This window comes from Diadema setosum, chromosome 7, assembly GCF_964275005.1.
Source record: "Diadema setosum chromosome 7, eeDiaSeto1, whole genome shotgun sequence".
Taxonomy (NCBI): domain Eukaryota; kingdom Metazoa; phylum Echinodermata; class Echinoidea; order Diadematoida; family Diadematidae; genus Diadema; species Diadema setosum.
Window position 1 is genome coordinate 2,154,028 of NC_092691.1, and position 144,179 is coordinate 2,298,206.

At 37.8% G+C, this 144,179-nt stretch overlaps 2 protein-coding genes across 2 annotated transcripts; both read right to left on the minus strand.

Annotated features, from left to right (window-relative positions):
• Positions 1–3,217: 3,217 nt before the first annotated feature.
• On the minus strand, positions 3,218–67,814 carry LOC140230563 (uncharacterized). The gene is made up of 13 exons (XM_072310706.1): positions 67,798–67,814; positions 62,706–62,804; positions 61,980–62,113; positions 60,568–60,638; positions 47,401–47,457; positions 12,461–12,605; positions 7,883–7,998; positions 7,142–7,298; positions 6,115–6,294; positions 4,860–4,996; positions 4,739–4,817; positions 3,945–4,045; positions 3,218–3,276 (listed from the first exon to the last, which is right to left on the minus strand). The coding sequence occupies exons 1-13, from the start codon at positions 67,812–67,814 to the stop codon at positions 3,250–3,252; spliced, it is 1,320 nt and encodes a 439-aa protein (XP_072166807.1). The 3' UTR covers positions 3,218–3,249.
• Positions 67,815–73,398: 5,584 nt separating this feature from the next.
• On the minus strand, positions 73,399–111,885 carry LOC140230437 (structural maintenance of chromosomes protein 6-like). The gene is made up of 25 exons (XM_072310591.1): positions 111,865–111,885; positions 109,860–110,013; positions 109,117–109,231; positions 107,706–107,811; positions 107,016–107,214; positions 106,221–106,301; positions 104,343–104,444; positions 103,204–103,341; positions 102,049–102,129; positions 98,627–98,773; positions 96,718–96,806; positions 95,871–96,035; positions 94,320–94,498; positions 93,228–93,406; positions 91,857–91,967; positions 89,705–89,901; positions 88,432–88,591; positions 87,279–87,509; positions 85,992–86,129; positions 83,507–83,628; positions 82,436–82,535; positions 80,571–80,729; positions 78,979–79,152; positions 77,578–77,675; positions 73,399–76,065 (listed from the first exon to the last, which is right to left on the minus strand). The coding sequence occupies exons 2-25, from the start codon at positions 109,995–109,997 to the stop codon at positions 75,945–75,947; spliced, it is 3,330 nt and encodes a 1,109-aa protein (XP_072166692.1). The 5' UTR covers positions 109,998–110,013; positions 111,865–111,885; the 3' UTR covers positions 73,399–75,944.
• Between the last annotated feature and the right edge of the window lie 32,294 nt (positions 111,886–144,179).

Consider the following 144,179-nt stretch of genomic DNA (forward strand, 5'->3'; position numbering starts at 1 on the left):
CACAGGATAAGAAGAAAAGCAATAACATTCCCTGGATAAATGATTGGGCAAAGTCAGGGGTGCTATTAAAACAGTAAGCATAAAATTTTAAATTTGTGTGTCCCTCTGCTCTGAAAATCATATTCCTCTTATATATATTACAGAGGTAGGCATTTCAGTCCTTTCCTCTCAACGATGAAACTGGAAACTTCTTTAAGATGGGGCGGGGGGGGGGGGGGGGGGGAATAATACTACAAATTTCAAGTGCATTTACTAGGTATTCAGACCCTCCAAAAAAATTCCAACTGCTATTCTCAATACAAAAGGGGAGCATATTCTCAAGTGACATGGCCTTAGTTTTTTACTTCCTTTTCTTTTTTTTTTAAACTCTGAGGTGTATTGCCATAAGATTTTGTACATGATGTTGTTATTTTTCAACCATGCATTTTTTTTTTCTTTAAAAGAGGTATACGACCTTTAATCCTGTGATATGGATCTACTCTTGACTTTGGATTGCAGAGAGTTTATCTACAAGGAAGAGGAGAAGATGATACAATGAATGGTATGCAAAAATTTGACTACAAGATGGACAATATTGTGCCGCAGGAAAACAGTACAGCCGTTCAAATCAACAAAATACCATACATAATAATAACATGAAATAGTGATTGCACGAAAAGTCAAGGATGATAGCATTCAGAACACCACGAACAAGGAAAAAAAGGCAAAATGAAAGTAACTATTCATCGGAGAAACCACACAGCCTTCAGTTATGCCCTAGAAGGTAACTTGACTATACAGATCTAAGCTTAGAAGGTAAACAAAGGTTCTTGAACTAAAGAAGTATCAAAAATGAGAGGACAGTGTACTGCCTAAACACATTTTATATATCTTTTAACTCCATGAATCAAACAAAAAGAAACCAAATTTTCCTTCACATGCAGGAAGCAATTATTATATTAGCATACGGTTGCTATCATACTTATTTGTTTGTTATGTATTCCCTTTCTCTAGGCTTTTCTCGTGCTGAGAAAGAAGGAGGCATAAATGTGCTTCTAGGAAATGAGTGGGGAAACAAGAGTATGTTGCACATTATAATTTTTTTTTTTTTTACCAAATATCTTAATTAAATTTACCAGCTTAAACTGCAAACATGGACAAATGCACCAGGAATAGCATAAATCATTGATCACAACAAAGCTGTGATCTTCTTCCAATCTCTCATCTTTCCTCTTTTATACAACATTTATCCCACATCTCCATCCTACCCCCCCTCTCCCCATGGTCATACATAAGCGATTTGAAACAAATAATGTTACATGATCTCCCTTTTATCATGTCTGAACAGTGAGTGAGGGGATTTCAAGAAGAAATGATCAAGTAGGACATTTTGCTGTAATCTATCACACTGTGACAGATTACAGAACTTGTTCCTATAGAGATGCCTTTTGGGTAAATTCTGGAAATTCTTCTGCATGAGAGATCATGACTTACATTATTTTTTTCTGCCTGTCCAACGGCCACACATTTATCTTTGTAAAGCGCTACGGAACCAATTTGTTCAAGAGAACAATATACGATATCATCAGTCTTATCGTTGTTGTTGTTGCTGTCATCGTTGTCATGACCACTATCATTTTTATCATCATTATGTATCGAGGAAGCTATATTGATGAGTTTGTCTTCACAACATAAATGCAGCATGACATTCTAATGAGAAAAGGCAATGTAATAAAAAAAAAAGAATAATGATTTATAAATAATATCAAACAAAATCACCATGATCTCAAGCAGTACTGAGCGGTAGGAATACACACATGAAATTCATTAGAATGTAGAGAATGATATAAATCGACAGCTCTGTCACAAATCCTTGTGCCAGAGGTCAATTCTGCAAACAGTCTGCAAAAATGTTGCCGAAATCAAGAAAATTAGGTGAATACACACTTTCTCATCCTATGAGCAGGTTGAATTGTATGCACAGTAGAATATCTCAAGTTTTTCAGTATACCTACTGTTCACATTAATATAAATGTACTTATCATTCTTTCATTCTAATTTGGACACATTTTCTCGCTTGCTTTTTAAAGGACCTTTTTAAATGAACATGTCTGATCTGAGTATGCAGATTTGCTTTCACTATACATCTACGTTCCAAGTTCGTATCTGGCACTTGCTGCTACTTTTGAATACACACATCTACTTGCACTTTAAGGGAGACAAAATGACTGAACCAATTGCAATTGCACTAGATATAATCACCGAATAAAAAAAAAAAAAAATCAGTACTTTACATTTTTTAACTTCATACTGCCTATAGCATTGCTTTTGACAACACATCTTCTATTTCATTTCATCATATCTCTCAAATTTCACAGTACTAGCATGCCATGATAGACACTACCAGTAAAAAAGAAAGAGAGAGAGAATAATAGCACACTGCGTGTCGCATGTGCACAACCACTGAATACAGCACACGAAATGCGCAAAGAATTAGCCATTGGTACCACTGCCTCCGCACACAATTGGCGAACTTGATGTTTGGGTTGATGAGGGACAAACTGCACCAACAAGATGGTCAAATCACTGGCACTTTGATCAAGATACAGCAGGCAAATAGAGAATCTCAGATCGCTTCTAAAGCCTGCACAGTCAACACGAGTTTCTCGCTTCAAGAAACGAAGGAGACACAGTACTCTTAAAACAATGTTTCTCTGACAAATCTAGCATTATATCAGAGGGCCCTTCGCCATGGGACGTAAATCCACATGCAGCGGTGGAAATTATCGCTTGAGGATCTTAATCACATGATGCAGGGCATGCCATCTAGGAATGCTGGCGCTTCGCGACATGGGTGCTGCGATAAACTGGGCCCAGCATCTTGGACGAATGACACCACTCGCTGTCCAAAGGTTGACCCCTGGACACACTACTCCAGTATCGCTCACCTGGACACACAAGAGAACATTTCTACTCTCTGAATGTGGCTAGTCGTTCCCACTAATATTGGTGAGTGGTGAGAAGAGTTGGTGGCATGCGTAAGGCATTATCAACTGTAGTTTTGGGGTAGCTACCGTTCTACCCTTCAGAAAAAAGTCAGCAACTCTCCAAACCATACGGCCAGATCAAGCATGCGCCAGAGAAAACTTGTGAAGTCCCTTGCTGTGGCACAGGATCGTCAGAATATCTCCTGCTACATCCATTTAAGCAGTGTTCTTTTTGGTGAATCCTGTTGCTTGTCCAGTATTCCTACACAAGCCTGATCCAAGATCACAACGATGTCGTCGGTACACCATTCTGAAAGAAAGTTTTTGAAAATGTCACAACTCTTGAATCTATTCTATTCTTCTTCTTCTTCTTCTTCTTCTTTTTTTTTTTTTGGAGGGGGGGAGGGGGGTGAAAGTGCAATGAAGATGGTTTGGTAACTGTTGTCAGGAGAATACATGAAAAATAATAGTCAGTGATTCAATGAATGGTTACACATCAATTAGTGAAAATGCTTAACATTTTCATGTTCAATTTTTAGGTTAAGTGCACTAAAATTGCAGTTGCATTTATTCTTTTATATAAAATTCATCTTTCAAAACATCTATTTCAGTCTTGTACAAATGTATCTAATCACTCCAACATAATAACAAACAGACTTTTTTTACAGTTTTACAACTCAAAATAAGTTCTGTAATGTTCTGTAATTGTGGTATGATGTGATGAAACAGAGGCAACAGTTGGTTAGACTGTGAGCTGGTTTCTCGTTTGCTTCTGCCTTTGCCCAAAATAATTCTATACTGAATCATTAGGCCTTGCTCAGTGTTTCTCGTCATAATCAGCAAAACAAAACGAGATATGATTGCTCATTATCTTAAACTGACTCAGTACAAGGTGGTTCATAAAAAATGCAAGCAATAATGAATGGTATGAAGGCCAGCCCACTGTCTAGAGAGAGAGATTGGTGAAAGCCCGCTTACAATTTCATGCGTCGACGTCAACTCCAGCTGTTCCAGGGCCTCTTGCGACAGTCTCTGGATCTCTTCCAACTCTAATTTCAGCTGGGCCTCATCGTCTGCATCTGTGATCATCAAGACATAAAAAGAATTACCGCAATGCACTGCTACATGCAAAGGCCATTCCCCATCTTGCCTTAATAAGATACTTCAAAGGCTGTTAATTACAAGTACAGGTATTTCCGTGAATGAGGAGGTCATAAGACAGTTTTGCAGGATGTTGATTTTGCGATTTTTACACCGAGCATATCGCAAATGCATTAAATGCTTGTCTGTTCACAATATTTTCACCCGTTCTCATATTTGTGGCTCAACTGTGATTCACAAAATTCACGAAAAATTAGATAGGGCTGCTTAATTTTTTTTTTTATACATTCTTGAAATGAGAAGAAAATGAACATAAATTTGACAATTTGAAACAGGCACAATGAATGTGTTGCCAGTCCAGGGAATAGAAATACACTGAAATATTTGGAGGTTTCTGCAAATTTTGCAACCAAAACAAGACACTGATATAATGGCCAAAATACAGCTCAAATGAAGGTGAATTTTTCACCTATCCGGTGAAATACTAGCAGAAATGATAAAAACTATTATAAAGTAGTAATAGTCACGGAATCAAATTCCACTGGAGTATGTATGCCCATGATTTTTTTTTTTCATCATGGCTATTATTCAAAATACTGCTTACTTACATCAATGAAGAGTAATTTGTCAACCAGCACATTGTAATTTTTCAAAAACTAAAGACAACTCACTGTTGTTTGTTGATGGAGAAACACCCTCCGGAACATCAGAAGGTCCTTCCATCGTATGATCACCATCCTCCTCCTCCTCTTCCTCTTCCTCCTCCTCCTCCTCCTCCTCTTCCTCCACCACCTCGTCCTCCTCAGGATCAAAAGCTGGGTTGGTGATGCCTTTCATTCCATCACCTCTCGCCCCCGTCTCCCTCGCCTCTTCTCCTATTTCAATGTCGAAGGACCCTCTGGGTGGGTGACCCGACACCTGAGTTGTACCTGTGTCACACGGATCAAGTCAGCTGTAATCACATGCCATACTAAATCTGATGATACAAATGCAGTCATTACCTATTCACTGACAACATGGTCAAGCTCACTTGCAGTGGTAGAAGGAAATATTACACAATTCACCGTCATTCAACATCAGCATCTGATTGGTTCACTAATGAATAACAAAATCTACTCTTGGCTCTGTGGAAGATACAGAGTAAATTAGCTAATATAAATCTTTTCAAGATGTTGTTTGTGCACCTACGATGTAATCTAAACTCTGAATCTGCACAATCCATTCCAACTCTTTGTTCTGCACAGCTTGATTGTACTCTTTCCATCTTTTTCTTTCTTTTTAATTCCTGCTTTGGGTACAAAATTGAGAGCTTCGTCAGTCATATTACCTGCTCTGAGAAATGTCACTCCTTGCGTATATTCTCATCAGAAATATCTTCTCCAAGTCCCAAGCTGAAGACACACCAAGGATAATGTGTAGTTGCACATTTTCAAGGAAATCTTGTTTAGTATTTTGGTCCACGGAAGAGGAAGTTATAAAACATGCAATGTCATGACTGTTACACTTGATGTTTTGATGCCACAATTGAACCCAACATTTGTTGTTGTTTGTTTTCATTTTCCAATATTCAGCTGCTTTAGCTGGTTGTCCATGGGGAAGTCGAGACAACGGACAAGTTGAGAGGATGAGACATATTCAGAAACAGAGAGAGAGAGAGACAGAGAAATAGGTGGAAAGAGATGGAGACATAGATAAGGAAAGAGAGACAGAGAAAAATACAGACAGATAGAGATATATGGGGAGAGAGAGGGAGATGGAGAGAAAGAGATGAGATATGGGGAAAGAGAGATATGAAAAGAGATATAGAAACAGAAAGAGATTAGAGACAGAGAAAGATAGAAATAGAAAGAGATATTGAGACAGAGAAAGATAGAAACAGAAAGAGATTAGAGACAGAGAAAGATAGAAATAGAAAGAGATATAGAGACTGAGAAAGATAGAAATAGAAAGAGATGGTGTTAAAAAGCAGAGACAGAGGGAGAGATATGAAGAGAGAGATGGAAAGAGACAGACATACAGACAGACAGAAAGATGGAGAGATTCTCACCTAAAATGTTTTGATGGGCGGGGCTCCTCCCTGCTGAGGTGGAGGCTAGTGAGGACGGAGAGTGGCCCTGGTGTGCCCCTTGTCCCCCAGTACCACCCCCTCCTATCGTGGGTACCCTCTCCCTCTGGTCCGTCTCTGATATCAGCTCAAGATTAGCTATTGCACTGGCTAAGGATGATTCTACACGGAGACCGGCAAGGAGATGCAAAGAAAAGGGGGGAAAATGAAGAACTGGTGCTTGAAAAGTTGCTTGATTGTATCCACAGCTGGGGCAAATGTAGTGATAAAAACATCATTAAATCCCAAAATGGCAGATGGAGTTGTCTTGATTGTCAACCACTTGGAAAGACTTTCAGCCCACACACACAGGACATGTTAGATGGATGATATAGAATTCATCATCACTTGATGGTACAAAGATGATACCCAAATGGCTTTGCTTCATTTCTTAGCCACATACATGAAGAAATACATCGGTTTTCTTTTTAACAAAAACAACCGCATAAGCAGTGTCTGCCCAGTTTCCACATTCAATATCTTTTCTACTTTAGCTACATATTCAGGATTAGATCTCCACTTACAAACAAACAAACAAAAAAAATATGAAGGGCATCACTACGGAAAGAAAACCCTTTTAAGTAAAGAGACAGAAAGAACAAAGTAGATCTTAATCTCAATCACATTTCTTTACGAAATTTGGTACTTTCTAAACTGTATATATAAATGCATGCAAATTACATAAAAACAGAACTTTTAGGAAAATAACAACAAATACGAAACCTGTGCGTTAAAGATCTTGAATGGGCCCAATTTGTACATATTGTTTTCTGTTGATCATTTGTTCATTTTGACATAACCTAAGCTGAGCAATTGTTCATTCTTGACACTACCTCCATTGACAAAATGTCAATATGGACATTACCTGGATTGACCAATTAGAATTGTTTACTCTGGACAGTATTTGAGATGACCAATTGATTACTCTAGACATTACCCAAGTTGACCAACTGTTCACTCTGGACATTACCTGAGTTGACCCTGTCGTTGACCCTGACGGTATCAGCCTTGTCAAAGTCTACAGCTATCGTGTAGCGATGCCGGTAGTCTGGGGGGAACATCATCTTAGGCGAGTCCGGCTCTAGGTTGTGCTGCCTCAGAAAGTCTCGTAGGTGTGCTATCTCTTTCTGCAAGGGTTGGGGGTGGGGTGGGGGGGGGGGTGGGCAGAGGAAGGGTTGGGGTGGGGGAAGGGGGTGGGCAGAGGGAGAGGAGGGGTAGGAAGGAGGGAAAAAGGTGGACATGAATCTCAGTCAAGCACAGGTTGGAAAAATCCTACGCATCTAACCTCATAATTGGGATGCATCTTTAAGGGGGACGTAAGTGCAGATTCCAGAAATATGAATTACACTGACGGAACACAAAAGTAGTTTATTTTGTCAGTTTCAATTATCACAGGAAAACGAGTGATTTTGCACCTTGGTCATGCTATGAAATAAATTTGTGTAATGGCAGGGAATGGCATAGTTTCAAAAATATCAGTGTAATCACAACATTTGTGAAAATGTATTTCGAAAAGACACTGTGAAATAAAATTTGTATCTGGCATTTCCACAAGATCTGCTATTCCTACAATTTAAAGTGCTCTGCATAAAAAAAAAAAACAACAACAGTGCTTTACTATACTGACAAAAGAAGATAAAGTGATTTTCATAGAAAAAAAAAAAAACCTTTCCAAACAGGGAAAATAATACAACTGGACACGGTCACTCACTAGCTGTTGGTCACACTGAGATTGCAAGGCATCTGCTTGGATTTCGGCCTGGTTGCGGGCATATTTGACCGTCTGCAGCTCCGCTATTGCTCCTTCCCTGGCCTTGTTCACACCAGCTGTTGGCAGGTTGACAAAATACCAAAGTACAGCTGGATGAAATTAAAACTGGTGCAGTAGCAGCATCTGATATCAATGTTTGCATTGTCTCCCTTTGTTTATCATTCCTGCATTGCTGAATTTCATAGCAAGTACATGATGGTATGTACCATGTATAATCAAAGACTGGGCCCCAGTAACCCACCCATCCATATTTCCTTAAAACATTTAAAGGAAATGTTTTCAGCTGAGAAAAAGAAGGGCGCTATTGCGTTCTAAGATTTGAGCGTAAATAAAATGTAATGATCAATTTTCATGAAATACAAAGTTTATTTATTAAAAGTGGGTAAATTTATAAGCATTATTCCAGACATGGGATAAAATAGCCCCTTTGTAGATCTGATTTTTACATTTTACTGAAAATGAAAATAACTAAAGATTGATACCACAATGTAGAGATCAAGTTCTACACTGAGATAGCAAATAATTCAATACAAAAAATTGCGATAATGCCCTTCTGGTTCTCAGCCGACAATTAAAAGCAAATGCATGTTAACTTGTGTTGGTACATGATACCCTCAAAAGTGACAATCAGGGTTACATGATTGAAATACAAGTCAAAATGCATTTGCATTGCATATCAGTAGTCCCTTTAAGACAGTTGTCTAACATATGCAATAGGTGATTTGTGTTTTATATGTGCATAGCCCAATATTTGGCCTTTACTTGTGTAAAAATGAAATCCGACCACTTACATGAGTGAATTATGAACCAAATACATATTAAATCAGAAAGTTACTGACATCAGTGGCAGAGAAAACTACAAAACAATGTTATCTGGATAAGAAATAGGAAATGTGATATCTACTCACAAGTCCAAATAATCATATCTACATTACTTCCTGTCAACATTTCAAAGTCTAGAAATGTTTGACAGTCGAATCTCGCCTGCTTTCATAAGGCATGTTTACTAAGGAAGTGTCTTGAATTAACCCTTTGCGCGTAATCACAAACCAAAACTCCTGCAAACTTAACTCCATTAAATCCTTCAAAGCCAACTTTCCTAAATCTCTGCTAGTCCAGTTGCTGGCTTTATCTCACTGTGTAAAAAAGAGGTTTTTTTTTTTATTATTTGAATGAATGAAATCAGAAAAATGATACATCCTAATAGAAGCTTAGAGTATGGAAGAGTTAAAGATCAAATAATTAAAAGGAAACTGATGTTTGTCAGTCTTTATGGTGACGGGTCACATAATGTATAATCCCAAATGGACAATGAGATTGCATCAGCATTCTGCGGGTACAAACATGTAACACCACCCAGATACAGTTCAGTGGTGGAGCCTGAACAAATCCGGTCTGGTCTGTTTGATTAAATGTGATTCAACATTATTATTGGTCGGTCTCTTCTAGTAAATGGCTGACGAGATCAAGATATACTGTAACATCCTGATTCTGATTTGATGTGTTATTATCTAAAGGGATCACAGATTTCTCAAATAAAAAAAGAAATAACTAAATGATGTATTAAAATGTGCATAATATATGTCTATTACAGGGGATCTTGTATGTTGACAGTTATCACGTTTTATGTGTTCTAAGAAATATGCCTGTAAAATGTGTCTTTGCTTTTAAAGGGATGGTATAGTTTTTGTTGAGAAGGGGGAAGTTCAGATTTTAACATTTTGCGAGATAATTAGAAACCACTTTACATGTATGATGATATATTAAGGCATACAATTCTAGGAGGAATTTAAAGTTTATTGGATGAAAAGCGGTTTTGAAATGGCTGAGATAAGAAATTATCTCAGCAAAAAAAAAAAAGAGATCTTATATAATTCCTCTCAGCAAAAAAAAAAAAAAGATCTTATCTCAGCCATTTCAAAACCGATTTTCATCCAATAAACTTTGAATTCCTCTTAGAGAATTGTATGTCTTACATCATCATACATGTAAGTGGTTTCTAATTATCTCGCAAAAAGTTGAAATCTGAATTCCCCCTTCTCAACCAATACTATACCATCCCTTTAAACATCTTCAATGCTATGGACCTAGCACTAGTCTCTCATTAACATACTGTACCATGACAGCGTCATCGCTGAATTATGAGGACACATAGGCTTGGTATTCAAAAGTCAAGTGGCATTGGAAATGATCTGGGGTTATATGGTCTGCACTTTAACTGTGACCATAAATGTGAAATGTTCTTCCCAAAAAGCAAATAGAGCACACAGTATTGAAGTGAGGCTATTATTCACTCATAATAACCATTAAAATTTGATATATGATCAGATGTGTTGACATAGGGAAAGACTCAGTGTTACAATGCAAAGGAATGAACAAATTCCAAGAAGGATTATCCAGTATCTACATGAGGATTAAAAAACAAACAAACAATAAACAGCCTTCCATTCCAGGTAGGTCTGTTTCTTCCTTCTTCTTCTGCTTAATAACAAATTTGCCTGATGATTTCATGCAATTACCATTTGTTGTGTCACTTTGGCACAATGCCCTAGATACATTGTAACTGATGTGAAAAATACTAATGCATGAAGAATGAATGCATTCAAAGGGATGGTACAGTATAGGTGGACATGAGATTGGGCTTTTAACTTTATGCGAGATACCAAGAAAACATTTACGAAATAGTACAGAGCATACCATTTTAAGAGGAATTCAAAGTTTATATGATGAAAAACGGGTTTGGAATGACTGAAACATCCAAAAACAAAGTAAAACAAAGTGATCGTAATAAAGTGTGGGTCCCACACTTATTAGAATCGCTCTGTTTTGGATATCTCAGCCATTTCAAGACCAATTTTCATCAAATAAATGTTGAATTCCTCACGGAATTACATGCTCTTCCATATTTCATAACAGGTTTCTCATTATCTCACAAAAAAATGTTAGAAACCTGAAATCAGGTCTCAACCAAAACTATACGATCCTTTTAAAATGAAAATACTTGTTTATGTATGGATAATAATAAGTAGACAAATGAGTGAATGATTGAGATAATAGAAATGTATGAGTGGAAAAAGGAACAAGTAATGTATGAATGAATGTCTTTCAGTCAAAAGATAGTGAAATACACAACAAATAGATATATTTTATAGCTTGCAAAACTAATTGAATGAACAGATAATATTTTAGAGTAATTTATTTACACACTGTTTAGAGGAAAAGAAAAAAAAATAGAAAAAAAAGCTCAGTCCTTCACAAAAAGAAAAAAAAACTGAAAGAAAATGTTTGGCACAGAAGACACAGACCATACAAGACACATACAAAGCAAACAAGTATCACAGATACAACATTACACCTGTCATTTCATGTCAGTGAGTATTGATCAATACAGGATTGTTTTAAGCCTTGCCAATTAACGATGACTAGCTATACAAGCATCAACAACAGTGACTTAGCCAGAAACAGAGAGACAGAAAAAAAAATATATAAGAGGAGAAATGAATAACACTTCTGAGAAAAATCCTACAAAAACTCTTCCCACCTCTCCCTAGAGCAAATGCTGGTGAACTCTAAACACCCAAGTAGGTCACTTTGTCGAACAAGATCACGTTGCAAACACAACCATCAGAGTCCAACTTTTGGGAACTCTTTATTACAACAGGTGCAATTTACTCAGTTAGTACTTCTGTGAAATTTCATTCATTTTAACATGTTCACAAAGAACTGTATTAGAGAAGAAATGTTTGCAGCATGAAATTTTCGCAAATTGGGGCCGATGGCCTTTTTCGCCTACAGAAATGTTTGCAAATTTCCACTGGCATTCAATGCATATAGCGCAGACTAAAATTTTCAAGTGCATTTGAAATTTGCAAATCTTGGCTCTCGCAAAATTTGCAAAATTAAAAGGCACGGGAACATTTCTGGTTTTACAGTAACTCGCTCACAGTCCAAGTTGGACTGCAACTGTTATTTGCAGTAAGTTATGGGGAGTATCTATGACTCTTGACACAACCACAAGCACTACTCCTGAACACCCCCCCCCCCCCTAACGCTCTATGGCCCTTGTGTTTTCTATATACTTCAAAACAAAAATGAATGTTATCTACAGAAGATCTGCCAATTCAAGCTATACATGTCACCCGAGATTCCTCCTGGGCTTCGATGCATAAAAGATGCAATCAAACGTAAGTCAGGTATCAGCCAATCAGAATTGAGTAGTCAGAGACTTACGTTTGATTTTCTGCCCTATATTTGATATCAACCTTTATGCAAAGGGCCCTTGTCATATCCTCTCTTGGCACTCATCATAAATCAATTATTTGTTTTTTACAGTCAGAAACAACTTTCACTACTAAGACATGCATAGAATTTAAAACTGATATTAACCCGTTGAGGACGGTTTGATTTTGCTACAACACGCATTTCCCATAGACGCTTGCCCGAGTATACTCGGGACTCGTCCTCAACAGGTTAAAAAATTCTACCTATGACTGGTCCGTGTCATCATCTTTGACTTACTTGCATATATGCCGTAAACTCTCCATAACCTCAGGGATATGATGTAGGTGGTAGCTTTGCACCAAGACTTATTGTCCTCCACGCCGCTCGCCAGGAGCGCGAGGTCGATGACGAAGGTGACGGTGACCACGACAACATCAAAGAGCTGGTGGGTGAGAGGGGAAGAGAAGAAAAGGAGAGGAAGACAGTTATATTTAGTGAGCGATCAGATTAGAAATTGATGACATACATGTATACGGTAGCAAACTGGTGCAAGCACTTTGGATGCCTCTAAAACATTTCACCCACATGATGCTAACTGTCATCTGGGTAAAGTGGGTATTTCGTAGGCTAGGCGACTACATAATGACCTGGTAGCAACGCGAGTCTAGCTGATCACTGAATTGTCGGGCATACCGGCACTAGCCTGGTCTTTGGGAGTCGTAAGAGGATATAACTTATTTTAATTTTTCAAAGACTTTTTCCAGTCTCCAGCTGATCTTCCAGACATCTCCTTAGTCGCAACCAAGTCACAAAGACGAATTTGTCTGCGATGTCTCCAAGACATCTCTCAGACCTTGTAGAGAAGTGTCCCTCAGTGAGATATGTCCATTTGAGTCAAATTTTAGCTGAAATTTGACCCAGTACAAGAATGTGAATCAAGAAAAAGAAATGTACAATGTATTTCCTCTCATTCCTTGCTTTTTCTTTCTCTTGCACAAAGGATGCCTTTCACTCACATATAGATGACAAAACATTTCACATTTCCACAATTTAGGAGACAAAGTAATATTCACTACTAGATTAAAAAACAAGAATTATTTGCTTTTACAGCATATCTTTTTTTTTTCTCTCTCTCAAAATCTTTCACTTCAGGCTTTCGAGTCTATTCTCTGATAAAGACAAAGAAGCTGTACACACACATTGCCAATGAAAATTACAGGCACATAGACCCACTGGTTTAGTTGAATGCGTACGTGGGCAGTTGGCGCAAGTTTCCTACAGAGACCTATGCTATCGACTCCTCTTACGCGTTTATGCTTTGACCCATTTCCATGAGTCCAAAAAAGTCAGATCCACTGTAGCCGGTAGTCCGAACACAGTTCGGCTCGTGATTCAGCTGAGTGATGATAACAGCTTTAGCAAATTACTTCTGTGATGTTATAAAAGAAGCACGCACCCTGGCATCACTACAGACCGTGTAACGCGCAGAAGACAACGAAGGCAACGTTACCTAGCAACACCTATGCGCTTTACTCTTAATGACAGCTCAACTTCGGCAATCTTCGTATCAATGCTAGACGTGATCGCCACTATCATCCAACAGCGCCCCGCAACTGCCAGGTCTTCGCGTCTTTAATAGCCGTAGAAAAGGAAACCATGCATACCCTTTAAATTCCATAAGATGTTATTTGTAAAACAGTATGTGGCATTAAATCAATACACAATCAATAAATTCCACATCAATCTTATCCAAACAGGCCCAATGTTCTACAGGATTCCAGTTACAGCAAAGTCAGATTATACAACATGCACTCAAGCAACAACAAACTGGCAAGATCAAGATGGTATTACAAGGTTTTACCTTCACACTTTTTTTTATCAGTCTGTTTTCTTTGTATCATTAGCACGATATTTCCACTTACTCAGGTCTACTACTGACATTAATCATATTTTACAGATAAAAATTAGGTACTGTATGCTTATGTAGTCTCCAAAAAAAATATAAATCATTACTTTTAACAGTACTGGGCATTCAAACTGCAATGCAGGATTTGAAGTGTCCTTTAAATGCAAGACTGAAAGCATAGACTGCCCCATGGATTCACATTGAGGATGGTGTGAGGTCTTTTTGAGCATGTGGTTTCAATGGGTGTCGTAAGTATATCTCTGCACCTTCACAATTCTCAAAGTCATGGTCGAACTTGGCAAACAAAACATTGCACACGTACAATGGTACACACACACACCACACACACACACACACACACACACACACAAACCCACTCTAATGCTAAAGCACTGAGTGAAATATTGTGATGCATGTGTACGCTGCATATTGGCAAGGTGGTGTCGACCGCATCGCTCATGAGAACAAATATCACAAGTACCGTATTTGCATACCGGGAGGGCAGCCAATGCGGCAACATTCCAATAAAGAAGAGGGGGATTCAAATCTTTTGTCATTTGTACCTCCGGGTCATATTTGAAGAAACTCTTCAACCAATGCAAGTCATAATTATTCATGAAGTTGCCATGGCAGCAGCCAGACATTGGCCAATCAGCCCCTCAGTGGTTGTTTCAGTTGCTGCAGGCATTTCAGTGTAAAACACGGCCAGATGTCTTCATGAAACTGGGCCCAGCACTAATGAGTGACACATTAACCAAGGAGTGCCCTACTCAAAGAAATTTTGCTTGAATAAGAAAACCAATAATCATGATAATAACAGGGATGATGACTGGCATATATTCCATGTACCAGGTTTTAGGATTGAAGGAGGTTCCAGTACAGTTTGGGTAATGACAGCGCCTCAAATGATTGATGATTGATTCAAGTGTATTAAATTTATTAAAGTTTAAAGGAGAATGAAACCAAAATATAATTTCATCATGTGAATTGAGGGAATACAGTGTAATATTTAGTAGAACATATCAGCAAAGTTTGAGTAAAGTCAGACGATTCATTCAAAAGTTATGAATTTCCAAAGTTTTGGTAACACTGCCATTACTTGATGAAAGGACTAAAACACTTTTTGGTGTCATGTATGGAAAATAATACAAAGAAAATATAAAGAATATTTTCGCTTTTCTAGCATAATGAAAGAGCACTTGACTACGGTAAACCTCTTTCAGAAAGCAGGGGGAATATACATTGACATTGTACATTTGTGTATTACCCTTTAATCATACATCAGTAACAAGTCGCGGGAATGTGTACTTTTCGTAAAAAAATCTTTATATTTTCCTTATATCGTTCAAAATATGTGACATCACAAACTGCAGAAGTCCCAACATGATTGTAACATGTTTGTGACATGCAAGTTTACGTACAATTGTACGTATCTGTACTGGTATGCAGAACACAGTTCATGAACAAGGTGTGTGATAATTGCTGTACTCCACAATCGCACAAATTGAACCGCTCAAGAATTTGTCGGGAGTCCCGACCGTGAGAAATTAGACTCGCTATTATATAGTGTATATATGGCGTACACAGCATAGTACTCTGGGATGTGAAACCCCTCTATACATTAATGGCAGCATGGGTAGGTCCATGATGGCAGTAACCCACTCCTCGTGGTCTCAACACCACTTCAATTTGAGTGCATTGCTAGCGGAAGACATAGGTTAGAGTCCAGATGACTGTTAGGAATTCATAATTAGGGCAAGCCATGCCGAAACGTTTCGACAATCTAATGGATCAATTATGTTGCCCCACAACCCGATCCCAACGTTTACACATGTAACAATCAAAACATTTCCCCTGCATTAGCAGTGACCTTGGCCAATCTCACAGGTCTAGTACAGGGGTAGATGATGGCTCACCCCCCCCCCCCCCCACCAGAGGGGACTGTTGGTGAATTCAGTGGAAAGATAATAATATTAAGTCATTACCCAAACTTAAAGGGTAAGTTTCAACAAACCACTACGAGCAAAGCCATCCTGATGCTGCTGCCATCCAAGGTAAGCAAAAAATGGCCAAAATAAAAAAAAAAAAGATTAATATTTCTCAGCAATTTCTACATTTTTGTTCCCCATTTCTCCATGACACACTGTACAACTTCTTTGGTATTTGCTGGTTGTTGGGCTTTCTTTTTTCCAATATCGTACCTCAGATGCCCTTATACATGTACTTAGGTAAAGGAAAACAATGTTTGATACTGACTCTTTCCATATTATACACTGTATTAAACACAAACATATACTGTGTTTGCACATTTTCTTCTCTTTCGTTTTCAGCATTTTTTTTTTGTTCTTTTTTGTTGTCGTTCTTTTGGTCTTTATTAATGCAGACAGTCCTTGAGGGCACTTGCGTGCAAATTCCCCCTACCCAACACACACAAAAAAGAGAAAAATCTCTCTTAATTTACTCAGTACTCGCTTCACAATGCATGGTTTCCATCTATCCACTCATTTTCCTATCTACAAATCATTTCCTCCCTTTTTTAATCACATTCATATTGGCAACTGGCCAGTTGGTGCCAAGTACAGCTTCCCTGTACACAGAAGTCATTTGGTCCCAAACCAAACATCGTGCAATTAATGCAATACTAGATAGAGATGACACTATTTTTTGTTTGCACATGATGATACCAGCTATTTATCATTAATGTAATGATAAAACAAATATCACACACAAAAATGTACACAAAGGTACATTTATTATGCACTTTGACCAACATATAATAAACCCTTGCATACAGCCTGCAGCCACTACAAGCACCATAACATTAGTACATTCCGAACACAAATACTGATGTACACATATTGTACCACATATCCAGTCAAACAAGACTCTAAACCCTGCAAGTTCCTAGAATTAGCAGTCCTGCTTTCTATCAGATAAAGACATGGGATTTCCAGCAGTTCCATTTGATTGATCATTTATGGCTAAATTTGAGCACCTTTTGGCAAATTCTATGGTACATGATTATCATGCAGCTGCATTAAATTTCTGCCTACTTCTGCTTTCAGATTCATTATAAGCTAGGAAAAAGAAAACTTTAGAAATATGCGTATAGAGAAAGATCAACATTTGCACAGTCATGCAAGCACAATCTGTCAGTCGTGGAGGACAGAACTTGTCATTCAATTCCGAGCCCCCGAGGTGAGAATGCACAAACATCTGCCAAGTTGTGTAGAGCCAACGGTCAAGTTGTGTAAAGCTAACGGTCAATAAATCAATAAATCAATCAATCAATCAAACATTCCGGTCTTGACCGAATGACAATATTGTGATCTCATTTTGTGGTATAAAAACACAAACATCTCAAGCTCTGTGTTTGTTCCTGCTTCATCAACATGACAGACCACTCCCCCAAAGTGCTTCATCATTGACAGTGCTACAATCATCAATCTTTAGACCACTTATAGAGTTATGGTTTATAAAACCGTACAAAATGTAATAAAACTATCACTAAGTAAAGATCACTTTGTTTCCCCTGTCATCATGGAACTGTCTGATTTGCACTATAACATTACCTTGCAGTCGGAAATATTACGAATATTGTGCTTGGTGAGCTGCATCTTTTGTTTTTTGGTGGAGATTTGGGGGTCAAAGTTACAAAAACACATTTTCATAAAGGGGCTGCAGGTAGAACATTTATTTTAACACAGTGTGGGGGTCAAGGGTCAATTGTATCCCCCCCCCCCCCCCCCGAATTTCTGGGCAGAACCCCGGTGTGTGTATGTGTTTTGTTTTCTATTATTTTACCCGTTTCATTTTCTTTTTTATTATTATTTACAAGAGCCCCCAGTGTGTTGGGGGATCAGCTCTCCAAACCTGCCCCCCTCCCCCAATCATATGATATCCACAGTTAGCACAGTTTCAAAGTTGGAAATTTATCAACCCAACTTTCCACTATGAACAGTCATATCCATCCTCGAACCATCCATTTAGTCACCTGTTATCTACAATAGTTTCATATGTATGACTGTATCTGTCTGTCTGTCTGTCTGTTTGTGTGTCTACGTCTAGCACGATTAATATAAAAGTTTGTGACAACGGACACACAAACACATGCTCTACATTACAACTGAGGAACAAATACTGGAGTACACACTATACACACAGGTATAGACCACTTGGGATCAATGCGGCTGAACTCATGCAAGTGGAATGCTCCTAACAGACCCACCTCCCAGCCTCAATACACTAGATCAGGATCACATTTGTGACTGATATGCCTCCAGTTGGCAACAGTCCCGACTACCCTACACCTGTGAACACACATCAACCTACTTCTAACAAAGTAATTGGACCAATATTTTCAAGGTCAGTACAAAAAAAATGAAAAAAAAAATAAGTAAATTGATTAATACGATATCTATAAAAGTCGCTTTGGGACGATTTCAAGTTTATGGCAATGCAGATGAAATAAATTTGAATCTGAATTTGAATTCGAGGATTAAGTTTAAATTTATACATGTATGTAAGTTTGGAATGACGCAGTTGTCTAAATAACAATAATAGATACTACAGCTGTACTTTGACCATATCAACAAACAAGGAAACAGCTAGAGTTTAAGACTACACAATTAGTTAGGTTTCTATTCTTAGCTTGTGTAATTCAGTTTCGTAATTCCCCTTTCTGTATGTATATGAATAGCATATCAATTATGCAAGTGTACACTACATTTGGGGAAATACACCCTACAAGCAATGCTTTTAAATAGCATTCCTCCCCATCTCATCATTTTTCCATGTCAATACTCAAAATGTCTTCTTCTTTTTTTAATCTTCATTATCAAAACTGTGTACTTATGAATTTTATCTATTGCACAATGTAATGTCAATATATGCACTCTATTCTGTACAAATGGATATCTTACATTGGTTTCTGTTTGAAAGGGAAAAGAAAAATAAACGAATGAATACATTACTAATGAATAGAGACAATTACTACTTATGAATTTCAATCCAAAACACAATACTGCAGTTCATCTTCCACTGGATAGCCAGTGATGGTTTTGATCCCTTACAGACCCAGAAATGTCAGCATATTCTAAAATTCAAATCAAAGAATTGTTCATCACAACTAACTGACAAATGCCTAGCAATCATGATGTCATGGGTTTGAATCACACCCAAGTATGTATGCCAATGTTTTTTTACCATGGCTATAACTCAACAACACTGAATAATGTGTTTGTTTGTTGTTTGTTGTTGTTTTTTGTTTTTTTAACATTGATGAAGGGTAATTTGTCAATCAGCTGCAATAAAACTACATCAATACGAAAGAGTCATAAATTTGAATATATATTTTAGAATAAGAACATAAGAAGCTGCACATGCTGCACGTCCACACACACTACAATAGGCAAAATATTGAGGGTTTGAAAAAAATTGAGATGAACCAATTTCTTTAATCATGATGCAGATCATGATAGGTCATGATAGTCAATGATCTTCTGTGTCCACAAATGAGAACTAATTCTTACAATGCATTACAAAAATTTGTTTTTGAAGACCGCAAATGTGTACATCTATGTAGGTCTGTGGTATCACAAAACATCCTACCATACAAAATTTTCACAAAAGCCTAAAATATACGGAGATATCAGCATTTTGAATAATAAACCAAACTGTAGACGGTTTAGTCTGGAAACAATTTTATTATAACTATTGTTGACATTTTGTGTATCTAACAATACTTAACATCGATAATACGGATTCAAATTTTTCCAGTGGTGTGTGCATCCCTAACTCACATTCCAGAATGTTCTATTTTAGAGCACGAATGCTGGGTTTTTGTTTCATCTGCAAATGGTACAAATTTGTAGTAAAGTATGCCTTTAATATCTGGTGTGTGTGAACGAGAGTATTGCCTCCAGAAAACATGGCCTATCAGGCCAACGTCTTCCAACTCCACTGTTCCCATCTGACCTTCCAAGAGTCAATTAATCAATTATTCCCAATTTCTGCATTCATTGGAGATGGCAGCCCCATATGTGCTGGGCTAATAAGACCTGAATTAGTAATCACTGAACTGAAGTTCCACGAAAGTGATAGCAGTGTTTCGGCCTACCTGGCGGGCAATTTTATGAGACACTGCGTAATAATTGACTTTACCACCTTAAAAGCTTGTATCAAATTAAACGACTTACACTGCAAGGAAGCTCATACGGTTATAAACACACTGCATAAAATCATAATTAAGCAAGCACACACACACACACACAAAAACACACACATATCATATGCAGTATGACTGCCTGTTTTAGCTTGCTGTCTGTGTGCTAGTCTTACAATTGTTGTTGTCGATGTTGTCAATGTTAAGTAACCCTTATTCATATGTCAATTATTTCTAATTAAGTTTAAATAAAAAAAAACAAAAAACAAAAACAAAAACAAAAAACTACAACTACGTTCCATCATCTTACCTGGCTGGCATATACTCATATAATATATCAAACTCTTGTGAATACAAGCAAATTGGATCTCTTACTTCCCATTTCTTTACAGTGAGGTACTGCTATACACATCACTACCTTTCTAGGAAAGATTGTCCTGTTGAGGACGAGTCCCGAGTATACTCAGGCAGGTGTCTACGGGAAATGCGTGTTGTAGCAAAATCAAACCATCCTCGACCAGCCAGAGTATTGTGTAATAAAAAGTGAAGATATTGAAAACAGTCATTTGCAGTTTATGTTTTGTTTTTGTTTTTTCTATCTTGGATTATCACCATGCTTTGCATTCAGAAAGACTGCCCAATGCACAAACACAACCCAAGAATATCTGCAGACGTTTCTCAAAAGTCTTGAAGCAAGGCTATTTGGAAGTCTGAACAGGTGAATTTGGTGATAAGTGCATTCTGGCATTATCAATCATGCACACACACACATAGCATCATATTCAAACTGCACTCCGAGAGCTATTTTTACGGGCAAGACGTACTAAACTGGTACTCTGCGACAGTCGCTGAAAGTTCAAATCGCTCCACAGCTGCCCTTCTACATAACCTCAATACCTAATTATAGAAGGATTTACCTAAAAAAAGAAGCTCTCTGCAATAAAAGATAAATATCCATAAAAAACATGTGTGAAATTGAACAAATTAATGGTTAAAATGTCCATAAAAATAAGTTAACGAGGCACCATAAGGGTGCCAAAACATTCTATTCCAGTGTTAATAGAGAGATGGCCAGACATTTCTTGTCTGATAGTGATACTATTCAATTCAAATGTGCCCAAAAAAGGCCACATAGTTGGTTTTCTACTCCAGAAGAAAAAAGAAATTAATAGTCAGCAAAGTGGATGACAGTGTAACATAAGAACAGAGTGTCTCTGAGATTTCTGTAGTGGAGGCCTCTTGAAGGATGTTTTTTGGGAGAAAATATGAAATCAGAGAAATTTTGGTTGCAGCAGACAATTATCAAACATCACTGTCAGGAACCACTATGTGCATTTGATATGTCTGCCCATGATATATTTGATACTGGGCTTAAAGGCATAATTTACCATTTGCAGATGAAACAAAAATCCAGCTTTAGTGTTTCAAAATAGTTCTAAAATGCGAGTTAAGGATAGAAACAACTAATACAAAAATTTGAATCAGTATTATCAATGCTAAATATAAAATGTGAACAATAGTTATAACAAAAAAAAAATATTTCTAGACAAAACCATACAGTCATGGTTTATTGGGAAAAAGAGTAATATCTCTGTATATTTTAGGCTTTATTGGAAATTTTTTAATGTGATATGATGGTTTGTGACACAACTGTCCTACAGTACACCCATGCATGAGATGTGATATCTCAACATTTTTTAAATCGCTGCTTTTAATGGTAAACAGTACCTTTAAGGATCCACTAACACAAGTTTATAAAAATGGCATAATTCACAGTACTGGAATGGTCTTGACCCCACAGCAGAACTAGAGCAACAACAACAACAACAACAACAAAACAAACATGCAACCATTTTTGGCAATATCAAATAATATTCAAACTTGTACTCTCACTGCCAAAAATTATAAACAAGCAAAATTCACCAATATTTGCCTCTCCCTAACATGCTACTTTCAACATATAGTACTGTACTGTAAAACCAGCAATTTTCGCACTCAATTTACTGTAACACAAGGAATGTTTGCCTGCGTTTTAATTTTGCAATATTCGTGAGTGCCAAAATTCGCGAAATTAAAATGCACGCGAAAGTTCTTGCCTACACAATATGCATTGGATGCCACTGGCAATTTGCGAAAATTTCATGCTGCGAGAAAGGCCGTCGGCTCTGATTCACAAAATTTTCATGCCACGAACATATCGTGTCTTACAGTAACCCATTCCATACGGGAACCTGATGGCCTGCATATTAAGTCTATGGGTATTTCAGAATTCCGTATGGAACGAGTTAATTTTGCAAATTTTGCGACAACCAAGATTTACGAAATTACAATGCACACAAAATTTCTTGTTTGTACTACATGCATTGTATGCCAGTGGCAATTCACAAAAATGTCAGACCACAAATATTTCTTGCTATACAGTATCTTATGGTCATAATGTCCACTGTGTGTCCAGTGATTATATAATGAGTCATATTCCTACATGTTTCTTTTTGTGTTTATATTTTCTTCACTTTTTCTGGAGCAAACAATGGATGAATTGAGAATATAGCTCATTATTTCTCATTTTGGATGATCAAGCAAGAACTGTATTTCATATTGAAAGTAAATCATTTAGCATATTGGAAATGAGCACTACCTAGCCCATTCAAACATGTGGGAGTTATAAAGTGCCGACACAATTTTTCTTTCAACCCACTATAAAACAAAAGAGCCTTTTTATTTTGACAAGCCAATATTGCAACTCAAACCCCCTGAAAGTGAGTTCCATCGTAGATTTTAAAAGACTTTAAAGGGTGTGTACAGTTCTGGTCGAGGTGAGGATTTAGCTTTTAACGTTTTGCGAGATATTCAGAAACCACTCTATGAGATGTCAAAGAGCATGCAGTTCTAAGGGGTATCAAAAGTTTATTCGATGAAAATTGGTTTTGAAATGGCTGAGATATCCAAAAACAAGGTGAAACAAAGAGATCCTAATAAAGTTGTGTCATGTCGCCTTTTATTATTAACACTTTTTTGGATATCTCAACCATTTGAAAACCAATTTTCATCAAATAAACATTGACTCCTTCTTAAAATTACATGCTCTTTCATATTTCATAAGAGGCTTTTCATTATCTCACTTGGGAATGTTCAAAACATGAATCCCCACCTGAACCAGTACTGTACAGTCCCTTTAAGACAAGTACAGTAACAAACAACATTCCAATCATTATTTCAGGGTTTTTCCCAAACAATATGCACTTCAACTAGCAAATGCATATAAAGACAAAAGCTCTTTAACATGCTGCCATGCTTTTGCCCACAATGTACAACTCTGTTGTTTACTAGAAAGATGTTGAATGAATGCTTGGGCACAAACAACTGAAACTTTGCTTAAAGCTATTGATCTCATTCTCCTTTCAAACTTAAAACAGAGCCAACTATGCGCTTCCAAGATTAAAATCTCTTTGAAAATTATCAATAAACTGAATCTCTTTTGATGTAGCCACTCAAATGATAAGCCACTCAACTGAGACAAGATGTTGTGCATGGACCTTTCTGTGCAAGGGTTCAAATATCGTGCATAATTCATATTTGACGAAATTTTAAATGACAAAAACCCAGCAGAGTTTCCAATGATACAGTGTATCTGCCTTTCACAGATATAGAAATCAAGTTTACTGCTTTGATTTAAATTCTGTGCATTTGATAGGAATGCAGGTTTCCAACTTTTTTATGCGTGTTTGTGAGATAAAGAGAAACTTCTTATAAAAGAACATGCAATTCATAGAGGAATTCAGTTTATTTGATGAAAATTAGTCTTGATATGACTGAGATATCCAAAAAAGCAATCCTAATAAAATGCAACAGGCCACAATTTTTATAAGGATCTCTTTGTTTTACCTTATTTTTGGATATCTCAGTCATTTCAAAACCGATTTTCATCAAATTAAATTTAAATTCTTAGAATTGTATGCTCTTTAATACTTCAACGAGTGGTTTCTAAAATATCTTACATAATGTTCAAAGCTAAATCCTCACCTCAACCAATTTAAACACGGTCAAGTTAGTTTTCATAGACAGCATGTGACTTCAGCACACAGGTTTTTATGGGATGCCATATCTTTAGTAGCTGACGTGCAAAATGTAGTGGACCTAAAATAATTTGCAAGTTACTCAAATACTTGATTACGACCAGATTAGTAGTAATTGACATGATGAATCATGGCTTAATGGTCATGAATATTTAATACCCCCTCCCCCCCCCCATAACACTAAAGGAAATGAGTTAAGACACAATAAAAGTGTTCTCCTCTTAATTGCAAATGGGCGGTGGCAGCAGATTCTATCCAATTAATTAGATTACATGACTTAGGGTGAAAACATTTATTACATTCATTGGAAGTTTTAATTGAAATTCCACCCATAAATCAGGACTGCCCCATTAACAAATACATCACTATGTGGAGATTGCTGCAGGATGCTATTGCTTTCCAATACCAGAAAAAAAAGTACGAAAGCAATCTGTCAAGTTGGATTTTATACATTACCACTGTTTAGAATCTGTATATCATGAAATAACAAGCACTTTTGGGCTTACATTGTATTATATTTAATGATAACATTGTATACAAATATTGCTTATTTAAAAGCAAGATGATATTAACTGAGTAGAACTTGTCATTCATTTTAAGACAATGTCACCAATTCCACATTTTCTCAGAGAAAACAAATGTCTTTCATGTTCTTATCTTGGATATGATACCCCTGTACACACAGAGAGAAAGAAAAATATTTTAGGCATGATGTCAGCATAATCATGATATCTTTCTTTTTAACTTAATTAACATAATTTTCTAGGCATGAATCAAAATGTTTCAATGTTTTAATAAGCTTGATGAATCAAAAATTTATATAGGTAGACCGTTTTTCTTCCAGATATAATGATTTGTCCAGGGGTAACAACAGTCTGTACATACAGGTATGTACCACTACGAGAACTTCTATCAGGCTGAGACTGCCTCAACAATAACATGGAAATGCCAAAAACCACAGCATTTGAGATCACAATGTTAGATATCGCATTCATGTGTCAAAGACATTTGGGCAGGAGTCCATAATGGCTTCACACGACTGTGGAAGCCAGTGGCGTTTCTGTCGGCAGAACATGTTACCATCAATCTGCGTTATTATAATTTGTTTTCAAGAAAAGAGGGGAAACCATCATTCATTCAGCACAGTGTTTGCACAATCAACTAGCGAGTCAGCGCAGGCAAATAAAAAAAAAAAAAACCACACCGCCACGGCAGCAACCTGCTAATATGTTGGGGCACGTGTCCGACTTCACCCATCCAAGCCGCAAGCATCATCGTTGCAGTGGTCTTTTAAGTACTGGGTTTGGTTTACTGGGAGATCTACAAATATTGGTGTGGGCCACAGAACAGTCTCTATGATATGAACAGTTTCTGGTCCCCCCCCCCCCCCTTTTTGTTTATCCATGGGTTGGTTGCGCAAATATCATTGGGTGTACTTTGTGTTCCTCGCCCAAGGAATTCACAGTCAATTTACATTCATAGATTATGTGCAAAGTTGTAGGTTTCTATAAACATAGTACACCATTTGTCGGGTAGTACTGTTAATTATTCAAATGACCGGAGATGGGGGCAGGTGGAAAAGAATGTCGGACACTGCCTATCTTCATAGTAAATGCCACTGATGCGGCTGATTTGCATTGATTTTACTTTATCATTTAAGCATGGTAGTGTGAATCCTGTAAAGTCAATACATGATTCATGGTCACACATTAGAGGTTAATCACAAATGCATAACTACCATTGTTATACAACATCAAAAAGAAAAAAAAAATGGTTTTTAAAAAATGATACCTTATACTTGTAGGAGGATTCCCAGTAAAGCATTTACAAGCTTGCTTTAAAACAGGACTTTGTGGATTGCAAAACTACCATGAACAAATTCACCTTGTATCCAGCAGGCATGTATGCTTCCTTTTTCACAAGATTTTGTGGATTGCAAAAATACCATTGAAGAAATTCATCTTGTAAGTTGTATACAATGTGAAATAAGAAAAAAAAAAGTGCCTCTGGCACCCTTCGCACAGAGACATAAAAATAGTGGAAGATCAGAAACAAGTTATATACTTTAGTACTATTAGTACTCATGCATAGAGATTTCAATTTGAATTTGATTCTGAGCAACATACATGTAGGTGCTAATAAATGAAGAGAGGGACTGAAAAGGATAATGAAAACAAACAGGAAGGGGAAAAAAAAGACAAATATGATCATGACTCAGCAAAAGGTAACCGTATTATTCTTAAAGCTTTTGGCTTCTGTTTTGAATGGTGACCTGTGTAGGAGGATGTGTCATTCATGGTAAATAACAAATAGAGTTATTAAATGAATTTTATTGATATTTCTGAACAGCTTTTACACCTTTTGGATGCATATTTTTGTGAGAGAAAATTCACGTTGTTGATCAAAGAACAATGATTTTTTAGAGATGACCAGTGGCGACCAATGACCTTGATTTAATGACCACTGCAGATGGTAACTGAATTAAAGCATTTTATAGCTTCTGACCATTCAAGCATTGAGAATTAAGGGTTTCTGGGACGAACAATGAACTAGGGCTTTCTATAGCTCATTCGGTAGAGCACTGGGCTAGCAAGTCAGAGGTCTTGGGTTCGAATTCTGATGGAATCCCATTTTTCTTTGCTCATTTTTCCACTTTAAAGTATTTTTCCAATTTAAAGCATTTTTGGTACAAATATTGTTTTTAAGCATCTGACACAAACAGAACACTAACTTTCTGATATCACAATGCCACACATGCATCATGGATCCCTAAAATGCATCAAAACACAATGCAGCTGCTCTTTCCAAGAACAGTCTCATTACCAGTTGCATCAGAATGGATACAACTTGCACAGCTACCTACACACAACATTCTCTCATTATCTATCTCGGCATAACATCACTCTGGCCAAAGCATGCAAAGTGCATTACCAAGCTAATATCTCAAATCAGTATTCCTAAATGCCAATGAACACACAGTGGAGGGCCAGTGATGAAAAACCAGCCACTTGATTTTTGTTTGGACGAGAAGCTGGAATGGACATGCATTCTTTAATTGGCTTTTAAAATCAATTACTGGTAGACCCAGGAATAATGGCAGAAGGGTACAGGCTGTAGGGCTGATACAGAGAGTGTTTTCTTTCAAAATACATGCACACGCTGTGTTTGCTGATAAACTGTCATTGACGTTAACAGTCGCGGACAATAGCTGAAAAGAATGCTCGAACACAACACACAGTACAGTACGAATGTAGTTTGCATTTCTATAATGCGCTATAACACTTTGAAACATGTGAAAGGGGTGACTTTCTACCATGCCTAACATCAATCTCCCCAGCAGCTCAGCATCCAAAGGTAGAATTCATTATGGGGCAAACACATTTGATATCAACAGACATTGCCAGATCAAATATTAAGCAATGTGTGCTTGTGCTTCTTCTGTCTACAAGCGGCAGAGCAGTAGAATCTTTCAGGGAGTTTGGTTAAAAAACAATCTAGTGAAATCTGAGAGAGAAAAATACAGTTCTGACCACTTCAATGCAGTGTACTGTAAAATAAGATATATTCGCTGCATGAAATTTTCGCAAATTGGAGCCGACGGCCTTTCTCGCAGCATGAAATTTTCGCGACTTGCCACTGGCATCCAATGCATATTGTGTAGGCAAAATCTTTTGAGTGCATTTTAATTTCGCAAATGTTGCCACTCACGAAATTCGCGAAATTAAAATGCATGCGAAAATTCGTTTTATAGTACACATGTATACATGCACCAAATAAGTTCCTCTTGGAACTATCTGTACGTGTAGGCCTATACTTAAGTCTTCCAGTACTAATGTCCAGTAGCCCCTGTACAACAATAGTGGCATCTTGATTGGTCTTAGGAGGGTTTACTGTAGCATGACCTTATATTACTCTATAACCATAATGTCCACCCACACAACCACACTAAAACATACACACACACCTGTTGAACACCAACAATACTGCACCTTGGCAAGCAAACACTCCATTTGATTGCTCCAAACTTCTCGGCATGAGGTGCTGTTTACCTTTTGGAACAGTGATTTTAAAAAAAAAAAAAAAATCAAGATATGACATTTAACGCGTATATGTGTAGGTCTGTTGTACCACAAAACATACATTGTACTACTTTTGCAATAAAGCCTAAAATATAAGGAGATGATCTGTATTTTTGTCAATAAACCATAAGTGTAGACAGTTTAGTCTGGAGACATTTTTATGATAACTACACTGTAATGTTCACATTTTGCACATATATTTAACAATAAGTTAACATTGATTCACGGATTCAAATTTTTACAGTGGTTGTTTCTATCCACAACTCACATTTAAGAACTATTTTAAAGCACTAATGCTGGGTTTTTGTTTCATCTGCATATAAATGGTAAATTATGCTTTTTAATGGCACAGCATTTCAATATATGGGTGGGTGGTGGTTTTACATGTAGCTGTATTCCGGCATCCAAAGTGAGACACTTCAAAAGCAAAATTTCCCTCAGCACATGCTGGAATCATTACTTCAGCGAATACAGGAAAATTAGTGAACACACTCCATGGGAATTTGAAGAAAATCACACAATACATTCAACAGTTACATGTATGAATTTCTAAAGTCTTGATTAATTTCATGTGCTGCCCTCTTTAAAGGTAGGGGATACCTTTTACAGACCTCCCAAAATGCAACAAAACATTAAATATGAACCTCAGTGGACTTGTTTAGGCCACTGCTTAGAAATTTGGAAGTCAACAGTTATCTACAATTTGAATAATGCACAAAACTCAACTACTCAGTAGTTCTGTGTGTCAGCCACACTTAAGCCTTTTTGTTGCAGTCTTCTGTATTTTTTTTTTTTATCTATAAACACAAATCTTAAAGTATAAGAGCTGATGTAGTAACATATAGAGTGTGTGGCAAGAGTGTATATAGAAATGTTTGTAAGTTTTGATGAACTTTCTTCACAAAATATACATGATGGACACACATGCAGTGCATGGGTCTGCAAAGGTAGCCTAGTAATGTACTGGAATTTACGGTGAGCCCCGAAAAAAAATTCAATTCAAAATCTAACGGTCAATAAACATGAACTAAATGTTACCTTCCACTTTCAATACTTTATGGGAGTTTATAAAATGATACTCTCTTCAACATACCACTGTATTTATACAGTCAGTCCGCAGCACCCGATAATTCGCTCGTATTTATTCAACTCGTTTGCAAGCCCGCTCTAGGCTTGCATATGTAATGAGCTGCGTAAGGGGATTTTGTCCTTGGGCTTTCAGCAACAAAAATACACCTTATGTTCACAAATTTGGTATCAAATTCAAGGAAAATATGTAAACTATCGTCACATGTTACTCAAATTATTGTAAATGAAAAATATCATAGTGTAATTTGAGCTTGAAAAATGATGAAAAAAGTAATTCGTGTAGTACACGTTCAAGACGTTCAAAGAATACCAAATTCACCTTGCGTCTCAATGAAGATAGTTTATTTGGTAGTCCATCTCCAAATCTTTGTATCCATGTAAATATCTTGACAATTTGTTGCTTAATCCGGTCAGGAACCAGTAAAATATACATCGATGTCAGTGCTGATCAGCTTGAAACCGTGCAATCTCAAGAGTAAGCTCTCTCATTAGACAGCGCTTGCATTCAGCGCTTGCATTACGTTATTACGCTGCTACATAACGGTTTCATGCCACTTGCGGTTTCTCGGCACAGGTGTAGTTCAAGCCAAGTTCAAGTGCTGGATGCAAGCACTGTCCAATGAGAGAGCTCTCTCGCGCCACTGTACACTTTGTGTGGAGCATACTTCCGGCTTAGGAGTGAATTTTACAGACATTTCAAAACGGAAAAACTAGTATAAATCATGCTTGCGTCTCCTTGACTCCAATATATGATGAGCATCTAAGTTTCCTCTCTATGAAAAAGCCAAAATCAGAAACAACAGTTTCTTAATCCGGTCAGGAACCAAAAAAGAACTTTAGACGACAAAATCTTCCGTGAAAAGCAGGTAAAATTTACGCAAATTCAACTGATTATATAGTCATGATAAGATCCGATGTTATACGAAAATTTAGTATCAAAATAAAGATCAAAGTCTGGAGAACAATTTACCGTGACTTGTAGCCATGACGAATGTATATACAAGTCGCTACATTGTGAAAACCAAAGCCCTATCAAAGTCTCGCAAAATCTCGCACGACGAGACACCTTTCGAACGCTAAGATCGTCAACGAGAGTGCTGAATAAATCTTGCCGGATCGGCTCATTAGCATACGTGCTGCGGACTGACTGTTATACAACTCTATGTAAGGCATGCAAATGGGATTCCCTACCTTTAATGTGTGAACTCAACAATAATTTGTAATGTTAAAGTTGGAGAATGATATACCTGGTATTCAAAATGTAGAAGGAATTTCACTTATCTTGAAGTTCATTTCATAAGAAAAGTATGCATTCTCTCGCCTTGTTCCAAAGGCCTTCTAGGGCTAATATTATTCTCTATGATCTATGGAGAAGAAAGGTCTAGGGCTCTGTCTTTATGTCCCAGAAAAAATGATTCCACACCCATGATAAAGATCCAATCCACAAATACATCTGGTATGAATTTCAACCACACAGAGAAACACTCTCAAGAGTTTTACACATAATGCCAAGGGCACCTGCAGGGTTACATGAAATACATGTACTGCCCCTATCAGCCAATGTACTCAGAAAATATATTGCATTAATAACACAAAGCGTAGCATGTCCCTACGTGCTCAAGAAAAGTAAAGACTGTGATAGAATACAACTGTAATAGTAACAAGTTGCATACTTTCTTCAAAACTGTAAAAGATGCATTTTCAAGGCAGATTTGAATTTCCTGATGTTGGTAATTTGTCTCAAATGCTGAGGTAAATAATTCCATAAAGTAGAGGCATTACATGCAAATGTTCTTTCTCCATGAAATTTGGTGCTTCTGTTCGGAACAAGAAATACTACTTGCTTTTAGAATGGAATGGAGGTTACTTTCTGGTGTGCAGATTTGAAGCATAGTTCTCACACCCATGTCTAGCACCATTCCAAAGTTTGTGACATCTTTGTGCAAAGTTGTGTTAAGACTACATTTCTATCAGTCACCAACTTTGAAAGTGCAAAACTTTCTCTTTGTTTATTAACATACGTATTTTAGCAGCACTTGTTGAACATTTTGTTATAAATGTCTTTTGTGGGTATAATGTTATCATCAATGTATGATACTGATGATGATGATACTCTAATAATAGTAATCATTACCAGATTAATCATGACCACTTTACTATTAATATTTTCATCATTATGATTACACACTATAATTAGCATTTATAGCATGGTTGGTTTTGACAAAGATATTTGTGGTAACAATAGAAGTTACGACCAAAAACCATGCTCTTTCCTTAAATCTTGTATCAGCTATCAAGCACGTAGCAAGGTCAATCTCAGAGGTCATAGCCACCCAGCTTTATTGTCTTGTGGTGTCTTGATGTACGTCATCGTCATGTTCACAGGAAGATTCATCACGCCGAAATGTAATTAGCCCAGTAATATCCAAACCAAGCCCTCAAGGAAAACCCACAAAGGTGACTGGGGTTTTGACAGAGTAGAAGCAATTAAAACGTAGCACACCTAGTCCTTTTTCACAAGTACTGCCCCATTCTCATAAAATCTCATCTTCAGATGGTAAATTGGCATCAACATATAGCACATATCAAATGCTGATTTCAAACTCTTATTTTTTGACTACCTCCCAAGTTCCACAAATGAACATTTTTACTAACAGACAGATTTTTTTCTTTTTTGTTGTTAATATCGAAAATTATGCCCCACAGAGCATCTTCAAGATACCAAGATGAACTAGAAATGTCGCTTTGGCGACTGGTATGCCTCCGCCATAATGCATGATTTTCCCAATAGGTCTAGATAGTACAGGAGGACACTGTGTGATTACATTTTCACAAAATTGGCAAAATATTGGAATGACAAGTTTGTCACAAATGTGTTGAATGTTCACCGTCCTTGACGTAGGTTTAATTGGATGAATAGGAGAGCATGTATCTAGGGATTTAAGGACTTTAACTTGACTTTGATCCATTCATACATTTAGGCATTGAGTAATTTTCAAGGTACAAGTGTGGAGAAAAAGTGCAATTTCTGAATTGAATAGTAAATTATTACCATTTTCATCTGGCCCTTGACCCTAAAATTCATAAGATAATTACTTTCAGGTAGAACATGCATAATATGTACTAAGTTTCAAGGTAACTTGAGCCACTTCCGAGATATGGAGGAAAAAGTTAGTTCAGCACTTTCACTTGATCTTTGACCTTTTGACCTTTGAGGCAAAAAGAGAAAAAAAAACTTTCCAGAGAATTTCTATTAGGTTACACACGCATACACCAAGTGTAAAAAAATAACCTTGCTGGCATTGCATAAATATGAGGGTAATAGTAAAATTTTGAAGTCTTGCACTTGACCTTTGACCCCTGACCTTTGACCCCATGAACCCTACATTCTCTAGATAATCACTTCCAGTCAGTACATGTATATACTATGTTCCCTGACGATACCTTGAACAATTTTCCAAGGTACGGAGAAAAAAAAGAAGTTTTAATATTTTTACTTGACCTTTTGACCTTTGACCTTTGACCTCATGACCCAAACGTTCACCAGAGAATCTTAATTGGGTAATACATGTATACACTAAGTTTCAAGAAAATATCTTCAGGCATTCAATAGATATGGTGGAAATAGTGAAATTTTATGTATTTGACCCTGAACTTTTGACCTTTGACCTTGAGCATGTGCACCCAAAAGTTGATAGGCACAACTTCACCCCCTAATACACATACATGCCAAGTTTCATTAGGATACCTCACAAGGTTTCGATAGTTACCTTGTCCACAAAATTCATTACGGACGGACGGAAGGACGGACGGACGGACAACCCGAAAACATAATGCCTCCGGCACCACTTCGTGGCGGAGGCATAAAAAGCTTCTGATTTTCTCATCAAAACAGTTTTTCTTTAACTGTATATGTTTAATTGATTTCAACTATTGGCACAAAAACTGAAATCACTTCTAATTATTGTATACAAATGGTAAACACAAGCAAGAAAAATACATTTTGAGAGAAAAGAAAAACATTTTTTTTTTTCACGTGAGGATTGGTCTTGTATCATACATGTGCATTGTATCTTACATCATGTACTTTCCTCTTGAACTGTTTCTGCTGCTCATATCCTGAGCAAAGGTTTCTGATCCGGTGCTACTAACTCTAAAGACAAGGACATCACTGTATCATCCCCCCATCTAATCTTCAAAGTCTCTACTTCCTACACGAGCCATGATTAAAGAAGATGATCTGAGCGATCTTGGAGAAAATAATGTAATTTCACTGGCATAATGCTCTGGCAATCTACAGCACAATAAGCCTAATTACAGGGAAACTTTGATCAATCCAAAGCTGCATTTCCTCTCCAACTCTCACCGGCTGCAACCAAAGACAGCCTTATCCAATAAATACACTATTTCCTCCTATCACAGAAGCAGACATAAAATAATGCTGCATTTTATAAGCTGTGACTTACAGTGTAACATGAATGTGTACAGGAAAAATAATCCTATCACCAGTAAAAAACTTTCACAGGGCTGACAGCATTAATGCATCAAAATCTGGGAAATTCATGAAAGTTGTCAAAACTAATTTTACCAAAATAAGAAAGGTTTTGACATTCCACTGTTAAAGGATAGCCTGTTTTCACATGTACTAAGAGTGTGTGATTTGAATCATGATTCTAATGACACATCACCATGAGTGTGATTCAAATTATTCATTTTTTGCCGTGTCTTACAAACTGGAATTGTGAAGAGTAATTTGTATCATAATTCCAATCGTGATTCAAATGGCGGTCTGGAGGTGATTTCCAATCACGATTCTCCAGACTAATCACGGAATGTCGTGTGTATGGATTGACCTCCAAATCATGTTTTGCGGGTGTGGAGCTCAATACCCTGACCTTTTGACCAACTTCCACATAAAATCATTCTCACGGTCCTCACAGATATCCAACCCTAAATTCAACTAGAGATTGTAATTTGTCATCACTGACAAATTAAGGTGATCCGATTTTTTTTTTTTAATCAATGATTCAAGTCCTGATCGCAATAGGCATGGCCATGCAGGTTTCATCTGTGTTCAGAGACATTGGCCGTGTGATGTTTGGATTCTCATTTAGAAAAGGGAGTCATATCTGCCATCTTTGGTACCAAATCTGTATACACTATAACGAAGATACAGCAACAAGTACATATGACCTTTGACCCCACTTTGCACAACCTAGATGGCATCTGAGCAAAAAGTGGTTATTTTGTGAAATGTGTCTTGTAACATGATCTTGCGTGTGCAAAATATGGGAAAGATGAGACATGTATTCACCAAGATACAGGATGAAACATTTGTGACCTTTGACCCTAATTTACATACCCAAGATGTTGTCCGATCAAGTAGTTGTTATTTTACGAAATAATGTACGTGACATGAACTAAACATGTGCAAAATATGGGGGTGATAGGGGCTGTTGTTCCTTTGTTATTGCAAAGAAAGTTGCAGAAACATAGAAATAGTTCAATACATCGAAGATAAGCTTTAATTTCAACCAAGTATTGTAACATGATCCCGACATCATATGAAAAAACAAAGGGCACATAACGATAGCGCAAAGTCTCAGTTACAACATATTAAAATCTGAGAAAAATTCACCGAAGGGTAAGTGAGCTAGTGCTCGATAAAGACAATCATGTCAATTTTCACATCTAGAAAAATTCCCTCCCATAGAGATAACACGTCATAACGAAGAAACAGAAAGAAGTACATATGACCTTTTGACCCCACTTTGCACAGACAAGATGGCATCTGAGCAAAAAGTGGTTATTTTGTGAAATGATTGTTGTAACATGATCTTTGCGTGTGCAAAATATGGGAAAGATAAGACATGTATTCACCAAGATACAGGATGAAACATTTGTGACCTTTGACCCTAATTTACATACCCAAGATGTTGTCCGATCAAGTAGTTGTTATTTTATGAAATAATGTACGTGACATGAACTAAACATGTGCAAAATATGGTGGTGATAGGGTATGTTTTTCTTGAGTTATTGCACATAAAGTTGTAAAAAGAAAGAAATATTACAATACATCGAAGATAAGCTTTAATTTCAACCAAGTTTTTTCACGTGATCCCGACAACGTATGAAAAAACGAATGGCACACTTACGATAGCCCTACGTCTCAGCTAAAACATATTAAAATCTTAGAGAAATTCACCGAAGCATAAGTGAGCTAGTGCTCGATAAAGATAGTCATGTCAATTTTCATTTCCATAAAAATTGCACTCCCATAGAGATTACACGTAAACTGGTCAAATTTGACAAGGTTACCTTCAACCCATTTTTTCGAGGTGATGTCGTCATCTAATCAAAATTGTGTAATTACATTTATGAAAGAGCATTTCATAAGCTACAACATATTGAAATCTAGGTGAAAATTGGCAAAGGATAAGTGAGATACGCTCGAGCAAACTTGAAATTTGATGACGTCATTTTGAAAATTTACTTTTTTTACTTTATTAAGAAATTTGATATCATTTAATCATTTTGTCAGCATAGCCAGCCCATGAAATGACATGTACAACTCATCAGCTTTCAAAATATGTCAAGAAAATGGGGGGTCACCGTCCATCCTGACTAGTAAAATCCGATTTAAAATTGGCGGTTTTTTGGCATAGTTGCACTGTGTATCCCCATTGACGCACGCGCGGAATTTTGAATTTGACGGGCCCGTATGACGTCATATTGAATCGGATCGACTTGAAACTTGGTATAAATATTCCTTGACATTTCGAACATCCGATCCGTGTGAAAAAATTGAAAATTTCTATTTCATATGAGCTGTGCGTGCGAATATGTGCGCGCGCGTACGCGCCCGTCCAATTTTTTCAATTTTTCAAAAAATGCTCCAAATGGTCTGAAACGTGTGCAAAAAAATTTTGAGCTCGATTTGAGCATGCAAATATTTCAACGCGCGCGTACGCGCGCGTTTTGTGATAAAATTGAATTTTGAGAATATGAGTAGAATTCGCATGACTTGAAATATATGTGACGTAAATTTCATTGAAATATTCTATTCCATTAATGAGATATGCATGAAAATGTGTTTTCATATAATGACGTCATAGTGACGTCACGGTCGACTGATCACTATGATTTTACTTGCGCTGTCGTCTTTGCGACATGATACATATATGGTATAAGTTTGACATTGAGAGGCAATGCACTTTCTGAGCTAACCTCTGCACAACTTTTGAGGAGAAATAAAGAAACAAAGAAAGAAGAAAGATTCAGTACAGATACAGAAGGTGATCCGAGAGGATACTCGGATCACCTAATTAACCCCCATCAATGTTATGTTATGAACTCAAAATGCTGATTACAATATACAACTGTATGTCACTGTCAGTGGTGCTGGTAGGATACGTATCATGCATGGTACAGTGTAGTTTGCATGAGTTCTGTATGCATGTACACACATGCAACAACATGATTGCCATGTATATGGAAAAACCCTTCCCTACTGAAACAAAAATAGCAAAAATCAAAGAAAGCACATAAAAACAGGCCTGCTTGATTCCTTGGAGCACATTCTAACTTGAGAATTCCTGTCACTTTCAGACACGAGGTGCACATTTCTTGCATGTTATCATTACACGGGCAGTCACGACAGCCACACCGCGTATCGAAGGTATGCACGCGCATGTGTTACGACCAGGCGGTGTGTCGCGGATACGGCTCATACAGTACGCGCAATAGAAAACGCCCGACGAAAGTGCGTCCAAATTTCGTCCCAACGCTTTTAGCGTTATTGATTTCGCCTGGGACGTTTTCAACGCTTTTTGCGTCCAGACTTCATGGACGGATTTTGGACGAATTCAACGAATTCAACGAAATCCCCGAACGCTTTTCCGAAGCTGTGGACGCTTTCAACGCTTTCAATGCTTTCAACGCTTTCAACGCTTTCAACCCTTTGTACGCGCGATCACACACACAGCTAGCTCCAGTGTATACAAAGTTAGCTCTAATCGCGAATCGCTAGCTCTTCTTTCGTCGAAGTTCTCTAGGTTTCCCGTCCATTTCTCTCATTTTCTCTCTTTTGCTTCCGTATCATTGTATCCCTTTCTCTTCAGAGTACAATCATACTTCTGAGAGTGTTTTTTTCTCATTTTTATTAAGTGATTACCCTGTTTGCCACAATTTGGGGTGAGTTTTTGTTCGAGTGTTTGTTGAGTTTTTCGATTGAACGATGTGTCGATTATCTTCGTGTGTGCGAGAATATCGTACCCGTACCCACTCGTTTGTTTCCGTGTAAGTATTTTTACCGTAAAAGTGTCTTCATCGTTCGTCTTCACGCATCGGGTTTTCACCCTAGTTTTCCTCATCGTAGTTTTCCACATCCATTTTTTTTTCCGGTGCAAGATACTCTGTGTATTTTCTGCTACGGTAAAATGCCATCGTCGATATTTTTTGTGTATTCATCGTAGTTTTCCACCTCCATTTCATTTTTGTGTGCAAGATGTGTAGCTAGGTCTGCGATGTCTGAATCAGATGTGTTTTGTGAGAGTATTAACCACGATGATTTTGAGGATTTTGAGGGTTTCGCTTTGGATGAGATTGACTGGAATGATAGTGATAATGATAATGATTCTACTATCTAGTGGTGTTGATATAAGAGCTCTTATGATGATGCAATTTATTTCGTGTGACCGACCATCATGACGTTGGCGATGACGAGTACGAAACGATGTATGTACAATGTAGGCCTGTATGATCTAAGACGAGAGTGACACTGACGACATGGCCTGGCCCTGGGGGCTGTTTTAGTGTTGTTCGCTCGATCGTGCACTGGAGTGGTCTTAGAGACCTGCATTTTATTTTTTCACTTAATTGTATCCTTTTGCTTGTTCACTCTGGTTTACTGCTACCAAAATTTATGTCTCTGAAGAAACTCAACCAGAAGCTAGACAATATGTTTGCATCAGGTCCAAGTCTGTAAATTGCGATGTTCCTACTCCTATTGAACTCGAAATCCCATTTTCTTTGCTCTTTTTTCCACTGATAAATTATTTAGAACTGTACTGCATTTCTGATGAATTGCTTTTGCGTTATATCATGAGCCTGCTGAGTAGGTGTTTCATTCTATCCTTTCAATTATCTTTCTATCACTTTCTTCTTTTGACCCTGGATGGAAAAAAAAAAAAAAAACCTTATCTTGCCATGTAAAGACAGAACACATGCCATCATGAAATATCATGACATTACGAAAGTAATAAAAGAAATAGGTAAGCGATGAAAATTCTTGTTTGTAAAATCATAAATCAAAGGTGATTTCATATGAACCAGCTCTTTGAAATGTATTTATTTTGCCTATTGATACTTGCTTTGCAAGTATACATTTTCTCTCCCATGGACTTTGTGTCCCCCTTTTTTTATGTGCTTTAATGATTATTATTCTAATTTGTTTTGTCAATATCATCATTATTACTGTATTAATATTACCATACTTTGATATGGTTAATTGCATTTGTTGATTGACTCTCACTTTCATTTTGTTGCATCCTCTTGGTACTTGTACAGATCCTTTCTAGGGCTTGCTGTTTGCTCACCCCCCCCCCCCCCTTTGCTGTTGCTATTTCACGCTTTACCTTTCTTTATCTCTCTGTTGTTCCTTATCTTGTTTGATGTTGCCTCCATATTCATCCTTTTCCTTCAATGGTTGCCCCCGGGCCCTCACGGCGACCATTACTAACCTTCCCCTGCCTTTTGTCTGTCCATCCTCCTGCTCTAATCCCCCTCCCTTTACCTGTTGGGCTCCTTGCCCATGACTTCCTACCCTCTCCTTTTGTTTTCTTTGTTCCGTGTCCCTTTGCCCTGACTGTTCTTGTTGTGTGAAGTCGCTTTACATGTGTGTGGTTGCTTTTTCTGCCTATTTGCCATTTTGCTTCTGACGAAGGTTCTGCTATAATCGAAAGCTTAGGTCCCTTTTGACTCTATCCTAAAAACATTCATGTACACTCCCAAAACTTGCTGGGCTAGTAATGAAAATTTCCATTATCTAGCAGGGGAGGGGGAATGCTTTCATTTTCTCAAGAGAGCTTTTGTGTGAGAGAATGAAAAACTTGATTGAGTGTTGCCAAGTTGTTTTCAAACGTCTTCATTTTATTTGATCTTAAGCATAATCACTTTCGTAAGTACATGTACAGTATTACGATTTCTTCTCCCTTGACTGTAATCGGAAAGTTTGCCATAACGACGATCGCCAATGTGTTTGGATGTGCCGATATGCGAAACACGTGGTTCAAAGGAATGCACCATGTGCTACTAACTTACTGCCTTAGAGGTTACTGCTAGTTGAATGAATCGAATGCGCCATAGGCTTAGTTACGGTAAACAGTTTACGTTCGATGCGAATAATTATTACGTCTTTCAGGATCGAGGAATAATACACACAAAACATGCAAACAAACAAATCCACGAACGAGTGTTGATAACCAAAATTCATATGAAAAGTAATAGGCAGTTTTGGTGAGCGTGAAATTTTACTGTCATGATTTTGCTGTTTAATCGGGTGGTGGCTGCATCTCACATAGGACATCTCAGTGAATTTGTCTAGGCATATGAGACCTTTCATAATCTGTGATTGCATTTTTGAGTGATTAATCAATTCCTTTTTACAGCTCGGGAACATATAAATACATTGTACTTAGATCAAGTACGCAATAATCGACTGTTCGATATATGCGCCTAAAGAAAGGCGAAAGAATCAGAACATCTTTGCAATGATTGCTTTAACTCAACTCACCAGCGAGTTCTTCGATCGATATACTACACCAGTGCGCGCATTCTTTCGTCTGGCACCTGGGGTCTGGCACGCACCTGGTTTTGTGGAAATTTCCACAAAGGGATCCGAGGGTGGGGTTTTTCCAATCCCAAGAGACCGCATTATACACAAGAAGACAATCTCGTCGCTTCTATCATTTTCCGTCACTCGTGTTTTCCCCTTATTCTTTGCTAATAATGAACGTTTCGATTGAACTTAACGATGGTTGTTCACACGTGGTTCCTTTTGTTGTGAGGTGTAGGTACAGTATTTTCTTTTTTTATCATTCTTGGGAGGGGAAAGAAGAGTAAAAGAGGGAAAACTTATTTAAATAAACGAAGGGCACGTATAAACGCTCAGCATCCACAGCAAGCCGTCTTTTACATCAGCATCGTTGATTATCATCACCTGCACTATCATCAGGCATCACTCAGATAATGTCCTTTTTTTATAAACATTTAGAAACGCGATCACCATCACTCGAGATAAACACTACACGTAGCAGTGGCAGATCCAGAGGGGGCGCATGAGGCGCACGCCCCCTTTATTTATCGTAAAAAAAAATAGAAGTGAAACCCGGAAGTGGCACCAGAAATATTAGTTGCGCCCCTCCCCCCTCCTGTACAGAATTCCTGGATCCGCCCCTGCCTGTACGAAAATAAATGTCAACAGACAAAGTATCAACAACCTCCCCGACAACTACATAAACATTACCACAGAGCACACCGAAGCGGCTGGCATCAAACACCCTTCGAAATACTGCAGCAAAGCGGGAAATCGCCGTTACGAAAATGCATGTACACAGTGCGAGGCAATTGAAAGAATTACCTTCAGATTAAGAATATGAAGGGAACAAATGAAGTGATATGAAACGAAAGAAATCGTACACCAAACGAGAGGTATAACGACCTCCAATAGGCCCTTAGCCGCAGCATATCAATAAACATGACGTATAAATAAGCACACGGAATATGCGTGTTTCGGATTCCTCCCTTCTATTTCTTTCCTGAACTATTCCCAATGCCCGAATAAAATAATGACTAGTTTGTTACTCTGATTTCTTCGTCTGAGGAAAGGAAGTTCGTTCATCCGAAAACAAAAGGATTGACACTCCGAAGGTTTGCTAATCGGGCAATGCCCCCCCCCCCAAAAAAAAAAAAAAAAAAAAAAAAAAACAGCCAACAAAATGCTCGTTAATCAAAATATTGGTTAATAATGTTAAAGACGATAATAATAATAATAATAATAATAATAATAATAATAATAATAATAATAATAAGAAGAAGAATTATAATAATAATAATATAACAATAGACAGAAATAAAACAATATATGGCCCTATAGCAATTACCCGCAGCATGATTACATTTTCGAATCAACAAACCTGGATAGGCACAAGGAATATGCGTGTTTCGGATTCGAAATAACGCCGTAACCATCGGAATAGCGCACCCGTTTTCTTTTTCGGAATAATGAACACCACGGAAATCAATAAAATGATTTCAAAATAAGAATCCATCGTAATTCTTGCCTTAAAGATTTTCCTGAACTACGTGTATTCTCAATGCCCGAATAAAATAATGACTAGTTTGTTACTCTGAAAGTGGTGTTGTGAGTTAAGGAAGTTCGTTTATCCGAAAACGAAAGGATTGACATTCCGAAGGTTTGCTAATCGAACAATGGGGAAAAAAATAATAATAGTAATACATTTTATTTTCACACTAGGTACGAACATCTATGGTGTAGGGAATTTGCGTGTTACGGAACATTTTATCACTTTCGCATCAGCGAACTTTACGTGCAGTGGGTACTTCAAAAATGCCTCCCCCTAAAAAAAAAAAAAAAAAAAAAATGTATATATAATTACACCAGCACTTGAGCATAACAACAAACAAGCAAGCAAACAAACAAATAAACAACTTAAGATTTAATCTCATAGCTGCTTTGAATATTTCATGTTCCGTCTGTATACTTCTTTTCAGAATTATCTCTCGCTTCCCGCTTCACAACTAGGAAATAAACGATGTCAAACTATAATAAGAATTAAACTTATTGTCTTGCTCTGAATATAAAATTCATTATTCCAAAAGTTCGTTTATCCGTGAATACAACAGGCTCGATACTACAGTACTCCGAAGGTTTGCTAATCCGACAATAAACGCACCTATCCAATCACAAACATTCGTGCATTTTCGGATTATGAATCATAATTTGACTATCACATTTACGAACATCTATTTTTCGTGTAGGGAAGTCGCGTGTATATCTGAATGTTTCATTTTCGTACTAACGAACCTTATGGGTGCATGGGTACAACGATCATGACCCTCAACCCCCCACCCCCCCCCCCCAAAAAAAAGAAAGAAAGAAAGAAAGAGCCAAGTCAAACTAAGAATCAGTCTGAATTAGTCGCTTTGAAAATTCCACGTACCGTCTGAATTATCTCTCTGTCCAATACAGAAATAAACGATATCAAACTAAGAATTAAACGTATTGTCTTGTTTTGAATATTTTTTTTTTTTTTTTTGCTTTTCTGGGGCCCGTTGCATAAAACTTACCATTGAATTTCAATGGTAACTACCGTCAAAATTAGGCATCACAGCCAATCAGCATCAAGGATTATAAAATTTACCGCTGATTTGAAGACTTACCGCTAGAAAGGAGCGGTAAGTCCAGCGGTATAAGGGTTTTATGCAACAGGGCCCTGATTCAATAAAAAAAAACGGGCAATATAACGCGCAATTGCTGAAGAAAGACAAAATATTTAATGACCAAATAACGGCGAACAAATCCTTCTAATTTCTTTTTTCCTCTTTTTGGGGGTTAATTTTCTTTCTATACTCAAATGGATTTTACGTACACGCAATTTCAGTGAAACCATTTTCTTTTTGGTCGGCATTCTACGATAAGGTTCCTGTGGGTTCCTGTGGGTTCACCCTCGCCAAAATTGCGTGATTTCTCTTAAATACTATGAACCCGAATGATCTCTGATTGGTAATTTAGTCTATTTCATGATCAACAGTTGTTTATTTTCTGCTTGTAAAAAACAAAACAAAACACGTGAACTACTACATCGTAACATCTCTGTTTCGTTCAGCCGAGCGAGCCATGCCATAGCAATGGCGACGCACATACGGCGCACTCGCCTTTCCCATACGTGCACATTCCCTGGTTACATGCAGCCCGCATACCACCATGTGATGTATCAGGTGACTTTCACTAAATGCAGTGAATAATCTGCTAACGGTGCCGTACTTACAGCTAGGGTAAGGGAAACTAAAACTTTTACAAATTGCTTCAATGAAAACGGCATCGATATATGTATACATGTTACCATTTTTATTATGTGTATCAGGTGAATTCCACGCCTGTCTACTGTTCTCATTCCCGACCGCTGTGCTACTTGTTGAGTCTAATCTTGCAGTGATTCACGTGTGTACTGTATTCCATGTGCGCCATGGATCACGGACGCTTCTAACGAAATTTGGACGAAACTGCCGAGCTCCGAACACGCATTTTCCGAACGAGCAACGCATTTGCCGAACGGAATTGAGCGGGCGGTCGTGCGTGAAATGCGTCCACAAAGCGTCCACAAAGCGTCAGAATCGTTGCTAATGGATCGATAACGAAATTTCGTCCAAATTTCGTCCAGATTTCGTTGCTACTCGATCGATAACGAACTTTCGTTGGAAAACGAAATTGACGGAGGCGTTTCTTATTGCGCGTACTGTAAACTGGCAGTTCTCTCCATGCATCAGCCATTTCCTCCCTCCCCGAAGAACCATGTTTGCTAACAAACATCACAACAACAAGGAAACATACCATTAATTTTCATAGCAGTCTTGTAACTCAAAAAGAAGATGAAAAGAAATTGAAAAAGTAAGAAAATGTTAGAGTGTGCAAGTTAAAGTGATGTGCAAGAGTTAGGCATCCCTGGATATGGTAATTTATACTAATTTCCTGTACTTTCTCCTTTTCTTTTTTTTTTTTTTTTGAGGGGGGGGGGGGGGGTTGTTCAGGGAACTGAACAGATGTGAACTCAACCCAACCCTAACTTTCTCCAAAGGTTCCTTCTTACCAAGCATTCTCATTTCAAGGTTTGGTGTGATTGACCACTTCCTCCAAGACCTCTCCTCCTCCTCCTTCTCCTCCTCCTTCTCTTTCATCTTCTTTTCAATCTTCTTCTTCTTCTTCTTCTTCTTCTTCTTCTTCTTCTTCTTCTTCTCCTCCTCCTCCCATTTCTTTTGGTATTCTTTGCTCCATTTTCTTTTTTTTTCTTTTTTCTTTCTTAAATTTCCTTCTTTTTTTCTTCTATTCCTTCTTCTTCTTTAGAACTACTACTACATGCATTTTTCTTGACAGAAGCCAAGGATGATTGACAGCGTCCACCTATCCGTGGTCAGAGATGTCACTGCCCAGCCTCATCGGTCAATCTCATCCTTTGACCACAAGGCTCAGCAGTGACAGGAGTGTTTGTCTTGTCGTGCTGAGAAGAAAGAACATGCATAAACTTCAAGGAGTCTGAAACTGGTCTACTCCCATCCTACCTGTTCTATGTTATACAAGAATACACCATGAATGATTGCCCTAGTATACTTTTTGCCCATTTTCATTGATTCAACAAGATATAATTAGAGTTCGATCATTAATTAAAAAAAAAAAAAAAAAAACATAACATGCAGCAAGAAATACATTGTGTAAAGTATGATACATCAACCTTCAATGTGAAATCACAGATCAATGACCACCTAATGCATGCTTGTATACAATATTAGAGCAAAGTCTACAATGTATGCCCTGCTGTACAGTAATGTATAAAAAAGGAAAATAGTGACCTTGAAGGGTGACTAGTTTTGACAACACCTGAATGATTTTTCACACCTAGATGTCTTCTTTTCTTGTTTTGTTTTGTTTTGTTCTAAATGTGTTTGGAATGCAACCCTGGACAGCTGTACAGGTCAGATGGTCAAACCACTAACACCACAATGAGTGCCAGAATGGACACTTGTCAAGACAATTCACATAAGCTGTGTCACAATGTTTTGTTTTCGCTCCCCTGCCCAGAGAATGTGAGAAAAAAAGACAAAACAAAAATCCTTGCTGCTGAAATACACCAGTCCCACCTCTCATTTCAGACGCATTTGCCCATTTGCTGTTTGTTCACTTCACTGCTGCATTAATTGTGTAGTGCCCAGCTCTCAGCAGCTTCTCTGCCCACTCCACTGTACAGAGCAAGCAGGCAAGACATTTTATTCTGGTTCCAAGGATATCTGTAGCCAGTCTTAACTCTCTTCTCTAATGATGTGCTAGCAGAGTGTAGAACAGCTCTATTTGCATGACAAAGCCATTACACAACATTCAAACTGTTTCAAAGGAACAAATCTCTGCAGTGGACACTTTCCTACATTGTATGTACTGTACATCACTTTATCGGCTAACTATGCACAGGTACATGTATATTGGGATACCATTTTTGTCATGTGACATATAAAGAACACTAAACGAGCCATGACAGCAGCTACTTACAACTGTACATATGCAAAACAATTATATGGTAATTCAGCAAAGAAAAATCATAAACTTACACTGTCCCACATGTTGTGTATTACATTTCTTCATACTATCTAAATCCGCAGGTCTGTTTCGTCTCAATTACACCATTTTCATGGGAACTCCTCAAGGCTTGGTACCATTTAGAAATAAATTTGAAAACAGGTGATGTTTGCTAAAAATGGACATTTCCAATTGAAAGCCGAACTCTTCAAGTCTAATTGCTTTGGCTCCTTTGGCACTGTGCCATTTGGGGCAATAATTTTATCCATTATTGAAATTCAGAACCCAAGTTAGAATCAGCTATTTACTACTTTTTAGTTGGCAATTGATTGCTCAGCTGTGCGATAGGGGGTCTGCAAAGTGACAGTGAGATATTTGTGCACTCTACTTTGTACATCTGCCAATTTTAATGTCATGAGATAAAACTCTGAATAATCTGTGGGGACATCCACTACAAAGCATTAATGATAAGTACACCCTAAGACCAATTTGGCAAGACTTTCGCTGCACATCAGAGCTTCATTTCACCTTGGCGAACCTATTCAGGAGCCTTTTCCGTCATATATTCTGTCACTTTCTGCATGCTCCTGCATTCTACATCTGTTGCAACAATTGGTTGCTGCTTGATCAAACAGGCTCCCTGACGAAACTCTAGGGCTGCAATGAGTAAGCCCTCCTGTGGTTTCATGCATGCAATTTGACTAGTACATTGTCACAAAGGTGGAGTATTTTTAGCACAATGTTCAGCTTTTCCTACTCAGTGCTCATGTTCTATTACTGCAGAACAAACTATGGAAACCACACCCTAATCCTTTTGTCTTCATACACACACCCCCTCTTCTACTTTTCCAATTTCTGGCAGCGATGAAAGGCATCATTACCCACAGCTGGCCTAAGAACACACATTGTAAGCCAGGGCAGCATTACTCGGCACAATGGACACCCCTCTTTGACAGGGATGAGGACCAGGAAATGAGCCAAAATGTCAAACAAGATGAGCTACCGATTCTGGATTCCACTGAGCTGGTAAAATGAGGACATTGGCACGAGAAACTGCGTCATGGGGTGCAATTATACCCCTCATCTCCACCCCCCCCCCCCCCCCCCCCCCACCAAGCTTGGATGACTGACATCAGATGAGTGTTTTATCGACACGCTTCACATGAACATGCATGGGAACGTTCCGACTCTGGTCTTACCAGAGTTCAAAACCCACTGATATGTTCTTCAAAACGATGATGTCAAGTATGTATTGTAGAACAGTTTGCCTTTATGTCCAAGTCGTAGGTAATGAACTCCAAGCTGCTTTAAACTTTAAACAAAACAAAAAAATGGAATTAAAGCTGCAAATAATTTGAAATTGTGTTTGCTTGATGACAGACAGACATATTTGATTAGTAGAGCAGGGAAAATGGAAATTATATATTTTGAGAAACTGAAGGTACATGTAGGTATAAAATGGATAGGTAAATAGATTGGAGGGTAAATTAGAATACTGAAACTTCCAGAAGGTAGTTTCTACCTTTAAGAATGTGAAGTCATGGTTTTAAAATTCACTTACCTCTAATTTATGCTGCTTGATTTTTAATAATCCCAGACTGAGTACTCTTACTGTGACCTGAAGGATAAAAAAAAAAAAATGAGGAAATAGCATCATTTTAAGTTAACATGATCAAAGCTGATTATATCAAAATTAGGCTGCATTGATCAACTTTCACATGTTTGAAACGTGTTTCAATACCCACAATCAAAATGCATTTACAAGTGCCTTTCAGATCAAGTTCCTAAAGTTACGCCCGCTGTTATTTTTTGCGTACAGATATTTTCGCAATTGAGGTCATGTAAATTTTTGCGAGATGTTCTTTTTGCGAATTAGCACACTATAGAATTACCTTCGCGCATGGTGATATTTTTGCATGTTGTTAAATTAGTGGTCCAAATGTGATTCATGAAAATGGTGAAAATTAAACCCTCACAAAAATAACAGCTTTATACAGTATTGCATTTATCAACTCTATCCGTGAGTCAATTGAGGGAGGCCTTGTCACTGTGCAGCTCCACTGCACAGTTTGACTCGAGGAATGGAGATGTGAACTGTACTGTAAATGGCAGTAGTTGACGTGGGCAGGACCAAGCTATTAACACGTTTCAAAACAACCTTGCATTTATCAACTCTACAGAAACATATTTCTAGCTCAAATGCATTTGTCAACTCTACAGAAACGTGTTTCTGGCTCACATTTTTTCGCCATTTCAAAAAACATATTTCTAGCCCTATAATCAAGACACCTATTTTTTGCATAAATATTAATTGCTCAAAACTCCCTGAAAGTTGTTTGGAAACCTTAATTCTGTGCCAGAAGTAAGTTGATAAACACACCCTTACACACCTCCAAATTATTGGTAAATTCTCATGGACACAGATGGCACATTACATTGCTATCACGCACATTACGCAGCTATCACACACACACACACTCACACACACAAATGTGGTAATGGTAGACATGGGCGTATCTTTTTCTTCTTTTTTTTTTCTTTTTTTTTTGCCCAAGTACGAACAAAAAAAAAAAAATTCCTCTTTCATATGTAACAAACCAGTTTGTTTGAAATGCATAAAATTTCTCAGTACACACAACACACACAAAAACACACAGATGCCCACACACACACACACACAGATTTTTTTCTAGAGTAATAGCTATCTCAACTGTGATATGACCAAGTAAGAAACCTTATTAGGTACTATGTACACAGCTGCTATTAACAAGCAGGAAAATGTTTGATGAAAATGTTCTTAAATTCATAACAAAGTCCTCAATCATTGCTACAGACACGGTAAACATGTCCACTCTGGTAAAAATCTACAAACATAAGCTGCGTTTTACTATCTCACCCATGTTTGAAACACGTTTTCAATACGGAATACCCACTACCAAAACCTGTTTGCAAAGACCTTTCAGATCACGTTTCCCTAGTTGTTGCTGCTGGTTGAATTCACACAAAAAAAAACTTGCTTTGCAGTAATACGTGCTACAATTGAGCCTTACTACACAGGTAGAGAAATTTCAACATGATCAAAACTTTTTACTTTCATCAAACACTTTTCAAATTCTTATCAGTTGGTCACCATTTCAGTGTTCAGATTTCATCTAAATTACATACTGCAAGGTGACTGAGAATCATTATAAAATTACTATCAACAACAACAGCATTCAGAAAGCTGAAAAAAAAACACCATTATGATTTCTCATTCCCATGTTTGCCTGTGAAATGTATTCTCTGATACCGCCATGTAACAGATCTACACAGAAAAGGGCCTGGAAGGAAACGCCATCATTAAATGTCTGCATGAATAAGTCCTCAACCCCATGACCAGAATGAGGCCTTTGTGTCCCGCTACATTCAAATCAATGCATTGCTGAAGAACTAAGAGGTTATTGTATACAATTACCAATGTGTTTTAGTCTGGTGGTTTGTATGCTCCACTGGTAACCAAAAGTTTTACATACATCCCCCCTCCCCCCCCCCCCCCCCCCCCCCAACCATCCCTACTTTACAATATGTAGCAGAGCCTGGGCCATGAAAATTGAGACCTTACAGCTCAGGAAACACTGACAAAAACTTTTGCAAAACTTTTTATCTATTTCATGATCATTACCAAGGATGCTTCCAAGCATGCTATCACATAGAACTTAATTGGTTGTAACCACAGTCTGGAAAAGAATATAGCATTAGCAATTTGCATAGTCCCACATGTACACAATAGCTGTGTAAATGTCCTGGAACTGCGACAAACTGAGTCAGAGTGAAGTTTGCTACAACAAATAATGCACATTCATGCTCCTTCAAAAAGATCAACCCCAACAATTTCATATTTCTTAATTGAGCAGTTGTATCTTTGATAATGTACTATCACTATTAAAACGTTACTACAGCTTTAAAGCAAGACAACTGAACAATGTCCACTGTTTTTTCTCCTTCTGCATGTTGTGGTAGTAAGCCTGCAAGTAACTATATGATAATATGCAGAATGATCTTGACCTAGCCCAGGCGAGCTGAGGAGAATCAAAAACTAGGAAGCAGAGTTTAGATTGAACCATGAGCCTTGTAGGTCTGTGATTGAATCACAGTAATGAGAGTTGGAAGCAGTTTATGTTGGGTAATGGAAACCCAGAGTCTTTCATATTGTAAGCCTTCAAACCCTATCAGTAACTCTGCCACCCTAAAACACCAGGAACGGTCTCCTAGAGGTCATTGTACCTCCGTCCCACCAATAAACCCTGCTCACAACAGACAAACAGTTGTCGCCCGAGCTGCTGGACCGAGCACGCTTGCACCAAAGTTGACACCACACTTTAAGGGCGACTGCATTGTGAATTCTAGGGTGGAGTTCCATGAGGGTGGAGAAGTGTGTACGGGCGGCTGCCTCCGAGGGGGACGGGGCAGACTTAGCGGCCACAGAAACAGTTCCATTCCAAAAGTTTGCTTCCTTTCCTCAGACTGGTAACCTCTTGACTCCAAATGAAAAGATGGGGGGGGGGGAGGAGGTGGCATTCATAGGGGAAGTCCATCATATTGTAGCTATTATCTCTTTCTGTGAATTTAGGCGACAAGGATGGACGAAAGAATGTCTGATCCAAAATAGACTGCTCTCTTCCATTCACTGCCAAGGTCTACATGAGATGTATGAACTCTGGGTGAAATCTGCATGATAATGAAAGGAATTTGCCCTAAACTTAACCTTTGATTCAATTTAGACCCAAGGCCAGCATGCAAATATTAACAAATATGCTCAACTGCTGGCACCTACATCCCCTGAAATAAAAGACATCTGGGCAATTCCGTATGGGAAGGGCAAAAACAGCAAAATTCAAAGTTAAGTAAATGCTCAGAAATTTCAGTTTCCCGTACAGATGGATTGTTGTATTTACGGAAACAAAAAACCCTTTTCTAATAACTTTCCTCGTTTTTGTTGTACACACTTTTAAAGTTGGAAGACTATTTATTGTATTTATCTAAAATTTTACAATATTAAATAAAAATTTAAAATGAAACAACTTAAATCTCTCTCTACTTTATCCATACTTCCACATCTTTCTTCCTATGCTTCAGCAATCACATGTAATGAAGCATTCAGTCACTCTCATTATGATATTTTTTGGAGAAAGTTTCAAAATCTACTGACAAATTGACGTAATTCCGTTACCATAAAATTGAAAAAAGTTTTCTCCTGAACAAACTAATCACTGATTTTTTCTCCCCTTGTAAATTTTTTCTCTACATGTGACTCCCTGAAAAGTCACAAAACATTTTGTGAAATATCTCCTTCAGTTCTTCTGTAATTGTGGTAACGGAATTACATGGTAACGGAATTACACGCACATCTAATATGGAAGAGAATGACATATCCTACTTTCGTGCCAATATGTATGTGAACTGTTCATGAAATAGCTTCAGGGCATTATTATTGAGCTTAACAGTGTTAGTGATTGGCAGTAAAGGAGTGAAACTGTATGGTATGATACACTGACATGACTCAGCATACAGTGTAGCTGGATGCCTCTGACAGTGAGTCCTGACATCAGGGTACACGCTTGACAAGACTTCTTGTGCTGAAAGTCTCCTCCCTTCTTTCACCTTTTCTCATGTACAAGGACTACATGTGTACATGGAGACTGTGCTAACTGATAACTTTATAAGGTTTGCTACAGATACTCATTCTCAAATGTTCAAAATCATACTGAATTCTGAGATATCAATGTATATTTTCTTGCTTCAAAGTCTCATGGTTTCATACAAAATCTACAGTATAGTGATGAGGGACTATTGAATGGGTGTGATGCAGCATAAATTGAACAAAGGTTACAAAGAAGAGGAAGGACATAAAATTTCTTTAAAAGGAAAAGAGAGCACTGCTACTGACAGAGAGAAATGAACAGGATAATTTTTGTGAGCAAAGATCAAGAATTTAAGAGAAGGATCATACACAATGTGATAGAAGTCATTAATTGACACGGGATGCCCACTGAATGTGACACCTTTGATCTTTCTGTATGCTAAAGGCTTTATTATCACCAAGTCGATAGTCTGACCTTTTATTGAACATGTCCTGTTTTCATCCTCAAGTCCTTTATCTTTAATGGTAAGTGTATGACTATGACCTTCTTTCATCTGTTTCTTAGATCTTTCCTCCACTATTTTGATTTTCATGCCCATTTGATACAGAGCATCTGCTACCCTTTGAAATTTGTTCTTTAATCCTTTCTTTTTCGAAGGAATAAAGACAAAAACACCATTTGTGATGAATATTTACCCAGTCAGTAATTGTGATACAGCTCTATATTAAAAATGTAACATTTAGGCCTAGACTTTCCCATCCTAAGAAGATTTTAAATATTAAAGTCAATAGGCTTCTACTTCTACCTTTACTCTTCACGTTACCATTTGCTGTACAATCCAGTTTCCTTTAATACAAGTGGCATTACAGTGTATTTTATAATTTGCCTTCAGGCAGTCGAAATACAACTTACTGTAAAAGAGAAGATGCACACTTCTTGTGAGTAAATTTATGGCAACACTCAGGATGAGAAAATAGACAAAGTCAAAGAAGAAAGACAAGACAGGAAACTTGTAGGAAATTTATAGGCCTGGTCATGATTATTTTTCTGAAGACGTCATTTGGAAATTTTTGTGTGGTCAGAAGTAAATACTAACATTATTCACAGGTTGATTAATCTAACTCTAACACAGTGAGCTGCAGATGGATAAAAGAGGCCCTCTTACCTTTCTATATACATTGTAACAGAATTTGGTGGACTCTAATGGTTGTAAAAGTTGTAGTTTGTTAAAGTTATTTTGCTGTTTTCTATTTCCTTTTAGTTTAGTTCATTTTATTTTGGTGGGCTTAAGTAGGACTTACACTGTAAGGGAATTATCAAATTATGCACTACATTATATGCCAGGGGGCAACTTCAGCTACGTATTAGCAAAATGTCACAAGTTTTTAGTGATTAATATATGCCACAACATATATCTATAGATAATAATGATTAAGCACTGGTGCAGTACCATAATCATATACGAAAATTTTCTTTTCTATTTATGATGATAATTGTAATTTGTTATATTTGTCATTGAACCACAACTGCATCTTTTCACTTAACAAATTAAAAGTTTCAAGCATCTTTAGTGTTCATCCTTAATATTAAACATTGTGTTCAATGATGGGGCTGCACACTGTGCTCTTGCACGGTAAATTGGCACTTTATGATTTAGATTTAAATTCATTGTCAATCCGGACAGTTTTTTATTATTTTCTTATGCATGTGCACATAATATATATGTACAATACTTGTAAGTAATTCACACATATTGTCAATTATTGGCATATTTAGGAAGAAGAAAACAGAGAAATCTGTCTTGCATGATATCAACAAAAGAAATACAAGAAAATTTGAGTATTGTTGACTGGATTTATAGAATTGTACTTGTGTAGGGCTATTCTAGCGTAATTCCGTTACCATGTGTCTTAGATGTCATTTACCTGCAGAGTGTGAAATTCTTAACTTGAAAGTAGACAAATTTTGATGGATGTGGTACTTAGAAGTTACGCGATCTTGATTGACATAGTTACGACTTCAAATCACGGTCGTTAGCCTGAACATTTTATGTTTTTTGACAATAAAAACTCATTTTGCACCTATACACTTGTACCAGTTCAAGGTCAAAGGCTAGAGAGTACTTATTTAGTGGTTATATTATAGCTAAAGGCATACACAATCTTTATCAAGACATTTCAGAATACACGAGTACCAAGAATGTGTATTTTTTCCAGTGTATTTCAGAAGGCGTAATTCCGTTACCATTTGTGTAATTCCGTTACCACTGACTTTATAGGGACAAAGCCTGCTGCTTTGAAAATGTGATGAAATATTTGAAAAACAATACAACTGAATTAAAGTCAATACAATCAAAGATGAAATCAGACAACAACCTACAGTGTATGTGTTATAGATTTCAGAGAAACAACTCCCAAAGTCAGAGTTGAAGTTGTGACTAAATTTTCTGGTAATTCCGTTACCATCGCACATAGACCTCCTTTGTAACCAACCAAGTGAGAACATTTAACAAATTTGTATTTGGGGTGACAGTGTGAGTACCTCTGCATCTTTTAAATGTATCAAGAGAAGGCAAAGTAATCAGTCTTGTATACAGGGTGAAAGAATATGAGCCAAAATTCTCTGATTTGTAATTCCGTTACCGCGGAATTGCCCATCTATCATAAATGATCACAACAGTGAATTCTTTCCTTGAGGTAAACGCTATGAAAAACTCATTTTCAATTCAAACCGTGTCATCTGAGTTTTGGAGTGGAGTAAGAAATGAGATCTGCGTTTGATTTCCAGTGCATATTTTATAAATTAATATTGGACAAAACACTCCATTGCTTCTTTTGTTTGACAATACTGCAGTATCACCTTGAGTCCAGTTTGTCTTTCACACTAATCCTTTTCTTCTTTGCCTCTTTCTGGCATACACACAAATACAGCAATTGACATGAAGGCATGCTTTAATACACTTGCATTTGAAGACTTTACAAAGAAAGAAAAGATCCTGATGACATCTGAACAAACACACAAAACCTAAAAATCAACTGCTATGTGGAAATGGGAAGGTGATCATTGCAAGAATGAAAAGACTGTTTGGGTTTTTTTTTTTTGGTTTTTTTTGAACATGATAAAGGTTGGACACACCACAAATTAATTGATAAATGTTTAAAATTCCAATTAAAGGGACATTACAGACGATTTTCATAATTTCTCATGATGTAGTACATAAATGGACAACTCCATGTATAGATTCGTGGAATTTATTGTGGTTCTTGAGCAAAGAAACAGTACTTTGAAAAACCTTAAACAAATTACACTGAACAAGGATGATGACATAGGAGGTTCACATATTTCAGAAATGTAGCAGTGTAATTCCATTACAATACCGCTTGCTTGCGAGTTCACCTGTGTATAATCTATGCATGCCTTCTTCTTTTGTTCTGCTTCCTTGAGCCCCAACTCATACATTCTCTTGGTGACTCTGCCATGTCATCATCCTTGTTCATTGCCATTGATTGCAATTTGTTCTAAATTTTGAAAATATTCTTATTCTTCATCCCTATCATCATAAATTCTGAAACTCTGTCATTAGTATAACTAATTTATAGTTGTTCAAATGTAAAAATCTGAAAATCATCCGGAGGTCTCCTTTAACGTCATACCACACAAACCCCTCTCAGACTGATTGAAGATGAGCTACATTTATTGAATATAATTATGCTGGCTTCAATTTCTCAATTTTACCTAGTTCAGAAGAAACAAAAAAAGAATGGCCTTCCAAATTCATGAATGCTGTTGTATGTGTAACAATTTGTCCCCCACCCCATCCCGACCCCATCCCCTCTGCATCCCAGAACTAACATTTCTCTGGTTATATGCTGTATCTTTTATCATCATTACTGATATTCACTGAAAGTGTTGAATAAGGTAAAATCTTAAAATGTAACCTCTTGTTCATTTTAGCCCTACTTTGACAACATACTTTCTTCTTTTTTCTTTTTTTTTTTACTTCAGCTGCAGAATCATCAAAAGCCTCTACGAAATCTTTTCATCAATATTAGCTGATACTTACTTAAAAACCCAACGTACACCTGTCGCAGATTAAAGTTAATTAATATTCATCTTTCAAACTGATAATTTTCTTTTATACTTTGATTATATTGTGCAGATTTAATGTTGCTCAGTTCCATCCAGTTTTTCTTTAACATAGAATATGTAATTAAGATCACAGTTGCCAAAATATGGTGGTGAAAAATCAAATATTGCTTTAAAATCAGTACTCCATCAGCTTTCCTGATAAATGGAATATTGACCAAAAATGACATAGATGTACTATTTTGAACTGAAAATGGATACTAGAATAACAGATATGTCTACAACTGCCTCACTTCATTCATGCTTCATTAAAGAAAAAAAAAATGAAATGGAAAATAGGCTATATGTTTCAATTGTTATTCCATACTTGCCATACTACATACATTGTAGTCACAGCAGTCTGACATATTCACGTGCATATGCACACACGCAATCCACAATTCACCTAGGATAACCTTTTATTTGTGGCTTATTTCTTTGTTGCGTGTTTCATGTTGTTTTGTTTGCGAGTTCATGAACTTCACTTCACTGCTTTTTTGATGGTACAATACAAATATGGGCTTGGATGCTAAAAAGTCTGGCACTACGCCTTTAGGGCTCACAATGCCGATTATTTGTTATTCATTCAAGTTCCTCATTCAGCTACCTACACAGCATTTATCAAGCTCTTCTATTAATGGTTATTTGAAGATTTCAAAAAAAATCCACGCATAAGTTCAAACTCCGCAGCAAACATTTTGCAAGCATGCACATTAGTTTTGATACTAGGAAATATCTTAAAATCTATCCCCCAGTTTCTACACAATAGAGATGCTCATAGCAGGATAGTGCATGGTCAGAAATATTTTTCATTCAGTCAACATATTGATCTCTTCTCATTCATTATTTCACTATGTTCATTCATACATTCACCAGATTTGCAGTCACCCTTTTTTCCCCACTTCGGTGATTCTCTATGGAGATTGGGTACAAGTAGAGGACAAAATCAAGGTAAAAAGTGCCAATAAAACTTCACTACAAGTAAGAAGAACACATAAAATCTGAAACTGAAAGGAAGAGTAGAGATTCCTAGATCTAGCCATCTCAAAGAAAATTGATGAATAAAGAGTCAATGTGTATCATGTAAAGGTTAGGGTTTTGTTATTTACTATTCTGTTTTTCTGCATAATTTTCATTTCCACCTCCACCAAGGTTAAAGGCATAATTTACCATTTGCGGATGAAATAAAAACCCAGCATTAGCACTTCAAAATAGTTCTAAAATGTGAGTTAGGGGTAGGAACAACCAGCGTAAAAATCTAAACCAGTTAATGTTAAGTATTGTTAAATGTACAAAATGTGAACAATAGTTATAATGAAAAATGTTTCCAGACTAAACCATCTACAATTATGGTTTATTGAGAAAAATACTGATATCTCCTTATATTTCAGGCTCTATTGCACAAATTCTATGCGGTAGGATGTTTTGTGATACAACTGACCCACACATGTATGCATCAAAGGTGATATCTTGAACATTTTTAAATCATTGCTCCCAAAGGTAAACTGGACCTTTGAGTGATCATCAGCCTTGGTTTACCTGTACCAGTATCTGTTTGTTTGCATCTTTTGGTGCCTACAAGTCAAGAGGGCATCCCATACTGTATTCAAGCACGTTCAACTTTACAGCTTCATCAGTAAACACTGATAAAATGAACAGAACATCCTACGTAAGAATCTGCTTGTCAACAAATATGGTAAAGTGTAGATTCTCTTTTACCGTGTCAAATGTAGTAAACCACCTGTATAATACTGCAAAGCAAGATGTTTTCACAAATTTTCACTAATTTGAGCCGACGGTCCTTCTTTCTTTTCTTTTTTCTTTTTTTGGCAGCATGACATTTTTGTCAATTGCAACTGGCATTCAATTTACATAGTGTAGACAAGGACTTTCGTATGGCATATTAATTTCATGAATCTTGGCTCTTGCAAAATTTGTAAACTTTAAAATGCTATGAGCATTTCTGGTTTTACAGTACTAAGTATCTTGTAAACACAAATATTTGCACCTATCCCAGACACTGGACTGCCTGTAGAACCGCTCAATACATTTTAGTCACTCACTGTAGGACTGCACTGCACTTTAACAATGTGAACAAGGTTTATTTCTGAAATACATTATTAGATCTCTTTAAAAACTGAACCTAAAGCTATCAATACCAATTTAAAACTAAAAGGGACATAGCCGCTGTGGTATGTGAAAAAAAAAAAAGTCACCTGAGAAAAACAAAATACCCATTATTACAATAGAGAATACAGACATACACAAACACACACACACACACACACACACACACACACACACACACACATTGACTTTCTCACATTTTCTATTCAAAGAACAGATTTTCTATGTGACTGCACAAAACATTTCATCCTTGATCTAATTTTGAGAAATGCTTTGACTATGTGAAATGGCTGACAATTCATGTAAAAGAAAAGGTAAAGAAATCTTATCCACAAGAACGTCCTTTCGACATACTCGTTCGATGAGATTTCAGATGACTTCTTCATTCCATTTGAAGAAAACTACATTTGTAATCTCTCATACCACAAAAGGTGTCTGACTGATCAGTTACGCTTGTTTCATAGTCTTCATTCAGTCCAGTCAATGCCTTGTACATCGTATAAAATTTCTTTGTGCACGGTATTCAACTGCTGAGTGTACATTGTACCCCATGGTCAATCCCAAGTCACGGCTGACTGACATTTGTCATTGAAACACATCTAATCCACATAGCAAGTCAAGTGTGGACTGGCTAATCTTTTTTGAGTCCGTTTCAATGTTCCCTCGATCTCTTGACTGTACCCTCACCCCTGGCCCCTCCCTCATCCAACCCCAATCCCCTCCCCCCCCCCCACATAATGAATTTAGTTTTAAATACTGCACACTACATGCATGCATTGCGAAGAGGGAACGTACAAGAACAAGAATTTTCAGAGCCAGCTTTGAGGCTTTCCTGACAACGTTCCAGCCCCATAGGCCAATTTTTCAGGGGCTTCATTAATACATGACCACAAGTCAATTTCAGATCTACTGTTGATACACAGACATGGTCAATGGAAGAATCAACACTCTATGCCCACCTGTAATCTGGAGTATTCACTTCTTATTCCACCTGTACTAAAGTCCCTCTCCACAGAGTGTATTAAACACGTGTCTACTTCTTTCAGTTTTTCAAGGATTTGCAAATTAATGCACAAAGTACATTTAAGAAAGAGTGTTATGTGATTTTTGTTTTGTGTGTCAGTAACTGAGTACTACTGTGACATAAACCTGGATTTTTAAACCGAGAAAATGACTTGGGAAAAATTGAAGCATTTTTATTTTGCATTGTGGAACGAGATCAAACCATTCCAAACTTGTTTCTTTCAACCTGTGCAGATTTATGATTTGTTTTGCCAATTCGCACACCCTCACACATACACACACACACACACACACACACACACACACAAAGAATCAGTCCAAACAAATCTCGATCAAATCTGGCTGCACAAGTACCCCTTAACATCTTTACACTTAACTATTCTCATGAAAATAAAATGCCAAAAATTAATATCTGACCTGCCAGCCAGCTTACTTTGAAAAGTATGATTCATTGGCACTTATTGACCTACGAATTTAACAATCAAAGCCGACCGAATACCACGTCAAATGCATCTCTTTTGTTCCTGTGCTAAAAATAGAACTGTTTGAGCCATCAATGACGGTAGTGAGTGTGAGTGGGGATTTTTTTCCTCGATAAAACCAATGTCTCATGCAATATATTGTTCCATCTCAACATCAGCAAGAGCTTAATATGCAGGAACCACAGACTGGATTATGATGTAAAAACAATAACAAATTATAAAATCAAAAGAAAACAGAGAATTTCAAGTGATAATCTACAAAGTCTCATTTTTCAGGACAGATGCTAGATGATACTACTAAATACAATACCAAAAACCGCTTGTTCTCTTTCTTTTTTGATTGAAACTCAGATCTATGACTCTACCTTCTTTCCACATCTTTTTACTCAAGGTAATCAGCCTTCATCTCTGACTCTATCAAAAAGTTTATCCACATACATGTACACCTTCAACTCTCTTTAGACTGCTGTCTTAAAGGATGGTACAGTATTGGTGGAGATGAGAATTGGGCTTCTAACTTTTTGCGAGATACCAAGAAAACACTTATGATACAGTACAGAGCATACCATTTTAAGAGGAATTCAAAGTTTATTTGATGAAAATCGGGTTTGGAATGACTGAAACATCCAAAACAAAGTAGTCAAAGCGATCGTAATAAAGTGTGGGTCCCACACTTTATTAGAATCGCTCTTTTTTGGATATCTCAGCCATTTCAAAACCAATTTTCATCAAATAAAGGTTGAATTCCCCATAGAATTACAAGCTCTTTCATGAATATTTCATAAGAGGTTTCTCATTATCTCACAAAAAAATGTTAGAAACCTGAAATTAGGTCTCAACCAAAACTATACGATCCCTTTAAAGGTCATAGATCCCTTTTGCAAACATCACAAAATTTTGAAGGCTGGAAGAATAATGTATCAAAACATTGTGTCTGAAATAGTACAGTATTACACCCCAGAGTTTTTGAAAAAAAAAAAGAAATGAAAAACTACAAACCCAATGGCACTCGAGAATACACTCCCCTTTTGTACCAAGAATAACAGTTGGAATGTTTTTTCGAGGCCCGAATATATTCAATGGGAATCTATAGTATTTAGTCCCACTCAATCACAATGAAGTTTCCAGTTTTATTGAGGAAAGGTCTAAATCGCCTACCTCTTCAATATACCAGCTCATGAAAGGAATCTAATTTTCAGGGTTGCAAAAGGGAAACATCAGTGACATAATCTAGGTGGTATGTAACAGTTGTTGTCAGAAGTCATGGCAAAAATAAGTCGCTACATGGCGCTACAACAGGTGTTAACCACAAAGTGGTTCAGTTTGTGACAAATTGAACGGAGCACCTACCTCAACTAAAAACAGGGCAAGAAAGGCTAAAGTTGTTGCAGATAGGGCTGTCTTGACTTCTTCTCTTTTTGCTGCAATAGATGAGACAGCATAATGCAGTAACAAGTAAGTATAAACATATAAAATAAAAAAAAATAAAAAAAAACAAGAATTACGTCAGACAGGGATACAAGTTTCTTTATTCACATACTATAAGAGTACATTTATGCCTTTTTACTCCTCCTCTCACTTTGCCATTCCATGCAAAACTGAGTACCGGTATTTAACTTCATCCTGTCCTTTAACAGAAAATAAACAAAACTATCAAAAAATGTGGATAAGTCACAGTCAAGCACAGCATTGATAATAAGGACAGAATAGACCTCAAACAAATTTTTTGAATTACCAAGGATCCAGGTCTACCAACTACGACTTGGTGAGTACAGCCTTATGCAGAAAACCAATTGGTTTAAATTTCATTTTCTGAAAGGTTCATGTAATGTCAAAATTGAGCTTGTGTGGCAAGTGCCTATTAGACATCACAAATGGAGATGGCCATCATTTTTGTTTTATCAGTGCCTTGTTAATCACTTTATATTCACAAGAGTTTGCAAACAATAGTTGCCAAAGACACAATCTCTGTTGACCAACAGTGTGATAATCACTTCATGGATACACCATGTGCTGAACACAGTGTACAAATGTGTTTGGTATGAGAAAAGAAGGCAGTGAATATAAATATTCATTGTTGAAGAAATCCCCCTCATAACATACACTCAATACAACACAACAGAGCAGTTACCTTGTACACATTGCATTCATTCTTATGAAATCAAATGTTAACCAATGTCTATCCTACAATGTATGCAATGGTACAACTGTAGTTACTGAGGAACTGCTCAAGCTTCATCAGTTTAATAAACCGATACATTTTGCAAGTGACTATCATATTAAATATCAACAATGCAGCATATCAAAGCATTGATCAAACTGTGTATGAAAGTGGGCTACTGCATACAATCTTCATCAGGATAATAATATTCCATAGCACAGCCCACATTTAAATAAAATGCTATTGGTAATTTAAATCAAATGCTGTTGGTAAATTAAATTTGCGGACAGTTAAAAGTGCTTTTTAATTACTCAGGGATAGAAAAGAGCTTTGCAATGGAAATGCATGATGACTTGTGCTGATTCTTGGTACACTCAATGACACCTACAAATATGTGGACAAATGAAAATCTAATTACATTGTACTATGTGCCACAATATTACATAAAGTTGTTCAAAATTTCCCAAAATGCATGTATTCAATACCAACAAAACAACATAAAAGTTTCAGTTTTAAGGTCTCAATACATGGATTCCATACACAAGATGTCTGGATCCCACATTCTATGAAAACATTCAGAAAAGTTTGGTCAAAAGCTTACCGTCTTCCAGTGAGCATCCATTCAGCGATATTAGCAGCTCTACAGAGACGATGATACAGATGAAGAGGACCAGAATAACGATGACAGATAAAAAGACAGCCCCATTGATGACTGAGTTTAAGTACTGGTGGAATCTGACCAAAGACGAGACAGAGAGAAGTTAGCATGAATTAATCCTTTACTTCTGAGATGTTGTAAATCCCCATAGAGTAAACTCTTGGCAGACTTGTTTCTAATATGCCATGGGTTAATCATGAACGGTTTGATCTCACAGTATACATAAGCACATCCAAAATAATCGTGGAAGAAAGCAAGATTGCAAACTGTATCATACAAACTGAAGCATACCATAATTTGATCTTGTTCATCGAGTAGAAAAAAGTGGTTTTTTTGTCTTTTAACACTTACAAGCCAACAAGACTGAATTCATTTACAGCCAATAAATTACAATTTTTATGCTAATCCTGTACTAAATAAAATGTATCCAAATAGAACATTCAATTTCATTCACAGTTTCACAACTTGTCCATAAACTCTGCAATCACTCAACAGCACATTTCTGAAACTCAAATAAAAAGACTGCCATGTTTACAATTGTACCATGTCTATGAATTTCAAAGACTGTATTGTCTGAAAGTCATATCTGCCAAACTACTAAACCAATGCATCATAGCCACTCACATACACAGTAAAGGGTATGCTTCGTTTACACTGGATGATACTTACGATTTAGCTGAGTTTTCTGCATCCATGGACCCCAGTGCATCCCCACCCGGGATCTCTGACTTGAAGCTACTCAGGCTTCGGAGGGGGGAGTCTTTTGATCTAAAAAATCAAAGACAAGAACATATTTTGTAAGAGCAGGTTGCCAAATATTTCATTTATTTTCTGAAGCAGTACTGTATAACAGCAGCAACCACCATAGTGGTAAGAAATTTGGGAATTCAATCTCTGTAATTGTCATTGTGGCTTTAAAAATTCAAACTTCAAGTTTGAAGTCTGACACAAACACAATATTCACACAATACACACATACACACACACACACACACACACACACGTCCAAAAACAACAAATCAACATGAATATAAACATGTACACGTAAATCGGTGAAGATGGTATAAAAAGCACCAGGCTGATCTGTGGGTAATGAAACTGACATAGAAAAAAAATTTCGAGCTATGCCTACAACATATCACATGGCATTGTCAATCTTGAATGATATGCTAAAATCTGGATTTAAAACCACAGCAACTATTACAGAAATAGAAACAAATCAAATTCCCAGATTTCTCATCACCAGTAGTTGCTGTTTATAGTATTGCTTTAGAAAATATATTGAATAGCTGCAACAAACTTGCAATCATTACACAGACATGCTCACTATAACACAAACACACTGCCATTGCATTTCTGATATCTCATCCACAATTTACACAAATTGTAGCAACATGACCTTTGTTGGTCCTTTCATTTGTCCATAAATTTGAAAAGAAATGAGGCAGAGGATGACACTGCACTAAGTTCTCATCACATGAGAACTCTTCGTTCATCTCTGGTTATACTATTTGTGTTATAATTTTTTTTCAGCAACGATTAAGAATAGCAACTTACGACCCTAATTACATATAACTGAAGTCACATGTTTGTTCACACTCACGATGGCTATCGCAACCAGATTAAGTAGACAGAGCAGACAGCGAGTAAACAGTCCTAGAATCTCTGGCTGTATGACATGCAAGCAGGGGTGATGGCAACGCCTGATACACTTCAATACAAAAGGCATTAGGCCTGGTCTGTATGTACCGGTACTGCCAACATCTCTCACAGCCTCTCAATGATATTTGTGTTAAATCATAGAGGAGTAAGCTCCCTTCTTGCTCGTTTTCTGTGTCGGGGACTATGGAGAGTGTGTACAAGGCTATGGGGTTTTCTGTGCCGATCAGCACTCACAGCACACAAAGGGTTTAAATTATGTATAATGTCGATACAGAACAAGTAAAATAGGTGTGCATGTCATCCACAGGCAGCTGCTTCAAAATTTGCTGCCTTAAGTAACACGTATACACCAACAACTACTTCATATTCTGCATCATTTCTCCCAGAGCCTAAGCAGATATTTTTGTAACACTCCAAAGCTTCACAGCACAGCCCCCCAAAATACAGATGGACAGCCGTGTGGATGACACAGACTTATTTATGAATTCTCTTCTCTTCCCAGACCACTGTACACTCATCTCTGGAGAGCGCAAGCCATGTGGTATCTTACCGCACTTTGGGCAACCCCCAACTGTCACAAGGTTGTAATTTCATTATGCTTGCAAACGCAAAGAATCCTTCCGCAAACATTATTGTGAGGCAGACATCCTGTTAGATGCACTTTACTCTTTGCTGATGATGCGATGGGGAAAAAGAATCAGAGTTTGACTAGAAGTCCTTATCTCATTCCCAGAATTCTATCCCCAACTCATCCTGTCTGAAATCTGATTTTCTGTCACATGAAACCTTCTCAGAGTTCTTAGCATGTCTGCAGTAACTGATCTTGAGCATCATAATGACCATGAGCAATATGGTTGCATCAAAAATTCTGATAGCCAGTGACATCAATATAATGCAAATAGATGAGTTTTCTTTAATTTCATATACCTTTTACAAGCACTGGTGTTTTCTCCAATATATAAGAGCTTCTGACTGGTCAGCACAAGAGGATTGTTGTTGTTTTGTTTTTGTTTTTTGGGGTTTTCTTCTTCTTTTTTTTTCAATGAACTAATGGTACAAAATTCAACCATTTAGCACGCAAGGGTCATGACACCAGGGCAGCAGCAGAGGATGTTGCAGTACATGACTTTTACTAGTAAACCTGATAATTACCCCAATACTGGCTGCCTTAAAGGGGGGAGGGGGGGGGGGTAGAGGGAAGTAATATTAATTGCACCTTCATTACACAAGAAACACACAACACTGTATACATGTACCAGTACAACAAAATCTTGTTAGGGTTAGGGTACCAATGACCCGCAGTCCGCCCTCCCTCTACAAAAACAAAAACAAAAAACAATACAAAACAAAAAATCCATGGTCCCTAACTTAGCATTTGTGAATATTCATTCTACACAAAATGTACAAAGTACTAAATGTGAAATCCAGCATGTCTTTATCTTTTTAATTTTGTCAGAATGATAATACCAGTAGGTTGGGTGAATGGGACTGTTTCAAAATGAATGTCTCATCAAAGTGAGAGGATCTCAATCCACAACATTTCTTTTCCACACCTAGGCTGCCACAGACTTAGCATAGAAATCAAATATGATAATCAATTATAACTCTTCATAAGACAGGGCCCAGGCCTATCAAAATTAGTACCCCGGTACCTTAACGATCTCCTCGTAAATTCATAAAGAAATCTTTTTATCAATGTTTGTTATCTAGCAGAATTTTCCTATTGTAGAAATACAAAGGGGCTATCATACCGGTAACTTTAACATACACCACATGAGTCTCCAGGATAACAAATCAAAATAAAAAATTACTTTCAATATTACACTCAATCACTCTTTTCTTTTAAACCCCCCCCCCCCTCCCCCCCAAAAAAAAAAAAAAAAAAAAAACTCTTTCGAAAACGAATTATTTTGTTTGGAACATCAACATCATGATCAATTTAGAGAAAAGGATTATGGTGTTTGACAACAAGCTTTATAGGAAAGACTTCCTAATGCACCCAACACTAATTCTGCCATGTAACCACTCTATCAACCACCCTACCCTTGTTATTTAACACATGTATTGATGCACACTGCCCCCCACCACTTGCCAAATCTGCGTGCATGTGTGCCTCCGTGCATATTGTATAAAGCTAACAACAAGGTTAGGGTACTTAGTGTGTAGTGGTATGGCAAAATGGGGGGGGGGGGAGGGGGGCATAAGGAAGTTTTCCCAAACTTGTACATTTGTACATGAATTTCAAGAGAAATTTCAATGTACAAGTGTATGAAACAAAACTTGCTAAACTTCATTTAGTAAAGAAGAAAATGTATCTTTTATAACAAATACATACATGTAGAAACTCGCATTCATTTGTCACCTTATTGATGCCAACATCTAGATACAAACTTTGGGTAATCTAATAATGGCTAGAAAGTAAGGCAATTGTGTACTTTTATGAATACGGACTTACATGTATATCATTAGTATGCCATAATACCCTAATCGAGACGTGCATAGCTACAGTACCCATCAGTCACCATAATGTTTGAGGGCACGCGTACCTGTGCTGTGAGCTGGGATTTCATGATGGGATGCGTTTTGTGTGTGTGATAAAAGCAGCATTTATCGTACGCTGTGCCATTTCCATGCCCCATGCGTTGCTTGATCAGCTAGCAGGGACATGATCTGACTATACAGTGCTGTGAAACTCAACACTCAACACAACTGAACATACTCAGTAAACGTCAGGGCCGGTGAAACGGAGGGGGAGGGGCCCTCGGGCCACTTTTTTTGTACAATACATGAACACATACTGTGCCCCCCCCCCCCCCAACACACTTTTTTCACCCCGGTAATGGCACCAGAAAAAGAAAACAACAACAGAATGTGGTTAAGCTTTTGACGTTTGCCAGCAGATACAGTATATGGCTTGGGAACGCCCCCCCCCCCCTTTTTTTGCTTGTTAGCTGATGAAACCCAGAAGTGGCAGCAGAAAATATAAAGTGGATCCCCACACTTTTCAAAACGTGGCGCAGGTCATGAACCTTCACATGATTTTGAATGCATATTTATTACTGGGTATAGAACCCGGCTAGAACAACTCAGAGAATCACTAGTCAACTTATTGCAGAGTAATGAATACACTTGCTGTACATTGTAGTTGTGCAATTGTATGTTCACTGTCCTTGCTTGGCTTGGTGTCATTATTTTTTGAAAATTACGAGAATAAGAAAAAAAAATTAACCACAAAAATTTTATCCTGATCCGTCGGTTAGTCTTACTCTTATCATCTGTCAAAAAAACTACAGGTCAGGCAGCCACCATACGTACACACACACACTGATATATTGCCCATGGATACACACACACAGCTTGGCCTCGGCCTCGCCTGCACGATATAGACGGAGCTGAGGTTGTTTGCGGCGGCAGCAGATGAAGGAAGGAGGCGCAAAAATATCTTGAGGCTGGCTTCAAATGAGATCATATACATTATGATTTCAGCAACTTTAGTTGTTACATGTCAAATTCACCAAACAGCATTCCATAAAACAACAACCCAACAGTCAACAGAACCTTGCAAGGCCAGGCCGCTCAACATCATCAGTGCATGGTCATGGACCATTGTGGTGGTTCGTGGCCCATATGGGGGGGATACCACTTTTTTGGCAACCATGGATTGAAGTACCGATTAATGCCAATGGTTTACAAACATCCGACAGAACGGTGTGATTTTGAGCATACAGGACAGATCAGATTACAAATGCATTCTTGCACTGTTGATAAAGAGCGCTGCCCTGCCCTGCCTGCGCCTGTGACCAGCGGCATGCACCACTGTGCTGTGAGGGAGCGGCAACATGACAAGCCCGGTCCCTACAGCTCTGGCGTTCTCTCAGTTCATTTCCCCGTACTTCCCTGCGACATCTCGAAATATGTGCAGTGTCTAGGTACGTTAGGAACACACTCATAAGAGTATCCCTCTATCTTATCATATGCAGTTTGCGTTCTGTTTGAAAACATCAAACTCCGCAATAAACATTTGGGTAAACTAAGATAATCATTTTAAGACACTAATCGATAGCAAAATCAATTTCTTGTAATTTATAGTTCTACTTACTCTACTGTCGATGCCATTTTTCGCACACCATTGTCCCTTCCCGCACCACGCACGGTCCACTGATTACTAACAACAAAATACTATTTGGAAGCACCCGCGAAAACCGTCCGTGCGCTTTGTCTGCTCCTAAATTCTACGTACATGTACATGTATGCAGTGCAAGGGAACTTATGTGCTTTTCGCTCAGCGCAGCGGAGTTAGTAGCAAGGAGCTTGTGTTTGAAGCTCCTTGGTTGTAGCTTCGCCGTACGTTTCGCCGTAATACGCATTTACACTGTACTTATGTGCGCGTGCGTGTGTGCAAAGGTAATGGACTGGGAACGGAGTCTGTCAGTCCATGGAATGCAAGGTCCATGGTCAGTGTAACTCCATGAAAGTATGGCAATGACAATTATTTAATGACAATGTAGGCTATGTTTTTTCCCCATTTCACCCAAATATAGGGTATTGGAGAAAATCAAATCAAGGTATAGTGTAATAACACGAATTGAGAAAAGAAAAATACAATTTAAAGGGAAGGTAAACCCAAAAAGCAATGTGGATTGAGTGAAAGCAGCAACATTAGTAGAACACATCAGTGAAAGTTTGAGGAAAATCGGACAATCGATGCAAAAGTTATGAATTTTTAAAGTTTGGTGTTGAAACCGCTGGATGAGGAGACTACTAGAGGATATGACGTATGAGTGGACAACAATACAAAGAAAATATAAAGGAAATTCAACAAAAATTCACTTTTCTAGAATTATGAAAGAGCAATGGACCAACCTCTTTCAGAAAGCAGGGGGAATAATTTCTACCCCTAACATTATATCAATATCAAGTTGATGGAATTTGTAATTTTCATGAAAAATGGATTTTTGTAGAATTTTCTTTATATTTTCTTGATATTGTTGTCCACTCATACGTCATAACTTCTAGTAGTCTCCTCGTCCAGCGGTTCCAACACCAAAACTTTAAAAATTCATAACTTTTGCATCGATTGTCCGATTTTCTTCCAACTTTCACTGATGTGTTCTACTAATGTTGCTGCTTTCACTCAATCCACATTGCTCTTGGGGTTTATCTTCCCTTTAAAACTACATGTGTTTACATTATTTACAAACCAACAGTAAAGCACAAAATAGGCCTATTTTTTGTTGTAATTGGTGAAAATCTTGAACGAAGAATAGGCCTACTATGTCATTATCCTGCAAAACTGCGCAGTTTTTATTCCTAAAAGCCATTTCATGTTCATTTGACCTTTAGAAGCAGAACTAAGTTTCATTGATAAGTTAAAATCAGAATGTTTACGTAAAAAGATTTAGCGTGTTTTCACTAAACAGCAAAATATCGGGCATCGGGAATTGATTTATATTTTATAGGCGATCATGGTGTCTCGCACTTCAAGAAATTTTATTGATTCGTTTTGAAAAAAAAAAAAAAAAAAAAACACTGTCACAAAAATCACACTTTTGTTTGATGATTTGGCAACTGCAAACCCGCCTAGACTTTGTATTGTCTACAAGATGTGTGTATTATCTATTATCCTCTTAGAAAGCTTCCCCGGCCGGGACTGCCCCTTTCGCCGACTTTTCGCAGGCATTTCCTGGTGACCCCCCCCCCCCCCCCTTCATCCCCTAAATGCAGAACACTGCTCAATGCACCCCCCCCCCCGGCTACCATCCCCATCTAAGTTTTTTGGAAATATCACGCGAAGTTTATAGATCATCCCAATGGACACACTGATAATGTGATTGATGTGATTTTTCCAGGATAATCTTTCACATAAAATTTTCTATGATTTCAAGATACTTTAAAACTCCCTTTCTAATTTCTCTGGGGTCCAAAGACAGATAGAGGGGGGAAACCACCTTGTTCTTTGAATATATCTCCTGGTGACAAGTTAAATACACCATTCTTCTTCCTTTTTATTTAACGATTAATTCTCACCGGATTTCGTCGCGCAAAAAGTACCCCTACTATAAAGATTAGAACACGCAAGCCGCGGGCGCATTGTCCGACCCTGAAGTCAAAGAGTGGGGGACGGATGCTGGACTATGCGTCCTGTCCATTCAAGACAATGTCAAAAAAAGGAAAGCTATGACGGAGACTTATATACACACGTCAAACAGAAAACTTGCCAGGTTCATGAAACATTATGTAATCTCATATAGTTGGGACAAATACTAGTTTCGCGACCCATGGGACACTCTTCTTTTCCACCGTTGAGGCTCACTTCATGTCTGATTTCAATTAACTGTTTTGTTTTGGTCTGTCTATGAACTTGCATTCATCCGTGATATGGCTTATAATTATATAATCCATTTAGGTTTTATAGTCGACGGCTCTTATACAATGGTAATGAAATGGAAATGCTTTAATCCACACGATGTAAAGAAATAATTTGAGAGGGAATCTAACACGCATAATCAAAATTGCGCAGATTCGAAGTGAAGGCACCAAACACCAGCTATTATAGCTACAGCATGCAGAAATCAAAATGAAACTGCAAAAGCCCTGACAACAACTTTCGTAAGTTTCAAATTCCCTGACCTGGACTGAAAATCTGAAGAGTCAATGAAGATTACTGAAATGTAGCACTCCGCACAATGTTCAATTTTCCTAAACGTTACTTTTTGTCTGAAAACAGCAGTTTCTGCCGACATCCTTGGCAGAACCTCGTTCCACTAAACTTACAAATCTTGGCCCAGCTAGGCAACCTTTGATGTGACAATAATAGGCATAGCGATATACCTACTTGAGCTCTCGTAACTCCTTTCATGTACATCAAGATTAATTCTTCAAGGGTAAACTTCAGCCTAACGCATTGGGTGGTGAATGCATTTGTCTCAAACGTGGAAGAACCCGAGTTTCCTCAACACCAACATGATCAATTTGTGATAAAACAATAGATAGATGTTGACAAGTAGATGGATATACAGATTGACAGAAGGAAAGCTTGATGGACGGATAGGTAGATAGTTGGACGAGGTCCATGGGTGGATGATGGACAGACAGACAGGCAGACAGATAACAAAATGAATAGACAAATATATTTATGGCGATTAGCAGATACACCAAGGAATTATAGTAATATCATATTATCTATTTCGGTGGTTTGTCAGCAGAATGCACCATTCTGTCGACCAAATAAGTATACTGCTATCAGTCAAATAGACAGGCCAAAGTTCGAACGAGCCAACGATAATCTTATCACTATTTTTTTTTCCTAACTCACCTTTTGAAGAAAGGACACTTGCCACATTTTTTCCATTTCCACACACTTTCCATTTTCGAATGTTTTATCTCAACACGAACGACAAAAATAGCAAAGAAATCAGACGTTCATCAAGAAACCCGATCAGAACGAGGGCGGCGGGGTAAGAAAGATGTAGAAAATGTCGACCATCCTCAAACGCCGCGACAATGTTGATAAACACACTCCAGCTGACGAGAAGTAATGCAGCACCCTTTTGAGTGCGCATGCGCAGCGCTAAATGGACGAAAAGTTTTTGATAAACCCAACAAATTACTGTGAGTAATAAAGGAGAGAGTTTATTGGTTGACGTAACAGTCGAGACACAAGGCCAAAAGATCGATGCGCGCATATCATCAAAAACCATGAAACCTCGCGACGGGCGACAGTGTGGTCTGCGAATTCAACACGTGCCCAAGAAACTGTTTCGCTTGGAGACCGAGCTCCTATACGCCATGCGGGTAATGGTAATGAACCAGACCTTTCTTCGTGTTTTTTTTTTTCCCCAGCGCTAAAAGAGACTCAAAATATGATCAATATATTCATTCAGGCGTAATCCCTATTTGTCTGGAGGCTATTTAGCCTTAAGAGTTGAACTCGTCGCCCCGTCGCACATTTACCTCTGAGGACTTTTTTGTCCGTTTGGATTTTTTTTTTCTCTCTCTCTCTGTTCAGAATTTTACTCTTTGATTCGGGTAGCTGTCTTTTTGAGTGATTGCATTTGTAACTGAAACGTTTGGTGCATGAAAAGATTCGGCGACACTAGCATAAAGAAGCCAAGCCCCGAGCCTTTTTCTCTTTTTCTTCTTTGTTTCTTTTTATCTCTTCCTTTCAGAATGTCTGTCTTTCTTTTTTCAGAAGGCTTAATGAGCCATTAAAAGATCCCGACTTTGTGCGTAACAATCGATACGGGAACCAAAGAAATAGTCCACATTCACGTAAGGTTGCCATTGATAAGACGGGGTCAAAGGTCAAATCAAAGGCAGACAGGCTGAAGTTCCATTTATTCTTTTAATAAAACTCTATTCAAATTTCACCCTTTGTCAATGTTCACTTTAAAAATATAGGAATAAAATGAAATCAGACTGCATTGTAGGTTTGTTAAAATAAGATGTAAAACAAGAAGCTAATTGGATCTCAAGGTTTCACATGACTGTGTTAATGGAACACTATGCTGTGACACAACATAATGCTCCTGCAACAGTTGCTCCGGTCTTATTTTCTTCAAGGACTTTAGGGTTAGGGTTGTGATAGGGTTTTAGTTTCATGTGAGGATTAGGATTTTGGTTATAGGGTTATGTGTGTGCTGGGTATAAGAATTTATGTTTGGCTTAGCATGCAGATATTTCATGGGAGCAATTGTCGCAGGAGCAAATGTCATGGAACCATTATGCAACTAGTAAGAGATGATTTAATGTCACCACTTCACAATAAAGTTTCCTAATTTTTTTTTATTAGATAAAACAAGATTGTACCCCAAGAATTAATGTAGGTCCTATTGTTCTGCTCTGAAAAGATTGCAGTTATCTTTGACAGAATTGTAGCTGCTACACACACACACACACATTCATCATATATATATATATATATATATATATGCATACATTATCTATTTATTTATTTACATCTATAATGCAGAGAGAGGGAAAGAGAAAGAGATACGTGTACATGTATATCTACTGGCCTCACCATAAAGTTCCTCAGAACTTTATGGTTCTGCCCTCTATGGTCAAGGTAATTACCTTGACCATAGAGGGCAGCAGACAAACATCCTTCATGACACATCACAACTCCTCCACGATCCTCCACAACCTGCAAAATATAATACAAAATGTACGACGAAATGCATTTTCTAGGATGCTTTATATAATACTTTCGTGACCTCAGGAAACCCCAAACCCATGATTACAATTCTCAAAGTAGGAAAATCTACAAAGGCAACCACGACAAAATGAACACGAAGCATGAAGTTTCCTATTTTTTAGCAATATTCTCTGAAGAATGCAAGCATTCTGCTTTTAAATAGTGGAGATGGACAAATGATTACTTTTGCTATTTTCTCTCTCTCTGTATAATTATATATTATATTATATCATATTATATTATATTATATTATATTATATTATATTATATTATATTATATCATATTATATTATATTATATTATATTATATCATATTATATTATATTATATCATATTATATTATATTATATTATATTATATTATATATCATATTATATTATATTACAATAACACTTTACATACACACACACACACACACACATATATTATATACAGTTGTACATCTCAATAAATGACCACTGTGAACACAGAAAACATAATAAAAACTTCAGGCTCACTCGAGAATTAAACTTTCTAAACAGGATAAACTGAGCATTATTTTATTTACATGTACTGTACCTGATGACGGAAAATGTTACCACAAAATTATCAAAGCACACCCTCACCGAGTGTAGAGTAAAAGCCTCAGTGAACACAAGTGAGAACAGTCATTCTACCTACATGCACTTCTGTCAAGAGCTTTGGAATAGGATGTTTAGATATTAAAGAAAAGTGAGATAGACTTTTAAAAAAGTGTTCTAACCATGAGGGAAAAAAATGAATAAAGAATTAAGGTTTTAATCATTAATGTCACAAGTCCGTGTAGTAATTCAAAGAATATCTTACATAGTAAGACTTCTCTGTCATATGTTTCACTACACACAATTTTGGATCAAGAGAGTAAGGCACAATGACAACCCTACAGTTTGTAGGAATTGATAATGATTCCAACCTGCAAGTTGAAATGTTTCTTTAGAAATTGTCTCTTTCTTTCTGGTTTCTTGCTCTTTACTTATCTCTTCACAAGACTTGCAATCTACTCAAATGCATATGCCTCAGCATTTCCAATGCATTGTAGCATAGTCAAGTACAGTTTTAACTACAAAAGTGGAGTTGCAGTAATGTAGGCACAATCTACAAAACTAAACTACCTTTAGATACAAAAGTACACAGATTTTACCCCTTGATGCCCTGTTTTCTGAGGAATGTGTACAATACGATGCAATGTAGTTTTATATTGCATAGTTATGTCTTCTTCAGTGGGGCATAATTTATATGAGTGCCCAAGAGAAAAATGTAAGTCACCACATCAAAAGAAAAATGGACAACAGTGTATCTGACAGTTTATACCAGACCATTGCTTGGCTACACAATGCTGTAGGTAGAACAAGAATAGCAATCTACAATATTCACTTAAAATGCCCCCCCCCCCCCACAAGAAAAAAAGCTACTTCAAGTCCTCATACAATGTTCACTAACTTACAACAGATACATCCACACACACTGTCAACAACTTTTGTTCAACTTTTGCAGAGTCGGCCATAAAATTTTTCATGGTTTTTCCACGCTGAGCTGGCAAACAAGGTGTCCTTTGGTTTGAATTTTCAGCATCGATTTTTGTCACATACACACACTGGCAAACAAAGAAACACACACATACATCGGTATGAACTTGGAGTTCATCCATCAAATAAAAGTCAGTAACCAACACGTATTACTCACTGGCAAACACCATGCACTATGTCAGGTTTTGCAGTTATATACCAAATACTTATAAATGCCAAATACCTGTTAAGAATGATTTGGTCTTTCGTGATCACAGAGGTTGAGACACATTTAGCCGCTATAAGCCACTATAATCCACAAACATGTCATTGACATAATACAGAGGAGATGCGTTGAGGCAAACACTGGAAATTGTGATGATGACTATAATAACAGGTATTATTCTAAGCATAAGCTTAATCACTTTTGCATTTGCACATCACAAAACAGTCTTTAGTCAAGTACACTATGTGCAAGAAACAGTGTCAAAACTGAACAGTAAACCTACCAACATACATGTGACATACAATCCTACATCTAAATGTAACTTTGTCTTTTGATTTGGTACACATTTAACCAAGGGGTTACGACGAAGATGACAGTAACTAATATAACTCCAATAAATCAAAGCTAAACTCCTACACAACAGACATACGTAATGATTTCTTTGCTAGCTCTTGGCTATAGATACATTAGTAAAGCTCCTACGTCACATCTTGAACCAAGACATGAAGTTAACCCTTATTAAGCAAGGTCCATATGATGGCTTTTACATGGAGTGTCAAATAATGACATATTACTTGGAGTGGACCATAATGTATTCGCTTGCAACAGTTACCAAGCTATTTGTTTTGGTTGCTTCTTAAATGTGCAGATTACATGGTGTACGACAAACTACAAAATTTTTACTGACCACACATGCCTCCCTTTATATCAGCTGAAAGCTCAATTGAGGGGGGGGGGGGGGGGTCATAAATTGCCGGTGATCAAAAAGATATTTATATATATATATATTGTCTACATATCAATCTGGCATTCTGGAGGTACGCATCTAGGCACTATTCTTGCATCTCTCTCAGCACATAAGGATATTTTGGCAGTATTCTGATACACTAACAAGCTCAAGTAAACCTTCATCATATCGTGGCAAAAACTCATTCCCGGTACATATTTGAGCACATTCCACTCAACTTGCTGACCTACTACGCTGGATTGGCATTACTTAAGCCATATTTGTCAAAATAATTGGCAAGACTGTACATCAGATAACATCAGCCAAATGTTGCAAACAAGGTTTTTCACAAGATTGCAACACCTGGAACACAAAAAACAAAATGGGAGACTTTCTGCGGTTGCGAAAAATGTGTGATCCTGTGTTTGTTAATGCAGAGCCCCCACCCCTTGATTTCCCGCTCCATATCTCAAGGTTGATGACTTTGGTCCATGGGTCCCATCTCCCTTCATGTCCTCACCATGCTCTAGGGAAAACTCTCACAGACGGAGACCGTTGCTGACATCCAGCGGATTCACTCGTCTTGCTCCCACTCCTGCTCGGTGTGAACCTCGCTGTCAGCAGTCAGATAAGCTTGGTTACGCTCTGGGTCGTGCAGTCGGTGGATGCGGAGGAACCTGCTCGCGGAGATCCGACTGTAGTGGGCGGAGGGGGCAGATCACCATGAAATTTACCGTGAGTTCAAGCAACGCCCTTCTATGCTTTAAAAATCACACATTTAAAGGGATGGTACAGTATTGGTGGAGATGAGAATTGGGCTTTTAACATTTTGTGAGATACCAAGAAAAAACTTATGAAATAGTACAGAGCATACTATTTTAAGAGGAATTCAAAATTTATTTGATGAAAATCAGGTTTGAAATGACTGAAACATCCAAAAACAAAGCAAAACAAAGCGATCATAATAAAAGGTGGGTCCCATACTTTATTAAAATTGCTCTGTTTTGGATATATCAGCCATTTCAAAACCAATTTTCATCAAATAAACGTTGAATTCCTCATGGAATTACATGCTCTTTCATATTTCATAAGAGGTTTCTCATATATCTCACCAAAAGATGTTAGAAACCTGAAATTAGTTCTCAACCAAAACTATACGATCCCTTTAACCAAACACTGCAAGTTTGAGAACATTTATCTAAAAAAAAGAATTAAAAAGAATATAAGGGGAGGTGTATTTGAAAGCAGTGCACAATGCAACTTTTATTTCCCAATTGCCAGAAATGCCATAACGTACAGCATGTTGGATTGCTTAGTTCTGAGAAGAAAAGTGTTATTCCACAAATCAATGAAACCAGTTTTTGAAAATATCTCCTTACAATGATAATAATAATAATATACACAACACACATACAAACATACACAGATATTGGGTAACATTGCTTCCAAGCCGCTGAGCAATTACCGTATCCTAACATATGATTTGTAGTTGCATGTACATGTACTTATGGTCAGACTGTTAAATCTGTTATGCTAGAAGGATTTATATTGGCATGCTTAATCAATCATTCCAAAGCAATTAAAATATTTGTTGAAGAATATGCTTCTGCTGTGAATTTTGTGCAAATGCAAGAATCCTTCAATTTTCATGGGCTGATAGCCAGTTTGCATTCTCTACTAACTCATCAGACACAGATACAAATATGCTTGGCATTAAACATATCCCACAACACACACAAAAAGAAAACCACACAAGCATATCAAACACACATATTCTTACATCTGCCCTTTTCCCTGCTACAACTAAACAAGTAATGGTAGTCTGGTACCTATGTTAATCACCTTATCAGCACACGCTCAAGTGCACACACAGCACATGTCACATACCATCTCTGTCTCCGTCTGTTTGTCTGTCTGTCTGTCTGTCTGTCTGTCTGTCTCACTAAAGGAACTAATGCAAACATGCACACACGCACATACAATTTTCCCCCTTCTTCCATCAAAGGAACTGATGCACACACACACACATGCACACGAACATAAACACACACAACATCTTTGTGTGTAATGGTGGAAAATGTACCAGGAATACATACAGCCAGCCAGAACAGATAAGACAGTAACCATTGCAACCTGTTAAAGCTACACTAATATTACGATCACTAACGTTGCAGACACCTCACGCCCGAGGCCCAAACACAACTTACCTCATGTCCTGTGGGGTGAGGAAAATGAACTGGCGATATGATTGATCCTTGGCGAACTGCTGCATCATTTCCATACAGATTCTCCTGTTCATCATATCCTACACAATCAGAGGATAATGAACAGACAGATTATGGCTAAAGCACGTCTACAGAGAAATAGCAGCTGATTACTGTAAAAGTGGAACTTTTCGTGGTGTTGAAATTTTCGCACATTTCGCACAACCAAAAAACTAGCGTGAAAATAAAAGCACACAAATATTTTTGCTTGCCATATGTTCCTGTGCGTGATGTCTTGATACCGCGGAACTAAAAACACATGAAACTCTTCTTGCCCGACCAAGCGCGAAAAATTAGTCGCGCGAAAATATCCACTTTTACAGTACTTGATTGGAAACAGTGACCTTTTGATTACAGGACAATATCATCAATTTGAATCATACATGTACCTCAACTCCCATCCCCCCACAATTTCCCTATTGTCTAACTATATAGGCAAGGTAAGGTAACAGGTTTGTACATAAAATTTGAGTAGCATAAAACTCCCTTACTGGTTCAATTCCTCAAGACACAGGAGAGAAGTGCAAATTCAGCTATCACAGTGAGCGATGGAAATACATATAATACAACACCTAAACAGATTCTAGCTATCCGATTGGACAACTGCTCATCACATGACATGCAGTTCAACATACCGTTGCACGCTGTCACTGCTTAGCGTCCAGTTTTTGTTGATCAATTTTGGATATTGCACCCCGACTTCATCCGTTTAAATTCACTCTCAAGGTAGGCTCATAATCAACTCATACCATTGCACATCTCTGGTGTCATGTTTCATACTTTGTAACAGGCAGTCAATCAGCTGCAAACGTGCAGTCAATCACTACTTTACTCTCAACAATATCAACTAATCATGGTGGTAGAACTGTGCAATCACACAATTTTATTACACTATCATTTCCCTTTCAGGAACTCACATCTGTTTTATAAAACAAACAGTGTACTGTAAAACAAGGAATGTTCACATGCATTCTAATTTCGTGAGAGCCAAGATTTGCGAAATTAAAATGCACATGAAAGTTCTTGTTTGCACTACATGCACTGAATGTTAGAGACGACTCGCGAAAATTTCATGCAGCGAAAAAGGCCGTCGGCTCCAAATTGCGAAAATTTCATGCCGTGAAAATATTGTGTTTTACAGTATGGTCCTTACTCAAGCAAAGGAACAAGATTTCGCACTCGATGAAAGATGAGGTGCTCTATCTAAACTCTGCTTTGCCTCGTTGAATAGCATGCCTCATCTTTCATCTCATGCAAAATCCTTCGCCACAGCACTCATGAAGATTTACTATCTGTATATCGGTCTAAACCGAATGATGAAGGCTCCCACATCGCTGTGCTTACCATGAAGACATCAAACTCGTCCATGACCCTGAAGGGCGACTCGATGGACTCCCACAGCGCCATGATGAGACAGACGGTGGAGAAGGAACGCTCCCCTCCCGATAGACTCCGCACATCGGTGGCTGACGTGTCCTGTTTTCGACCCTTGAGAGCCTTACTCTGATCCGAATCAACCTGGTTTTTTATTTGCAAATATAGAAAAATAGAGTTTGCATCATTTTCTCATTGACTGAACTGACATGAAGTGATTTACTCACCTTGCTATAAGGACGTCACCATGACTGTTGATTTTATCTTGTTTAAACCGTCACCTTGTTTTAAACATACTAAAAAAGAAATTAGCTAAATTCAGTCACTAATGGTTAATCGAGACTGCCAAATTCACCTTGTTAAAAACAACATTGCATTGTGAGTGAATCTGTTCTAATGGGGTTTCCCTGTATGAACCAGGAATGTTCATTGCCATACAGTGCAAATGTTTCTCATGAACTGACTAGAATTCTCCTACGTATACCATTCATTTGAGAAATGCATCTGGGACATCAAACGACTGAGGTCTGAAAATTAAAATAATAATAGAGCTATCACCAAAAACAATCAGCAGCTAGACTGTCCAATCATACACCTCCACATCAAAGAAGAAATATGGCTAGTAAAGCGCAAACTGTCGATGTGACACCATAGCAACGGCATACCGCTGCAGAATCCAAAGTATCCTCCCATGATTTTCTCTTCCAGGGGATCCAACACCCTACACTTATCTTGCCATGAATTCTTTGTTGTGTGTGTGTGTGTGTGTGTTTTATTGATTTTCAAAAACAAATCATACATAAAATTAAAACAATCAAAGCAAAAAAAAAAAAAAAAAACAGCCATACCAAGTATTTCACAAATAGGAAAGTCAGAATCATTCCCGCAACCTGCTGGCAGTATAAATTGTATGTGACTCGCTGGAACGGATGACAACCTAAAAACAGTACATGTAAACAAATTTTGCATAATACTCATACAAAACCAAATAAGTACATGTATGTACTATTGTACATAACATTCTTTCAAGTTTAACAAAGAATAAAATATCTCAACATCCATGTACCTATTTCAATCCTAGTACAGTATAAGGGAAAATTAGGGCAGTCCTTATGTCTCATGAGAATTTGTACCCCATCCACATCAAGTGTCACTGACATGACACATACAGAATATGTACTAAGAATATGAAAAATTGTGTTACATTAAAAAAAATGTATGATTTATTAAAAATGAGGGTTTTTCAATTTATAGATAAAGATGCATAATACATGGCTACATGTATTTGATAATAACAGTTAAAGTTTCCTCTTTAACTAATCAGTCCCATAAAACATCATCCACAGACCTGTATGGGCTATGTAGCCTTAAAAACCAAAAAAGCTTTTGAATCACCCAATTCCACAGAACAGATAAAATACAGTCGTAACAAACTTCTTGAATTATACATAATACAAAATTATGGCTGATTCTGCAGAAACATGTAAAGTACATACACATTGTATACCATCAAAACATGACAAGGTTAAAACTACTCATTCTACCACATGACCATCACTCACAATCAGGTTGAGCTCCCGTGCCTTGTGGTCGAACTTGATCTGACCGGAGTAGCCACGGGTTGACATCATGGAAAGGAAGAAGTACTTTGTCCGTTTGGCGATGTAGCGGCGAAGGTCGTTCAACCTCTCAATCCTCTTGATCAGCTGTGCTTCCAGCACCTGAAAACAAACAATAGCCACAGGCATTTACCTCACATATAGGGTGGAACCTCTTCATAGCGATGTCAAATACAGAGAGATACCTGATATAATGAGTTAATTTTGTAGGTCCTGTTTCTTTTTAATTTGATAGTTCTTATCACTTTGTTTTCATCCTTTAGCAAGATACCTGATTAAAAGAGGTTATTTAGCAGGCCCATACCTGCTAATTTTTTGTTTTTATCACTGACATAATAAGATACCCAATTTCTGGAGGATAATTAAAAGGTCCAAAGCTGCTCATCATACCGAGGTTTCCCTGTATTGGGAAGTTGCAATGATGATGATAATACTGATAAGAAATCATGATTTACCTCCACCTAGCAAAGGCAGTCAAAGGGCAGGTAGAAACAAGTCTACCTTAAAAACAAGGTCCTTAAGTGCCATACATTCCCCATGGTTACTTGATCTTTGATACCTAAAGCAAACAAGCGCCTGAGGATTAAAGAAACCTTTCATGATGATTACAGTTAGGTGCAGAATAACGTAAGGCTAGCAATAATAACACATAATGTAACCTGATATTTGACAAGTAACCTATGAAGAGCTTTTAATAGTGGAATGAAATAACTACATGAATATTTCTTAGTTAATGTAGCAATGTAAAGCTGCTGTTTTGTAATCATAGGACATGAGTCCTTAGATTGCAGGCTGTTTTGATTTTGTACACAGTTCCAAGGATACATAATCTGGATTAATAGGGGTGGACTACTGAGGGGAAATAGAAGGGGAAAGGGAGGGGGGAAGGAGAGGATGGACAAGGGAAGGGATCCGGAAGGGATCACAATGCACAGATTAGCAGCCAGTATTGAAGAGGGTAGATTAGGGGGAGAGAAAAAGGAGGGGGAAATGAAAAAGGCAAGGAAGGGGAATGGAAATGGAAATGGAGGGAGGAAGTCCGCCTTGAGATGGCCAAAACAACGTACGTCAAAAATTCATGAAAATTGATTTCGCCACATATTTCAGCTTAATTCAGTATAATCAAACTCTTGACCAAATCTTGAAATCAGAACCCATTCCGTTACTGAGTTATGATGCTCCCGCCCAGTGGGAATTGTTCAAATTTTGTTGGCAAAACAACCTATGCGGCGATACGCTTGCCCCTGCTCAACACACGTCGGGCATGGACTTGGCAAAACAACGTATCTACATGCAATACATTGTTTTGCCATCTACATGTTTATGCAGTAATAGGCTGCACGCCGCACGTGCCTGCAGAAGCACACGCATATTGACGTTGTAGGACATTACACGCCCGCCAGTGATCGAGACTTACCTTGTTTTACCATATCAATGGCAATAGCATGATTATGTTAAGATGGCAAAAAAACATATGTTTTGATTAAATGCAAATTATTTTAGAAATAAAGCGTCTCGTGAAATACATTTGTACTCACTGTATAACTAACTGATACTGTTGGTCCTTCTAGGGTAAGATATGAAGTGTTTAACAGAAACAGAAAAAGAGCTGTAGGTTTGCGAACCTCAAACTGGATTTACTGGAAATGATGTTGGATGTAGATACGTTGTTTTGCCATCTCAAGGCTGAAGCAGAGGAAGGAAGAGACAAGGGAAAAGGCAAGAGAGGGAGAAGGACGGAAAGGGAGGGAGTCGGGAGGCAGAAGGAAGTAGGCAAGGGGGAAGGGCAAACCAGACAGGATTCTCACTCTGATCATCTTCTTGCTGCTCTCGATCTGTTTCTCAACTGTTGAGTACTTCTGTTTCTTCTCATTGTACGCCTCTGTGATTATGTCTGGATCTCCTTGTCTGAGGAAAAAGAAAGAAATTTAACTTAAAAATTCTTTTCCTTGTTTCAAAAGACCACTCTCCATTTTAACCAGATGAGTGCTAATGTACTGTAGTAATGTAAAACATGATATATTCCCAGCATGAAGTTTTTGGGAATTGGCGCTGATGGCCTTTTTCGCGGCATGAAATTTTCAAGAATTGCCACTGGCATTCAATGCATACAGTGTAGACAAGAATGCACGCGAACATTCCTCGTTTTACAGTAATGTTCCCTTGTGATCCACACCAAAGGGACAGTGTCTTTGCGTGAAGAAAGGCAGCCCTCACTCACTACAGTCAACTCCACATAAGGCCATCTTGACAGGACTGATGAGAATACATCAACTTTAAAAGTGATGTTCAACTTCTGCATGTCCAGAGGAATACACACATAAGGCTTTGAATGTAAATAGGGTATGCTTTTTTTTCATTAACTTAGCCGATTACTTGACATAAGCCCAGTTGACTTGCGTGTAGACAGATGATCAGATTGACTCTCACATAAGAAAGCAATATGTTACAATCTCTAAATTTGGGCATTGCTGCAGGTGCCCTGGGCCACACCATCCTAATTTCAATATTTGGGCTCCATGCTGCAATTACTATACAGTGCAATAAAATACAATATAAGCTCTTATATAGTATTGGCGCAAAACTTGTGTTACAGGGTTTTAAAATGCAACACATGTACCAGTGTCCAGTAAATTCTGCAGTACAGAAATTAAATTGAATGTACAATTCTACTGTTCCTATTTCACGCCATTATGGACAAAAATATCTCTTTAAATGACCATACAGTCCTCTGAGGATGCACACCAAGACAGAACTTATTAGATGTGGTTAAAAGAGCATTCCAGAGCAGTTAAAAATTGGTCTGATTAGACAAGAGTATAATTTCAGAAGCACAACAAAAGGGGGACAGTGCCTTTAAAACCTCTACTAAGGCTCACAGTTTCTTCTCCTTCCGGATCCGCTTTGCTAGCTGAGCGACCTCCCGCCTGATATTGTCCGCCCCGCGGTTGAGATCCTCCGGCCTCTCCGGACAGATCTGGGTTGCTTTCTCCAGTTCCTCCTGTTGGATTTGCAAACAATACACATGAAGTTTTTTCATGTGCCGTACTGGTAGGCGTGATCGTGTCACCCCCATGCTGAAGCAGCTACATTGGCTACCGGTCGCACAACGCATTGTTTTTGATATCTTAACAATTATGTACAAGTTTCTTTGACTGAGAGCTCCTATTTATCTCAGATCTCTTATTAGCCATACTATTCTGCTCGACCTGGACTAGACTCAAGTGCAGATAGCACCTTACTCCATGTACCCAAAACCAACAGCAGAGCTGGGGACATTGCTTCTGTGATGGCTGCACCACGATTGTGGAACAATCTGCCACGGTTCGTCTGCATTTCCCCATCCCTTGACAGCTTCAAGAAGAATCTTACAAATTTTCTTTTAAATGCCAATCTGTGACTGAATTTTGTTGTAAAGTACTGTGAAACCAGTCATTGACTGCAGAAGAGCATTATACAAATGATCTGGTTGTATTACAGTATGCTGTACTGTATCGTAAGTTAACCCTAACTAGGCCGGGGGGGGGGCCTCCGAGGCCCCCCCCTCGACGTTCCGCGCGATGTATTGCTAACGCGAAAAGCTATCGCCGCGACGTTTCATGACTTTTTTCTTTCAAGTCTCCCGCATCTTTTGACACCAAATTTGCGATGCCCGGGCGCGCGGTTCCGAAGTTGCGCATAAATATGTATGTGCATGTCAGACCAAAAATTGCTCAAAAACGTGAATTCGTGTACAATTTCAATGGAAACTGTGCTTACAGGCAAATTTCATAAAAGCATGATTATTTTGGGGTTTTATTGATTAAAATCAATTCATAACATATTTTCTTTTTTTTTTTTTTTTTTCGCGGACAAGTTTCATCGAAAAAACAATGAAAAACATAAAGTCAAAAAAACAAGGAAATACATAAGAAATTCAAAAAACAATAAAATACTTAAGAAAATTTTTCTAATGGCGCAATTTTTTTCTCTTATATTTGCTCAGGACACTAAAAAGAATATTTACACAAAAAATGTGCTCATTTCGAGCTTTATTTAGTGATTTATACCAAATTGTCTGATTTCATGCATCATTATGCATAAATTAGCATAATTTAGCATAAATGATAATTTTAAAAAAATTTAACTTCGTTGTACTTTAGATTACATCACAGGCAATGTGTGTGCCAATTTTCATCGCGATCGCGCGGTCGACGGCCGGGATCTGGAGGGGGGGCCTGGGAGGCCCCCCCCCGGCTCTATGATCTACCTAAATAGCCCGGCCTAGTTAGGGTTAACAAACTTCAAGAAGAGTATTCTTTCTTTGTACAAAGTATCTTTCCACTTTACTATCTTTCCCATCTTTCTTTCTCCCCAGGAATTGATCAATCAGGGAAGGGAAGACTGCCAAAAGTGCTAGACCTTGATTTGGATTTCACCACATGCCTAATCATGTATATGCACAGGCTGTACTTGAACTACAGACAGACAAGCAAACAAACTGAAGTTTGTAGTGCAGTTATGCCTTCTATTTTGTAACAAGAAACCTACTTTTGTATCGCAATGGAATAGGTACATTCATCCAGACTGTAAAATAAGCCTTAAAACAAAACCTTCTACAGGATTTTCTTCTAAATAATTTTTACACACACCAAACGTGGGAACAGGAGTCTCTCTTTAGTTATCTTCATGGTATGTGCATTTACATTCTGAATTCACAATGAACACATTCAAAGTAAAAACAATGGCATCTGAACACTTCCGATAAACACCTGGGTAGTTCCTTGTGATATCAATTTGACACATATCCTTTAGCAACTATGAGAAGCCTATTACAAAAGCGGAAATGTTTGTGCGAGTAACTCTCTGTGCTCAGCTGGATAAGATGAATTTGTTACATATAGACAGTCAAAAATTTGTGTGCTTTTATTTTCAAGCTGGTTTCCTGTTGAGCTAACAAAAATGTCCACCTTTCCACTACTTAAAGGCCCTGTCTACCTTTGGGAGCAGTGATTCAAAAAATGTTCAAGATATCACATTTGATGCATATAGCTGATGCATAGGTCTGTTGTACCACAAAACATCCAACCATAAACAATTTTTTTGCAATGAAGCCTAAAATATAAGGAGATATCAGTATTTTTCTCTATAAACCATAACTGCAGACAGTTTAGTCTGGAAACATTTTTATTTTAACTACTGTTCACATTTTGTATATCTAACAATACTTAACATTGATTTTACTGATTCAAATCTTTACAGTGGTTGTTTCTATCCCTAACTCACATCATAGAACTATTTCAAAGCATTAATGCTGGGTTTTTGTTTCATCTGCAAATGGTAAATTATGCCTTTAAGTGATGGTTGTGGGCTGTGTGTACGTACGTTGACTCTCTCCGCCTCCTCTACTAGCTGCTTCCTGAGATTGGCAATACTCGCCAACAGCTCCTTCTTCTTATCCTCGTAATGTTTGCGAGCCTGCTTGGTGCCCTCAACCTCCAGGCTGGCCTGGGTCATTTCATCCTGAAGTGACCAAGAGAATCAGCACACAAGTTTAAAGGGATGATACAGTCTTGCTATAGATGAGGAAGGGGCTTTTAACTTTTTGTGAGATATCAAGAAACCACTTGTGAAATAGTACAGAGCATACCATTCTAAGAGAAATTCAAAGTTTATTTGATGAAAATCGGTTTTGGAATGGCTGAGATAAAAACAAAGTAAAACAAAGCAATCGTAATAAAAGGTGGGTCCCACCTTTTATTAGAATTGCTCTATTTTGGGTATCTCAGCCATTTCAAAACCAGTTTTCATCAAATAAACATTAAATTCCTCTCAGAATTACATGCTCTTTCATATTTTCAGGTTTCTCGTTATCTCACCCGAAAATGTTAGAAACCTGAAGTTAGGTCTCAACCAAAACTATACGATCCCTTTAACCCATTGAGTCCCAGACACAACATATTGTATCTATGGTTTGGTGCTGTGTTCTTTAACCCATTGAGGACGAGTCCTGAGTATACTCAGGCAGGTGTCTATGGGAAATGCTTGTTGTAGCAAAATCAGTCCGTCCTCAACGGGTTTAATGCATACCACATATTTCATAAATTCTCTACTCTTTATTTTTCTTCACAGTACCTAAATACTCCAAAAACAAAACAAAAACAAAAATCCTACAACAAGAATCTGTCCATGACATCATCTGTCAATCACTGCTAAGGTACTAATGGGATTAACAAAAGACTTTACTATTATGGAAACATGCAAGTTAGGATCAGTCTTAAAGAATGAGCATTTCATCTGTCAGGCACTGCGGAAGCACTAGTATGATTAATAAAATGGATTACAAGGAAACACGCAGTTTATGCTCTATTTAAAAGAAGGTGCATTCTAATGTCTTCCGTTATTCATATATATTTGTACTTCAGCAGTGATTGACAGATGTCATCGACAGATCTTTGTTCAACATTTTGTGTGTGTGTGTGTGTGTGTGTGTGTGTGTGTGTGTGTGTGTGTGAGTATCCCACTAATCTCTAGGAAAAAAGAAAAAATTACTATTACAAGTTTTTTTTTTTTGTTATCACAAAACTTTGACATAACAAAAGAAAACTGTTAGCCTGAGGACGGGTGTCGACTGTATCATATTTTGTGGTCCCTCGATGTCAAATGTTGTACCTTCAGTGGATCCAGATGGTTGCTGATCTCCTGAATCGCTAGGTCGATGGCGTCGTACTGCTCGATGGCCTCCTTGAGCCGATTGCTGGCCTCCCTGAAGCTACCAGCTAGCTGATCGACTTTCTGTGTCACCGTGGTTATCTGTTCCTCAATCCGCCTCACCTCTCCCTCAAGCTCAGCCAGACTGGCCTCCTGCTCCCCCTCAGCCTCCCCCTCTAGCTCCAGTACTTGCTGTTGTGGTAGGAAAAATTTCTCATCATCACGTCGCCTATGCAACAGAATGTATTCTTACCATGCACGTCAATGTGAGCGTACTTTAGGGCCCGAATTCAAGAAGGTGGTACAATCTTGTCCATGGTTTAAACCATGGACAATTTGTTTGGGGCGGCAAGTGTCACATGGCCTATTTCGTTACGAATTCAGTCATTTCGTCGACGAAAAAGACTGATTTCGTAACGAAATAGGCTATGCAACACTTGGCGCTCCATACAAAACTACGGTCTTTGTCCATGGTTTAAACCATGGACAAGATTGTACCACCTTCATGAATTTGAGCCTAGGTGCCAACAAAATTGCGAATTACCATGCAATATACTATTTGTGTACATATTTGTATTCATATACCACGCAATTACACTTTGTTCACAAGAGATTAATGTTTATTAAAGCTTATCCCAAGCTCTTGCAGTATACAAGATTTATATGTCAATAGGTTAATAACTTGATATGTCCTTGTTACATTATACCAAAATCATAAGAAGATCTATTTTTTAGGTCCTCTATGAAAATAAATAGATAAACAAAAATCAAGCAATAAAAAAAAAAGACAGTAGTAAAGAGGTCTTCCATTGACACAGCATAATTTTTTCTTGAAAAAAGACATTGTGAGAAAAAAGACATAGTGACCTAAATGGCAATTCGTGAAATTGTGACGAGGTGGCAGACACAGTTGTAGCAATGAGAATAAATGTGGCAACACCAACAAATACACAATCCTACATTATCACAAGGCATTATTATGTGGGTATTGTATTACTCCACAGCATGGCTCGTAACAACTTCTCAGAATCAGCCACTAGCTTCCAAATGAGTCTACATACTCCCTCCGGAGTCCCGACAAACTCCAAAGGGTGCCCTCTACGGAGTGACTCACATTGTTGATGCCACCGATCCGGTCCTGCAGCTGTGATCGCTGTCTCTGGGCCCGCTTCTTGAGACTGTTGTTCTCCGAAATGATTTGCTGCAGACGTTTCAACTCTTCTCTGACTTGCTCCTGCTCCTGAGTCTTGTCGCTCAGCTCCTTTTTGGTGTCTCTGTAATACATGACCCAGAGCAGTAAAAAGTCTAGACCGATAAATCTGCCTCTTGTTTGGCGGTCTCTTGTTAAAAGGATGGTAAAGTTTTGGTTGAGATGGGGATTCAGGTTTCAAATTTTTGTGAGATAATCAGAAACACTTATATGAAATATTAAAGAGCATACGATTGTAAGAGGAATTAAAAGTATATTGAATGAGATACCCCAAAAACAAAGAGGTCCTAATAACAGGTGGGACCCATCTTTCATCAGGCTCACTAATAATGACGACAATAAAAAAAGTAATACTGTATACGCCAAATATTTAGCGAGGTTTTTATTTTCATGAATTTCGCGAGTCACGTGCTATTCGTGAAATTAAAGACACACGAAAATATTCACTATGATCCCGATGTGAATGTAACGTACGCGTGTACACTTCAGTACAGGACTCCACAATCGCGAATTTAACCACTCGCGAAATCGTCAGGTATTCCCGATTTGCAAAAATTTAGAATTGCGAAGTATATGGCGTATACAGTATATGTTAGCATAAACATCTCCATATGATAATCAAGAACTGTAACGATATGATAATCAAGAACTGTGTCAATACGATAATCAAGAATTGTATCAATACGATAATCAAGAGCTGTATCGATATGATAATCAAGAACTGTGTCAATACCATAATCAAGAGCTGTATCGACATGATAATCAAGAATTGTATCAATATGATTATTAAGAGCTGTACCAATATGATAATCTCATCCCTGTTGAGGCATGAATTATGATGCAAGTGTTGAGTTCCACATCTAATTTCTCTGTAACAAATTATTTGGGATGCATTTAGTTGGCTAGGTTTGAGAAAACTTGATGTAGTAACAAACCACTTCCAGGACAGGGGGGCGGGCATGGTGGGGGAGAGTTTACAGACCCCCAAATGACTCCCAAAGAAAATGAGAAACAGATATTGACTGATAAATATTTACTATTTCTGATGTCAATGCGCACTACAAGTCAAAAAAGTAATTAAAAGAGACTCAAAAATTCTCATGTAAGGATCGCAATAAAGTGGACAACTATTTTTTTTCTCTCTATTTTTAAAGAAAACTTTGGTCCCCGTCCGCACCGAATCTGACCATCAATGTTCCCCCGTAGAATGCGGGCCTCCCTCTGCATGCTGGCATAGAACCTCTGCTCTGCCCCGGCGTAAACCTGGTCCCCAGCCATAGTGAAAGCCTCGCGGCAGTTTGGCGGTGGGGTGTGGCGGAGGAACTGCCTGGCGTCCTGGCTCCTCTCGATAAGAAGGATGTTCTCTACTCTCCGCTACATGGAGCATTGAGATGAAATGAGAGCCCTATCATTAATCACAAAAATCACCATTAGCAGTCAATATATCAAATCTTAAAATGGTGATATGGATCCTAATCAAATGATTGGTCAAGAGCTAACATGTGACCAGTCTTTCATTCTGCTTTAAAGCCCAACTTTACTTCTCACCTACTAATGACCAATATTACGGTGGTTCACTTTCTAGCTTAGAGCTGGTGCTCGCCCAGGAATCTTGTAATGATGGCTGCTGCCGCATTGAAATAATGTCACCATTTTGGGGCAAATTCCAGTGATATCAATTGATCAGTTACCACAAGAAAAATTGATCAGAAAAATACCATTATTAAGCCATGATACTTTACAAACTTAATTCAATAACTTTTTTGCTTTTTGCCATAATATTGCCCTTTTAATTCTCTTAAAAGAAAAGAGACTCCTCCCCCTCCCCTACCCCCAACCCCCCAAAATAACAAATAAAGTCCTCTGTGATCCACACCTCTGTAAATCAATATTTGTGTTTCTATTCCAACCAACACCGTCTGTATCCTTTCAGTAAGCCACCACCATATAACAGGGTAAAAAGAAGATCTTGCAACTGATTAGCAAATTGCCCTGATTATTTAATGTTTTAGCAGTAGCCATGATAAAAATCACAGGCGTACACACTCGGCTGGACTTGAACCAATGACCTCCTGATTTCTAGACAGGTGTCATGTCCCTAGACCTGAGCTTCTCAACCCCTTTAGACCCTAAAACGGCCAGGGGGTTGTCAACATTTTCCACGACTTTTCAGCTGCACAAAATTTTTTGAGCGCGCTGTTCGCTGACTTTTTACTTTCAAGTCTCACACATCTTTTGACACCATTGTCGCGAAAATTGGGCATACCATTAAGACGCAGCACGACCTTTTATACATGCCTGTCAGACCAAAAATGGCTCAAAAACGTGATTTTGTGTACGAAGTCTATGCAAATGGAGTTTTCTCATCTTATTCAAAAAGATATAATTATTTTCACTTTCATAGGCTGAAATCAATTGATTTTAGCATAAGTATGCTTGAAATAGGTTCTGTCATAAATTTTCCCAAAAAAAGTGATAAAACAAAAGATCTAAAAACAAAGAAATACATTAGAAATTTATAAAACTATACAATACATAAGAAATTAATTTTGAGACCACATTTTTTTAAAGTACATTGTTAGGAATGCTACAAAAAATGTTATCACCAAAAATTATGATTCTAGGAGCTTTATTTTCTGATTTACAGCAAAATGTATGATTTTAGGGATATATTAGCATAATTAATTAATATTTCAATGAAAATTTGAATTTCTTTTTGTATAGTTTGGTAGATTATGCCACAGGTAATGTATGTGCCAATTTTCGTGGCAACTGTGCGATTGACGGCCGAGATCGAGATCTCGGGGGGGGGGGGGGGGGGGGGGTTGATTCAACCTTCCCCCGGACTGCCTAGGGATTAACCCAAGGCCCATTGTGGCTCCTACAAAGTTTTATTGAGGCCCAGTTACATGTATAGATCGAAAACAAATATTTTTTTTAATACATCCTGGCCCACCAGAGGCAACTGATTGAGAATCTCTGCACTAGTTTACCAAGCTTCCATCCGACAGCCAGCAATAGTTCTGATCCTTTATTATGGATACTTCTACAATGCTGAATAACAAGTGCTTATTAACGTCAATAAAGGGTAATTTGTTAATCAGTTGCAATAGAAACAACTCAATGCAAAATAATAATAATAATAATAATAATGATAATAATAATAATAATAACAACAACAACAACAACATCAACAACGACAATAATAATAATAATAATAATAACAATAATAACAATAAGAACAATAATAATAAAGAAGACCTATCTGGCGTGCCACAATGTGTGCAAATCACAAGAAGGTATGCAACATTTCTCTACTGCGTTCTTACCTGGTCCACTAGGGTGTTGAAAATGACCGGATTGTTGACCGCCACAATGTCCAGAAAGGCAGGGAAGACATCAGTTTGCACAGCAGCTGCTTCTATGTTATATAGGTGTGACTGCAACAATCAAATGAAAGCAAGTGATGATTGTTAAAGCTCACTTAAACTACTAAATTTTACACCAATATCACACGCAACAATGTCGGGCAACTAATAATGAACTTAAATGCAAACTTACCATTTGAAATTTAATGGCTATTTCATCAGCGATTTTAACCTATGAGTAATATATGATTTCTCCTATTCTATTTCCAACAACCATTTACATAAATGGTAAGATCACTAAACCAAGCATGGGTGTGACCAAAAAAAAAAACCCTCATTGTTTCAAAGTGTAGCTGCAGTCACACATATATGAGACCAAACGGTCAGGTACCAGGTAAGTCAGTTTCAAATGCAAGAGAAACATGCAACATTCAATGTCACATTTCAAAGTTCAAATCATGACTCAATTTTGACATTTGGGCTGGAGTTATCAAATACACAAAATCTCTATTGACATGAAATTCAAACAATCAATTTAAACTTAGTCTATATCCAAATATGTAGAGCAGTTGTTGGGTTTTTCGTTGCTTTTTTTTTTTGCTTTAACATTATAGGACAAGTTCACCTTCATTGACATAAGGATTGAGAGAATGTAGCAGTATTAGTAGAACACATCAATGAAAGTTTGAGGAAAATCGAACAATCCGTTCAAAAGTTATGAATTTTTGAAGTTTTTTTGCAGTCACTGCTGGATGAGAAGACTACTGCAATGTATGATGTCATATGCGTACAGCATACATGTGACAATATAAAGGAAAATATAAAGAGAATTTCACAAAATTTCATCTTTTGAAAAAAGTACACATTCCCTTGACTCGTTACTGACATATGTTATGGGTAATATTATTCCCATTGCCTTTAGAAAGAGGCAAGTCAAGTGCTCTTTTATTATGAGAAAAAATTTTAAATATGTTGAATTTTCTTTACATTTTGTTTATACTGTTGTACTCATATGACATCACAAGCCTTAGTAGTCTCCTCATCCAGCAGTTCCAACACAAAAATTTTAAAAATTCATAACTTTTGCATCGATTGTCCAATTTTCCTCAAACTTTCACTGATGTGTTCTACTAATATTGCTACATTCTCTCAATCCTTATGTTTATGAAGGTGAACTTGTCCTTTAAAGACTTAGGGTAACATAGTCACAGGTCACAAGTGTTCTGTAACTACTTTCAAAATGCCTACATTTAGCTATCGAGGCATCAACAGCGACGCCGTATCTGACGCTCAGGATCAATCAAACCAAATCAAACTGAATCGCCCTCTTACCTCAAACCTGGCCGTGATGATGGCTGGCTGGGGTTTGTCTGGTGGGACGACGCGCCCCATGATGCGCTTGAGAATGCGGGCGTCGTGCTGGTCATGGCAGCAGAACGAGAACAGCAGTGTCTTCAGGCACGCCTCCACTCCAAGCGCCCAGCGATCATCTCTCAGTGTCAGAAAGGTGCCTGGCAACGGGAAAAGGTCCATTTTTCTGCGATGTTAGTGAATTGTGATGCAGCTCCATTTATCATTGATGTACACAACATAATTATGTGATTTCTATATTTATGTGGTGTCCTCCCTGTAGAGCACATAGAGACATACAATGGTGCACTTGGCACATGATGTGAATCAAGAATCATTATAAAAATGTAGAAAACATGCTCCTGCCTCCCTAGACAAATTGGCCGCCAACCCTAATTTGAAAATTATCATCAGTGGTCCTCTGAACAGATTTGAGCCTGAGAGATGTCCCCACACCCCCTTTTAGAATTTTTCCATCACCTCAAAATGGCTTCTGCTTTCATGTTCATCTTTCAAGATGACTCTTTTTCTCTGATGTTTGCTGAATGTAAGACTGTGACTCCATTTGGGAAATTCATTACAATGTCAATTGCAGTCATTTATAGAATTATGACTAGAAACAGTGATCATAAGGTACAGTCACACAACACAAAATTATGTGTTGTTTCGCTACCTGGCATTTTGCTTCGCGTAGTTTGGGCAATGTGACCGTAAACTTCTCAATCAGTTAACAGCGAAACTTCCTGTGAAACTTCCTGCATGCACTTGTGAAGTTTCTCACTTCTCGCGAATTATGCGCAGTTTTGTATAGTGCGACCGCGCACAGCTGAAATTTTGAGAAGTTTGTGACATGATAACAGATCCATTCATGTTGTTTAAGCACATTGTGCATTCTTCCGTATGTTGTTGAACATTTGCATATTTTCCTGTTAGAGCTTGAACCTACAGGTAGTTTGGTATCACTGAAACTATGCATAGTTTTGTCTGTCATGTGACCACGTGCTCAAACACCTGGAAGTTATCTGGAAGCAAACTATGCACAGTTTTGGGTAGTGTGACTGCAGCTATTCTTACCAATGGGTCCAAGGGGTTTCTGGTTGAACTCGCGGGCGGTAGCACATCTGTTAATCTCAGTCTGCAGGGCAGGCACATAGTCTCCAAACAACTTCAGCCTGTTCTTCTTGCTCCCTTCGAGGTCCGTTAGCCGCTGCCTAATGGCCCTGATAGACTGGAGGCTGCCACTCTCCTGCAACCTGGGTCAAGGTAAATGTGGAAGAAATGAGCTGGATTGCAAATTATGACCAATTGTCTTTGGACTGAGCACTGCAACTTTTGATGAGCACATGCTGGGGCCAAGGATCATTTCACGTTTTTTGGAATCTTTTGGAATTCTGTTACACTTGTGGCCTTGGCCATAGCTGGCTGAGCTATACTGCATTCAATCATTTAAAGGCACCAGAATGTTTCCCTTGACGCAAGTTAGGCTAGTTAGACTAGAAATGTTGCTATGGCGACTGGTATGCCTCCATCATATGTCTTGTCAATGTGAGATGACAGTTTCACATAACTGGTAAAAACTTGAAATGACAGGTTTGTCCCAAATGTGGTGATTTTTTACTTTTCAATACTAGGTTTCATTTGGATGGATGGCTAAATGGTTTAAGAAAGCAAGCATTTAGGAATTTGAGCATTTTCAAAATCGGTTTTGAAATGTAAAAAAAAAAGACGGTTCTAATTAAAGTGGAACCCATCTTTTATTAGGACCACTTTGTTTTTGTTTCGTTTTTGGGTATATCAGCCATTTCAAAACCGATTTTCATCAAAGTAAACTTTCAATTTCTCTTACAATTGTCTGCTCTTCAATATTTCTAATTAGTGGTATCTAATTATCTGAAAAAAAAGTTAACATCTGAATGCCCATCTCAACCAAAACTATACCATCCCCTTTACTTTTCATGTGCCGAGAACTTTACTTCAAAACTTGCCATCGCTGTTTCATCAGCATTCAGTAATCTATCCAAACTTGACCTATCAGCAGTTGCACGGTTAGTAAGTCCCTGCAGATGTAGCAATGTGCATCAGACCAAAGGAGGGTCAGGGAGACAAAATCCATATTTAGGGGATTAGTGTTAATCACTATGTATGGACAGTTAGTTTCCAGACATCTGCCAAAAGGCAAGGACAGCACAGCATCGTGCATGACAACTGACAATCAAAGCCCAGTAAGGGTAAAAAATTGTGCAATGTTAGAGAACAGTGATGCCGGTAGTAGTTGCTTTATGCCTCCTTTACACACTCAATGAATGTAACAAGTTCTATCTAATCTTTCTAATGCTGAAAAGATTAAATCTCTGCAATGAATTCTCCCAGGTCTCGGGGAATTAAAGGTGCACATTAAAGGTGCAAATATACACTAAATGCAATCACACGACTGTTCATCCCCAACTGGGTACCCTTTGATAAACTTGGATAGAGAAGCGCACCTAAGACAAAAGAGCATCTTGCTCAAGGACACAAGCACAGTGACACGACTTGAACCCTAGACCATTGTCTCGACAGCCCAAGGTACAGAAAACCACTGGACCAAAACACCTCCTCAATCAGAACAGGACTACTCCTGCTCACCTGAGATCGTAAGTCTCTGCCCCAGCCCTGTCGATGGCTGCTTTGAACTGCCCAATCTCCCTGTCCGAGTTGTCTCTCTGAGCCTCCAGCGTTTTCTTCTGTTCCTTGAGCTCATCTATCTTCCGCTCCCGTGCCAGACGTTTCTCCTCGAATTGGGCCTTGTCCCTGCATCGTTCCAAGAGTCAACCTTGCTCATGAAGTTTACAGAGTTCTATTTCCAACAAAAAACTCAGAATTTTATTATTCATCTGCATTGTCAATTACAATGGAGACTCCTCACAATGTTCGACATGATTTGTGAAATGTAATTTTTTTTTTCTGGCAGCAGTCCTCTTTTGTAAAGGTTCACAAATTGATTCTAAATTCTAAAGGCCATAGATGCATCTGATTTGCTCCCTTTTTTTTTTTTTTTTGAAGCTTTAACTATATGATATTGAATACATGTGAACTTATTTAGATGAAAGACATGCAGATACTCTTCCACCCAATGTATTCTCACATAACTTTTTCCCCTAGCTTGTGTTAATTGTTTTTATTTCAGCATGGTACAAGCTTCAGCCAGGGCTGTTCTTTAGAATTTCCATGCACACATTAAAACAAACAAACAAATAAACAAAAGAAGATTTCATGATGTAATTTTTCAAAGTGATATAACATACCAAGGGTTCTAAGTCCCCAATGCAGGATTGGGCAATGTGGGCAAGGTGCCTTGCCTAGGAGCCTAACCACAGCTGCTGGTATCCCAGGGCCTTGTGATTCAAGTTTGTGATATTTTCCCCTCAGCCACAACAACTCATATTTTAAAACACAAAACAATGCATATAAAGGACTTTGTAAGAACGCTCACCTCTCTTTCTCTTCTTTAATCATCTTCAAAAGATCATCCCGGTCCGATTCCAGACCTTTCTTTTCAGATGTCTTTTGCCTCAACTCTTTCTGCAAGACAAATGATAACATTTCCTTTTTTTTATATGCAGGAGCCCAGTATAGATCAGGTGACAAAAAATTTGGTTCCCAACAAAATGGAGGAGGAAACCTACCATGTTGAGCATCAAAGTTAAATTCCACTCCAAAGATTATATCAACTATAATGAATGAAATCAAATTAAACACAAATAATAGGTGGAGATATACTTAAATCAGGTATAAGACAATGAAGCAATTAAAGACCAGGTAGCTTGGGGATTTATAAGTGGCTCGATTCATTCACTGCCCAGCAGGGTACATTCGCAAACCACAAATAGCACCGGTCAGTGAATATATGCATCAAAGCTCACCAGCCACGGTAGCTGTGTGTGTATTTAAGTAGAGATTGGTGATAGAGTTGTACACAAATCATTACGGGGATTCTCAAATTATATCCCAGCCAGACCAGCCTACCCACTCCATGGTATCCCCCATGCTACCCAGTCGTTACATCTGAAGCTTCATATCTTCATGAAATTAATATGCAAATTAGATGGAGTGACAATGTCATCACCTCTCATGGACCTACTCACAAATCTTTACTAACTTTCCTTGTTTTAGAAATGAAATATATATATATATTTATATACATAAACTGCTTCATTCTCATCAAATTACAAAATGATAGAATAAATTAGCAATAATGACTATCACGAACAAGGCAAGTGCCATAATGTGTCTCGCCCATTCGCGTACAATTTCTTGTACGCAAATAGGATATAACAGATTAAAAAAAAAGAGAAATAAGAGATAAAAAGAGATATAAAAGGGTAAAAATTTATGGCAACAAAGAAATGTGCCATAAAAACTTAACATTGGGCTCATAAAGTTTGTTGACCCCTGCCTGTGACCTTTGACCTTGTGGTGGCCATCCACTCCCCAAGGGACATCTACCATCCAAGTTTGGTCACAAACGGACCTATGGATCAAAAGTTATGACCCATAATAGAAACGCGCCATAAAAACTTAACATTGGGCTCTAAAAGTTCGTTGACCCATGCTTGTGACCTTTGACCTTGTGGTGATCATCCACTCCCCAAGGGACATCTACCATCCAAGTTAAGTCACAAATGGAATGATGGATCAAAATTTATGACCCATAATAGAAACGCGCCATAAAAACTGAACATTGGGCCCTTAAGTTCATTGACCCCTGCCTGTGAGCTTTGATCTTGAGGTGACCTTCATATATAATAAAATGTGAAACTTTGAATGACCCCTCTTCCCTCGAAGTTTGATTGCAATTGAAGCCCAGAGTAAAGAGTTATTGAAGTTTTTGTAGCGTTACGGACGGACGACGAACGGACAGACGCCACAGGCGATCCCTTAGTCTCCCCTCACCTCCGGTGGGCTCGACAAAAAGCGTGTTTTGGGTAAATTATTCCCCCATAAATGATTTCATATGTTTTTGCACAAACCAATGGAAGAGTTGTGGGGCTCAAGTCCCTTCTACAAAGATGCCCTTGCAGCAAAGACAAGAAACTCGGTAAATGCCAAGATGACAGCAGAAGGTCACTCATGTCATATTTCTCACTACTTGGTATCTTAAAAGCAGAACTGAGCCAGGGAGAATGCCAGAAGATGGAAGGACTGTGTGTGAGTTTTCATTCAATACCAGTTATCACTACAAATCAAATAATAAGGTGGCGCTTCAAGTGAGTTCAGGAGAGACCCAACATCCTAAAGCTCCTTCAAAGACATTCTCTCAGATGAAATAAGTTTTTGTTTTTGTCTTCTCCAACTGCCTATAGACTGTACGGCTCTCAGAATCTCCTGTCAGAATTGCTCACCTCAAAACCCTTAGCCGTCACCTTGAGAGTGCGCTTGTTGGCTAAGGTAGCGTCGTACTGCGGCTTCAGATCCTCCATACTCCGTCTGAAATCCTCAATCTGGTTCTGGAGTTTGGTAAACTTTTCTTCAGCTTCCAGTACTTTGGCCTGCCAAGAAACGTTTAGAGCAACATCAGTGTCATGATCATTACCTACCGTCACACATGATGAATGAAGCTTAATTAGATGATCTGGTATTGTTTACTCAAAGCAGCCTTTCACAACGGATATTTTGATACCTCATTTGTGAACATCGGTGAACGTGGAGTGGAGTTATGTCCGAAAAACCTTCATTTTTCATGAAAATTGCCAATTTTTTGCGGAATTTATGTATCATTTCTGATACACTATTATGACCATAATACAGCTTGTGTAATTCTCAGATGGCTTATTTTCTGAATGTTCTTTGGTCATAGATTGGTTTTATGATGTTCTAGAACTTGTTCCGGCATCAGTAAATATTATTCTCTCAATCTCAAAATGTGGTAGTTGATAGCGTCCCATAAGTCACGTTTTTGTGTCCCATCAGTCACACTGGTTTTCCCTATCCTGCTACTGTACCAATGAGTAGATATTCATACCACTTGGCTCAGGGTAAGCACCAACCCTTTGCTACATTCAGGAAAGAAAATATCTTTCCAGAGACTCTGTGTGTAAGAATATATCAGAACTTACTTTCCCATGTGAAAAACGGTGGTCCTCAGATGTCCCATAAGTCACGACAGCAATTTTTCGTTGCTGTATGTAATGCAATGATACTTTTCAAACTAAGTATGGTGTTTTCATAAACTGTGATATGATGGATCTAACCATGAACTGAGAAAAATGCATTTGATGCAACTATTTTCTCAAAATACTGGTTTGAAATTGCCGAAAATTGTCACTTTGTCCCATAAGTCACAATGGAATTGACCAACAACATATATCGGTATTACAGCCCATTTATATCAGGTTTACTTCGCTGACATGTTGTTGAGTGATGTATTCATTTGATACTGCCAGATCCCACTAGAAAGGAACTTGAAGGTACTGTAAAAACTGTTATTTTCCCATACAGATATTTTCGTGAATGAGGAGGTCAGAGACAATTTTGCAAGATGATGGTGATTTGACATCAAGACTATCGAAGTGCACTTAATGCCTGTCTGACATCCATTCATTCCACCCCTTTATGCAATAAAGATCAGGTAGCAGTATTTCTGTGTTTTTAAATTTGCGGTCCAACAGTGACTGGTGAAATTTGCAGTTGCGAAAATAACAGCTTTTACAGTATATCAGTGATATTGGTATCATTGCCTATGGTTAAAGATAATAAAAAGTTCTGGTACCTCAAAAGTTTCCCTGAATTTGCTTGTCTTAGTTTGTGTTTCAGGTTCAAGTACCTTTCATATAACTAACACTGTGAGACTTACTCGCCCCAAAGTGCTCTCTTGTCTTAGTAATCATGCAATTAACTGCGACCAGCAGCCCCATACGCATAGCGACCAGCAGCCCCATACGCATAGCGTAATCGGGCTTCGCATTGTAGCATTCAGGATCATGACAGATTTAGTATCGCGGGTACATGTCAAGTTAAAATCCCAAAATTTCTTCAATTTGAAGACTTACCAATTACGTTGAAGTATTGAAAACAGGCTTAGGGCAATGTCTGGTTCTGCCATTAGTCCCTTTCTGTTCGAATTGATGACTGAATGTGACTCGGTCGAGAGGACCTTGGGAGAACTACGTACACTGAATACTACAGCCAGTGCATGAGAACACATCACATGCATGCACACAGATTTCAAATCCATGAACGGATAAGATGTTTGTGTGCGAAGCCCCATTATGCTGTGCGTATGGGGCTGCTAGTCGCCGTTAGCTATGCGTATGGGGCTGCACGGTGCTGGTCGCAGTCAGTGGTTTCGTACAATACACATACATTGTACTATAATTTTCGCCGCGGTACCACGACGGCTCTGGTACGAAACCATTATTGCATGATTACTAAGACATGAGAGCACTTTGGGGCGAGTAATTCTCACAGACATCGTACTTTAACCTGAAACACAAACCAAGACAAGGAAATTCAGGGAAACTTTTGAGGTACCAAAACTTTTTATTATCTTTAATGCTCGGGTTAATGTAAGTGTCAGAAGAGAAGTGCAGTTTGATTCTCTTAAAGGATGTACAGATGAGATTAAAATGAGAATGAGAGAGACACCCACATGAGCAGTCCAATCCAACTGAAGTGAGGCAAACTATTTCAAAAACATTAAGATTTGGAAAGGTTGCTGGCTCCTTGGCCAACATCCTCCTGATTTTTTGGTTATCTGGGGCTCCTTGGTCACAATCCAGCCACCAGTTTTCATGATAAAAATGTTCCAAAAATCATGGAAGGGTGGACAGTTGCTGGTGAGCCATTCTGTTCAGGTGAGCTAAAAATGACACTCTCACTTTTGTTTTGCCTGCAAGCTATGAAACTTGCATAAGAACATAACAGCACAGTGAAGCATATGAGTCTTCCTCATAAGAGAGCTCTTTGAAGGTCACCCATCTTATGACTGTTGTTAATCAAAATTTAATTCCAGAGTGTAGTGTGAATGAAATGAATCTATTCTTTTTTCTTTTCTCTTTTTCTTTTTTTAGAGAGAGTATAGTTATACAGTGCACTCCAGTTACAATGAACATGGTTATAACGAAATTCCGGTTACAACGAACTAAAGATTTAGGGTGCAACGTTATCCACACGATGTACTTTTATTGTTTATTTGTTTGGTTATAACGATCTTGGGTACAGAGAGTAAGAGCAAAAAGAAAACATCTATAATTACACTTTCTCTGAAAAAAAAAAAATTATGATTTTATTCATAGAATTTGCCTTTCTGGACCCTAACAAATTATGACTAAGACCAAGAGAGAATGAATATGCACAATAGTACCAGAACATGCATTACCCATATAAACTTGGTACACTCCCTAACAACATTCAATTCAAGATTATATCAAAGTATCAAAGCTATTGCTGGGTGTGTTCAGAGCCTACATAGGCTTTTCAAGCACACTTCTACATATCAGTACCTTATGGGTTGAAGAAGATGAAAACCAACCTCAGGCTGGAAAAAGTTGTAAAAACACTAATATCAAAATGCTTCTTTATGTCAACTTTGGATATACAGAGAGTAACTCTGTGAAGAAACATCGAATGTCTGATACTGATGGGAAAATCAACCAGTGTGTCAATCTGTGGGTTTGTGCTACACAGTCACATGTACCATACAGCGAACTTAGGGGCTTTCTGGTGTTTTGGTAATTGAGTAGATCAGGCATTCTGAAACAAAGGCACACCACACAAATCTGGCATTTCTTTCCTAACTGGTGCATATTCATAATTGCAACCTTACCTGCTCTGTTTTGATCTTGTCGTCAAATTTTGGAGTCCTGCTCTCCTCTTTTGTCAAGTTCATCTGAACTTTATCTCTCTTCTGCAAGACAAAAACCACACCTCTGTTTATTTTCTTCTCTTTTTTGGCCAAATTTAGTAAATACACACACAAAAAAAAAACTGCAGACCATAACTAAAGTATTTTTTTGGATAGTAACTACATCAAAATAATGCGAAGGAAGGCTGCATCAAAAGGAAAAGATGTAAACTACAATTTTCTGTGAATGTTGAGAGCAGAAGTCTACAAATATTTAAATGAAAGGAAAAGGGGATATATATTTTATCTTTTAAGTCATGTGCAAAAATGGTATCTCTAGAGAGAAATCATTTAACATTTCATTTGTCTACCAAAACAATCATATACCATAAATCGGGTAAATTTTTCTGTATTTTTAGTTCTGCAAATTTCCCAATTCGATCAATATTCACAAAATTAACAGCTCGTGACAAATGTTGCCTTCTGTAATACACATCCACTGCAAAACGTAATACAATCATCTCATTTTGTCTCTGTGGTTAGCAGTAGAAAAATTGTCTAGATTTGCAAAACATTTGGCATGTACAGTATAGTAATGTAATGTACAGAAATGTTTTTAAGTGGCATCACAGCAGTATGACGATCATTTTCACAAGTTCCCATAACCAACTACTAAAGCAAAAACATTTTGCCAGAAAGTTAAAGGGGTGGGGGGGCTGGAGAGATGAAAAAGCATTGGGGTGAGGGGAATTTCCAGTTTTTGTGATACATGACAAATGAAGTGTTCAATCGCAAAATGGTCTTAAAACCATTTTTTTAACATTCTTTAGTAAGTCCATCATCAGATAGATCAAAATAAAACTTTTCCAGTGATACCTTACTTGTAACATAACGAGAAATGTTCTTTGAGTTATGTTTAAAAGTATCCCGTATTTTCTCATTATTTTCTTTGTTTTTTAGCAGCTTTGATTGCAAATACATTTGTATCTCAACTTGTCAGGAATGGACTTAACTCATTTTGCAATCGAACCCATAACCCATTGAGGACGGACTGATTTCACTCCAACACGCATTTCCCATAGACACCTGCCCAAGTATACTGGGAACTCGTCCTCAACAGGTTAAAATGTGGCTGACCTGCTCCTGTTCCACGACAATGGCCCATGCTTCCTGTCTCAGCAGGCTCTGCTTCTTCTCCTCGAGGTCATGGAGACAGGTCACAGCCTTGAACTTCTCCTCCAGATCCAGGACTTCCTTCTCCAGGTCAGGCAATTGCTGTGATGCATGGATGGAGGCACAGCGGGGATTGTAAGAGAAGGAGTGGCTCTTTTCACATGGTTTCATTATCGTGAATCTTGCGAATCACCTTCAAACCGCAAACCAAACAATGCACAAACATAACGATGTTAAGACATGCCGGTGCTGAATCATGCACAACTAATAATTATCATATCCCTCACAAATGATTTCTTGTCCTCTGATTGGTCGAGGGCATTGAAAGTGACAAAACATATTCGCATCATGGAAATACTCATCCAACTAATATCCTTGGGAAAAAGTAAAAAAAAAAAAAAAAAAACTACATCAAAATCATGCTGCTACGGCGATATTTGCTAAGCAAATGCGCACAATTCTTGTCACAAGCGCGTATTTTAGTGAATGAAACATCATGTCACAGTACAGTTTTCCACTAAACGCACTGCATCTACGCTTCATGAGATAGAGAGCATTGCGCAATCGATGCATACACTTTCACATTGTAATTCTGTGTGTGAAAAAAAGAAGAAGATAACTTTAGATTACTCAACCACCCACTTTACTTTGCTGTTACTCTTAAAATTCATTGGGAGGGATATAAAACAAATACACCAGGCCATTGTTTGAGGTTCTGGTTAAACCATGCGCCTTCGGTGACTTCAATACATGTACACGTAGCACTTCTGAAGTCACTTCATGCACATACAAATGCTTGTAGTTGCAACCAGAACCTCTCAGGCCTAGTATATTTGTATACTGTAGGACTAGCATGCTGCATGGACCATGATGTCGTGATATCTGGGGCACAACAACAAACTAGTACAGTACTTTGAAAGCAGAACACACTACTGTTACTTGTTCATGTTCGAGGAATCACAGACACACACTACTGGTATTGTTGCCTGTAACTCATTTCTATTTTTTTTTTCTGTTGTTGTTGTTGTGAAAAGTGAAATACCTATTACTAGACCCTCGCATCCCAGGTGCATCATATGCAAAATGATTTAAATCAAGCTCACCTCTGATTGCATCTTGATCTTATCCTCCGCCTCTTTCTTTTTCTCGGCAATTTCGCTGTAATGCCTGGAGATTTGATCCAGCTGAGTTGCTTTCATGAAAAACTGCATTAAAACAGAGTGATGATGTAAGATGTAAGTAAGGAGAACAAAAGGGACAGTAGCAATAGTAATTATATTGTTAGCACTATTAACACTGATAGTGTTCCTCTGCTACACAACCAAGCTGACTAAGTTTTAACTAGTCAAATAAACTAAAGACTGAAAATTGGGAGATAAACATGACATTTACTTTAAGTCTCCCATGTACTAAATAAATATCAAAAAATTATACACAGTAATGCTAATCATAGTTGAGTACAGTGCAAGTGGAAATTCTTGCACATTTTGTGCAACAACAAGGCAAGTGCCAAATTGTGTCTCGCCCATTCGCTTAGAAGAAATTAATGTTTTTCTAACTCCTGGAAGTTCATTGACCCGCCTATGACCTTTGACCTAGTGGTGATCTTCAACTCCCTAAGGGACATCTACCATCAAAGTTTGGTCACAAATGGACAAAGGGATCAATAGTTATGAACCATAATCGAAATGCGCCGTAAAAACTTAACATTGGGCCCTAAAAGTTTGTTGACCCTTGTCTGTGAACTTTGACCTTGTGGTGACCTTCAACTCCCCAAGGGACATCTGGCATCCAAGTTTGGTCACAAACAGACAAATACATCAAAAGTTATGAGCCATAATCGAAACGTGCCATAAAAACTTAACACTGGGCCCTAAAGTTCATTGAGCTCTGCCTGTGACCTTTGACCTTGAGGTAACCTTCACATTTGGTAAAATGTGTAACTTTGTATAACCACTCTTCCCTCCAAGTTTGATTGCAATTGAAGTCCTCAGTAGCGAGTTATTCAAGATTTAGTAGCGTTACGGACGGATGCTGGACGGACGGACAGACGACAGACGGACGGACGGACAGACGCCACAGGCGATCCCTTAGTTTCCCCACACCTCTGGTGGGCTCGACAAAAAACTATTGTCCAATCAAAATCACACAAACTTTTGCTTTCATATGAAATAATAATCTATATCTTAATTCCACAGAATTAAAAACACACAAACTTCATCTTACCCAGCCAAGCATGAAGAACCGTTCAGTACACAAAAAAGTCGTTTTACAGTATGCAAACAAAATGAATTGACAGTATCAAGACAATGTTGAACAACTCACCATTACTTTGTATATGATATTAACATTTCCTTTATATTCAGCAATTAATATTTCCATTAGTAAACTCAGTACAAATCTAGAATATTCTGATGCAAAGAATTTTGATATCTCCCTGCAGAATTAAAAAAACTAGAGAAGCACTCTGAGAGCCCAGACCTCCACCAAGCAGCCCATTTCCACCACTGATCTCGTTCTTCCATAGAGATCAGTGATTTCTACCCATACGTATGCGTGCTGAATTTCCCAATATTGAAGCATTTTGCTACATCATTGACTTCCAGCTGCGTAGCACACCTCACCTTAGCAAAAACTAGAGTACGCACTTTAGTGCATGTATGAAAACTTAAAAAATGTGCAGCTTGACCTTTTAAGTTCAGAGACCCTACCCGCCAAAATATTAAAAATCCTCCATAAAATCCACAAAAATACCGGATAACTACCAACATTTAATATCTGGTACTTGCGTCACTGTCAACCTTTCCTTTAAGTTTCATCCGAATCCGTGCACAACTTTTTGAGTTATTTTGCACACAGACAGACAAACATGCCAACCAACAGATAAACAAATCAACGCAGATGAAAACATAATCTCCTCCGTAAGCGCAGGTAAAAATCATAATAATAATAAAATAAGTGAAACCTGTGAGTGTTCATACCTTGTATTTGTCACTGGCCTTTCTGGCCTGAAGAAAATTTTTACTCGTCTCCTGCGTCATGATGGATACTGGGTTGTCCACCTGAAAACAGAGGGAGCAAAAAACACACAAACAAGTTTTTTAATGAAGAAAATGGCATTTTACTGTAATTCTGGTGGCCTTTGACCTTGCCCATTCACCTTTCACCTTGTCACATCAGGCATCAAATTGTTTATTGACATCTCAATCTTCGTACATGATGATATTACTTCTGCACATTGTTAGTTGAAGTTACAGCTGGGAAATGACAGTAAAAATCCAAGTTTAGTGACCTTTAACCCTGGCTTTTGGTAGTAAATTACCATCATCATGTTCATGCAAACAAGTTTCACTTCATTACTGATATCACTGATACTATCACAAACTGCATTACCACAGGAAATTTCAAAACAAAAGTACATACCGGTAGACCTTTGATCCTAACCATTTTTGACAACAGCATGTTCATGCAAGTAATTGTCTTCCTTCCTTTCAATACTGTTACTACTGGACAATTCCATGTAATATGTAGCCAAAAAAGAGTCATTTTTAGTCAAGTTTTAGTACTCTTTGACATTACAGGATTTCATCCAAAATCAAATCAGCATGTTTTTTGTTGTTTTTTTTTTCATAAAAAAAAACACTTGCCGTGACAGTGAAGTACATGTATATTGTTGCCACAAGATTTCATACACTGTCCTGCCCACAGATCCTCAATAAATATCTTCTTCGAACTTTGAGGCAACTCTGCGCTTTTATCTTTTTCTAAATTCCTACCTGAATGTTGAAGAAATCCACAATACTTGACAGCTCTTCACGTTTCGTACTGATGACCTTCTCTGAGGATGACATCAGCTTGTAGGTGGAGCCCCCTTCCTTCCGCAACTTTCGCTCAACGATAATGGAGTCCCCATACTCTTTAGGTTTGTAGGCAAAGTCACCACGGTTACGCAGTGTGATGCGTATCTCTGCAACACTGAAACAGGGAGAGGGATAACAGGGGAGAATCACGGCGGAAATATGGTAAGTCTTAAACATGAAATCGCAAGTACACGTGTACATGTAAGATGGAAAAAATATAAATAGAAGGCTTGCAGCAAGGCTACATGTACATCATATATATATCTGTGAAGGATTTTAAAGTACAAGCTTGTAACAATATCCTAGCATACACTTATGGATCAAAGGGTGAGGCAATCTATATACCTGTGTACCTCTAACCTGAGTCCACCAGAGTCGACTTCCTTCAAGACTAAACACACTCTCTTTGGTAAGATTATACGTAGAATACAAAATATGCAGTTTTGATATCACTTTGGCAGAATCAAGCATCTGAATCACAAATACTCACAACTCCAACTGATCAGGAACAAAGATAAAATTAAATTGGAAAAAAAAAAGAAAATAGAATAAGGAATATGCAATCCTAAATTTCTGAACCTTCAAAAAGTGTGATGTGATACTTACTTTTTTCCCTCTTTGATGAAATTTTTGACAGAACTCCCGCGAGTTGTGGCAGTTGCTTTTCCCCCAAGGCCCACCACGATTGCTGTGAGAATAGCGCTCTTGCCACCTATGATTTAACATGGATAGAAAGCAACTGATATTTTCTGTCCTCATTCAAATATCTTGCATATTAAAGAGCAACGATAATGTGATACTTATCTAGGGCAGCCGTTTCAAAGCTAGCACTCATCTTTAACAGGGCCCTGCCATTACAGGCGAATCCAAATTTTATAGTAAACATGGACACAAAAAGATTTTGTTGGCATGGGAGTATTTCATTGGTTAAATTGTCATTATTTCCCTTATTTACTTTGTTTGTTATAACGAAATTTCATTATAACAAGAAAATTATTGTTGTTCCGACTACCTCGTTTGAAATGGGGTTCACCTGTATCATTACATTAACATTACCAGGTACTCATTGTTACACCTGTGTGAGGATGGGGTACACAATTGGTCATTTCTTTCAAGGATTAAAATGGCGTGAGCTTCCACAACAAATTACAGCATTTCCTGGTGTATCAAATGCACCCACAATTTACTTTCACCCCTCTACCCCCCCCCCCCAAAAAAAAAAGTTCTGACCAATTCATCATAGCAAGGAAATGATTCTAACACTTGTGACACCTGCATTCAATGTAAAATTTGTATATCCCAAGGTCTTGCATTTACAACAGTCAGAATTAGTTTGGTTTTAGTTCATTCTTCCCGAAGCACACCTTTGACCAAAGATTGGGTCGCAACTGGAATACATTTGCACAGCTATTTCTTACAGGGGAGGATCTTCCAGGTTAACTTTGCAACTGACCATTTGATCTTGGCACATATATTTCGACTGCAATGACACGAAGATCCTCCAAAGTTATACACATACATCTAATGGTAAAAATGATACAGTAAATCACACACGGTATAGCACGTATGGGACTATGATATATTGTAAACCCAAACACACAACTTCTGCCTTTTCACTCTGCTTCTCTGACTTGATCTATGGGCTGCACCAATATTATGAAAGAATAGTTGATTATTTCTATTACATCCATTTGAAGCACTCCTGAAAAGGTAGATATTGAAATAATATGCTGGCAGATGTGTCATTGTTTGCAGTTTACATCTTGTAGTTCCAGGCACCAAAATTTTCACCAACTGCCACTGGCACTCTGTCCATATCATGTAGACAAGACCTTTAGCATGCATCTTAATTTGACTAATCTTGGCTCTCACAAAATTTTCAAAATCAAAATGCATGTGAAAATTTCTTGTTTAACAGTATGTAACTGGTTGGAGTCGCAAATAGCTGTGGTGTGATGTGGCATGAGTATTGGTACATTTTGTGAATCATTCGAAATGAAATAGATAAATAACTTACTTCCATTTCGGCCAACCACAAAATTGATGTTTGGGCCAAAGTTCATGGAAAGTCTGCCATGGCAGATAAAGTTCTTCACAGACACCTTCTCAACGATGCCATATTCTGCCTCCGACTAAAATTTGGATCAAATGGGGGAAAACAAAATATAAACAAAACTTGCCATCAGTTTACAAATCTTAAAATCGAAAGCTTAGAGCAGTGCATTTCCTGTAATTCTATTGCTAAACTTACATGCAAAATGACCATTCAGGTGAGAAATCTTTGTTTCATTTTATGTTTATACTTGACATACTGCTGCAAATACAATAATTGCTCTTGGAATGTGAATATCATTCAGTCAATAGGAAAAGTATGACTTTTTTCATTTTTATCATTATCTCATTAAAAAGTTGGAAAGTAAACGTGAACCCGCATTCCAACCAAACCATACCATCAATTTAAGTGCCTTGACCAATTCAATAAAACTCATATTGTTCTGTTTGAATTTGACTTTATTCATTCACAATCAATACTCATAACATGAAGTAGCTTCACATTTAAACTGACATCAAAGTAAACAAATCAAATGTTTTCATTTGTTTTGTACAAAAAAAAAAAAATCATTCTTGAAATGTCATAACTCTGTTGCATCATTACACAGCTTTGCTCTCTTTTTTAGTGAGAAGTATATATAACATCCAACATAGCAGTAGAACTCCTAAGTGATTGCACATAATTTGATGCTTTCTTACACTGTTCACTTCGAAATCAGCGCTCTGGGAGGCGTTGAACGTGTCGTCTTGGGTTTCATCCTCCTCTTCGCTACGTTGGGACTTGAGTCGTGCCTTCTTGGCCTGCGGCTCTTCTGAAGAGTTTCTGCTCTGTTTCTGCTTCGGCATTCTGGCTATTCTTCTCCTGCAGCATCAAAATATCAATAATAAAAAAATTCCTTTTTTTTCAGTCTTTTTGTGCTTTATTTACAAGCTGGCATTTATGCCGAATGATCAATTCCTACTCAAGATTGGTTACTCATCTCATTACTAATAGAAGTCTTCTATTTAATTACATGATGTTTGAGACTGCACCCCACCCCCACCCCCTTTGCAGGGGCGGATCCAAAAATTCGCTAAAGAGGGGGCGCCTTGTTCTACTAGTCTACTGGAGTCTAGTGTCTGAATGCTTGTATGGTAAAACATTCTGTGACAATAGACACAGAATTACACAAAAAGGAAATGGAACATCATATTGCTGCATCATATACCATGTGACTTTTTGGGCTAGTTTCTGAATCAGGCAGGATTGATTAGCATGGTCCTTTGTGACTCTACTGAGTAGCTGTAAGCCTGTAGAACCAACTACTTTTAGCATGTGGTCAGTTTGCACTCACTCAGGCCCATGCACCTGGGACTCCCTGAGGGAGGGGTCAGTCACACAACTTTTAGTTTTAGTTTTACACTCAGACTCAGACTTGAAGTCACACACACAGCACCTTTAACGTTACTTAGATTGGTTTGATTGTACACAGTGTCTGTTGCTAATTGAGGTGAGGGCAGGAGTTAGCCCGACCAGACGCCATGCGAAGCATGGAACACATGTGCACAGCGAAAGGGTTGTGCATGTATGATGGTTGATCATGATCATGGAGTTTTGTCTCTCAGTCTCAGTTAGAGTCTACATTAGCATGATTAGAAATAGAGGAAGTCCCCTGCAACTGCAGAAACAGGTTGAGGCTTCCAAGTTCTGGGCCATGTCTAGTTCTGGACCTCTGTCATCGTTGTTTTGCGACTCCTCTCTAGCTCTCTTGTATATATTTACACCAGTTAACACGGCAAATGAAGTAGAAAAGTAAACTTTAGCTGGGTCTCCCTAGGCTATATAAGACCTATTTATTACCATTACCTAACAGTTAGGGCTAGCTAGAGTTGGTCTAGGGCCTATGCGCCTACCTACAGCCTACACGCCTTTAGGCTTTACCTAACCGCAGCAGCGACCCCAATACGTACCCCGCGCCGGGGTTGGGCTTTACCAATACAGTTGAACCTCTCTTATCCAGCCTCCCTTTATCCGGATCTCTCTATTATACGGACGCAATCTCGCCGTGATTTTTTTTTTTTTTTTTATAATTACGGGAGGTAAGGGGGATTTATAATTCCCAACTCCTTGAGAACTCCTACACAAACACACATGAATTACATATTACTTCCAACATGATTAACATACATTACATCAAATTTCCTTCCAAATTGCTTACCTTCAGACATTTACATCCCCAAACATCCCCAAATGTAACAATGAAAAGGTTGCAGTATACACATTACTAGACAATATGGTATGTGGCACTACAATCACTGACAATGGGCTACATCAGTAGTGTATGTATATGTACATTAAGCATTGAGTCTCCCGTATCCGGCCAAATCCCTTATCCGGATGAGCCCCGGTCCCGACTTGTCCGGATACGAGAGGTTCAACTGTACCATGTTTACGTGCCTCGCTATCACTGCACTAGATTAATTCTACAATTAAGTACATTGTACGTACAACAATACGACGTGCGCAACAACATTGTCAATAATGTCAATAATGCCATGCCGGATGCCCATCAGCCATGGCTTCGAATCGAATGGTGTCTCAGAGCAGACTGAACTCGAGAATATTTTTTGCGAAACGGTTCTTTTCCGTTCTCTCAAATCATTTATACTGGTCTGACATTTATTGTGCGGCATTAATTAGCGCTTTGACAATGTGTTAAGTCTGCTTTTTTACCTTTCACTGATCCCAGCTCGGGTGTTTCCAAGGTTGATTTTGACGGAATCCCCACCGCGTCCGATCCATGAACGACGTACACGTACACAAGCACGCCGCCCGTAACCCGCCCGTAATAAATCTGCAGGTAGGTGCATCAGCACACTAGCTGCGTAGCTACATATCGATGATTTGGATTGCATGTTTGTGTACGTGCAGCAAAATCCGCGAAAAAACTCAAATTGAGAGATTTACCGCCCTCAACGGTTTAAGTACGCACAATGTCCATCTAGGCACCATCACCGAACTCGAAAATAAGAGTTCTGTTGCACGCGTTTCATGAAAGTTGTCGGCCTGATAAGTTGCCAGTCTCTAGCTGACAATATCAGTCAAATCCTTGGTTTTGATTAGCTGAGAGACTCTGGTCACTGACTGTTACTATGGTAATTGTCAGAGACTGGCAACTTGACAGGACTGACTGGCGCGGTAAGGTTATATTTAAGAGCTGAAGACCTTTTTTTTTTCTTTCTTTGTTTTTTTGGCTCGTCAGCTGAAGAAACCCAGAAGTGGAGGAGAAAAATGAGCTGATGACCCTTTTTTCTTTTTTCTTTTTCCTACTTGTTAGCTCATGAAACTGTAAGTGCCCCCTTCCCACTTTTGAAAACTCTCCGCCGGCCCTGTTGAAGTAATCATTATACCTTCCATTTCAGGGCAAAGTGCCGATTACTGTGTCAGTTGATTCTATTCATGTGAAACGGGCTGAGATGCAAAGTTAACATATCTGTGGCAAACCGTAAACCATAGACCATAATTCAAACGTCCATTATTACAATTACACGTAAACCAACATCATGATACTTAAAGATTCACCTATTGAAGGTCATTTCCATGAACAAGCAACACATAACTGGACAGACCTATCACCGATACGCAACAAAACACACTGTGATCGTTTCTTCGCATTCTCCATGCTGAACTATCATAATAGTATGTTTAAATGTCAAGTATTTTTCATTGAAAAAACTTCGACGTTTTATTTGCCACAAGTTCATAAAATGAATTATCGTTCACGTACCTTATTGCTAATGCCCTGACATTCATTTTTGTCACTCGATCTTTCACTTCCATCGGTTTTGATAATATATATAAATGATTTTGTTCTGGTTGTTGTTGTTGTTGTTGTTGTTGTTGTCGTCGTCGTTGTTGTCGTTGTTGTCGTTGTTGTTGTTGTTGTTGTCGTCGTCGTTGTTGTCGTTGTTATTGTTGTTGTCGTCGTCGTCGTCGTCGTTCGGTGTAGTCATACTAACGTGTTTGCTTAATTGTTTGTTCGTTGTTTTATTTCATCCTAGTTTTTTAACTACGAGACAAAGCTACCGTGGACCAACTCAGTGACCGGCACGGGCGGGGGAGTGAATCTCATTTGATCACTCAGCGTCATGATGAGTGTCACGTGTCATGATGACTTGTGTGGTCACATGATCGTAGACAGTGATCAGTCTTCTTCTTCTTCTTCTTCTTCTTCTACTTCTTCTTCTTCTTCTTCTTCTTCTTCTTCTTCTTCTTCTTCTTCTTCTTCTTCTTCTTCTTCGTCTTTGTTGTTGCTATGCTGCTGCTGCTGCTGCTGTTGTTGTTGTTTTGATCGTCAAATATCTCAATTCTCCCGAAAAAAAGACACACACAACTTTCTACAAAAACACAATACTGACATCTACACTGTCCAGGGCCCCATTTCATAAAAGATGTTAGGATGGCAACTCTTGCTGGGATGGCAACTTCCCATAGCAGCAGCCAACCAGGAAGATGGATTCCTGTCATTGCCATGACAATTGCCGTTCCAGTAAAAGAGTTGTTATCAAAATCAACCTTTTATGAAATGGGGTCCTGGCGTATCACTTGAAAAGGAGCTATAGAAACTATGTAGGGCCTTATAAAGAATTGAGTTTTTTGAAAGAAAAATAATCCTCTCCTCTCTTTCTCCCCGGCCGCTGAAAAAAAAAAAAATCCGTTTCTATTGTTATCTTTTTCTAACTTTGAATCTATTTCCAGTTTCTAAATTCTCAGGAAGATCACGTTTATGTTGTGCTTAAAGGGGAAGGCTAGTAACTGATCAGTGGGAATCAATGGAAATGCTGGGAGATGGTTGTTCCAATCCTTATGGGATTCATTCAAGAGTTCATTGTATATCTATTGTTGTGTGAAAATGATTTGCTTCAGAACGGTCTCATATTCAAGTAATGTGCAGATTAATGCACCGTCACTGACCAGGGACGCTAACCTGGAAGCATTAAACTGCACATTACTTGAATATGAGACCATTCTGAAGCAAATCATTTTCACACAACAATAGATATACAATGAACTCTTGAATGAATCCCATAAGGATTGGAACAATCATCTTCCAGCATTTCCACTGATTCCCACTGATCAGTTACTAGCCTTCCCCTTTAAAGATGACGAAAGATGGCGCTACAAACCTCTTCCTCTTTGGCATTTCGAGTCTTCTCCTCTGCTAGCGATGAGAAATTGAGCCGAGGTGAAATTTACTCAGAATAGGGACCAAAAGGAAGAGAAGCAGGAGGAAAGAGAGGGGAAAAAAACATTAGAGTGAAATTTCGAGTTAAACTAATGAGACACATTTCAAGAACTATAGGCCTATAACTAATTCATTATACCAATAAGTCAAATATGAATATGAGTATTGCGTCTTACCTTCATATCTCAAAGTACCAGTTGTCACTTGATATCAGGTGATTGTAATGTTTCACTGGTTAAATACGTATAATAATTATGTTAGAGCAATCATTTCACCCATGTTGTATATCATCGGTAGAATGTTTTCCTCTGTCCATGCTTGTACAATGACAAATCAAAGACATTGTACTTTTTTTTTTTACATAAATCTGCCAGTCGAAGGATCACCACGTCACGGCCTTAAACGTTAACTTTAATGTCACACAACGTTCATTTGATTTTGACAAGAGTGCACAAAGCATGTTGCTAGGTTTTCACCACCCAAGATACGTCACTGCCTACACTATACCCCTCTCCTCATTTCTCCCTTTTAGCTCTATAATTTAAACATAGTGCTTTGAATGTCTCCATTTTTTTATATTCACGCTTGTTAACAGTAAAACCAACAAAAACATTTTATGTTGTATACCGGGCAATATTTTATAACTCGTATTTTGTGCATGGTAACGGATGGTTCGTTGTTTGAGAATAAGAGAACTATTTGCAGGGCGCTTCATCATGGCGATCATGTAGGCCCTACTGCATGTTATATCTTCGGCTTGTTTCCCTTCCTTGCTAGTACATTCTTTGTCATTCCCCCTCCTGTTGACAGCGTCAAATTTTTGTGTTTGTTTGTTTGTTTTTTTTTTTTGTGTGTGGTTTTTTTTCATTTTTGTTTCTGTTTTTGTTTTTAGATAAGGCTATAAAAGGGCCTTGGTATAGGGGGAATGGTAGTCGCTTTTCTGTGGCTCAGTAGACTTCAGTAGGCAAAGGATCTGATATCTGAGACAAACAAAGAAGATCTTTAACAACTCGTGAAGGGTGAGGAGGGGGGAAATCTGTAGGCTTCATCTCCGTGTGTCTCGGAGTTGTCAAGGAAAATGTAGTAATATTAAACGGCCGATCGAGCGTGAGATGTTGTCGGCGAACCTCATGGGAAAAATGGGCCGAGTTGTAATTTCCGCAAATCCCCTCTAAATAAGGTGTCCCCCGAGAGCGCGGGAAGGGACGAGCAGGTTTTCCCGCTAATGGACTTGAGTCGCGGGTAATACGATTAGCGAGATGGTGGGCTGCGGAGACGCCGACCTTCTCCCGTGCCAATCTTGCGATTCCTCGCTCTCCCAGTGAAGCGAGTTGGCGGGAAATCGTCTACGCTTCACTGACTCGAGATATATACGCGCGAAGTGAATGCGCGCAAAGAAGAGCATCGACGTCGAAAAAAAAAAAAACACCCATAAAACAAAAACAAAAAGGTAAAAATCTTGACGAGACTTTTCATCGCCACTGCTTTATCCGTGTGTGTGAGATGTGGGTACAGTGTGTGCATCATGTGTGTGTGTGTGTGTGTGTGTGTGTGTGTGTGTGTGTACATGTGATTTTGTGTTGTGGGTTTTTTTTTTTCCAGTTTGACGACAGCTACAATGGATGTAACTTTAAATTTGTACATCTACGGTTGCCATAGGAATCGAGATTGAGGATATTAGAAGCGAGGAAGGAGGTTCGAAGTGAGAAAGGAGAAAAGAGAGGAGGTGGAAGTCTGAATGGAGGAAAAGGTGGCGCAAATGTAAGGTGACAAAAGGAAAGGACAGATATATTTTTGAGCGGTGGGACGACTGCAAGCAACCATTTCCCAATCATTTCACTTTCAATGAAATATCAACCAAAGCTTCCAGTCACAAACGGTGCGATGATACTGCAAACGATCACTCTTACACAACTTAACTACAGGATGTTTGAATGAAATATGCCCAGTGATTCTTTCTATCAAATTTATAATAATCAACACGCCTTGTAAATAGGCCTACATTATTTTTATGTCGCAATTCATACGGGCTGTGATTGATATTTTCAAATGAATGTGGTGAAATCGTTGCAGAAACAACATTTTGTTCAACATTTATCGTGTAAAACATTCCTACAAAGAGGCCTTCTCACTTAGACCTATCCTCTCAGAAATATGAATTCAGTTTTAAACTCACATGCCTGTTCTTACTATAGCCTTTGGGCAAGTCCCGCATGCTTAATGGGCGAGCGAAGTGTGAGTTCAGTGTCTACACAGCGAAAGGGTCTTATTGTCAAAAGGCTAGTTCTTACCGCAGCGGCTATGAACCACTACTGTCTTGAAATGGGACGAATGACACATTGATGCAGTGAAAAACAACATTGCAAATTCACTAAACCTGAAGATATTTAAGAAGGAAAGTTCCTTCCAAAATTTCCCCCATCCCAATAACGGAAAGCTGACATTAATAGGCAATAACCAGCTGCCTTTGGTCGTAACTTAATGTGTAAAGAATGAACTTGATTACTGTCCGGATAATGTTGCGGCATCCACTATTTAGTGTAAGCCCTTGTATTTCGTAAAGTAGAACAATGAGAATGCAATGATGTTGTTTTTGTTAAGCGTATTTATACCTTTGACATTTTTACCCTTTACAATTTTCCCTGACATTTTTTTTTTTTTTGCCTCTGACATTTTACCCTGATCTTTATACCTATGACATTTTTACGGCTGACAATTTTACCGCTGACATTTTTATAGTTTACATTTTTACCCGTGACATTTTTTATCCCTGACATTGCCTCTGACACTTTTACCCCTGGCAATATTCTACCCCTCACATTACCCCTGGTATTTTTACCCCTTACATTTCTACCACTGGCATTTTTACCCCTAACATTTCTACCCCTGATATTCTACTCCTGACATTTTTACCCCCACCCTTCTCGGTATACCTTTCCCTAATATAGAGTATTCATATATCATATCACTAACATCAACATGAATGGGCAGAGGCGTCTCACGGCTCGCTAATCGATCAATCAAAGATTATAGTTCCATGCATTCAATGTAACGTTTGTATTTATAAATTGATTGGCTCCGCCCACGATTTCAGTTTCAACGCATCACGAATTCATATTATCGCTTTCACCTTCAAAACAACAAAACTCCGGGCCCACTCTTTGCGCACTTTGCTTGAAAATAGTCGCAGTAATCATGGCATCATTAAGTTCGATCCGTTGGGCACATTAATGTGAATTAGCCCGCCTGATCTAAAACGAAAATGCCAGGACCTCGTGATTGGTATGAGGGCGGGGCTATCCTAAATGCGCGTATAAGAAGAGAAGTCCATTGAGATAATAATGAATCAATAACTCAATCTTTCCAGAATACAATATCATGTCCTCGACTCAGCCAAACTACATCACTTGCCTGCGAAGGCGTCGTCTTTGTTGTTGTTCTTTCTCATTAGCCCTTGACTCGACATGCAGACGATAAAGAGAGAAAACAGACAACAAAACAACAAGTGTCAATGGCAGAGACATTTTTTGTTCTGATTCGGAAATCAGTTTAGATGCAACCTAACAAGTGAAATGGACGCATCATCGGATAATTACACATGGGTATATGGGACGCGCGTTACCGCTCGGGTGAACGAGCAAATGCACTAATTCGCCCTTCTACCCCCAAAAAACGCTCAAATTTGTGAGACGAGTGGATGAAGTTCGCTTGAAACAATTTAGGCGTTTCAACGCTGTTTGGTTATGACACTGAAGCTTTTGATAATCACCATTACGACCACGTCCATCTTTATTGATTCTACACGGCCAATCTGCTAGCTAATTGTCATCTCAAGGAGATGCCATTTTAAGTCACAGAGGAAAAATGATAATAGGAGAGCAATATTTGAACACTCAAATTTTAGGTCTTTCTCATCATTCTAAGTTTTGAAACCTATCGTATTTAATAGCTGAATTACTTTATGTGTGTCTTTCCTCTTTGTGTTTTGTAAAATGATATATGCCTATATAAAAGAAACACTCACCTCAATAATTACTATTGCCATCTATCTAAGCATTTACCTCGAAGAAGCCAGCTGCCATTAGGTTCTAATGCAGTTTCTCAATTTCAACAACAACAACAACAACAAAAATGCATCGAAGTAGGCCTACTCTGCAGTTGTTCTCTCCGTCACGTGCTATCAAATTTCTACCATTTTGGGAGGGGACGATTTAAAATGTTTTTATTTTATTTTATTTTATTTCAACATATTTTGACAGGATAACAAGATCAGCAAGTGAATGCTGTTTTACATCAAGGTCCTGTGCAATCCAACTAATAAAATCATTTTACATGAATATAGTCATAAAAACCACTACAAGCAAGCAATCAGAGTTGAAAGGAGCAAAACGCCTAGTTTAAAATCAGTAATAACCGGATGAATGTACGATATGACAAAACTAATAGAAAAGGATACACTAAAACAGCGAATACAGATGATGCAAGATTATACACGCAATCAAACCATTTGGTGTACAAAAGGAGTTTAAAAACTCCTCCAGTAAGAACTTGAATCAACAAGCCCATGGCACGATCATAAAAAGCAGAAAAAATTCCCATGTTAAAATCAACACTGATAAATAAATTGCATGCAATCTGGCAGTCATGACCATTAAACCTAAACATCCATGGCTTTGTATGTCACGATATTGGTATCATATAATTTTGTGCACATGTATTGTTTTTTTAATGTCGCGTATCATCAATCTTCAGATTTTCCCCGAAAATCCATTTTTCGCTATCCTCTTCCCATGAAACTGACACTCATTTCATATCATATTCCTCTCATCCCTCCCCCATGCATCAAAGTTTTGTCGCTAAAAAGGCAAAACTGTCATTATTTATTTTCAAATACTATGCCTTTTGTGGACTTCAGTGAGTGTGATAAACGGACGTGCACATTATACCTTTTGACTTGATTTGAAATCTTTCTTCTAACTGTCACGAATTAACTTTACGATTTCACTTTGTCACTGATAATTTGAAGCTCGTCGGACATTTTATTTAATAAAACGTTCTTTTGCTTGTTCGTATTCCAATTTTGCATAGGGAAAGAACAAATCCATTAGTGTCACAGCATGAACCGTTTTCAGTTCATCAACTCCCTGCTATCCTTGTGAAAATGCAACGCTTCAAATTAATCCAGGCTTTCTGGCAAAGTTATAGCAGTAATTTGCACCTATACAAAGTGCAGTTGAGGAATTGTCTTTTTTTATATCTCTGTCTTTCTTTCTTACTATCTTTCCGCTCTCTGACTGCCCGTTGCAGTTTTAGTCAGTTAGTCATCCGTGGAGCTCCCAGGAAGAGAAAATCACGGAAAAATCTCGGGGAATGAGGGCCTTTCGGCACAAGAGCACTTTTCATTTGTCTGCCCGCATCAGAGCTAAGTGGCTTAAGCACCTAATTTGGCGTACATCATTACTGCATCCCCATTCATTTATAGCGCTTGTTAGCGTTGATGGATAACTAATGTACACCAGCTCTCATAATGCCTGATCTTTCCGCTTGAAACCTACCTTTTTTTTTTAACCATTTTTATGAACTTAATGGAGGAAAGAGTGAGGTATGAATAAAAGCAGCGCTTCAGTGGTGTTTTCTTATCTATTTTTCGTCACACTCATACCGTGTATGCCGGCAGCGCCTCACCGGGTCGTAAACGGCGCTTCTATAGATTTCTGTTTCTCGCGTTGTTGTGTTGGTCCATTTTTTTCATCCTGCGCTGCAAAATAAAGCAGGAAATTAGGAAGAGAAAACGGCCGCCTCGTGGCCGCATCTCTTCGGAAAGACACCCGAGTGGTAGAGCGCCAAGAGAGATGAGAATTGGACGCAGGGCCCTGGCTGGACAGTCGACAGTATGGTACTCTTGATTGTAAGCAGTCATCATATCCGACGGTAGTTGGTAGAAGATGTAGATGCGCATGTAGCCATTATCTCATCTTTCGTCACTTGCGAAGCTGAAATGGATATGATCGTTCGAAAGTTCACGATTGAATTTCCACCAAACTGTGGGGGCGTACTATGGACAAGAGACATATGCCATGGCGAAAAAAAAGGGGGGGTGAGAGACCTTTTTCCACACATTTTCAAAGCACAAATGGATATGAAATGAAATAATGTAAACTGACGCCTTGGTGAAGGTTTCACACAATAGTATTATTGCTATTTTATTTTCATCAACGTGAACGTCATTGATAAGAATAAAGATGTCTATTTATGGAAAATTCGATTGTGTGTACGGTGATTGAGCGTGATGACAATTTATCTACTTATATAGAAAACAAAGAAAGAAAAAAAAATCGTCTTAGATAATTCAAAAATGTATGACAGTGCTATGAATGCGACTCTTAGCGAAGTCACAATCTTGAGAAGAATGTTATGAATCACTGATTGATTCGTTGTGGAAACATAAAACCCAGTGTGGATTTCTTTGGATGCATGGGAAAAGTAATAATGGCGTCTCGGCGTGTAGTAAAAACTGTTTGTTTTGCACACAATGTGGACATAAGGGAAATAATTTTTGAGCTTTTATCTGAGGTCCTTAACCTTCCCACGACCATGGCCTCAAAATGCCTGTAACTGTACGTCCAGACAGGCTGCCGATTGGAACTTAAAAGTTGACACCATGTCTTGAGCAGACTCATGCAGGAAAGATTCTTGTTCGCTCAAAAGAAGGGGCGCTAATCATTCACACTTGACATAACGAAGTAGATATTCCTGAGGAGTTCTTTTCCAATCATCATGATGACCTTCAAAATGTTATTACATTCACAATAGTTCCCAATTATGAAACTATCATGAATATGTGAAATAGATTTTACGTTAAACTTGGTTTGATAATGATAAGGGCAGCATTTTCTGAAGATACCTAAAAATGAAAGTACATTCTCTTGTTGCGTTTAGGTGATTGAAAAAAAAATCAGAGACTATGGGTATAGGTACGTTCTTTTTTTATTATGGATATACCAGTAAAGCCGACGAAGTAGAACAATAAATCAAAATAACCGAGATATGCTTATAATGATTTAATGTCGCTGAGACCCGTGGCGGGAGTGGACATGAAAAGATAGTAAAAAGTTTTATACAGAGATAGTAAAAATTAGCTGAGATGATAACAATTCGATAGGTGAAGAAAAAAAACAATGTTATGACATTAAGGTACACTGTAGATGGTAAAAAGTTTTTATACAGAGATAGTACAAAATAGCTGAGATTCGATAAGTAAATTACGATAAAAAATGTTATGACATTAAGATAGATATAAGAGGATCAGATCACTGTAGATAGATAGATAGATAGATAGATAGATAGATAGATAGATAGATAGATAGATAGATAGATAGAGGGAGAGAGGAAGAGAGAGGAGAGCTGGGTAGATAGAGAGGGTGAGAATAAATTGTAAGGGTGAACTCACAGGAATCTGGAGATCAAGAAACAATCTGAGCAGTTCACACTGAAAGTTGGCAAGCGAGGCGTTCCTGCGTCCGTCATTTTTCAAACTCTAATTGTCTATCTTCTCTCTTCCTATACATTATTATCTTTACTTTGAAAATGAAACAATAATTGTTAGGGATATAGAATGTAAGCATTGCTCCTGCGAATAACGAAAATTTAAACAAAGCAACAATCACTTGTCAGACAAGGTCACTGTTCAAGGGTCACTAGAAACACTAAAACGGCCGAATGGATCTCTAATTTTGAGTGTGAGTAGGGTGTTTACAAAATGGCGCTGAGATCGGCTTCGCCCGCCGCGCACTAATGGACTAAAAGCGTCATTCGTTTCAGCGCTTTTGCCGCCTTTCCGAACCTTCTCTTTGGATGTCAGCGGCATTCCTTACAACTGTCAAACAACCGGAACCATCATGTGTACATATCCCTGGTTCGAAAAGCTTCAGACAGCCATCGCGACCATTTTCAACTTCCCCCGCTGTTCTCTCGGGGGAAATGTGCAGGGGGGGTGGGGGGTAGGGTGACCAAAACGCCTGACGTGTAATATTACAGTAGCGTATTCTTCCAAAGTGTTCTGCGAAGTAATATCCCCAGATAACTCATACTTATGTCGAAAGTGTGCACTTGAATATCAGAATCGATAATACAAAACTCATTTACTACGTCTGGTTTACCTAATCTCCGTTATTATCACCATCCACTAAAATCTTGTATTTTTTCTTCCCAACACAAGACTTTAATGGTGTAAGTTTCAAAAGGTATATGTGTGACAACATGTATCATCACGGCAATGATTCTCTTTTTCACGAGAATAAATTGAAAAGTGGTTTAAGAGGAGGCTTATCAAAAAAATGCTCATTTTCTGGTGTTTTTTTTTTTTTGCCGAAATTGATCATTATAAAATCCACAAACTCTAAGCACCCCATAATATGCACTTCTTTAGCTCTCTATAACAGTGATACGGCTAAATTCAGACCTGCAATTCCACGCAGTGTAGGTTTGACAGGAAAGTTAAAATAGCGTGCAGTCTATTCATTTTTTTAACACTTCTGACGCGCCATCGGGATTTAAGCTAATGGGCCTCGTTCTTTGGCTATTTCCTGGAGACTGAATTACCTGATAATAAATGCCGTGCATTAACTTATTAAGACCAATAGTGACGAGTGTGGGGAAAATGAAACTGTGTAAAAGTATATAGAAAAGATCGAGCGTGTTACTCATTAGGTTATTGATCTGCATTGCGAACTGTTCAATTATTTTCCCAGAAGCTATGGAAATTCGTCTTTTCGGAATCTTGACACGCTTACTTTCAGTGTGTGTGTGTGTGTGTGTGTGTGTGTGTGTGTGTGTGTGTGTGTGTGTACGTTAGCCCATATCCTGACAACAGGAACTAATACCATGAGGTTATAGTGATAATGTGGGCTTTATCGGAATAAGGCGAAATAAAGACGGCATTATACTGTGATACGGATAACATGTTGTGGGAAAAAAGGAAAGCATAAGAGAAATAAAACCCAGTGATTTTGAATAGTTAGTTGGGGGCTAGTCCGTGGTTGTCGAGGCTAGGTTGGTGTGCGTTGGGGAGGGATGCCACTGTTATCGTCACAAGATTCCAATGCAAACGGTTCCCTTCATCTATCAGATTCATCGCATCATGTTGTAAAAGCTAAAAAAAAAATCCTACAGGATATTATAATAATTGTAACAAATAAGTCCAACTAAAGATGTTATCTTTGTTACGTCACGAGGAGATGCTAATTCTTTACACAGTTTAAGTTTTATCTACGTTGCAACACTAGAAAAAAAAAATCAACGAATCAGTTATCACGATTGAATATAGTTAAGTAATTCAGAATTCAGGTATATAACACTAATTCACAATCAGCATAATCAAAGATATGAAGTCCTGGTTTTCACCTTATATTATTCAGATATCATTGTTGTACCAAGGAGGTTTAAGAGTTGGAGTTCCAACTGGCTGTAATTACTCAAACAGTTGTCAGATTTCTATTGATGTACAAAAGAATTCCACAGGTGCACTTGTGCCTTTGATGATCGATGTTCGACGCCGCCGTCTTGCTGAGCAATCTGAAGATTCATTTTAAACGTTATTATAATGTTGGCCATATTTCACTTATTTATTTATTAAATGAAATGAAATTTCACTTAATGATAGAGCATTTAAATCAAAAGTCAATCCCGTCCAGAAAGTTGTGCAAAAGTGTAAATCAGAGCTGTATCATGTGAAAATGTTTAAAACTGTACCATCCTTGAAAGCTGGTTTTATCACTTTTCCCCTTAGTTTCAACAAATGAAACTAATATGGAATAATCTTCAAGTATATCTATTGATAGACATGTCAGATTAGTGCCCGGGTATGCCCAGTCGAGTAATTTTCATCTTTATTTCAGTATTTTTTGCCCAATTTCTATTCGCGCGTTCTCCTGTGAGTACAACCTACCTTTTATACGACTGGATAGCGAAAAGTAATTACCATCACAAAGAACCGCATCTTCTTAAAAAGTGGCTGGTGATTATGCAATGAGACACGAGTCTGTTGTCTTCCTATCTGCGTGGCAGATCCTGTTTGGCACATGCTTCAAATATTTTTGAGTGGCGGCATCGAACATCTAGCAAAGGAAATGAGACAGTTGTGACTCCATTCTCTTGAACCTCATTGGTTGTACACAATGTCCTCTGTATACGTTTCTATACTAAAAATTATGGTATATATGAATATGCATATAGTATTATGTGTGACAATGTAATTCATAAGTTACATGTTATACACAATATCATATGCTCAATCAATTATCAGTGAAATATACTATACACTGATCAATATTCTTTACTTAATGGAGCAGAAAAAAAAATGTTTGAAAAAGACAGCCTTCGTTCGATCATTAGAAGTATGCGGGTTTTTTCTTCTTCTTTTTTTCTTCTTCTTTTTATAATCCCCAATGAGTTCAGCGTCGTATCAGGTATGTATATGCTGTTGGATTGACATGGCAAGTTTGATCTCATGTTTAATTTCATTTTGACGTTGTACTAGGCACCAACCAGTGACTGTTTACTTAGACCGTGGCTTTGTAAGAGCATCCATAGGGAGGAAAATTTAACACAATAAATGAAATTATCAAAAGTATGAAATTCCGTCCTACAACCTTTAATCGTCTCCGATATACATCTGGTTTGATATTCAATCAAGAATAAGAGCTGTGACCGAACATTAAAGTTTTGAATCTGGAAAATCTCGCTAAGAGCATGACAACTTGATTTATGCAATTCAATGCCCGTTATAAGTGAAATACATCTTATGTATGCACTGTACCTTTCAAACTTGTCGTCGCTATGGAAGTGTACACACGGCCGCTAAATGTAATGCAAAAGGTTTAGAGAAGTTTAATTCATATCTCATCTTCATGGTGGCTCTTCGTCAGTAAAGCATTTTACATGAGTTGCAACAGAAATGCCCGATGTTACCATAGAGACAGCAAAACAACCAATCGTCTATGAAGATTGTGAAGTTGTTGCCGGAGAAGCAACAGTATACTCAAACTTGCTCCACGTGAAATAGGCATCGGATCCCTGGTTGATCGGGCCACCAGTTTACTCCTTGTGTTTTCCTTCCTATTATGCTTACATCAGCGATAGCTTTCTTTCAAGTCTACTGTTTCTTTGTCTTCTTTTAATTACCCTGTCTTTTCTGTTGTTTTTCATCTTTTCTTTTTGTATATTTGTTGGTGCCCCATTCACGTCAAGCTTTACTTGAAACGCGGTCGCCAGCCTGTATTGATTTCTCCTTCTCCTTATACCTATATAATAATGATTACAATTTGCAATATTGTTACTTTCCTATGAAATTATCCCATCTTACAGGGAGATGGTTGACCTTGGTCACTGATCTTTTGACAAATTGTAATTCCATCAGTGATTCTAGTATCTTCTACTTTCTTTGTATACCTTATAACTATTTGTAGTTGAATTATATCGCAAGGAAAAAGAGAGAAATAAAGCCTCATGAAAAGAATCTGCATTAATTTGTACATCTTCCTGTTTTCCCTACTTCTTCAATTTACGGTGTTCACGTTATCTTTCCTTTCTCTTCTTCTCCCCTCATCTTCGCTCTGTCTTGCTCTTCTCTTTTTTTTTTCCTTCGCGCTCTTATTTATCCGATTTCAATGCCGATGAATATGAAGAATAGGTCATACTGAGGAGGGAGCGATTGTATTAGGCCTATGCGTTTTCTGTTGTGTGCGATATATTTCTTTCGTTAGGTAATCACTGAACGATTCTGGAGAAGGACGTATGACACGTGATGTTGTTTCAAAAGCTCTTGCCACTCTTCAGACAAATGCAAAAGAAAAAAAAAGGATTCGTAATTTGATATAAGGTCTCACATGATAGAGTGGACTTCTATCTGGCTGGAAGATTTGATTACCACCAACGGAAAGAGGAATACGAGCTACGATTGAAAAATAAATAAAAAGATAAAAAATATATAATGAAATCACGGCGTCGGGCGTTGTTACGCGACTTCGCTCGTCGTCTTGTGCAAATGGTGCGAGATGGGTTCTTCTTGGACAAAACAAGCTCATGAAATCACATTTAGAGGAAACCCATCACCACATAAGAAAAGGTGAATGTCACAAATACACAAACCATATTTAAATATTAGACTCCCTCATTTCTTCTGTAAGTGTATCATATGATTTACCATGTCCGTGATTATGAAGTGTCAGATGTATGCATATTCGATTACGCAGACTTTAATGGCAAATGAGATCATGATAGGATGTGAATGAATCCTTCCTCAACCATAAAACTTCACCGTACCGTAAGGCGTTATGAGAAAGACAAGTCATCGTATATAAGAAATTCGCAATCGCAGGTTTTCACGATAACTGTGCAACAAAAATCATCAGTCGTATTTACGACACTCGTAAGAAAGCTAGCTCGCTCTCACGGTTATTGTGACGTCAAAATGTATAGTAAAAATACGTCATGTCTTTGCAAATTGCTGTAGGGTGAGAGATGATTAGATTGGAAGTTATTCTATAAATGCTTGCCCATTTAAAAGATATTTTCACTCACAGAAAAATGAATAATTATTTCTTTTTTAGAAAAGACAAACACGTATGGCAAGTTTAAGTGCTATGATTTTACTCCTTAGTGAAGTAAAGTTCCAATGAAATAATCTTCAAATGGCCATGGGATTTCTAAAAGCCAAGATTCCAAGAACAAATTTTCTGAGAAGCCCTGTTCCTGGTAGATTTATCACAGTAATAAGTTAGGTTTTTTTTATGATTGTGTCCTCCTCTAAGTTCAGTTTGTGGTCATCATGTTGAATGAAACTAAAGATCATTGAAATTTGTGTATAAAACAATTGGAGAGCTGCTCAATACCTGGCTCACACAAAGTTGTAAATATGTCGTACTCGAAGATTTTTATTTTTCTTTATAACTTTTTTTATTTCCCATTTCCCCCAAATTTTCACTGATCTATTTACTGATTTTTCTGTTTTTAAAAGCCTCATATTATTATCAGGATGGAATTTTCCTTTGATTATTGATGTGACTTTTGTTTATCTCTAAGGAGAAGCTCTATTTTAGTGCTGTAGTAAACTCTGCACCATAACTCAATTGGAAAATCAGACAGAAAGTACTGATTCACCTCGTTGATTGTTTCTTGAGCACCAACACGCAACACACGCAGTGTCACATAACAAGATTCACAATGATCGTCATGTCAATGACATCTTAATGGCATCTACTTATGAAGCCATTTTTTATTGATTAAAAAAAAATGCATAAACATGGCGAGCTGAAATGTCTATCTGCTCGCACCTGCTGTGCTCATTATTGTGACATTACGGTTATGCAGTCTTTGTACTCGGGTGTACTCTAAGTAGACATCTCTATCACATATTTTAACTCTGCAAAATCTGTATTAGAATCTGAAATATCGTTCATCTAAATGTAAATTTACACAAAATCATTTTCAACGAGTATATACCAAGGAAGTTTACTTAATTGCTTGATTTTTATCACCTATTACTTGACGACTTTAAGACATTTTCTTCTGTATCAAGCAGAGTAGCCAAGGCAATTTTACAGCCTCTTTAGCTATCGACACATTCTCGTTCAGATTTAGGAAAATTCATCTGGCAATACAAACACAATTTGCACAACATTGTAAGCAAGGTTTGTGAACTTTTGCCTTGAGATGATACTTGCACGAAAATACGGATGATCACAAAAATTATGCTATAGTTCGTCAGTTTGAGGGAACGATTAAACGTTTGATTTCGACGAAATGTCTAATCTATCGAAATAATGATAGAGGTAGCATGTTTTAAATGTTGATATATATATATATGTATGAGAGAATATATATATATATATATATATATATATATATATATATATATATATATATATATATTTGTATTTTCTAAATTGTTTCTGAACTTTTTTTAAAGATTTATTGGATCTTAAGCACTTCAATCTAGTTTTTCTCCAATTTATGATGAACTAAAATTCGTAGTCACTGCTAATCTTTCAATTCAATTACTTAATTTCCATCCAAAAAAAAGTTATACATAGTACACATAATACATTTGCAAATTTGTATTGTTTTTATCAATTTGTAAAAAGTACACATGTCATAAAGTATGATACACCATATTTACAAATGAAACGCATGAGACGAATAATGTACTGTTTATGGCGATGGATAAGAGTGATTAAGTGAAAAGCGGAGCTTATGAGACGGGGAACAGTAAGCATAAAGAATATGCAAACAACATATTCATCCAAGATTATTATGTACAGCTAGAGCATTTTTTAACCTTATGTTATGTACACATGTATAATAACATTAAACAGGACTTGTTTTATAGAGTATTGAATGAAGACAACACGATATCAGCTAATGAAGACAGTAGCTTAGAGAGTAGAAGACTACTACTACTAGTAGTAGCAATAGTAGTAGTAGTAGTAGTAATATAGCAGTAAAAGTAGTAGTAGTATAGTAGTAGTAGTAGTAGTAGTAGTAGTAGTAGTAGTAGTAGTAGTAGTAGTATAGCAGTAGAAGTAGTAGTAGTATAGTAGTAGTAGTAGTAGTAGTAGTAGTAGTAGTAGTAGTAGTATAGCAGTAGAAGTAGTAGTAGTATAGTAGTAGTAGTAGTAGTAGTAGTAGTAGTAGTAGTAGTAGTAGTAGTAGTAGTAGTATAGCAGTAGAAGTAGTAGTAGTATAGTAGTAGTAGTAGTAGTAGTAGTAGTATAGCAGTAGAAGTAGTAGTAGTATAGTAGTAGTAGTAGTAGTAGTAGTAGTATAGCAGTAGAAGTAGTAGTAGTATAGTAGTAGTAGTAGTAGTAGTAGTAGTAGTAGTAGTAGTAGTAGTATAGCAGTAGTAGTAGTAGAAGTATAGCAGTAGTAGTAGTAGTAGTATAGCAGTAGAAGTAGTAGTAGTATAGTAGTAGTAGTAGTAGTAGTATAGCAGTAGAAGTAGTAGTAGTATAGTAGTAGTAGTAGTAGTAGTAGTAGTAGTAGTAGTAGTAGTAGTAGTAGTAGTATAGCAGTAGAAGTAGTAGTAGTATAGTAGTAGTAGTAGTAGTAGTATTAGTGGTAGTAGTAGTAGTAGTAGTAATAGTATAACATAGTGAAGGGTTAATTCTCCATATTGACGACCATCCAGGCTAAGGAGATAAACACAATATTCAAAGCAACTCTCTGATTATTAAAGTAAAACATCAAGTCAAACGCGTTCAGAAATGCATATTTTATTACCATATCTTAATTTCTTGTTCTTATATTAGAGTAGTTCATTACTTTTCCATGAAGAAAAGATATGACTAAAATGTCGTTTAAGTCAAAGGATGAACAACATGACTGTATCATTTTTTATTCCAAATCAGTCGATTAATGCTGGAAGCCTAATGATAAGTAATCCTGTTGAAGCATTTTATTAGAATTGATTTTCAATTCATAAATTACTTTCCATCATCTAAAAATGAATGTCACATGCATAAAAAAAGCGATATTTCTTCTTTCCCGGAGCACATAGCTACGTGAATTTACATCTTTATATATCATGCGAAAAAGAAAATGATCAGCGAAGCACACAAAATACTCTCTAGTGATATAATAGAAAATGAGGAATGGTGAAACGAGAAATTTTTGCACTTTGAAAGTGTGCTTGCTTGTCGAGATGTAGGAAAAAAATCCAAGGTAGTTTCTGTTTATTTCTGAATTGCAATTACTGCGGTCGTGATGCAATTCTCCGGCGAAAGGAGCATTGTTCGGACTTAGCGCTGGGAAATCAAAAATTCCTCGACATCAAATTGCGCTACGACGATTGCTAACCATTGCAACTTTTTTGTCCCTTTTTTTTTCAATACCTGTATACATGCACAGTTGCTGAATCACGGTGCTCTTATAGACAGTCAAAGAATTTATGTGCCACATATATTTTCGGTTACACCATGTGTTAATTGAATTTCCCGCTCTCGTCCTGGCATCCTCCTGAATGGATATAACGAAATTACGCGGGCGGCGAGTGGAGTATTCGCATCGATCCGAGCGGCAAAAGATTCCATTGCTATTGATTGGACGGAGGGTCTCTATTGTACCCGCTTGCATCGGAGTCAGTGGAATGTAGCACATTTCTGGCGCGATGCACTGGGCGAACTTTGGATGGTGGATGCTGATCTTTTCATCATCCTCCATATTCAGCATCCTCAATCTCTCCCCCCCCCCCCTTCTCTCTCTCTCTCTCTCTGTCATTGTACCATCTCTCTTCTCTGTCTCCTTCTCAATCTCATCTTCTTCACCTTCCCTCTATTTTGGTCTCCACTTTTTTCTCCCTCTTTCTTATGTTGTGAATTATTTGGTGTTATTACATTTTCATGTTGATATGTGTAAGTCGTCGAGTTCAGTGTTGTATTTTTTTGGGCTATAATTTTTGATTTCTTAATTCCCATGGATATGATTTGAGTCCGGAGTGATACCGGAGAAGCAAGAAAATGATGTTCATCACTTTTAATGAAATCAAATTCATAAAGACGAATCATGACATATTTTGTTTACGTCTCACAGAACAGAAACAAACATTCATTCTTTTTATAAATTTTTGTTTTAGTTAGATGAAGTTTTTTGGTTGAATGTTTTCTACAGTGCCCGTTTCCTTTGAATATTGTCCATTGTTATTGTAGTCTTCACTGAGCTACTGATATCGCGTATAATCTTGGTCTAATACTCTGTAGCAATTCATTCGAAAATATTGATTCCATTTTTTTTTACTACATTTGTAATAGCAAACCAATAATCACGTTGCGTGAAATTTGTTGCTGTCGTGTGAGTTATAATAATAATAATACCTTAATATTCAATATAAGGCTTTATTCCAGATCAATAGCGTTGATATTCGATTGTGCATGACAACATCAAGCCGTTCAAACACTCCCAAAGCGAGAAAGATTTTGACACCCGCCCCAAGGTCGGGCTGGTGACGGAAAATTCTCAAACGAGTGATATCGATTACTGTCGATTCCTGGTTATCGATACGAGGCGCTAATACCATCACTCCACGATCGGGAACTGGTGCATTTTGAGACTACCTGGTATATACATGCTTATGCTATTGTTTGCGTATCATGACGACAATCAACTGAAATGTCTCTTTTTTTCTCTTTTTTTTTTTGCAATTCATATCTTTAATTTACTTGCAGTTTTTTTATTACCTTTATTCTTTGGAATGTGTCGATGACAATTCAGTGTAAATGGTACTTTGCAATCATTGATGGAACAGTGTAAAGTGTAAAATGAACTATGCAATGCAAATGTATGTTGACTTGTGTGATTCATACCCTCGGCATCACTAATGTGGCCAAATGAATATCTAAATACGTGCCTATCTAAATACGCGCCATTTTCTACTAATTATCTTTGGATTACTTAGATTCGCCCTAAAAGAAAAAAGAAGAAATCCTCCAAACCAAGACTCTGCCAGTGACATCATCTGTCAATCGTGCTACAGTATTAATATGACATAATTGTAACATAAGGCATTAGGAAAAGCAATTTTCCCTATAGACTGAGTATGTTCCCATGTTTCCATCTTCCATGGCTTAGAAGTTATTTTTGTGGGCATATCCAAGTAATTTTTAAAGAAAAATAGCATAAAATTATCATAGAATATATTTGGCCACAAAGATCAAGCTGTAGTGAATCAATACAAAATAACACTCATTTACTTTATAGTTCCTTTAAATAGATGCGTCATCATCAATCAATATCCCAATGAATATCCAAAATTCTGAATGTTCCTTTCCCTTACCCCTTCCTCCTGCCCCCCTCCCCCTCAAGTTTCTCCCAACTCGCACCCATGGCTTCTCTCGCTCCCCGTAGGTCTTAATAACAATCACTTTCCCCCTCCCCTTCATCCTACTGCCTTGCCCCCCCCCCCCCTCTGTATGTATATGTACATGTGTATGTGCGCATGTATGTATGTATGTATGTATGTATGTATGTATCTAATCTATCTATCTTATCTATCTATTATCTATCTATCTATCTATCTATCTATCTATCTATCTATCTATCTATCTTTCTATCTATCTATCTATCTATCTATCTATCTATCTATCTATCTATTTCTCTTTTTCTTTTGTTCATGTTACATTTCAGACGTCTGGTATTCAGGTTGCCCATGGAACAGTTGCTATAGCAATGTGATTGTATTCATATCGTCACAGCATCATGTTATTCCGGTGACATAGTTTTGAAAATTTGCCAGCAAACATGTAGAACACGCCCCACTTCTCCCGTGATCGAACGTTCATTTGGCTGAGATTCACATACAAATCGTTGCTAATTGCATCCACAGGTGTGTACACTTCCATGCAGGCAACCTATTCACTTATCGAATTCCACGGAAATAAAGTCAAACCTTCGTGATCTGTGGGCAAACAGTGGAAGCTCTGATGATTAAAGGTTTGATATAGTTCGAGGTGCACTATAACGAAGTTGGGTTTTGTGTGTGTGTGTGTGTGTGTTTATTTTTTAAGAGCCAGTACGCGGCTGAATCATGTTTCGAATTATCACTTTTTATAAGGCCCTGGTGATTGCTCTTGGCTACATGTGCGCGCTCATATTTGTTTCGTATGGAGCGCGCTCATAATCCTTATGTGAAGAGATATAACACTACTTGTTGAAGATTTTGTTCACATTGTTTACTTTACTTTACTTTACTTTACTTTACTTTACTTCACTTTTCTTTAATCCTACTATAGGATACTTTAGTACTACTTTAGTCCAACATATCCTATAGGACGATGCTTGTTCATCGATCAAAGCTTATGATCTATTTAATGTTTATACATTTTTCTGTAACTCATCAAGTTGATAAGCACGAAAGGACAAAAAATATGAGTAGGAGCCATTCAGCCTTCACTGACTCACAGACAAGATCGTGGATTTTTGACCAATATTCATTTGACCTTTTCTTGCAACACTTTACAGAAGTTGCTGAGATGACGTATTCAGGAAGACTATATTGTGTTTGTATGTCTTTCGCATGGTTTGTGGTGAGTGTATCGATGTTTCTGTTTTCGTTCACAATTAAGAATGTATCACAAAGAAATTCTTTGATAATATTGCGCCAAATATAAGAAAGAAAATAAGAAGCAGTCTGACATGAGAGGGTATGTTGAGATGTGGAAAATACTTCATTTCAATTGATTCAAATTGATTTTATTTCATTTTATTTTATTTCATTTCATTTCCAGTTCCAGTTTCAACAAAAATTCTTTACAATCATAAACAGATCAAGATTATGTGAACATAATACATTTCAAATATTAAAAAAAAAAGGATGATAAAACTAAACCGAATGAACTTGCTATTTCGTTTCTGTACAGTTTGTGCAAGTCCCGCGTCACGTCTGTTTCTACACTAACTAGGGACACAGCGTGACTCTCCCGAATATTGGTCGCTGGTATCAACACCCTCCGCTCCACTGGAAACATCGTTCGGAAGCTGCCTTCCCTCCTCCCTGATTCGATTCCTCATCAGTGTCGTCTGCTCACAGGGCGGCAAAAGAAGACAAAATCGATGCTTGAATTCGTTGGTCACGACTTCTTCTTAAAAGCTCGTTTCCCCTGGAGCCGGTGAAAACACGCGCCGGTGGTAAGCGTAGCCACAACTTGTTCCAGTTTTTGGAGGGGTGCGCGTACTGTCCGCTGGAGACGAAATAGTCGCCCGATAGTGGGCGCTTGTTTAAAGTGATACTACACAAGGCTCCAGCATTCATGTAATAAAAAGTGCTAAATTTTCTGGTCCTGCGGGTCGGCCCATCGTGAACAGAATTATCAAAATTTTTGAACTTGTCTTGTCTGATCTCGTTTCTTTTTCTTTGCTTATATGCATATTTGTCATTTATGATATTTCATGAATGCTTTGGAATCAACACTCTTCATGTTGATTTTCCTCTCCCTCTCTCTCTTATTTCTGAAGAAAGGGCTTAGTTCCAATTTGGTTTGATGTAAATATGTTGACGTGCATAAATGTGTGCGTTTTGCATACTATGCATCCATGCTATTTATCAATTCATCCCAAAATTTGATATCTAGATAACTATACATCTCTTTTGATGTATCGCTTTTCTGGTACTTTAGTTGATTTACAAATTCCAAACTTGCATGTGGTTAGTTTGTGAAACATGAGTGAGCTAGGAAATCGAATAAATTAGAAATGTAGAAATGAGTATGAGATGATATGAGATAAAGTCACACGTCTTTCTAATAAAGGCATCTCTCACTTTTAATACCGATACATCACAAATGAACATAATGATAATAATATCCATGTGAATGTACAAACACGTGTACAGTGAATATGGGAGTGTGTGCATACCCCTTCATCTCCCTATCTATCAGTCTATATGTTTATCCATCCATCTATATATATATATATATATATATATATATATATATATATATATATATATATAAAGCTATTGATCCATTTATCTATATATCTATCTATTTCTATATCTATCTATCTATCTATTTCTCTATCAATCAATCTATCTATCTATCTATCTATCTATCTATCTATATCTATTAAGCTATAACATTGATCCATTTATCTATATCTATATCTACATCTATCTATCTATATGTCTATCTATCTAGTGTTCTATTCATCTATCAAGCTCTTGATCCATCTATCTATCTCTCTATCTGTCAGTACTATCTATCTATTGAACTATTTATATATTATATATTATATATTATATATTGTATATTCATCTATCTTTCGATCTATATCTATGTAATCTATAGTTCTCTATCTATCTATCTACACATTTATTCATCCATCCATCTGCCTGTTTAACTATCTATCCATCTAAGTCCAGCCATCAATCAATATTAGCTTGTTCACTTAATTAATCAATCTATTTACCTATATCTTTCAATCTATATATCCATCTAGGCTGTCTACCTAACAGACCTTCTCATTCCATCTCCGTGTCGGGTTGTCAAGTGACCTGTACCTTTGACCCACCTGACACCGGAGCCAATAGGTTACACTGGTGAAAGGCAGACGACGATCGATGGACGATATCGGTAACACATTATTCGATTACAAGACGCGCGCTCCCCCTGGTCAATCTCCCCAGATGATGGAGATGAGAGAGAATTATACCAGCTGATATTTCATCGGTTCTTCGTCTTCACTCTTGATGTACAACGCTCACGCCTCTCTTGTTTCTCCTATACCTATAGAGGGCGCATGTCCCATGCGATTGTTTTTACTCGTCTTTACCAAATAGTTTGAAATGGTCAATGCGTCACAATAATTATGTTCCTTTGACCAAGAATGATGTGGAAAGAAAAAAAATACATTAAAAAATAGTCACTCATAACACGTGGTCGAGTTAACGCGCACAAATACACTAATGGTTGCAAGGATTATTTGACTGCGTTTGATAGTCCTTGTTTTTTCTGTGTGTGTGCGTGTGTGTGTTGGTGTGTGTGTGCGTGAGAGAGTTTGTGTGTACACTTGTGCTATGATCATTGGCGGCGATCTTATCTAACGAGTGTGTGTGTGGGGGGGGGGGGTAAAAGTAATATTGCATACCCTTGCTCAGAAAAAAACGCCCGAAGACTAATGTATACATTCATGACCGTTAAGTAGGAACTTTTTTTTTCCTTCCCGGGGGAGCAAGGTGCCCCCCCCCCCCCACACACACACGCGGGAGCTTTTGCATTTTTAGAATTTTAATTCGGCAATCTAGTGCACATTTACTTTTGATGGAATATTTGGAATATGTTTGAGCAGGAAAAAAAAAGATATTTAATGAAAATGTGACAGAGAAGTCGTGGTAGAGCGATATGTCACCTTTTGTTCGGCATGGACGTCTTTCATTGCGTATCAACAATGACCAAGTTTTTGATAATACTATGGAGATGGAACGAAAGGGGGAAGGTGCTGGCAGACCTGTCCCTCAAACACGAGGGAGCTTTTTAATTTTAAGAATTGATATTCAGTGATCAGGGACAAATAATTGTAAATTTTTTTTTTACTTTTTGAAAGGTTCACAAATACAAAATTAATCAAAAATGCTACCAAAATAAAAAAGAAGATTATAAGCCTTTCGTCACCTACGCGATCATTGTCCAAACAAGATGAACAAAATAAAGAAATAGGTTTCCACATAAACTTCTCAGCCAGTTCCTTGTGTAGGTGATACAACGTATTTAATTAACTTAGTATTGCTCAATGTTGCATGTGATTTGTATTGTGTGTGTGTGTGTGTATGTTTGTTATTTTTAAGTGAAAGATCGAACGAATCAAGACATATAACATACAAACAAAATAAACATAGACATGTGTGAACATTGACATGGCATTATGCATGGGGTATAGCCATGATACTGCTAATGGTACTATCACAATGGATAGGTTGTGAATGGGGTTATACCCTCATAAAATGGCAGTCGTCCACCATCCTTCACCCCACCCCAACCCTCTTTCCCTCTCCCTTCGTTGAGGCGTAACTACAGGACCCGGGAAACGGCGCAGTGGATCGATCATGAACTTTTCGGGTGAAAAACGATGCTAAGGAACGTTCTCCAACTGGCAATTACGAACCGCGCTTCAAAAAAGGAAAAGAAGCAGTGATAAATGGCTATGGTATGAAAGGTGTCATTTCGAGAATCTAGATCAATGTGCGTCATTTCATGCAAATTGAAATTGACTGAAACATTGCATTCCAATTTATCCCGGAGATCACACGCGCACGCGCGCGACGGATTTCTTTTTTTCTCTCTGAAAACGAGAGCGGTAAAGACTGACACAGACGCATGATTAGCCTAGATAGCTCGACAGAAAATGCCATTTCGCGATGAAAAAAGGCAATAAAGGCATCAAATCTGTGCGATATTGTGGTCATTTAGAGATCGACCCGAGAACGATGATCATCATCAATTGAGAAGAAATTCCTTATATTTTTTTGTTTTATAGAGAATCTACCATAAATTTAATCGATGTCAATTTCCAGGAATAAAAATACCCGTGTGAAATGAAAGAATTCGTAGCCGTTTCCACAGAGATATTAGCGTATTTACGCTTTTTGGACGTTTTCTTTTATCTGTACAGGTTGTGAAAAATAAAAGAAAGAGATAGCTGACAAAGTGAAAGGATATGTACCGGATAGAAATAAAGACAAAATCTCAAATTTTGTATCACATTGACTTCTTGTAATCAGTGTATTTGAATGAATTCATTTGAACTGAACTGACTTGAAATGAATTCATTTGAACTGAATTGACTTGAAATGAATTCATTTGAACTGAATTGACTTGAAACGAATTCTTTCACATGAGCATAAACTATAATAGACTTAAAAATAAGAGATTTGTGTGAATCATTTAATATGCGGTTCTGTGAACTTTACCTCAGCGTTCTACTCTATAGTAGAATTATTTTCACCATTAAGTAAATTTTACCAGAATGTCAGAAGAGAAGAAAAAATGCCGACAACTAGGAAAAGGCTTCCCTTCACGAATATTCTGAAACTCAATTCATAATCTTACAGTAACACACTCCCTACATGCGAGAGCAGAAATACTCGTACACTTTAATGCAAGATCCATTATGTTCAGATAGGCGATGAGTTCAGAAAGCACACACACACACGCACACACACACACACACACACACACTAACGTGGTAGGAGTGATCGTTGTGACATCCATCGGCGGATCTATATGCGTTGTGTATCAAGGAGAATTTATCTTGCATTCCAATGCTTGACGTGACAGGCGCACTACGCGCATGCGTCGCGTTATTTTACCGATACTTTGCATTGACCAGGACTGCGGACAAGAAATCTCAGCATTTTTGTCTTAAAAAAAAAAAAAAATCTGTACAAACATGGTATAGACTATACTAGATGACAGCCGTAAGTTGGATGGCCAATTAAAGGGATATTATCAAGGACTGTTCACTGAGCGTCTTTGTTTGTTACGTGGAGGTGAGCGTTACGGACGCTTCGCGTCTTTTTTTGAATGCTTTGCGTCAATCTAAATTTGGAACGGGAGAGTTTTCAATCCACAAGACAAATAAACGTGGTAAATGTGTAAATCTTGATATTGACGATTAAAATCGATGGTTATTCACTTTCCAACAGCACATTTGACATGGCCCTTACGTTACTGATGCGTTGCGTCAACTTAGATCATCTACTGCTGATGTGAACTCACTTTAGTCCATGGCGTTTTTATTTTTTCCCCATTTTTTCAAAATCTATTGCATTATCTAATGATAATTATGATTACACTAATATTGAAGTTACTGTATAGAAACATTGATGATGATTACAAATTTATTCTTACTAAGAATGGTGATGTATTCAAATTCATGAAATTCTTTCGTCGAGTTGTTTTGATTGCAACTGATTGACAAATTGCCCTACATCGACGTAGGCCTAAATGAGCCGCGAATTAAACAGTGTTTAGTAGAAGCCATGATAAAAAAATAAAAAATCATGGGCATAGTGGTTACATACTCGCACATACTAATACACAATGGGAAAGTATGTATGCCCATGACTTTTTTTTTTTATCATGGCTGTGGGTACTAACAAACCTTTGGAATTACGAACGTTCTTTTCGTTTTCGGATTACCGAACCTTCGAAATAACAAGCCTTATTTCATTTTCGGATAAACGAACCTTCGGAATAACGAACTGTAAGAGAATCACGAGGGACACTGTGGATTAAACACCTTCTCTGAAGATTTTAAGAAAGAAACTATCAACAAACTATATCTTTCAAATGTCTCGATCACTCTCCGTTATCATTGGAAGTTGCAAAATCGTCACACCACCGTTAACCACATGCTTCAGCAATCACTGTGTTACAGCGTGTAAGTGGTTGCGGCGCTGGAATGGGATTAATGCCTTTACCTTAAGTTAAACTTATAGGTAAGTTAAAGTTTATCAAATGTTTGTGAAAGAGACACTTGGGGAAAAAGGCAGACAGCAAATTTATTCCAGCGTAACTGCTTTTTCTTATTCCATTACTTTATGAAAATCATTCAAAGTCTTGTCAATGATGTTGCTGTCTTTGATGTTCTTTTCACATCAAAAACTCTATACCTTTTCAACAACAAAAGCACACCTGAAGACGAATTGGAATTAAATCAACTATGTATACCTAACAATACAGATTGGTAAACAGAGAAGTATAGGGAACAAAACAAGCGTGTGTACATAGAAGAGACTACATCAGTGCGCATTGGAAACGAATACACGTAGGAGAAACATGAATTCATGAAATTAGACAAAATGTTAGTGTCTACTGTTACGCGTATTCCAAATCGAACTAAGTGTCCACCGCTGCTCTCGACACCTGAAAATTTGCCTCATCGACTAACAGCGTCTACTGAAGATATGGTGTACGGCGAAATTCCACCCTCGTTGCAGCCATTGACGAGATTTCACACGGTGTCTTACTGCTCCTTGCTTTCTGGCGCATTTGAGACCATCTCGTATTTCATAATCTAATCGTCCCATCAGAGAGCGGCTCTCTGGTTCGATTGGACGCCTAGCCCAGCGGGCCGGTGTTTCGCTTCCTCCCGCTCGAAGCCTCCAGGGCGTGTTGTATACGGTGGAGAAACCATGAGACCCTTTTGTGGTAATCGATATCCATACAGCTCGCGCAGTGTGTGGGTTTACTAGTTTCCAGCTATCTCGATGAACACCGTACAGGTTTGGACGACAAGATGGTAACTTTTGCCATTCGAAGATCATTCTTGAGAAGGGAAGTTGCAATATCTGTGGAAAATCAAACTAAGAAAGATTAGACTGATTATCATCCTTATCATGTTAAAGAACCCACCGTTTCAAAAAACTCATCAATTTGAGCAGCAATCGTTTAAAACGGGGCCATACGAGATAATTATCTACTTAAAATCTGCTCAAATTCTGAATACATTCTATTCAAAATTGAAAATATGATCAGAATATAGTTAGCTAATAAAATTATAAAAAGAATCCATTCAAAACTTGAACAGATTGCAAATTATAAACTTTGTAAGTCCCCATCCGAAATGATTCATTACCAAAAATGTGTAAGTTTTATATATATATAAAATTATGTATGAGAGGGGGTGGGGGTGAGAGATAAAATACATCGTCCGTTGAGATTTAGATAGAAATTAGAGTTTAATCCAATATTTGGTATTTTGGCGCACAAAGAGCCACCAATTAGGGCCTAAAGCAGATCAATGCCGAACACGAAATAATCATCACGTGACTGAGAATCAACACGTTTGCTATGTCCATAGGACCAAGTGTCATGTGATCGTCTAGCCTCTACAAGGTCAAAGGACTTTTCTAAAGCTGGTTAAATACACAGCTTGCATTCAAAAGGAATTGACCTTCCATGGTCCAAATGCTCCTTTAAAATCAAATTACAATCTGTGAGCTGTCCACCTATGCCGAAGTATTCTTTTAGGCGAACACGAGTGAATACCTTAATTGGAAAGAAAGAGAAAAGAAAAAGAAAACACCGAGGGATGAAAATGCATCAGCAAATTAAAAATTCATTGATTTTTAGCACGAACAATCTTTACCTTATGAAATTATGTCTTCGAGCGGTGCTTTCGTTTAGAATTTTAATAACGTCATTTTGCAATTATCTCCTTCATAAGCATTTTGTGAGTTTTTCCTTGCCTCATATTATGCTAAAGGCAAGAGAAACACGACCCAAGTAACGTTTATCTATTTACTTATTTCTTTCGTATAAATCATAGGGTGAAAGATTACGACTTTTCCCTATAAAAAAAAACAAAAAACAAACAAACCAGAATCCATCACGGAGAAGTAAATTTTCAGAAAAGAGAAATTCACAACAACAGGAACCCGTAGTGCTAAGCTCAGTTAGATTAGGATCGTATTTTAAATCCAACCCGCTTTGCATGTAAATTCATTCGCTCTACAGCTGATAATTATGAAACAGCTTTGACTCGTAATTGATATTTTGGCTGGCAAGGGCCGATGTATACATATCTATCTCTCAAGATCTCAAATTTGGAGTATAAGAAAAAGAATCCTCCGATCTTACTTATTCAAATGACATCAAAAGGAAGTCGGGCCATATTTTTCCTTCCGGGCCTCATTCGAGCGCAGTATTAGAATCACTTCGAGTGGGAAAGCAATATCCGAGACACTAATCTACTAATTTTAACGATGCTTGCCACAGGCATGTCAGACTGCAGTAAATATGCATGGAAATCAATCATAAAATATTCATGACATTAGCAAAACCAGGCAAAAAATTTTTAATTCTGTTATACAGAGACGGTGATAATTAGAGGGAGAGAGTGAGAGAGACCGAGAGAGAAAACAATACGCAAATTCACAGAATGTATATTTAGTGAGCAACAGAAAGCAACGCTGTTTGGAGTTGTCGATTTTTTTTTCCAAGTTAGTACGCTATATGACTTGGGTTGGGTTTTTTTTTTTTTTCTCTCTCTCTCTTTCTAGAGTTTGATGTGCAGCCTTTTCAAAAATCATTATACAAAATTTTATACACGAGGATGAGCGTGTTTAAAGTCTTGTTCAAAAGAGTGGATGATGAGTTGGTATCTTGGAGGTAAGCAAAGAGTAGGAGTGAGCAATTAGCCGGCTAAACTGTTTACACTTGAGTAAGAAGACAGCGGTCCGGCCCATAATACTTGGAATGCCTTGTTTGCTAACTGGGACTTCGGGGACCTGTGCGGTCGTGCGCGGTAGTGTCTCATGATTGTCTTCGGGAACTGGAGCGTACGGAGGAGCAGCGCGCGAGAGTGTTGTCTCTAAGCATGCATGTCTTTGCTGCCATCTGCCACCTAGGCTAAGTCACAGCGCGTCAATATCATCTCGTCTCGTCGCATCCCACAGGAGGAACCGAGGTATCGTTAATTTACATGTACAAGGCCATGGGTTCGAATCCAGCTCCGTGCCTAAATCCTCAGCCAATATATTTTCTTCTTCTTCCAATACCGTGCAAAAACTCCTCGAAGCATACCCACACAACCAACGAAAGGCTCTCATTAATGCAGACAACTTTGGCATTAAAAACAAAACAAAAAAAAATACATATTCATGGTCTATTTTGTACCGCGATGGCACTCTTAAAGGTGGATACTTGCCGGCGCCGGAGTTGAAGTGGGTTAGGGCCCCAAATGCCTCAGCTGAAGGAGCTATCATAGGTGAATATAAACTATGACCCATGAATTATTCCTGCTAAAACTCCAAACCTCTTCAATAGGTATATTTCTGTAAAAGAAACAATCGATGCTGGCAAAACCAAAAGCGAGAATACTGATATTTCGTGAACATTCTGGTGTCCTTTCTCGTTTACTTCTACTCTGAAATCATAGATGAACCAATTTATACAGCAACATATCAATTTACCGTTTTACCAAATACACCTACGATTAGAACGATAGAAAACAAACATACACTTCATTAATATTGTGGTCATCTTTAAGAAAAGAAAGATATCTGGACTATGGAAGCTAGGATAATGTGATTGACATAATGAGGTATAAACACTTTGATGAATATAATCAAAGTGCATGATACGCTATACATGACGTGCTACTTTATTAAACCTCTATGTATCGCTATGTCATACCATGTTATCGTGTGTAAATATATTATACTTTTGTTGTATGTATAAGCTATAGTGCTAAATTTACGTTGAGTCATGTTCAAACGAGGTCCCAAGGAAAGTACTGGATTAGCCCTGTCTATAGTGTTCACAGCAAATGAAAATGAAAAAAATATTAGTCTTGTGTCTCATTTTCTCTGAATATGGTGTTATATTAGACCCCCAAAAAATGCTTTATTGGGAGGATTATTTTAATCACTTAAATGCAAATCATGCTGGTAACTTATTGCTCTCTTCTATAGTACGATTGTAAGATCTATTATTACCTTCAATTCAGAGAGGAAATCCTTATTTCCACATTCTCAGCTCTCACCTGTGCAATGTAATGTAAATGCACACTAAAACAATACGTCCGAAAAGAAAATTATAATCACAATCGCATTCAAACAAGGGGTAACATATGGAGATATAGTGTAATGCGATAGCTATCAATATTAATACGATGCTTTAGAAGTTTCTTTGACCAAAGAGGCTTTTCTAAAAAAAAAAAAAAAAAAAAGAAGCTATAAAACCACCAACAGGCCTTGCATATTCAAGTCTCGATTAATTTCATACAAGATACCGATGGAAGCCGAACCTCCAAAAAGTCAAATCTATTTCATACCGGAAAGAAGCGCATTCATATTGTAAATCTTATAGATCACAGTGACTACTGTTTTATAATTATTTGTTCAGTGTATTCAATTCATAATAGCTGAACTAACTTGGCTAGAATTCATCATGATTGCGATTGATTTCGTCCTTAAAGGGTGAAAGAAAAAAGGTAGTGATCATTGTAAATAAAAAGAAGTTTTGTAGATTTTTTCTTAACCTGTACGCAAAGGAAAAAGAAATCGATATTCAAACAAAGACAGTACTCCTCTGGGGTATAATAGGACGTTGAGGACACTCAAACTGGTATTAGATTGTTGTTTTTTCTCTGTCTGTAGATCATAATTATATTACTATACCATGATAGGGAATTAGCAACAAAATTGGTAATGTAGATAGTCCAATCAGTGAGCGCACATTAGATTTGAGTATCTATATGTTTATGCGTGCGTTGGATTGTGTGTGAGTGTATGTGTGTGTGTGCGTGTGTGTGTGTG

Coding starts and splice junctions, on each gene's coding strand:
- LOC140230437 (XM_072310591.1), bottom strand. CDS start 109,997: ATGCCGAAGCAGAAACAGAGCAGAAACTCTTCAGAAGAGCCGCAGGCC. Junction 109,232..109,859: donor CCCAGAGCGCTGATTTCGAA/GTGAACAGTGTA, acceptor TCCAAATTTTAG/TCGGAGGCAGAATATGGCAT. Junction 104,445..106,220: donor AGGCCAGTGACAAATACAAG/GTATGAACACTC, acceptor GTTTTAATGCAG/TTTTTCATGAAAGCAACTCA.
- LOC140230563 (XM_072310706.1), bottom strand. Junction 62,114..62,705: donor GCAGAAAACTCAGCTAAATC/GTAAGTATCATC, acceptor GTCTTTGGTCAG/ATTCCACCAGTACTTAAACT. Junction 4,818..4,859: donor TTGATCCTGAGGAGGACGAG/GTGGTGGAGGAA, acceptor GAGGAAGAGGAA/GAGGAGGAGGAGGATGGTGA.